Source organism: Embiotoca jacksoni, unplaced genomic scaffold (genome assembly GCF_022577435.1).
Source record: "Embiotoca jacksoni isolate LCO1_2020_lvr unplaced genomic scaffold, fEmbJac1.0.p SCAF_9, whole genome shotgun sequence".
Lineage (NCBI taxonomy): Eukaryota > Metazoa > Chordata > Actinopteri > Embiotocidae > Embiotoca > Embiotoca jacksoni.
Window position 1 is genome coordinate 14,917,812 of NW_027185447.1, and position 126,440 is coordinate 15,044,251.

The window sequence follows — 126,440 nt, forward strand, 5'->3', positions numbered from 1 at the left end:
CTACCACTTGAAGTCAGGTTTTTCTCATTTGTCTGAACAAAGTGGAAAAGTAAACAATGTGTTACTGTTTACTTTCTTTTACCGTCAAACCGTCAGTTTGTTCAAATTCCTAAATTTAGTTTTGTGTCACTAAATGGAGGAGTTTTTGATCCTTGTACACAGTTGTTAATTTTGTTTGCAACAGACCACACAAGACTTCTTTCTAAGATATCTTGTTTTGATCACAGGAGTTATATAACTGACAAAAGAAGTTATATTTTATCTATGAATCAAGGGTTTGTTATCTCTTTTTTGTTCTTTTATTAACTATTCTAAAAATTATATAAAATGAAACCTGTGTTAATCTGACAATTCAACAATTATACAACAATCTTATCTATATGTCTCATTGTATAAACATGTCCACTTACTGCATATGAACGTTTGCATTGCGTTCTGCAGAACCAACACATCCTGATACCTGAACAATAGTGTTCATTAGGCAAACGGCATACAGTATAAGACGATTGGACAGTACCAGGAGTACCAAACGTTTCTTGTCATAATAACGATAACACAACCGTTGTTAATGCTGTGAAAGTGCCACTGTTTGGGTTAAAATAAGTACATTTGTTACATTACGTCAGTTAACATACTAACGTGACTTAAAATAAGTCAGTACTGAATTCTGTTTTCACACTAGACACAAATAGCACTCTCCTGGGTTTAATTCCTGTGTTTGATCCATTGAACTGCCTACGATCTCCTCCCTATGCTGATTTTCAACTCTTTTACTCAATCGTCTGACTTTCTTCTTTCCTCCCATCATAATTTCTAGGACCACTACAGGTATGGTAAAGGTACAGGTAGCATTCGTCGTTAACCTTCTCAAACAATCGACTATAGTTTTGTTGTGTTCTGTGAGGTCAGGCTGGGTAGGCTGTACTGGGTCATTACAGTACCTTGTACATTGATGATGGTTTTGCTCTATTCAAATGTCCTACCTGTAAAAATTGAGGCCAATGCTTAAGTGCTTTAAACTGCAATACCACCAAGTCCCCGCGGTTCACTCAAAAAAGCATCGGTTTAAGTAGAGCCCCATTCAACTTCTCTCATGAAATTCTCAGTCAATAAAGGTTTTCTGTATGTCATTTGCTAAATTCACTCTTCCAGATTAGTACTGGCCATCCATCTGAAAATAATCCCGTCATTAATTAGAAAACAGGCTTCAAAAAGACTCATTTTGGGGCGGGGCGTGTCTGTTTGATTGACAGGTATGTGGTGCAGTCAGGTTACAGCTATCGGTGGGCGGGACGTAGTATCGCTGAGTGTCCAATCAGATCGAGTCATATCCCCCGCTCGACCCCCCCCCCCCCCCAGCTTGCCCAAATATGGTCACTTCCTGCTCCAAACTGTTCGAGACTAGCAAAATGGCACAGGCCAAATTTCAAACTCGAGGCTTCATAACGGCTGTGCACAAACCAATACGTGACGTCACTGCTGATTGCCGCTTGGGCAAAACATGACCCTGACACAGTGTCCTCTAGTGGACTGATGGGTGTTTTCACACATTTTGGACAGTTTTTTTGTGATTTTAAAGCCTGTGACCGAAATATTGTACCTCTAACAAACAAAGCGCTAACACTTAACTTATATTTTTGCATCAGTGCACAAATTATTCAACACCTTACAGTCTAAATGCAGCTGCATTGGATTATAAGAGAATTATGGCCGGATTTTTACCTGCTAGTGGGCCCCAAAGGAAAGATTTGTCCTGTAGCATTCAAACTCACGCAGCCAATATAGATACTATAGTTTGGACCAAGACCCAGAAACTTACTGGTTCTTCTAAACTGGTAACTTGACAGAGTTTTTCCCTTTATGGCAGCATTTGCGCATAATATACAAGCAATCAAAAAGCAACTGACACACCCTCTCAAGGTCTTGTGCATCATTCATGTACACTGTGCAATTACAGATCAGGCCCATATGAATGTAGTTTTCAGACGATGATTTGATGTATGTTGATCATGTTGGAAACAGTGTTCATCTCAGCAGTCAGAGCACATCAGTGCCCTGGATGTGTGTCATGTTCAGTAACCTGCAGCCATTAATTCTCCCCGCTGAGAATGTCATGTGACATGTGACTGGCTGAACTGAGGCCACTTTGCAACACATAGAGCAAATGACAGATTGTCATGAATCTTTCATTCAACATGAACATAAACATATGAATATGTATGAATCGAGTTAATGTAAACCATCAAATAAAAAGAATGATGACCATATTCTGGAAAGGTCAAAGTGAATCAACGTGAAAACTCACAGCACTCAACATTGAGATGAAATGGGATGTAAAGCTGCCTTTCATGCACTGCTATCCGGGCCACTGCCCTTGCAGTGGTAGAGTGCCAGTTCCTGTACTTTATCTGAACAAACACAGAGAGCCTGTTCTCCCCTCGCACTGGCATGTGTTCCTCACCTGATCCCTCCTCACTCTTTCCAAACTACAGAAGCCACAGATATTTTCATCGCTGAAGATGATGAGAGCGTGGACTCTTTTTCTGTTTAAAGTCAAATTGGTTTGGTCGGAGGAAAACCTAATTTACCTACAAAGTCTCAACTTTTCAGAAACTAAAAAAACTATGGGACTTCAAGACAATATATCCTTATAATGTATATTTACATCAGTCAATAATCAAGACACAATTATGCCCTAGCTTGTCAAAAAGACACAACAACCAGCCTATCCATACAATCAATTACACAAAAATATTGTGAGAAGGTTGTGCATCTCTAACTGTTTGTGAAAGTGAGGTTGATGTAGCACAGGGTTCATCCTCTCTCTCTAAATCACTTTGAGTGACTTCCATACTCTTTTTTTTTTTCTTACTGTTTTACTTCAGTGGAAAGAAGTTTGCAGGAAGATGATGTAAGTCACATTGGTGCTCCTCTGAGAATCACCTTCAATGTTATACATGAAGTTAATACTTTAGATGTGCACTTCCAAAATCATGTTGATCCATCCATGGAAATGTGAGTAAGAAACTTCCTCTGCAGGTGCAAATATTCCCACCAGCTGTAGGCTTTTGCCACTAAAAGAACTCAAAGTAGGGGTATGATTGTTGGTTAGATGGCAGCAACTGGTGCCTCAAACTAAACAGGCCACAAAGTAGTACATTTATATACTGCTGGGATTATAATTTCAGAAGATTACATGTTTTATATATCTTTTCTTGCAGCAGGGTAAACAACACAGACCTGATCAAACATTTAAGATACATGAAACAAAGTTAAACATTGGTCTTTCTATATTCTGCTACATCTTTCTGTGGTTCAGCTTTGCAAATTCAGATTTACACACATTCGATTGCCAAATAAAATATAATAGATCAAATTCTCTGATTGTACTGTATTCAAGTGCATTGTGATAATTATCTATTATTTTTAGTGGAGAAAAAGTTTGAAATCAGGACATTTACTTTTATTCATTGATTTTTTTTTTTTTGCTTTGTTTTACAGTATGGTATTAAGTTTACTTAAGCAAAAACATGTACTTTTACCACTGTTCCAATATCAATATCAATATCAGAGAAAAGGCTTGAATAAACAATGAGGGGCTACTGCTACTAAGCTCTGAAACTAGACTGCTCTATAAGATATATTACAACATAAAATAAAAGGAATCACTTTTGATGTTTTCATTTATTTTACAATGAGGTTATATAAGCTCTTTTAAACAAATTTATGTAGTTACAGTGAATATAAATTACAATTTGGATTTGGATTTGCAGCTCTAATCTCTAACTTCACCTCTCCAGCAAAAAACACACCACAAAGTGGGACTGGATCACATGAACTAATCAGTTTGCGGCTCATCTGGTGCCACATCTGCTGGTTTTGGAGTTTGAACCACCAACTTTAATACACCTGCTGTCAGCGCTGTCATGAACAGAGACAACCTGTCCCTGCTGCGTGTTTTTATTATTTATGAATAAAGACAACAGGCTGGATCTGATGGGGGATTAGACGCACAGATCGATGTAATTTGCGTTTGGAAACGCCACTGGGCGGCGGGTGGGAGGAGCTTTAGGACCCGGTAGGTGTGGAGTCGGGTAGGATTTTTAACTCGTGGAGTAGCAGCTGGACGCATGCGCCCCCCTCCACTATTTCTCCATCCCCAGCGCAAGAGCAAATAGGATGAACTTGTCGTGTTACCTGCTTAAAGGCGCCGCCGGTTATGTGAAAAGCTCAACCTGCTGACGGGATAGTCAAAGGTAACAGTTTTTACCTCATGGAAAGTTTAAAAAAAGAGAGATATACCCGAAGGAAGGAGGCTAAAGATTAATGAGAAGAGTCTTTGAATGTAAAGCGGGAAATCGGAGAGCGGATTAGATCCCATTGCGAGGATTCAGAGCGTTTGGTGTTGTTAAAGATGCGGAAACAACATCACAGGCAACAACAATCTGGATTTTGATCCTCTGGGATATTTAAGTGCACAGTGAGCAGCATGTCTTGGCTCAGGAGAAGGGTGAAAATGCTTCAACTTGGACCCAAACACCCTGAAGTTTTCTGTCTAGGACAGTGTCAGTGCTATGAATCGGCTGATTTTTACACCATTCCTCGGAACTAACAGGTTTGGTTTGGTTTGGTGCTAAAATAAACATGTCAAAAGTTATTCAGAAGAAGAACCACTGGGTCACCAAAGTGAACGAGTGTGCGATTATCCGGGACGAGTGTGGGGAGCTGAACGTGGAGCTGCGCGGCGGAGCAGAGAATGGAGAGTTTCCCTACATCGAACAAGTTAGAGAGGATGCTGTGGTTTATCAGGACGGTAAACTCTGCGAGGGAGAGCTGCTCCTGGAGGTGGAGGGACTGTCTGTGTCTGGATTACCCCTCTATGACATTTTTACTGTGATCAACTGCTGCAAAGGCCCAGTCAGGTTGAAAACTGTGCGTCAAGGTAAGACACATACAAAATATAGAAAGTAGTAAAAAGTCAGCAGCATGTGTGTGTATGTGATAGAACTGAGTGTGTGTGAGATTAAAATTCACGCACACACATGCAAAAGAGTTGAAATATCCCAGAGGAGGTTGTTTCCATGTGGCACAATATTACACTCATGCATGAAGTAAGAAAATGGAGATGTGAGTGAAGTAGGGCAGATGAGTGATGCTGCTGCTGCTGCTGCTGCTCATCTTCCCTCTTCAGCAGCCTGGAGTTTTCTAAGGCTTTGACATGAAGCTGCCCTGACAGTCATCCTGCCCTCATTTGTCTAACATTGCTAAAGCCGCCCTGGGTCAGATTTGCGGGGTCACAGATTAGGCCACTCACACTAACTAGGCAATTTTCCAACACTTCAAGCATGCACCGTGTTCTGCCAGTCGACTTCTGTGGCGTGTGAATGAAGCAAAATCCCAAATTTTTGGTGCCTTCCCAAAAAGCCTGCAGCTTATCGGCCACTGTCACCTTATGTGGCTTCTTATTTTCTCTGCAGTCAAAATTTCACTGTTTCTCTGAGACTACATCTGGTTTATCTTTCAGATTTTCACTGTAATGTGAAAGAAATGCCAACCACAATTTCCCACAATGCAAAGTGACAACTTCAAGTGTCTATTTTTTCAGGCCACCGATACAAAACTCAGATATGAAACATGACAAAGTGAAGCATTATTTCACTCATGTCACTGTTTTTGCTCAATTGACTAATCAGATCACTCCAGCTGCTGTCCTTCTTCCTGGAAATTAATGTTGCTTTTACGTAAACTGAGGAGAGCATTGTCTGTGAGGGTGAGAGACCATTCATGGGCAACAGCAGTTATTTCTGGAAGTGCTCCGTGTGTGTGTTCGACGAGCTTGACCCCATTGCCTACGGTCTGTTGCGTCTACATCTGTCTGAGAGACAGAAAGAGGGACGCAGCCTCAGATTCAAACTTTAGTTTTTTTTTTTCTCAGTCTCCAGAGTACTGTGCATGTTTCTTTTGTTGTTTATCATCATAGCCAAATCTGGATGGCCTGTGATGCCTGAGTAAAAAAACTAAATCTGAGTTATTGTTGAATAACAAGTCAACAATGATAAGTCAAGAGAACTTTTGTATATTTCGCCTCAAATGTGTCTTTCACACATGCTCACGTTCACTTTCTCACTCATACGTACACAACATTTGACAAAATTCACGGTGCCTCCTCTCCTGGGAAATCATTAACTGTGTTATGTAACTGTGGTTCAGAGTCAGTGTGGCATCTTTTCTTTTGTACTGTATATCCATTAGTGTCTGCACAGTGGAACTCTGACCTCTGAAACTGAGGTCTCGACCCCTGGGACAAGAGCTCAGCACTGCTGCAGCTGTGCATTTACAGAACAGGCATTTGTTCGACGTATAATGAGACTCGACTCGTACCATGGGAAATTTGTAATATCCACAAACTGTTTTCTAATTATTCTTAACTCCTATGGAAACACTTTGTGCTTTTAAAAAAAGCTGCAACAGATATAAAGGATCTACTGGTCCATCTGTCATTAGTTTCTTGCATGAATCAGCAGATTCTCCTCGTCTCTAATTAAAGAGAGGGGGGATATTCTTCGATTATCTGAGTCCCTCACAAGACGTCCATTGTGCCCGGCAATCTGTTGAGCTCTCATGCAGAACCGGTAAGGGATAGTGATCCAAGTTGTCCCAGACCAGATGACAGGCTGTTGGGACGAATTGGATCTCTCTTCTTTTCTCTACAAAGAGCTGTGGGTCATGTTACGTGAAGCCACATCACCTCAATACTGTAGGTGGAAACACTATCAGTGGGTGCAGGTAGACAAGTCGGTGTTGTGCCCACAGGTGTGGAGCTCCCACAGAAGAATGCAGACAGAAAACAACCTGAATGAAGTCTAAGCATTCCTGCGGAGAACGTGGAATATTAGACTGTTGTGGTCTTCACTCTGAGATTTATGAAGGTGTAGAATATGCCAATTGCTAAATAGTACAAAGTCTGACACTGTGGCCCTTTCACATACAAAACTGAGACCTCCCTTAATATGAAGGCTTTGGAAGATGTAAACTGCAAACATCATGTTGTTTTGGAGTAATTTAGTTATACTGTAGACTATTATTCAAGCCTTGTTTATTTCTCGCTAAATTTGTTTGTTTATCTGACTTTGAATCTGAAACTCGTGTAACATGTTTTTGATACACTTGATACACAGGTGGTGGGGCTAGTGCTATTCAGGTGGTTGCAATCATCAACCTCTTTGCTGGTTTCCACTAAATCCTACACACTGCTCCTTTAAAGTACTTCGGTTGCCCCCATGAGGTTTATATTACAGCCACAGCTGCTGGCTGTGCTGCAAACGGGGTCAAATCAGTTGAAAGATTACAACAACTAACTTCCCATTTTATTTAGAACAACAGCATACACCTATCCCTTTCACCTCACGCAGTATCTTTGCCTCTGGCCTCTCCCTCGCAGTTTGGCTCATTCAACCTGAAATACACACAAAGAAAACATGTTTTTTTTTTCTTAATCTTCCAGTGGGATGTGGTCACCTCCTAATGTAATAAAATCAGTTACACAGATCAGGTGAATGACAAAAGGTTTTATGGTGCGTCATAACTGTCAGGTACAAAAAGGGAGTACTTTCAGACATGTGAAGACTATGAGCCCCCTGTACAGCTCTTCTTTGTTCGCATTAGTTTAATCCGGTTTCCAGGTGAAAGGTTTTGTCTACTTTGTCTTGTGTCATGACTGCATTTTAGTGAGCACCTGATAACTGTGGCACGGCTGTAAAGGTTCAAAGGTTGTACATCAGGTTATATAACTACTAGACTGAGTGCTAGTGAACAGTGTACGCCTGTGAGAGTGAAATGTATAAAGGAATGGGTGTGAACAAAGTTTTACAACGTGGACATTCTGCTTGACAGTCGAGTTGTTTATCTTTTAACAAACCTCTCCAGCACCTAGAGGGTCTGGGGGTTTATGGTGGTCTGATCCTGGGAGGGTTTTGGCCAGGTGTCTTTCTGATCTCCAGGACAAATGGCCCTTGGTTCCCTTAGATCTTGCCTTGAAATGAACCCAGCCAGAGGGACTTGGGCCAGCCTGCTGGATGCCAGGCATTCCAGAGAGGTGGGGCCAGGAGTTCACTGTAACACCCCGATGAAACCAACAACCCTTTTATACATGGATTTCTCATTTTTGTCCTTATTTCTTGGCTCTTCTCAGGCCATCTCTTTCTTTCTCCCACCGCTCCTTGGAGTAGTATAGTGATCATAGGGAGACCATTTCTTTAATTATTTAAACTTTCATAGTAGTAAGCATTTCTCCTGCTGAAGTGTCCTTTTGAAGAACTTAAGAGTGCATACCAACTTCAGGGTCAGAAATAGCAGACCTACACTTCCAGTACCACTAAACTGATTCCTTTATCCTCATTCCTCTTTGGAGAGCCTATGTGTATGTGTATGTGTATGTGTGTGTGTGTGTGTGTGTGTGTGTGTGTGTGTGTGTGTGTGTGTGTGTGTGTGTGTGTGTGTGTGTGTGTGTGTGAGTGTGAGAGAGAGAGAGAGAGTGTGTTTCTATGCGCTGGACACTCACTCTTTTCATGTTCACCTTCTACCCTACACACAAGAAAAGGCCATTAGAGATGCACATTGTTCTGTTCTTTTAAAGGGAAATTTTAAATACATAATAAAATATAAATCATCCACTGCCATTATGTAAATATTAAAAGCTGAACACCTCTTGATAAATAGCTGGAGGTGCTAATTCTCCAGCTGGCTGCCTTTAAACTATTGCAAAAGAGTTGGCACAGCCAGATGTTGAGAGAGAAATTCAGAGCTCAAATAGCACAAAACAATGTGAAAAATATGACGGCATTTACTATGTTTTATTCAAATTTAAGGAATGTTCCAGCCTCTTTTATTATCATACATCAACCAGCATTTTTCATGCGCAAATGAAAAATGCACATTAAAACACATGGATGCATTTATTTTTGTGTGTGTCCCATATTTTAGGATGGAAAGGGGCTAACTGGCATTAGCAGTTTATTTTTTCCAGGAGTCCGGATGTGGTGACGGCAAATAACCAGAAGTGTTTTGATTGATGATGAAGAGAAGCATACAGAGTCCCTGAGTACCATTTGGAGGTCACGTCATGTAAGACCCAGATGGTGCTAAGTAATGGTTAACAATGTTGGCAAGTGGTTAACTGCCTGCAAGGCTGTTTAAATGGGTGTGATGACAACACTGATACTGGATCAACATGTCATTCACACCTTGAGGAGAATAGACATAATGAAGGGGGCTCTATGACTGCAGACAAAGAATGTATTCTTTTAATAATTACAGCTTTTACCAACCAGTCCACAAGTTTAACAAACCGAAATAATTTTAAATTCAGTTGGACTTTAAATTCTGTGTTTTTGTGCATCTTCAAACTGGCTGATTTATGTAAAGGTTGCACTAAGTTGTGTCCCTGAAATTGTGTCTGTGGCTTTTGTGCGTGGTTAAGAAGGCTTACATACATTCAGACGATGTGAAGGCTTTGCAGACACAGATCTCCTCAGTGATGGGTTTGTCCCAGAATGCACGTCCCTTGCATTTTCTTAAGTATGACGACTTTGTCAGTCTTGATTAAATGCGACCGACTGCATGTAAGTACATCCTTGAAAGACTTGTCAAAGGCTCGCGATGAATCCTACAGCTATCGTTACTCCTCTCTTTTCCCTCTGCTTTTTTCTGTTTCCTTCCTCAACCACCGTTCCTTTTTTGAGCTCAGGGTTTTTAGACAGCTGTGAAGCCTTTAAAATGCTTTCTGTGTTCTTGTCTTTTCATATGCTCTGTGCTTTTTTGTGTGCACAGAACAGGAGTTTGACATCATAAGAAACTTCGGTGTGGATGTCTTCAAAATAACTTTCTGAATAGCTGTGTTTGGTCGCGTGACATGCTCCGTGAGTGCATGCTTTTTTTTTTTAAGGTTTATAAACTGACATTTTACTGTGGCCTTGATGAAGTGACTCCTTTAAATAGCTAACAATGGCATACCGGCAAAGGAACTGTGCCGCCACACACAAGCAGCTTGTGTCATTTAAGCTTGAACAAATGGATGTGTAATTCGCATACTTTGCCTCAGGTGTTGTAACAATGAGGTTAAGATGGAACGCGGGTCAACGGAGTAAGAAGAATCAGTGCTGTGGATGTGATGCTCCAGCAGGCAGAGGCATTCATTGTTTCCATTGTGTGGCCATGTAACAGTGGTTTGTTGTGTGTGTATATTATGTTGGAATCAAGACATACCAAAAACATTGGGCCTGATTTTTATCTCTGTTCAAATAGTTCCTGATTTAGCTGAAAAGTAATAGAAATTTAAGACTATTTTATTTGAACTATTTTGGGAGATGTTCACTCTTAAAAGACATTAAAAGCTGAAACTTCATTTTTTTTTCCCCCGTATGATTGTATCATATGACTGAAGGTCAATTTGTGATAAAATTAAACTACTGTTTAACCTAAATCTTAATGTCTCCTCTCTGTATGATTGTTTGAATCAGGTAATCCACAAAAAAACATACATTAAGATTTTTTTGTTTTAAGAGCTTGCTAGTAGCTTTTCTCTCAGTGTGTCTCTATCAGCTGTACTAACATGCATGTACGCAGTGACACTTGTCCTATAAAGTCAATCAAACTCACAGGCGCCTATGCTCACTGCAAGAGAGGCTCACATAGACAACATAAATTGACATATAAGCTGCGCTCCTCCTACAGTCACACATCTGGAGGGGATTATGTTCCATTACAGGCAGCCTTTTATACACATGAATCATAGTTCTACTTTTAGTCTGTTTCTTTGGTTTTGTTGTGGCTTTTAGGCACAGTAATTACACCTTCCTTAAGATGTAAATTGCATATAGTGTGTGAAACGTTCAAATTTTCCCAAAAGCTCCTCTGTCATCAGTATAGTTTTTACATCAGCTGGTACAGGACACCATGTAGAGTTGAAAAAATATTTCTACAAAGGAATCGTCTGTGCTCATTTGACTGTTTTTAAAATAAAATGGTGCTACCCTTGTAACATTATTCTTATTGTGTCAACCTTGGTGTGTTGTTCAGTCGAGGGGAAAGGTCTGCAGATTATCCTTAGAGGATTTCTCATGCTGCTGGTCTCTCTATCCCTCTCCTCTTCCTCGTCTGTCAATCTCCAGAGGTTCAGGTTGCTCATAAGCTCTGGAGAGGCTGGCCCAACCCGGCAGTGTTTACCTGTGTATAAAATGCTTTATGCATTATCATCTGATATCCTGACACTAATGTTCGCACTGCTGTTTAACCTGAAACCATACTTCTAATACTGAATAGAAAACATATTATGTGATCCTATGGCTCAGCTTCACACAGTCTGTACTCGTTCTTAAAGCAGCACAATGGCCCAATAACTGGTACAGAAATGCTGGTTTAGTTCATGAGTTGCAGTTTTAGCTGGGTTACCTGGGTTGTACTTAAACATCAGCAATGACCACACCAGAGGGGTGTACTACGAAGTGAGATTAGTAGGTTAGCGAGGTATGCTGAGACTAAAGCCAGGGTTGTCAGTGTCCGGAGCAGTTTATGTTGGAGATATCAAAACGTATAAAGTACCGCCGACTGACCAGTCACTTTTCTCTGAAAATTGTCATCACCAATCGGAGAGAATCCAGTGGAGCTCGGTGCGCGGAGTGAGACAGTCCTCTGCGGAGGACATAGTGTTCAGAGACCGGCAAACCTATATGTCTTTCCCTGAAGATTTTTATATGAGGTATAGATTAATTTAATTGTTTGTTTTTTTACTGATATCATCCAACAACAGGGATTGATTGATGCACTAAAGCATTGCACTTGTACTTCTAAGATCAGACAGTAAACCTACCTTCCGCTGTGAATTATGATTTTGTATATATTTCTTATTTGTTCCTCGGTCCGCTCAGAGCCAAAAGCCTGAGTTAACCTTCGTAGTACCGATTATCTCTGACTACGAGTTTCCGCTATGTTGAATCAGCTCAGGCAAAGGAAGCCTGGATATGTTGAACTTGCTTTGTAGTACACCCCTCAGTACTGTTAAAGGTATCACGTTTTCTGTTGACAGGACATGCCTTGTTAGAGACGGTCTTCTTCAAAAGAAATACCCCATTGACTTTTGTGAAACGACCCACCATTATGTTTTAAAATTAAGCGACTTCCACGCAGTTCAGCTATTGTCTATATAATGTGAGTTTTTCCTTGTTAGTGGATGGTTCAATACAACAAGGAGGACGGTAATAATCTCTTTCCATTTCCAACCACGCCATGATGACAAAACATTATCTTTCCTGAACTCTAACAGGGTGGTTTTTGCTCCTAAACCTAACCAGGGGCGTTAGTTTCGAGAACACATCTGTGGGTCGTATTTGAAAGCAGGAATAAATGACTTATATGTTTGTATGGGTTGAAGGACTGAAGGAGGGTGCCTCGTTCTAATTTAATGAGTTGCATGGTTGTGTATTAATGCTGTTAGAGGTTAACTTGCTCAGACTTGGAGAGTACCTCTAATGTCTATTGCTGTCACAGGATTGCTGCTTTATTTATTTAACAACAGAACATGGAGGAGGAAGATGAAGAGAGGAATTTTTGTGTGGGGAGGATGGTCACTGAAAAATGGACCTGATGCTGGACATTTTCAACCTCTGTGCACAAAACTCTAAACAACAAATTGGCTTCGAGGAATTATTGAGGCGTTTTTGCTCAAAATACTTTTCCTGAAACATCCTCAGAGAACTCAGCTGGTCATATCTGCTTCAGCACATAAAGTCCAGACACTTTGTCTGCCCTGGCAGATATTCCAAATCTACAATCTTGCAGGGGAACAATGAAGCGATTATAATGCGATTATTCAAGTAATCTTTTGGTCTGTGAAATGTCAAACAGTTATCAGATTAATCAATAATGAAAGCAGATGTTAGTTGCAGTCCTACTAGCATGCACTCTTCATAGCTATGATTTACTTTTTCATTGTACTTAATTGCCAACAGTGTGCAGTATTTTAAAATGTACTACAAATTATAGGATTTTTTTTTTTTTTTAAATATTTAATCAGATCAAATAAATGTATCCAGGTAGAATCATTGACAGGAACTTCCGTTTGAAACCTAAACATAGACATCCATGCACACTATTGTTTATCCCAAACAAGCCACCGTTGTTTCCTCTTTAAAATGCAGCACACTCAAAGAAAGCAGGGACAGTTTCCAACACACACACACACACACACACACACACACACACACACACACACACACACACACACACACACACACACAGAGGAAGGCCTTCATACTGCAAGGTTAGCATTCAATAACTTTGTATATGTTGATATATGTCACGAGTTTCATAGCAGAGATGCATTTTTACAAAACAGCTGGGAGTGGTTGCAAAAATGCATCACTGGATGATCTAATGCAGAGCCCTCCAGTGGTAGAATCCTGTAGTGTGATAACAGTAAGTCCATAAGACTCAGGAGGGGCCTGTTGTAACATTTTTTTTTATTTAAGATAATTAATTCATTTTGAATTAAATAGTGCAGTGTAGTATTATAATTGAATACAGTGTTTAAGCTTGAATACAGTTACAAGCTTTTATTTTGAAGGTGCATGCAATAAACCCACACATTGCTGCTTTAGTGATGATATTTGAAATGTGTGCTCTAAAAGTCCATTTATTTAATTATGTCTCTTTAAAGCTGCAGCGTATTGGTGAATAGAATTTGAGAGACACTTGTTTTGATTATTATTTGAAGCTTTCACTACAGAATGGAACATTTGTGCGTGTACAAATAATCACTATTAATCATTGAGTTTAGTCACATTGTTATATCAGGCATCTTCAGGTGGTGCAGTTCACAGAGATACTTCAAGGAAAGGGTCCCTTCTCTATGTTACACCTAAAGCCGATCATATACACAGGAGCTAGAGTCGGTAAGCAGAGCCGGCCTTGATCTTTCACGTTTAGAGGAGCCGGCCTTCTTTTCCCATGATCCTGTTTCCTGAGTTTTTACCCTCTAATAGGTGAAAATGTGAAATCCCATCAGAAGACTGACAACTTTGAACAGGTGGGGAAAAAAGTTCAAACACCTTCAAGAGCTCTGTGTGTGTGATGGTGGGTCACAGCGGCCACACTACATCCTCCGTTCTCAGTCGTATATCTGTGCTGTGTGGTAATTGGAGGGACGCCTTATCTAAATCAAAGCAGATCTGCAAGAACAAGAACTGCCTTCTTCCATCTGATATGCTCGTTACTGTCAAGAGGCTGGAAGACCGTTCCGGTTGTGGTGGTCTGAGTTAGTCACAGTAAGGAAGGGAAGAAGGCCGCAACAATGAGGGTCATTAGTCGTCAATCTCTCTGTCATAGTGTTCATGATCCTACAGCTTCATGTAAGATCATAAATCGGCAGAAAGTACAACAGAAAATGATATGTTGTTACCATTGACAAGGAATGAATATATACAAATCAACACCATAGTCCATATGTGTAGCAATTTCACATTGTTTGATTGATGTGGCATGAAAACAGCTGCGTGTGTTGCTGGAACTCATCTTCATAATACCCATGAAACAGTTCTTTGTTGACTGGCATAACTGGCTGATCAATCCCCAACCTGACACTTTGTGTCTCTTAAGTTTCACTTCATGTCTCAAAGTTTTCTGTGCCTCTCCAACTAAATGAGGCACATTTCTGCTATACACTATAAGGCGTTCGCATCATTCAGTCAAATGGATCACTTAACTGAAAAATGTTGACATAAATCAGTAAGGACTAATGACAAGTGTACCAGACCTTGTTGTCACGATAACAATAATGAACATGTGGTTAATGTTATAAAAGCGTTGAAGTTTGGATAGATTTAGGCAAACCACTTTATTAGGTTTAAGAAAAGGTCTGGGTTGAAATAACTGTCTTTGTCACATGTATACCATTACAGAATGCTCTGTGAAGTGATTATGTAATGTTACCTATGTGACGTAAGTTCAATGTATTATGCAAATTATGATTTGTCAACGTTGACTTTTGGTTTCACACGGGACATGAATGGCAGGCTCCTGGTGGAAAGTCTTTCATTTGATTCATCCAACCACTATGCAGACTTTGTTACTCTTCATGTGACACCTGACTTCTTCCATTGCTCCTGTCATAATTAATATGACCTCTGGATGTCACAATAAACACAAGTCATAGACTGTATATAATTTAATGGACGTAACCTCAGTCGATAATGCTGAAGGGCCTTAAAGTGTAATACTGCTCAGTGCCACCAGGTGCTGGCTGCAGAAACCTCTGGCTCCAACAGACTCCCATTTAAAAAGCTTCAACTTCTCTCATTAACTACTAATTCAATAAGCTATCACTACAGGTCCTAATGGTGTCATTAGCTAAATTCACTCCTCCTCATCAGTGTTCTGTTGGTCCTTCTGAAAAGAATGTCATACTTGATTAGATATTAGGCCTCAAATAGAGGTATGTTTGGGGGTGTGACTGGATTGACATGTCGGGTGTGCAGTCAAGTTTCCAAAATATTGTGAGCGAGCAGAGTGTCTTTGCTTCTCCCCAGCTCGTCCAAATTGGGTCACTTTTGGCTCCAAAAAACAAGATGGCGACAGCCAAAATGACAGACTGAGCGCTTCAAAACAGCACAAACCAATGATTGATGACAAGTTGGTGTGCCACTTGACCGAAATGTAGGTCGTTTTAGCAACCTTAAAACAACTGACCACTGTTGTCATTTTTGAGGACGGGCCGGTTTTCTCAGGTTCAATGAACTCATTATTAAATGTGGTTAATCAACTATTAATAATGCCGACCTTATTAATCATTTCACCCCTGTAAAACATAGAATTTCTGAATTTATGCAGAGTGTCTCCGCAGTCCTGCTTCAGAAAAGCCACGTCTGACTCTGGTCGTGACCAGTGGGTAAACATTTCACTTGAGCCAATATTTTTCTTCAGTCCTCTGGCCTGCATTCACGTACAAATCTACCACAATCTGACACATGCCTCCACCTATCAAATCACTTTCCGTTTTCTTCCAGCTGTGGTTCTGAAGCACTGCATCTCCAGAGTAAATTTAGACTCTTTGACAAACTGAGATAATGATGGAAACATTTTTCTTGAGCAGTTGGAGTCAACTAAACTCACTTTGAATACTTAACTTGTGCAGCTCACTTGCCATCTTATCTTCTGTTATGCTGCCTTTGTAAACTCGACCTGACACTGACTCAAATCTCATTGAGCTCTCAGAAGGAAAACAATATTTCACTCTTTCATGTTTATCTCTGTTCTCAATATAGAGCTTCAGTGTGAGGTTATATATGGTAGTCGAGTCTGCTTAATCAGTAAATGTCTTCAGATAACCGTTTTCAAAATGAATGGCAGATACAGAAGAGTATTTATAAAACCCTCAGCAGGCAGCATTATAAGACGAAAAAAGGTACATTTCTGCTTCTGCTGTTCCTCAAAGTTAAATCAAATAAACACGAACGCCGTCTGGGACTGTTTGCATGCTTCCGTCAGTCCGAGAGAAGGAGTGACCTTGGGCTGCAGCTGTTCGGCAGAAGTTGGCAGCATCTGCCTGTGCTGAAGGCTGAGGTAGTGGTGGTGGTGTAGGAGGAGGTGGGAGCACCAAGGGGAGAAATACTTTGTTCTAAGCAGGATACATAGAGGACAGGACTGTAATGTTTCCTCTAATTAAAGAGTAGTTTATTTAGGGTGAGAGAGAGGGAGACCGGCTGCTAATCTAACAAATTGAGAGAAATTAAAGTGTTATGATAATACTGGTGATTTGACATCGTTCAGTGTATTAACGATACATTTTTAACTCTTAAAACCCCTGCCAGCCATTTCCAGCAGAACCATGACATTTGCTAATACAGTGAACATTTAGTATTCACATTCTGAAGTTATCATCACCTGCTGATGCATTTGCAGCCTGGACTGTTCTACAAACCATCCATATTGGTGAGCTCAAGGAAACTGTGTGTGGTAGTCATGTGTCTTTGATTTGTGAAGTCATACCTCATCGCTGCAATGTCTCTTAGCAGCCAAATATTTCATGTTAGAGGATTGGAGGATCCTCGAGCTTGCAAACAAGTTTTCAGTTTGAAAGAGTATTTCTGAAAACTGTCCCTGTTTGCAACTGCAGGATGGTAATATCCAACAATGTTAAAAAGTTAGTTCATCCAAATAGAATGAAAGTATCCATGGAATTTAGCTTTGACTTTATCAACTGTTGTTTTGAGATGTCACTTTCTGATATTTGCTATATGCTTCCACCCCTAAACGGCTTCATTCAGAGACCTTAAAAGGTCATGATGGGACTACTTTTGCGTTACTTCCACACAGTGAACAGTTGGTGTTGGTCCAGTCCAGTTATAATACATTACCAGTTAAGGAAAAGACTGCAGACACTACAAACTTAACATTCCCCTTAATAAGTTACTTAAACAGTTAATTCTTCGTCATCTGATCGACCTGAGTAGCAGCCAACCCGTGCCACGTTCTCCTCAGGATAATTGCTTTAAATTGATTTTGTGTATTTCGTTCGTATTTGTCTTGTCGGAGCTTCTCATCATGATATCCACTATTTGACATTTTCTTAAAAGTGTCACTACTTTGCAGAGTTACTCCTTTGCTTTTGGTAGTGCATTAAAATTACATAAAACTGAAAGGTGGGCATATTTAAAAATTACAATGTCACTTGCATGAATTGGTAGATGTCTGTCAGTAATTTAAGTTGTAAGCACACAGGATTTACTGGGCTGACTTTGCAAATCCACAGATCTTTAACTGTTTACACATTACTGAATTAATACAGGGTTGCACCACATGAATTAGATCTTATGTAGAGAGTTGCATAGCTAGATGAACTGAGAAAAGGTAACATTACTTTGCTAATATAGTTTGAAATATAACACAAAATAGTGTCTTCATAATCAAATGCTGTTTGATGATGTAAACTGGGGATATGTTAAAAAAAACTTCACACACAAATACTCAAATTACTAAGAATGTGATAAAAACGGGGTTAATGACGGTACTGGATATTTCCAGCTAAATGTAAGCTACATGAGTACTATAAATACTTGAATTTATTTTTTAAAGTCAAAGTTGGATTCTGTCTTGTATTGTATTTGACATTATGGAGTTTTCTTGGCCGCCAAAGGTGACACACGCTAACCAAATATTGTCAAGTCATTTGAAAACTGCAGCTCATCACATTCTGTGTGTTTGTGGTGTAACTGAGCAATTGTGTTTGTAAAAAGGAACCTGTGCTTCATAGTTTTGCGGTTAGCATTTAACACATCCTCTTCAAACAGACTAAGCTTTCAGTGTCAGGAAACAGTGTCATTGTTATTTTTAGTTTGATTTTAGTCAGGCTTGTTTTTCTTGGAAACAAATGATTTATACTTCAACTATTGTTTAATATTTTATGTAGCAGTTTCAGTGGAATTTAAGAGTTTATTATAATTCTTATGATAAAAATAGAAGGACTTGGCTGCGCTGCAGCTGTGATCTCAGTGATGAGAGCTCCTTCTCAGTTTACGGTTATCACAAAATTAACCCTGAGCTTGAGATGAAGTTAACACTGGAACAGAAATTAGATCATTTTAAAGAGGCGGTTATACCCAATACGAACATTCCTAGATAAATGGGAGATATGAAAAAGTAAGTGGGAAAAAAAAGCTTTTTTTAATTTACATATATATATTTTGTCTTTTCTCTTGACAAACTCAGAATTGCTTGATATTTCTCAGACATTCATCCACTTCAGCATTTTTTAATTTTTTAACCTGTCCGAAGGAACAACGCTATCAATGCGATTTATTAGCGAGTGGACAATCTTCCCTCGCTCTCCTTCACCTGCGTCTACTCAGCATTGTGTCAGTGCAGCAGAGGTTGAGCTCTGCCCTGAGTGACACTCAGAAATCAGAGGACAAAAACGCGACCTGCAGTACACCTGCAAAACGTAGAAAAGACTATCACACTGAGCTGGAAAGAGATGAGTGCTCATAAATTAGATTAATAATATAAATACAATATTCATGGCTGGACCACAGCAGCAGGGCGAGAGCTATAAAGCAAGTGTTTGTCACTGAGTGAGTGAGAGATCAAAGATACACCCCAGTTAGACTGAACGCAGGGACTTTTCAAATTAAAAGCCCTCCAGTTTTACACAGGGTCCAGCCATATACAAGGTTTTGACCTTGACATGTGTTTCTTTCAGAAGGGACAGGGGCTCCCAATTGAGCTCTTCTCCAGATCTGGTAGATTTCTTTCATTACTATGGTGGATGTGGGAAGGAAGAAATTACTAATCAGGTTTTAACATTCATGTGACAATAGTCTTGAATGTAGCATTGATGCTACAGAGAACGCGTTACAAAAGGCTACGGAAATATTTTACAAAATGGAAAACCTCAGACAGTGCTGACTGTTTATGTGGTGCCATCAGATTCCTTTATAAATGTGCCTGATAAAGTTAGGTTGATATATTGTGCTATGATATATGGTCGCCAGTTTTGGATGCCAGCAGGCACTCGAAAGGACAATCACTTGACACATTACTGTATGTCACATCAAACACAATGAATCATTGCCTCATTAAGGCACTCACAGCAGCCAATTAAACACTACAGAGGCAGAACTGCAATAAGCGTGGGGCAACACTCAATCTCATTTTAGACATCCCAACATATTAATGATAACTGTAATTATGTAATCATTCCTGATCCAGAGAGCTGATCATTTTATTCTATTAATTATCAAATTGTAAACACTTTGTCCATCTTACTAATCAAACAGTCAACACCGACAGTTTGCTTTAAACTAAATACTTAATATGTTACTGTTTTGACTCACTCTTCTGGTCTCCTTCCTCTCTTTGAGTTTTAAAGATGCCATATGTTAAAATAAAGTCCTGTCTTGTAATACGCTAAGAGGCAATCTTGAGTCACTGCAGCATCCAAGCTGTCTGTCCTCAGCCTAGGTCTTAGAGTTTCTGCAGTTTTGTCAAATCTTGCATAATTATGCCCCGCTGTTGATATGTAGTTGACTTTGTTTTATAACTGATGACTGTAAAGTTTGATTGCACAGACGTAGCAGTGGATTGACAACAAAAAAATAGCTATAGTTTATATTATAGCTTGCTTATGTCTGTTTTTAGCACGACCATAGTAGCACGCAAACAGCTACAACAAAACCAAATATCAACATCATTTTGAATGCTTTTCGTGATGTTTTTTGTCATCATTTCCTTCACTAAATCCATTTTGAATAACCCAAACAAGACCAGTATGTTTGGTTTGTTAGCAGTTTGGTACATAGCTAGATGACGCGCTGATTGATCTCGTCACATACAGCTGACCTGATCTGTACTGCTTATCAACAAACTGCAAACACTGTCAGTAATGTTATATAGAGATGTCATGGGAAAGACATTTAGCTCTTACTTTTCAGCTGGGACCGGATATTAGCAACATTTAGCGAAAGCTCAAACACAACAGTCAAACACAACTGTATTCAAAATCTTATAGATTTCAATCCTGCTATTATTATTGCTGTTAAACTGTCTTGAATTATACTGAGATGTTTTTAACATTTTGTGTTCACATTTATATAAATTGTCTAAATATTGTGAAGGCCTCTCAGTATTGTGTTATACAATTCAAATGTAGATTACAGTCTTGTAAATTAAGTCAAGACATCTCTTAAAAAAAGAGTTTCAACTGGAAGACCTACGACACATCCAATAATCCCAGTCTTCTATCAAATGCAAATCTGCAGCTGCAACCACTTTACATGTCTGGATTTATTTTCAAAACTACTAATGATGTTAACATTCTCATGTGACCAGCTGAATCTAAGCTGTTGCAGCAGCTCCAGTATGAAACCACTATTCAAAGTGCTCCAAAGAATGTTTCTTACATTACATTTGAGCAAGTACATGTGTATCCCAGAGAATTACTGCTACCTACGAATGTGGATTGTGATATTAAATCTGTTTTGTCTCCATTTAACTTTAGAACCATGTACTAGATTTTAAAATGAATGCCATTTACTAGGCCAATTTTCCCATCTGGCATTGTAAGAGCAAAATTAAAACTGCAAGCAGTGATATGCGGGCCCTCGCACGCTGCACGTAGGGGATCCAGTCGGAGGTTAGAGCTGGCGCCTCTCAGTGAAAAGGTCATTGGTTTGATTCCTGCTGGAGACAAGCATGTCGGGTCCACAAAATTGCATGTCGTTCAAAATAGTAAAAAAAAAATACTCATACTATAGCGTGTCGCCCAAATATGACCAAAAAAAAAGTCATACTATAGCACGTCGTCCAAATTATGAAAAAAAGTCATACTATAGCATGTCGTCCAAAATATTTAAAAAAATGTCGTACTATAGCACGTCGTCCAAAATATTAAAAAAAAGTCATACTATAGCATTTTTGGGGATCGGGGATCCAGCGGGTCGAGGCCGCCGGCTCCCCAACGTGCAGCGTGCGAGGGCCCGCATATCACTGCTTGCAGTTTTAATTTGATCTGAAATCGATCGAAAAACACCAAAATATTCAGTTTTCTACCATCTATGACAAAGAAAAGCAGGCAATACCCACATTTGAGTCACTGGCATCTAAAAATGTTTTGGCATTTTAGCTGAGAAAATAGCTGAAAACATTTAATCAGTTCTCTAAAAAACATCCAAAGGCCTTTCCATCTTAAGCATCATTCTTTCCATCTGTGCTCACTTGGTTCAGCAGCGTTAATGAAGCCTTCATGCTGTCTCCATTTCTTTAAAAGGCCTCACGTGCATTTTGCCCCTTCTTTCTCTCTGGGTTTTCTCCTCCTACTTCCATCTCAAATGTCTCGCAATCATCTCTGTGTTCTGCGCTATTCAGCTGTGAATGAGGGTCTGTGATTTCTTACAGTCTGAAGGTCAGATATATGATGTTTTACGGCGAGTGGTTTACGAAGGACGCATGGTGTGCGGCTGCAGCCTAACATTCCTCACCGACGTGTATTCACCTTTAATTTGAGGCAGTTCAACCATTCGAGGCAGAGATGTTAGTGGCTTAATGAACGCTCCAGTTCACTGAGCACTGAGCGCAGATCTTAAAACAGTTGACATGGTTGTGTCACTTGAAATGTCTTTTTGATGGCACAGTGAACATTTTGCAGAAAATGTCACCATCTTCTTGTAAATTGTCTTCATCATTTTATCTGCGGTCTGCAATAAGGTTGAAGACTGTTCAGTTTTGCATGTTTCTGTTTTCAAACATGCTCACAAAAAAGAACAGACTCCTCTGTTCTTAGGACCATCTGTTATGTTGCCACCCATGGGATACTTAGATTTACCCGACGAATCAATCACTTTGCATCATCAAAAGACAAAAACAGCGCCTGAATTTAGGAAGTCGCATTTCACAACATAACAGCAGTTATTTGCTTTTTACATTCTGCTTCAGTATGTGATTGACGTTTAGTATTCCTTACTGTTTCTTTGTACAAAAACTTGATGATTCAAAGAAAAAGGAAATAGAATTTGTCTAATGTGGGCTGAGGATGGTGAGGTTTGAAGAGGCAGAACTGAAACACACCTATGAAGGTTTTTCAGCATCATAATAACCAGGCTGGCTGCTGAGATCCAAGGCCTCTCTTTTAATCTTATCTCAGCTGTTGATCCCCAGCTGTCAGTCTGCTGTGTGTTATCTCTGCTCTCAGACAGTTTTGATAGAGACTAGGACACGTGCTCCGCTGTAAGTCTATCATTCTTGCATTATTTTCTTCCATCTGTGTGAAAACTCGATGCTTTAAAAACTGTAATTCTTTTGCAGTGTTACCTCACTTTCTGGCTAAGAACACTTTTTTTTTTTTTTTTTGCATAGCTAAATCCTCTGACAAACATGCCCAGTTTGCATTTTGGAAATAGTGCTTCCTCTCAGCAAAACATTTTGGTAGCAGCATGCATCGGGCAAGAAATTCAATAAATTCACATGACAGATTAATTTAATGAATCTCCCTGTGGGGCTTCTTGTCTGTCAGCTATCTCCCCCCGCATACAGCCCTGTGTATCTGATGAATAGCCCTTTTGGTTAGAGGGGCTATCTTTATAAAAGTGGTGTTCCATATATCTTAATTAATATTAGGTTTAACGCAGCAGAGAGCTCAGATATATAGGTCACTTGATGTCTCCACTTCAAGTTAACTCCACTGGTTTGTTTGCCGGCTCTCCAATTACAACCCTCAAGGTACAAATTAGTGGTTAATACACCCGGTGGAAAGCTTCCCTTTTTCCACTGCTTCATCCGTACGCATATTAACCATTATTCAAGCCTAATGTGGTAATTTCTTCTCTTGTATTTTATTGTCTTTCATCATATTAGCGGGCTTGTGATGACACGCTGTGGTGTGATGTTTTCCAGACTGCTGCAGCAGCCGAAGGAAAGAGGGAGGGAGGAAGGAGGGGAGGGGGATGTGCATCTCTTCTCCGTCTCGTTGCCCGTGGTCATCGGCTCCTGTGAAAGAGGGGACTTTAATGACAGAGGGGCCCTTTGTGTGTGACGGCCAGGCAGGCAATGACATTTAACAGAGGCAGCCAGTTAGAACTGATGGCATGCTCACACACCGACTGATGCTTGATGCTATCGGCGTCAGAGAGGATTCAAGTTGCTTGGAGCTTCAGTGTTTTCACACGTGTTGCCCATGGGAGGAAAAAATGATACAATGGACACATTAAAATAGCTGCTTTGTGAGCATTTTTTTTTTGGAAACATGGCACATAGAAGTGATTTCCCTTTACTTTTCAGATGAATGCAGGGGATGAGAATGGAGATCTTTACATCTGGAGTATGTTGAGTAAGGTATTCCAGTATTTGACAGAAATATCTGTCCATGTTTAGTCTGTGTTAAAAGGTTTTTCTGCACAGGCAGATAGCACATCTTTGTTTATTTGGGAAGGTGCCCACATCATTCAAGATTGGCCCTCTTCTCAACCTTCAAGCTTTTACGATTTTCTTTTGGTCTTTACAAATACACTAAGCTTTGTTTCTCCTCCCTGCCTGCTTTTTTCTTCCTCCATCCTTTGGCCTACTCAGCTAGTAACACAGAGGGAGCGGCAGGCCTGGGTTCCTCTGGTTATATTTAGCAATGAACAGATGCAGCGCACTGGAGCGGAACATACCGCCTCTGCTCGCCTCAGTGTGTGTGTGTGTGTGTGTTTGTGTGTGTCTTTGTCTGTGACTCTTCCTTCAAACCAGTTCTCCCATCATGCACTGCTGACTCTGACTCAGCAGCACGACGCTAGAGAAGTGGGTCAGAACTGGCCCGCCCATATGTCTCCTCACATACATAAAATACATACATACATTTTTACATTCAATAGTCCAAAGCAGAGCGTCCGTCCAAAATAACATGGAGTTCTCCTTTACAAATTCACTCTCACTCTAACCCTACCAGACAGAGTTAATTAAAAGTAATCGCTGACTCAGCCAACAAGATATAAATCACTTATTTTGATAACTGATAAATCATTTCAGCAACATTCTCTGGTTTCAGTTTCTTAAATGCACAGATTTTTATCTGAATATATGATTTTGACTGTTGGTCAGACAAATCAAGAAAGTCACCTTGGACATAGTGATGGGCATTTTTGACTTTTTTGAGACTATTTGTCAGTTAATTGACAAAATAATTGTCAGAGTAATCTTAAAGCAAAGTAAGGCCTTTGACAGTCCTTTCTGGATCATATCAGTGTTAACGGAAGGTGTATTCCTTTTTTTGTGTCACATGACTGTAGCAAGGCACTCATGAGATACAGTATGTTGTCCAAAAATCAATCAGATGACAAAATTATAAGAAAACATACACTGCTTCAGGGGAATTTGCTTATTTTTTTCATCACAGATGTTGCTGCTGTCAGTTCAATAGTGTTAGACCAGCTACGCCGTTATATCAGTGGACGTTTGCTTTTTGGAGTGTGCGAGCGAACAAATAACGAATGACTAGATATATAGTTTATATGCTTTTACTGTGTTACTTTCATCATATTAACCTGTAAAGAGTCTTGGATTATCTTGAAAAGCAATTTATAAATACAATTTTTTATTATTATTATTATTATTATTATTATTATTATTATTATTATTAGATTTGGTGTAATTTAGAGACAGTGTCTCTTACTTAAGGGTTAAATTCTAGTAAAAAAAATTACAAAATGAACATAAGAGATCTGCATCAATATTGCTTATGGTAGGTTTATTAGATTTATTGTTGTCAGAATTTGTTGAAACATTGTTATAAATATGAGTATCTCTCAAAAATCCAGAGCTTCCGACTAGCACGTGAATGTACCTCCTTTCATAACAGCCAGCGGAATAAAATTACAATCATACTTGTACGTGAAACAGTTGAAATATGAGAAGGAAACAAAATCAAATAAAAGAAAATTAAATAGAATGTTTAAGATATACTAAAATTAACCAATACAATTATATGTCTGAATGGAAGATAAAAGGCTGGCATGCACTCTGGGACAGCAGTCATATGAAGCACATGCACTTTTCTAGTATTTAGGCAAAAATATGGGAAAGCCAATTCTTTGATGGACATGAAGTCACATTTTTGATTCACATGAATTTGTCCCGTTGGTTAGAAATAAAGTTAAAAGTTAACGTTCTTAAAGAAATACGGAAGAGAAAACAACTTTTGCCGAATGTGAAAGTGTCATTTGGGGCTCCTGTCTGTTTTCTCCATGCTTACCCACTGAGAGGTCTTAGAGTGGGAGTAACATGAAAGGCGCTCTGGGTGTGGCTGGTTAAGGAGGTAATTATAGGAGGAGATGGCAGAGGACCGGTCCAGAGCTGCACAGTGGACTTCTCTGTGATTGTTGTTTTTTCCTCTCCACCCCTGCCACTCTGATTGCAGGGCTCATGACAGGCGGTAATAAGACGGCGGCTGCTACTGGTGAACCTGTGCCGTGGCCATAAAATACACTGTGTGTGTGCGTGTGTGTGCGTATGTGTGTATGTGCATGAGAGAGGGACGGAGATTATGTTGCTTAATTGACATGAGAACGAAACAAGTGAGCCCATGTTTAATATCATTATTATCATGTCTTCTGTATGAGCTGTCATGAACTCTCTCAGTCAGGATAATGGCTGTGTAATAGCTGGAGATTGCTGCTACTTTATCACACCGAGAGAGCCAAGTGAAGCACTTCACTCAGAGCAGTCGTATTTGATTAGTTTTGTTTCTTGCATTGCCCACGATGTTCACCTCTCCGAGACAGCCCCTCCTTTTTGCTACTGGATAATGTAGAGTTAAATGCTCTCATCTGTAACTGGAGAGTCCAGTGTTGACTGACGGGATGTCCTGAGACCCACAGGAAGCTGCTGAAACAATGGAATTTACTGTTTAAAAAGAAGCAGCATTTCCAGTTCCTATACTCTGTAGCCATTAGTTGGAATCAGCCAGAGGAAATACAATATTATTTGTCCTCAGGAGGAAATACCATTTCTTTGTCCTTGTTTGAGCTTGGCTTTATGCGCCCAATATGGCTTGAGAAACCCATTTAAAGGTTTCAAAGATGCTTCCAATGAATTCTACTGTAATGGACAATCAGTGTGTGATTTTGTGTCTGTAGTTTAGTTTTAGCTGCTCCTGTTGTGCCACAACTCCACAGCAGATAGAAGGATGCAGACAGACTGGAGCCCTCTTAATCAAAATGTGATAATAGACAGGTCTTTCAAAATCCCCAACTGACCCCTGCTTTTTACATCTCTAGTTTTCTAGAACAGATTGCCCTGTTATCTCATCCGGATGTGCTCAGTATTATAATGCTGAATACATTTGCATGAATTGTGTGCTCCCTAGGTTAAAGTGTAAAAACAAATTTCCCCTCGGGGATTAATAAAGTAACTACCTAACCTAACCTAACCTAACCTAAAGACTGGTCAGACATGTTACTGTCTTCTTGAGAGTTCGAGGGGACAAGATTGATACCACTCATGTCTGTATAGTAAATGTGGGGCTGCAGCTAGTAGCCAATTGGCTATGTTGGCTATGTCAGAGGGCATAAGGCTGGGTATTGCTCAATATTGTTGATACCATTATACTGATACTGGTTCCTAAATGCAAATGTTTAAATACTGGTTTTATAAAATCCATTTTAAGAAAAAGAAAATGATGTTACGTTTTGCGGTACAAATCTTTAGTTTTCATCCATTTTAGAGGGGGAGAGTGTAACCCTGGTTATTTTCTGTTGTTAAAATCAATAGATGTCCCTGAAATGCCTCACAGGCTATCGGTAGACGCGAGCTTGCCGGCTTGCACACCGAAAAGCCTGCTGTTACTGCAGCACACGCGACTCAGACAAACATATGAGGCAGGTGCTGATCTTTAAACTTCAAACAGCAGGAAGATATATAAGCCCAAAATGTCAAAACTATTGCTTTAAAGCATGACACATCAGTTGCCTTACGTCTGAAGAACGATCGGCAGCACACCTGACATTTTCATACCGAGACATCTCGACACGGTCACCTCAGTCCAACACCCTTTGCTGGGGATCAAGCTTGGGAGGGCGTCTTGTCTTGCAGCATAATCCTTTCTGTCATCACTACAGGTGGCGTTTCATTAGGCAGAGCAGTGTGTGTGTGTGTGTGTGTGTGTGTGTGTGTGTGTGTGTGTGTGTGTGTGTGTTCCAGTTACTGCAGGATTGTCTGTTGTGCTCTACTCAAAGTAAGGGCAACCCGGCTGTCATTTAACACCTAATCTGTGCCAGCAGCAACTTCCACGGGAGAGAGAAACCCACACAGACATGCCTGACACAAGACCGACACTCTTCTCAACACGCATCGACCACTGACGCCGTGACTAGACACATGCATGCAGATTCGTGTTGTCTTTGTGGGTTTTTTTTTTCCTCTCAGGCTACGGCGTTCTGTTTGGGGATTTTTTTTTTTTTTTTTTTTTTTTTGTTCGCTTTGAATCTGTTTTAATGTAAATAGAGTGGGCAAACAAGAGTTTAATGTTTCCAATGTTACCCTGCTCATCTTATCATGTAATACATATTTTGCTTACAGTAATTACTCACCTATCTGTTGCAGAGTATTAGCTGTGTAGCATTCTCCCAGACAGCAGCTATAATTTAGGGATATTTTTTCTGCTGTGGCCAGAATAAAGCTTTACCTGCATGTGTGGTCTGTATCTTGAAATTAAACAGTTGTGTTGTTAGTTTTCTAAAGCCATTACTCTAGATTTGTCATAACTTGGTTGCAGCACGGTTGTTGGCGTCTGCCATCCAACTGTTTTTACCTAGCAGAAAGTTTTAGGTGCAACACAAACACCTTGATTTAATTATTCTATTTTATTTTATTCTATTTATTGTATATACTGTGCATTTTTATATTTTACTGTTGTTTTATTGCTTTCCTGTACCTGCTGTAGCGAAACAATTTCCCCTTGTGGGATTAATAAAGTATCTATCTATCTATCTATCTATCTATCTATCTATCTATCTATCTATCTATCTATCTATCTATCTATCTATCTATCTATCTATCTATCTATCTATCTATCTATCTATCTATGGAATAAGTACTCATACTGTCTGTTATACTGCTTGATAAAAAAAATACTCGGTACAGCGCAGACACTATAATGAGTATAATTTAGGAGTTGGTGTGTGTGATTTATGTTATTCTTACGTGATGGATTTGATTTGATTTTACCTGCTTGTTTTATGTTTTTTTTTAAATTAGTTTTATGGACTGGATTTCAATTATCTGTCCTCTATATTTTTAATGTATTATGTGCAGAATGACTGAATGGTTCAAAATATTTGTTTTTATTGTGAATTTACTCAGACCAGTCAATTGTGTTGATATAGCAACAGAGTATTGAATTTTGAATCGTACTTTAGTTATAAAAAGTAAAAGTATGAGCTTCTTTCAGAGTCTTATGATATTGCAAACAGCATATCCTCGTATTAATACAGATGCATATTTAAAATAAAAAAAATGTTAATTTACAGCTGGTAAAAAATATTTTCCTCTAAAATGTAGTGAAATAAAAGTGTAAAAACCCAGGTAAACAAGATGCACCTCACATTTGTACTACAGACAGCCCTCCTCACTTTTCAGTCAGCAGCTGATATTGCAGGCCGTTTTGAATCCATGAATTAAGTCCAAGTGCCATCACAAGAGATTAAGAGCCTCATCTTTGAAGTCACATTTTTTTCCCCCACCCTCATAGGATTTAAGATCCACCACTGGGGGGCAGCATCCCATAATGACCACACATGGCTCATCTCAGGCGCTGGTTGGCTGTGGGTTGCCATGGCGACAGGTCTGCGTGAAGCAGGCTTATTGGTTATAAGGTTTGGAGACACAGAGGGCAGTGTTGAGCCGGTGGACGGCTGCTGAATCCCAATCAGCAGCTGAGCAGATTGGAGCTTCACACACACACACACACACACACACACACACACACACACATACACATACACATACACACACACACACACACACACACACACACACTGATGTGGACGTTTCCTAAAATGAACGTCCGCTCTGTATAAGCTGTTGATTTAACTTGGCTACTTTTACATTCAAATAATCACAAACACCACAACTGCTGCTCGGATGTCTAGCGCTGTGCTTTGAAATGGTAACCACCTGGTGTGTTTATTTCCACATGCATGATTGACAGGCTTGAGCAGTGACTTGTAGTGACGACAGCTGTTATGTGGTACTATAGACTGCAGCTGCTTGGCCCAGTCTTCTGCTGATGTTTTAGGCAGCTATCACCATATGTCTGTGCTCTGCTGCTATCTGGCCGGCATGTTTTCATGCTTGAGTTTTTGTTAAATCTTCTCAAAATATCACTTCTTTTATACCGTGCTAAAAAAGAGATCTTATGATAGCGCCTCCTATTCAGGTCAAATTCCAAAGACATAGATGCATATATTGTGTGTGTATCTGTGATTTAATTTTTAAAGAAATTTATGTGAGAATGTGTGAATCCTATATCTCTTTAGATGTTTAAGTGCACACACTGCCAACCCTCCACTCCCCACCCACATTTCCAAAATGAGACAGGGATGCATAACTAGATTTAAGGTTATGTAATGCTGACTGGAGGCTTGGAGTATGTGTATAATCCACTGTTGTTTGGGTTAAATCCATCTCTCTCTCTATCTGTAAAAGGACAGAGGCCTCACATCCTCACATCACTCTTCTGCCTCGTCGGGCTTGAAAAACACCAATTTCTGCCACACTCAGTCTTTTACCAGCCGGCTCCACAAACATCTTAGCTCTCAAGAACCATCTCTCAACGCTCAAGTATCTCTGGTGTCTCAGTATTTCCCTGATGGAGTGATTTTAGTGTGGAGAGAATTGAGAATATCCTCTCCAAGCTCTGAACGGATTCAGCTTATCATCTAAAGACCGATGAATTGCCTGTGATTTTCACTGACAGAATAACATTTTACGGCTGCAAAATAACAAATCATTAGTAATTACTTCGTGAGCCCTGCACACTGTTGACCACTTGACGATGTTTTGGTCCTCAGACCTTCATCAGGACAGATTCATTGACCAACAACAGTCCAGAAAAAAAAACATTCACTTAGCATCACTGTTACAAATCAATTTTCTGTTTATCGACAAAATGATTAATTGACAAATCAACTCATGTTCTCACATATCCTTGCAGTGTGGCTCTACAAGTGTCTGTCTGTTAGTCCTCTACTTCTGCACTGTCCAGAAATATCAGAACACCTATTGAATAGATTAACATTACATTTCTACCGTCTATGGTCTCCTGAAGGTGAATTGTACTGATTTTGTTCATGCCCTGACTTTTCCAGTAACTCCACCATGACGTTGATATTTGTAATTTTGAGTGAAATGTGTCAAACTGCATGGATTGCCACGGAATTTAGTTCACATGTTCGTGTTCCTCTCAGGATGATCTTTAATAACTTTGGTGAGGCTTTAACTTTTCGTTTAGCATGATCATCTCATCAAAATGTCATTTAACATTTCAGTTTATGGACACAGTTTTTATTTGTTTTATTTCCCCTCGGGGATTAATAAAGTAACTACCTAACCTAACCTAACCTAAATAACCTGCAGAACGAATTAGTTCCTCAGGTAACAAACACTAAGCCCTGTTTTAGTATCAAAAGTAGCCAACTCTAGCTTTCAAACATGCTAAACTAAGATGGTGAAAAGGGAAAAAAATGTATCTGCTAATTATCAGCATACTAGCATTTTCACTTTTAGTATTAGCTCAAAGCGCTGCCAGGTCCATACACGGCCTCATTTATTTACATTGTTATCATTATATACACTGCAACTGTAGTGTTGATTTAAATGTCCTTGTACAATATACATTACAAACACATATATTTGCATTATATACACTTATACTGATGATACCGATTGACTGATTGTGTTAAAACAAACATCTCTTTGGCAGTCTCATCTGTCACTAAATGTTAAGTCCAGTAATATCTTTCAATATTTGTAAAAACATCAGGATTATCCAAACTATATTTAGGAGAGACAGACAATCGTGAAGTATATCAGAACGTCCAGCTCATTCCCAGTAACAATACGCCGCTCTTATTGCACACAATACAGGCATATCTATTCAGTAAGCATGCTGAATTGAACAATTCACTATGTGTATTGTTCAAAAATCAGCGGAACACATGGGCGCTGTGGTTGCTGAGCTGAGATGATATCTCCAGTTTTCTCACCACATCTGGTTGTTTTTGTTGGATTTTAAAGCTTTGTTTTTTGTTTTTTTTTATTACATGCTGCTGGGAAACCACTTTAAATGGGTCAAGAAAAAAACCTGTTGTTTTATTCTAAATTTGCATACTCCATGTAATACTTTTGGAAAGCTGAACATTATTATAAATAGAAAATAAATCCTTATTTTCCTGTAGCCTACTGAAAATGTGTCAAAATGTTACACAGCAGACATGTATCAATTCAATCCATGAATTTGCAGTCTGTCTGGATCTGAGAGGACTTTACTTTGTTGAGCAGTGAAATATGATTTTTTTTTTTTATTTTAAGTTTTGCAATTTGACACGCTCTTCAGACAGTATTTACTGCACCTACAGCACCAGAACATCTGCTTATTTGTCTCACGAAACAGCGTTTATAATTTAAAATCCAGGGAAAGACTAAATAAACAGCATATGAATTGCACACACACACACACACACGCCACAGTGGTGTGACTGTAATCTCTGATCCACACAGCTTTAATCCTCATAAATATTGAATATTTGATGACTTTCTCATTGATGGAGCATGACACCTGGGCGGCCCGCCCTCTGCTCGCTGTACGTACCCAAGGGAGGGGGGCTGTTCTTGACAGCAGTCTTTATCTCAAAGAAAGCATCTGAGCCAGTAAAACTGACAAGACAGCGAAGGCAAACACTAATGTATGTGTAACGTATTTTATTTTTGATGAGGTGCTGTTTATATAAATCAAATTGCTACAGAGTTATGGCAATGGAGCCGCAGAGGATGCACTGAGTATGCTTGTACATGTTAAATTTGTGTGTGTGTGTGTGGGTGTGGATGTTAGTTTGTGTGTGCGTGCTGTTGTATCCATTTTTTCTTTTACAATCTGACTTCTGCTTGCCTAGCAGGGACCGTAATGATGGTCGTCAGCACTAGCTGGTTGCTAGGTAACAATTACCTGACTGTGCTTTGCTTGCACCGAATTACACAGTGGGCTGTGTGCATGCGTGTGTAGAGGAACGGAAAAATACAGCAAAGTAGAATAGCAAACCAGTATCTCCACCTCTGGGCAGAAAATACCCTGTACCAGAGTCAGATTCAAGGATATGATATGATAATATTAGCATAGCTGTGTTTCCAAATATAAACATTAAGCTGATTGTCATTTTCAATGTTGTTACTGTTTTCAATGTGTTTCGGATTTCTATTACAAATGGAACTGTAATGTCATTCATTGCATTTCATTATGACATCCAAACCAAATAGACCACATAATGCAGTGGTCTATTTGGTTTGGATGTCATATTTCTTTGTTGTTGTCCCTGTAGTATTGGATGCTTGTGTTGTCAGACTCTGTGTTTCACATTATCAGTGTTGCTTCAGTATTTATAGTAATGTCCATTGGTGGGAGGAGGTGGGTGATAAGCCGAGGCTGACAGATGATGATGTCACTGTGGGGCCACACCTCAGGGCAGATGACTGATACTTCTCTGCTTTAAGAGCAGTTTTCACTTTCTCAGCTGCTGCACGAACGCTTCTGATCTGTCTTTCCTTTTTTTTTTTTTTTTATCCTGTTCTAGTCTCTTAATAGCACTTCCTCTCAGGCTGTGGGAACTTCCCGATAAACTTTAAAGAAATAGCATGACATATTTAGGAATTATGATTATTTGCTTTCTCACTGAGAGTTAGATGAGCAATCAATACTTGAAAATCCATGCAGTAAATGTGAAGCTGGAGCCAGTAGCAGTTAGCTTAGCTTAGCATCGGCTGGATTTCCTGGCATCTGGTTCCAGCACACAAACCATCATCCTTTTCTCTCTTATCCCCGGCTTCGGCACATATTAAAAAGATGATAGATGACGTTTGAATGAGTGAGCTTTAGAGGTACTAATAGGTATATTTTGACACAGAGCCTGGTATGCTGTTTCCTACTGGTTTCAGTCTTTATTCTAAGGTAAGCTAATAATCTGCAGTGGTATTGATCTTCTCATTTAACTCTTGGCAAGGAAGGGAAAAAAAAGTCCTAACAAGAATGAGAAATATATTAATACGTGTCTAATCTTGACACTTAATTTTTTTTTTTTTAACATATATTTACATATATTTTATTCAGTTTTTCCATAAAAGTAGGTCTATTTTTGTAAATAAAATAAATAAATAAAAAAATCTTCCTCCTTTTTGATTACTCATTAAACTTCATCCTGATCTAATTTATCTAATCAAATGTGATTTGGACCAACTAGTAACCCCACCATCACATAAAACCACACATGGCAGTGAGCTTGTGGGTCTTAGCAACTAGCTGAATGATATTGAGGCTCCTCCCCCATAAAAATAACAACAACCCTATAGGTCATTTGTGTGAGCGGCTTATCACATTGTAACAGTTGAGTTGGTAATTATGACGCAAGCAAAGACATAAGTGACTTAACAAAGTTATAAATAGGAAACATTGGACTTTAAGACGTTCGCTCCCTGTTTCAAACAAAAAGCCAACATTTATTTTAGCCATCATTGTTCCATAAGCATGTCTACATCATTATTGTGGTCACCATGAAAACAAAGGTGATCTACTTAATCACAGGCCCTGAACTTTCCCTTAACCTGACCACATTTTTCCATGCTTAATCCTAACCAAAGAGTAGCAAATAATATCTGTTCCATATATGCCTGCCGATGATAGGTATGCTAATTCAGAAACTGCTCCTATGTATCATATTAACAGAGTAGAGACAAACCTAGAATATATGATCATTGAGGTTGGAGGACTTGTTTGTAAAATCATGGATCGGCTGGATCCCAAAAACATTGTTTACATTTCCAAAGAATATGGTTGAGGTCATCTTTATTCATTCCTCCCTAATCCTGCACCTGTTGATGGAAAACAGCTGCTGAGGGAGGTGAGGGCGGAGTCTCAACAGTCTACAACACCATATCACTCTGCATTTGCAAAGCCGAGCCCACTTTTATTCAAATTTGATTGTCATTAAATCCCTCAGGTGACTTAACCCTGACCACGTTTCAATACATCACATCACAGAAGCTAAAGAAGCTCCAACTGGCGTTTCACTGTGACTCAGATCAGTTGGAAAGTACAGTAAACTCTCCCCACCCGTTTAGCACGCTGACCCTGCCATCCAGGAGAGTCTCCTCCACTGTGATCTGAGGCCAACAGGAGGCCGTGGCACCTCCCCCAAGAACTGCTTGCCAGCTCTCCCAGACATGGATGATATATTTGGAGATCATTAAATGGTCCTAAATGAGACCCTGGCGTGAGAGCGTGCTCTGACCATCTGGCCCCATTGTGAGCACCGCAGCTCTGTTCAAACTCAGCCAACAGCATCAGCACGCCTGATTGGATGGAATATGAGTATGCTGGACAATTCCAGCCAATCAGAAGCTCTTTTAATCAATTACCCAACCCTGCCTCAGTCTATACCTATCCAACGAAATGAACCATCCTGTTACATACTGTGTGTCTTTCTCTGTCCTGCTGAAACTGCTGACACAGTGTTTCCTCCCAACCATCTAATGAAACAGAGAGTGGTGTCATGTTTTCTGTCTCTGTTTCTTGACTGTGTCACACCGTGCTGAATTTTAAGACTGTTGGAGGGTCCATTTCTTTGGTCTGGACTGAAATATCTCAGAAACTTTGGGATGGATATGTACAGACACGCATGGTCACTTTAAGTGATAATCCTCTGACCTTTCCTCCCTCCGAGCACCACCATGACTTTACACTTGTTGTTTTGAGTGTAAGGCTGCCATAAAATTCAGTGCACATTAATTTCCACCTGGAGATTAAGAGACCTGGAGACTACCCTTACAAAAAAATATATAAATAATAATAAAAAAAACTGAATTAAGAAAGTGGATATGATAAACATTATAACTGGTAAATATCTACATTTAGATTAAAGCATCCCTTTGCTTTAGCCTCATGGAGTTGCTAAGCATGGTATAGATGCCTTATCTTTATGGCATCACATAAACTTAAAGAGTTTTGATTTGATTGCTGTCTTCAAATACATTGAATTTAGGTATCAAAAAAGCCTACACACATTCATCTGAGGAAGGTCGAAAAGGCCCTTCTTGTTCTCTGTCAGTCTTTGAACAATGGAAATGTCACTCTCTTTCTTGACTTTACTTTTGGGCACAAAAAAAAACTTAGTGAAGAGATGACCATTTTTTTTTTTTTATGTCAAGGTTTCTTTACCCAAGCTGTTTTTGTCTCCCTGCTTTTTCCAGGTCACAAACTCAATAAAGACCTGAAGCAGTACCTGAGCCTTAGGTTTCAGAAGTCCTCCCCCGACCACGAGCTGCAGAAGACCATCCGAGCCAATCTCTACCGTCATGCTGTGCCTTGTGAGTAAAGTCATTAGTATTTATAATACTGTGATGCTGGAGGCTTAAATCAGGACATCTGGCTGTGTCTTTAACGACTCTTTAACATCATTTCCTCATCTTTACCCCAATGACCCACTTTCTGTTGGCTTCTGTCTCATTCGTTTTATCTCCTTTTGGTCTTATTCTTTCCTTTCTCTCACCCATAAATCATCCTGCTGTGCATTTTAGATCTTCACCAGCTCTGCTACTAATAAATGAAAACAGAAACATACATTTTTTAAACTCCCTCACTGCAGTTTCAGTTATTACTACCTATTAAAGCCTCTCGTGTGTTGACTGCACCAGAGCACCATTTACGCAGCTGTCTCACATAGCTGTGAAATACACAAAAAGTGTGGCTCGAGCCAAACACCCCGCACCGTGCCAGACTCCACAGCTGGGCTTGGTTACGTCACAAACAGTTGGATGTGCGGCTGGGTGACACAGTCCAGCCCCACTCAGTTTATTTTCCTACTGTACTCATGTCATGTTTGTGTTTTCAAAGTGTTTTGCATGAATTGTGATGGCCAGAAGGCTTGAGGCTCTAAGTGTTTCAACACGACAGCAGATTGGATCTATTGTGGATGCAAAGAGCATGTGTGTTTATGTGTGCTTCCCCCTGAGAAATTGATTTGATCATCATATATATGCACAGACGTGATTTAACCAGCCAAAAAAGGATCATCAATCTCATCAAACACCACTTCCTCCTGCTTCTGTGGAAAGGGACTTGTGTGTTGGTTTGCATGTGTTTGCATTGCAGTGATCTCTAATATAACATGGCTTCTAGACTAATGGATTTTTTTTCCCCTCTCCCTTTCTCTCTTGTTTTTTGCTTTCTCACTCTGCCTCTGAGTCTCCGGCTGTCTGTCCTTCTCTTGGGCTCAGCCATGTGACTGGTAAATCCGCCTCTCTGAGCCTCCCCCGTTGCCCTGACTGGGATTATGATGTTCTGATATATTGAAAATAGATTCCTGCCTGATTATGTGATGAGCACGTTGGGCTCTTGCAGAGGTCACAGTGTGATGGTAAAGGTCCTTGCATGCAGAGGATAGACTGTGTTAACTTAAACATTGAACATAGTCAAAATACAAAGCTAAATATTTTAAAGTGGTGGTATATGGGTAGTCTGAAGGAGAAGCATATGATGATAGAGTGAAATATTCAATATTCCTTTCTGACTTGTTTTCCCCAGTAAAATACTGAATACATCTACCTCCTTCTGCCTATGAAAATCCCTTAAAATAAATGAAATACTGTATTTGGAGGCCTCTAAAATCTTAAACATCATTAGGATAAAAAAATACTGCACACTTTCATATCTTGAAGTCAAAAAAAAAATCTAAAATATGTTATATACTGGATATGATCAAATCCTCATGCCTCTGAAAGCCTTTCACCCATAACCACATTTAAGATGAAGCTAAAAAGTTTGACCCTCATAACATGCCGGTTTAAACAATACTGTCCATAGATTCAGTGAAGCCCTTCAAGTAGTATTTCGCAATAACAAGATAATCCTTGAGCCATTGCACATCTGTCTCGTTCACTAATTTTAGAGGATAACCATGACAACAGTGTCAGTGTTAAGTGGTGCAAGTTTTTAGTTTTTTTTTAATCATAGCTGACTGATAAAAGCGACCAAAAGGGAAATGTGAAAGCCCCAGAATGACAGATCGGGTTGGCCTGAAGTTACAATGTCAAAGATCTTTATTTAGCTCTCCTTAGCTGCACTGCAGATGCAATATAGGCTGATAGCAGCCGTGTTTTTTGACTCCACTTCCCAGAGATCCAAACAGTGTTGCCTGTGTGATGTCAATCAGTTGGCAGGTGAAGAGTGAGCCTGTCTCTCTTTGTCAGAGCAACCACTGCCGAGTGATGGAGAAACGGATCACTAACTGCACTGCTTGACCGGTGATACCTGTGCTGACCGCTCAAGTAGTCTCTGTATGGAAAACGTTGTAGTTAAGATTGAAGAAGGAAAGAAAGAATATGATGGCATTTGTGTACACATGTTCACTTCAAGTTCCTTCTGTCTGCTTCCGCGAGCCACCTGTATTGTTGCTTCCACTAAAGTAGAAAGTCCGTCTTTGTTTTCACTGCCTCGGATGTTTCCTGTACTGACAGAGTCTGAGGCGAGCTAAGAGCACATCGCACAATGTGTATCGCCTTCCTCATGTGTATTTCAGGTAATCACAAACGATTTCAACGGCCTTGAATATTGACAACAATGACATCATCTAAAACACGCTTACTTCAGAGATAGGCCATCATCAGCCCGTCATCAACTTGCCCTGCATAAACTTCAAGTGACCAGCAGTTATGACAGACCCGGATATCGTTAGTTTTGCAGGTATGTGGTCATAAACCAAGTTGAATAACAAACTAAAAAATGTTAGCACTAATGGCACTTGAAGAAAAGTCAGGTGATCACGGTGATTATGATACATCCCTGGGGGGGGGGCCATAAATATCTGTATCTATTTTCATAGCAATCCAGGCAGCAGTTTGTGAGATAGTCCAGTCTGGATCAAAGTGGTGAACCGACAGACTGACAGAATAACAGCCCCTACAACCACCCCTACAACCACGCAGATTACAAAAACACTTGGTATCTTTTAGTTTGAAACAGCTTCAGTAAGTTGTGTTTGTCCACAAATAACAGAGCAGAAGAAGAAGAAGGAAAAAGCTGTTAAACTAGTGTTCACCAGTATTTACGTACAATTTTGAGGTACCTGTACTTTACTTGAGAAATTCAAGATTACCCTACTTTATACCTTGACTAAATTTCTGATTAATTTAATTTAATTTAATTTAACATGAATTGAACAGCTACTTTACAGATAGAGATGTTTGATATGTGATGTTATTATCTGATAAAATGTTATCATAGATTAAAATCCCAAAATAAGTAGATTAAATGAGGTCATTAAAATGCTGTTTTGTTAACAATTAAATACTAAACTGCAAAGAAATTACATTTCTATTCCAATAATTATGTATATTTATAATGTAAAATTTGGAATGCACTACTGTTATTATTTTATTGATTATTTTTTGCAATACCACTTCCAGCACCCATGTTTTTAAACTAACAAATGTAAACAAAGTTAAAATTAACCTGAGTTTTTCCTCAAAGCTGGTCACATTGAAGGTTTGTTAAGGGAACACCTATAGTGCATGAAAAATAAACTATATAAAGTAGAGAGCACTAAAAATCCTGCAGACTCTTAATAGTTTGTTTTGGAGAAAAAATGATTAAACATCTTTTTAGTATCGTTATTTGTTTGGAACATAAATCATAGCAGTATGTTTCTGACACATCCAGCCACTTGAGCAGATTAATGCAGGAGATTTTCCTTGATTATTCATCAATTACAAACATTTCACTTTCTTTTCTTGGTTGATAGAAAAGGTAAATAAAGCATCATTCAGTCACCACAGAATAGACTCTCCTGAAGAGATGAATCATTTAAGGACAAGGCTAGCATTACTATTTATTTTTCCCACGAAAAGAGTCAATGTGTCTCTTATTACTTACTGACTTCCCTATTCTAATTACAGCTTGCTCCGAACTCACAGATTCCTACCAAGGATGTAAATGCTTAGTTCACAAATGTAGTTTAATTTTTTTTTTCTTTATGTATAATGTAGACACTAAAGTTAACAAAACAGTTGATTTAGGGTGGACGTGAATTTGTAAGTGCATTTACAGCAGCAGGACTTTGTGCGGTACCAGCTTAAAATAAATTACAGTGAGCACGTTTGTGGTGATAAAGGAACATGTCATCTGGTGAACTAGTGTGGCTCGTTTATGGGTTGAAATTAAAAGTTTTTGGACAACAATGTAAGTCGGTGGCATAGAGGATGAAGATGTGTCATGCTTTGTCTACACAGAAAATGTATCGCAAACCTTTTGATCACATTTGAGTTACATTTGATTGATTTGATTTCAAATTTGTTTGAGTCATTTTAAAGTTAAATTTGTTTGTGTTTTCTAATGTTTTTTTCTGCTATTGGATCACGACACAATACTGGCCAGATATGTTTATACTGGCTTCCCCTACCCTCTCTCTTTCCCTCCCTCTCTGACCTTTTCTTGGTGACCTACTATCAACACCACCTCCTTTTTTATTGTCTCTCCCACACATGCAAATGTTTTCTTAGCATGACAAGGCAGAATGACCAAAACAGTCAAATAAAAGCCACACTTCTCAGCCTTGTGTTTGTCCTTTGTCTGTGTGTCTCCTCCCCCTCTCCTGAGTACATGTGTTGCTCCCTCTCCTCAAGCTTGACTCGAACAGGTGCTTTTCCCTCCACCACTGGCCGAGGTGTTGTTTTTTTCCCTTCTCTTTTGGGCATGAATGTGTGTTTATAGGTAGAGCACCCCCTCCCAATCTACCCACCCTCCTCTCCTTCGTAGCCCCGCTGCTATAGATGGCCATTGTTATCGTGTGCAGCAAAAGTCACAATTGATGGAGAAGTCGCTCTCTCGTGGGATTCATTTGCCTCTCACGTCTACAGCTGCTGCTCGGGGATGAGGGTTATCTCGGCGTTATCCCGGCGTTTGAGCCACGGAGTGAACCAATCCTCCCTCCCCCACCTGATCTCTCCCTCCCGCTCCCTCTCTTTCCCCGCTCCCTCTCCATCGTTCTCCTCTTCACTTCAAACCCTCCAGTGAGTGTCAGTGTCCCTGTGGCTCGGCGGTGGCTGCTGCCTTCTTCTGTCTCTCTCTGTCACACTCTAGCTGCTCCCACTGTCTCCCTGCCTCTGCTGCTCTCACCCTCCATCTCCTCCTCTCTCTCTCTCTCTCTCTCTCTCTCTTTCTCCCTCCCCTCCTTGCTGTCTTTCACTCCCTCGCTGTCTTGTTTTCCACTCCATTGCCGATCTCGGGGAAATCATTGGGGGAGACAAATTTCTCTGTTTGCTGCTCACACAAAGAAAGGGATTACGAGTTGATTTGCTGGCTCCGGGTTCGCTCTGCATCCAGGCAAGTGGCAGCTCCTTATTCTCTCCTTCTTCTGTTTTTTTTCCACTCTCACCACCATACGCCATCCAAAGCCTGTGATATATGCATGGCAGGGAGTGTGTATGTGTGTGGTTGATGCTGTGTATATAGGCTAAGGGATTCGGGGAAGGTGGGGGTAGGGGTGGGAATTATGTGAGGGAAGGGGGGGGGGGGGGGGTCAGGCACACTCGGAGCAGGCACGTCCAACCCAGAGGGACAGATGGCCAGTAGCCCTGGTGCTTATTCCTCTTTGGTTTTCTAATTCACCCTGCAGGCTTTGTATAAGGCCCACTAATACACAGACCTTCTTTTCAAGAAGCAAGAGATGGCTGCTCTCCTCAGCTAGAACGGGGGGGGGGGGGATCTGTGTGTGAAGAACGGACAGGGTATAGGAGAGGAGAGGAGGAAGAAGGGGGTGTTGCTGTAGAAGCAGAGCATGTTTTTAAGAGGTGGTTAGGATAGGAGAGAAGAGGAGAAGATATGAGGAGCTGAGAGGGAACAGAGAAAGGGTGGTGAGGGGGTGGGGGGTGGGTGTCATCAGCCTTGAATGCATGGAGGTCAGGTCCAGATGCTGCTCAAACAAAAGGGGCTTCTCTGGGGGAACGGCAGGGGGAAGCGTGGCACTCGCCATTGTGTGTGTCGCTGCATTGCAGGGTGCTGCCGGGGAGCCTCATGCTAATGATGGCCATTCATTCTTGTAAGGGATGAGTGGGCCCCAGCCTCTATTTGCCTGCTTTTCACATACGCACGGTTCATATTTTGTTCATGTGGCCAAATATCACACAGTTCTCTCTGGAAACGGTGAGGGATAGAAAAACGACAGCTTCTGAGCCCATTGAGGAAGCTGGGCAAATATGTGTTTTTGCATAGTAATGATATGAAGACAGGTGCGACTCTGTGTTTGTGTGTTTACAAAGACAGTGTGTGTGTGAGGTTTATGTTTATTGCATGTGTTGGTGTATTCTGTTCCATATTTAGCATGTCTTACAGAATACAGTCAAACAGGTATCATTTGTCAGCATTAAAATGAATCACATGCCTCATGCAGGCCAAAGGAACCGCAAATATCCCGTCTTATTTTGTCAATGTGATTGGCAAGTGGGTGTAAGGTGGCCCTGAAGGCTGATGTTGTTTTGTTATTGACAATCTCCTCTGGGCCTATTTCAAAGACGTCTGACGGTACATTGTCCAGAAGATACCGTTACAGCAGCAGTTTCTGCTCCTTTAATTTAGAACAAACTGTAAGGTGAACTTGGTCTTAGATGAAGTTAATCAATCCTAATCAACTACCACTGTGATCATGAACATGAAGTGTAGCTCACAATAACGTTATTGTTATTTAAAATCCCTATTCATGTACCTTTACAGAGCTCATGTGAATGGTCCTTTGATCCTGTGAATACTCAAATCAGCATGTGAGGATTGTTGACAGGATCAGCCCTGGTCACTGCAGGTCAAATTAAAGTGATCAGCCTCAGATTAATGAGCTGCTGTCCTGTCTTACAACTGAAGAAATGCTTCAGGTAGTTTTCTCTGTATCGCTGAGGAGGGACTGCGGTCTCTGCATGCTCAGACCTGACTGATACTTCAGCCAAACTGGGAGTCCTGTCCACCACATGGAGCAAAAAGAGAGCTCTGGATTGTTGATCAAAGCGGGTGTGAATTCTGTTTAAAGATCATTTTTCACACAGCTGGCTGCTTGATAATGATAACTGTGTCTCAAAGGTCAAGGAAATGTGTGTTAATTCACTAACTGAACATGATCATAAACACTCATCTGTGTGTGAGTGTCTTGTGATGACTCGGATATGTGTCTGTTATGGTGGCGAGCTAGCAGACTTCCGAGCTAGCCTCGATGCCTCCGAGCAGTAATCCTGCTACATCGATCTATCACTGGATAAGCTTTAACTTTCTACACTGAACTTTGTTTTCATGTGGCTGCAGTATGTGTTGAGTTTTCACTCATCTTTACTTGAGGTTAAGCACTCCTCTTTTCCCGAGGCCTTTTTGAATATTTATTCATAATAAAGCAAGTTTAGTAGTCAAGTCTTTGCTCCATTAGTGCAGTTTACTAATTTACATATTTTCACTCCAACAAACCAAAAAATCTCCTTCAGGACTGCAGATCTTTTATTATGTCTTAAGAAGTCAGTGAAAGTAATTTTATGTTTTTGCTGCTTTAATATTTTACTCTCAGAATAGCTGCGATGTGCATTTGGCCATTTTGCAAACTGTAAATGATATATATGACATACTACTACCATTAAGTTGAATCCTAAAGGTATAGTTTGACTTTTTGGGAAATCTTTGTTCAATCTGAGCACTAAATACAAAGCTATAAGATAGGAAATAGGGTGAAAGCACTCATTAGTTCACACATTATATCTGTTTGCGCCCTAAAAAAAAATTTTTAATTATGGATTTTTGTACAGATGAAACAAACCAGACATAACATGTTAATTAAAGCTGCTGGTAGTCACAATCATTTTGCCGTTAGAATGAGCCCCCTGCTTCCTGTCATGGAGCTAAACAAGGCTAATCTACGGGCTTCATATTTAGTGACTCTCCCTATTTTGTCAATTCACTTCAAGAGTGCTGTTAAAGTTACTTTGTTTACTTTTAGCTGTGCTACAATGAGGGCATGTGGCTGAGTTTGGACCATGTGAATCCAAACAGAAAGCTGCAGTCCTCTCCCCTCAGGGCAGCTCCTGGGTTTTTGTGGTTCGCTTGCCTGGGCAGCAGGCCATGTCCATGCAGGTACAGGCCTGTGCTGCCAGGTACAAGCTTTCCTTTGGTCAGACACTGGGCTCTTAATCTCCCGAAGTCCTAATCAAATTCAGGCTCTCTGGTTAAAGGACATTAAAGAAAATCCAACCAGCGAACAATTATGTACTAAAACACCAGTCACAAGCCTTTACACTGTCATAACAATTGGCTGCCTTATTCTCACAATCAGCTACATCTTCTACTTCTACTGTATGTCCCTCCCATCACTCTGCCCTTTACACACTTCTTTAACCCAGCGTTCACCCCTGGAGAGCTTTTCTCAGTCGAAGCTGGCTGTTTATCACGAGGGACCATGTGTTAGGTAATGTCAAGAGTCTATATTTATGGCTAAGATAGCAGGAGAAGGGAAGAGAAAGACAGAGGAGAGAAAGGGAGAGAGAGAGAGAAAGAAAGAGAGAGAGGGAGGCAGGCAGGCAGTGGGCGGGAGTATGTGTGTGTGGGGGGGGGGCTGCAGCCATTGGCCTCAGACAGGAACTGGAGTGCGAATAGCTCACATTGGCTTAGCCTCTAAGCTGGGCTGGACCTCTAATTTGCTCTGCTTGTGGGGCTTTGAAGAAAAACGGCAGCTGCCTACTAGCTGCCTGCCGGAATGAGCTTGCAAGCTGGGAGCTAGCACTCAAACACAGACAGCTGGATGATCCATGGATGGTTTGCATGGAGCAGGGAGAGCAGAATTCAGCCTGCTTGGATTTATCTTTTTGAATAAAGAAACAGGAGCAGCAGTGGTGTAGAGGTAATTCTGTGACATTTACTTCTTCTCCTGGGAGTGATGCCCTGGCTTCCGGGATTAGATTGGAAGAGATGATGTGGGTGGGGAGAATAGACGGATACACAGAGGCAGAAATACAGGCAGGTGGATCTTTTATCTTTTTTTTTTTTTTTAATTTTATTTTTTTATAGAGACTGTGGGAATCAGTGCCAATGCAGATTTGTGGTGTGATATTGATAAGCTGTGATGTGTTGTGCTGTGTATCTTTGATGATGGCGGATATATGCGTGCACACATATGCATGTTTGTCTGTCTGAGATGGTGTTTGGTTAGGGGCTGAATTTAAACACTGATCTGTTGACAGACTCGCCTGCTGTTAGAGGACATTGTTCCCAGCCACTGACTCCTGCAGCCACATCTTTCCCCTCATCTTTTCCTTTCCGTCTTCCCTTCATTTCTACCTCCTTGAGTCACCCTTCCTTCTGCACTAGCTCCTCTGCTCTCCTCTCAGCTTTACCCTTTAAACGAAAGCTTCTTTCCCCTTCTTTCCATCTTGTTTTTTCTCCAGTAAACAGTGGTGTCTTCTCGTAGGAGGGAAAGAAAAAGCAATCTTTTGTGTCATTTTACTAATGACGCTTCAAACTGCATGTGCTTGCCCACTATTCATTTTCAGTCCCCCTCCCTCTTTCTTCTCCCCCATATTGAATGGGGAGAGATGGGGAGGGAGCAGGGGAAACAGCAGGAGAATAGCGGCTGGGCTCAGCTGTGAGGAGTGTTGTGGCGCGAGCTGAAAGAATGGCCTGTTGTGTTGGGCAGCAGCCGTATTGTGTGTCTGGCCTCCCTCTCCCTCTGTCCTTCTCCTCTTTAATGGGCAACTCCATCATCCCTTTATTCAAACAATCACAGCGTGGAACCTGCTCTTTTTTATAAAAAAAAAAAAAAAAAATAGGCTGTTTGATGAGCAGTGTACCCTTTACATTAGTATAAGGCTCTGTATTGTTTGAAATCTTTCAGTTCTAGTGCCAATAAATACCTAAGATACACATACTGGTGAAATAGTCTTTGAGAGATCTTGAGAAATAAAAGGAGGATTTTCTATAAAATGCTGTTTTCATTTCACAAAATAGGCCTTAAAATCTTTACAATCCTGAATGGCCAGCGTTCTGGCCAATGTAGTCATACGAGAACTTTTCCTCAACAAATTAGTTTGAAGATGGAACATTTTTGAATGAAATCGGGAACGGTCTGATCAAAGAATAAGTAAATACAGGTACTGTGTGAATTGGATGAATCCGTTTTTGGTACTCTGTTGTAGTGCTGCCACTATTCTAATTAATTTGTATTTGTATTGATTATTTTTCTAAATAAAAAAAAAATAGTTAAGTCTATGTAATGTAAAAAATTTGTGACAAAATGTTTTATTTACAAATTCTCCAAGCCCAAAAATGGTGTCTCCAGTTAGTTGCCTGTCCAAAATATAACACTATTCAATTTATAAACCTGAAAGTAGCAAAAAGTCACATTTGACAAAGCAAAGACTGCAGAATGTTTTACATTGTTACTTAAAAATGACTCAAATAATTTAGTCAGAGAATAATTTTCTGTCATCTGACAAACAGCTGTCGATTCTCTGTATGGACACATTTTTACTGCTACCAAAAACGTAGTGACGTCATGCAGAAATGTGGCACTGACACGAAATTAAAAAAAAAAAAATCTAAGAACATCTCTTTGATTATAAGTTTTGAAGGCCGTCTAAACATGTGCACGGTTTTGCATGTGTGTTTTGCTGTGAAAGACAAGAGGAAGTATTGCAGCTCCTTGCTGAAGCCTCAGCAAACCCACGGTGGTTAATTGAACCTACGACAGCATGGCACACTCTTAACAGCACCTCGGCCCCCGATAGGATAGAGAGTGGGACTGCTATTTTCTTAATCATTAATCTGAGGGCCTCTGCTACATTGATTCTCTCCTTGTTCCCCTTAATAAATCATTATGAGCCAGCATTGCCTTTAATGGGGGGATGGAAGTGATGATTGAACACAGCCACCGCACTCAGGACATAATACTCACCTTGGTCTGCAGGTCAGCTGATCAGGACTGATCAGCAGCAGTAGACTTCTAGCCTTGCGGCATGAAGATGGAAGACACATCCTTTAATTAATTTAAGTTTAAACTATGTTCAGATGTTTCATAAAATCTTAAATTGAAAAATTATGTTGTAATATTGTGTATTAGTCCTATTAGCGTCTCTAAAGAGATTTGTCCCACTGACACCATAATGGATGCAAATGGCTATCCATCCATAGTTTGTGGTTGAGACGCTCCCATCATCTGACCAGTGTATTAACAGACTACTTGTGTAGATGAGGCCTCAAAGTGCTGCCTCAATCAATGCAGCTCCAGTAATTGGCTTAGAGGCCCAGGAGAGTTCCATGCTAACTCCCTGTGTGACTGTTTGCTTTCTCTGCCCATCCTCTGCTCTGTCTGCGCTGAGATGTGCGCATAAGTTCTTCTCACGTCACCTGTCAGCCTCTGTTTTCATAACACACACTTTCCAATCAACACACAACGTGTGTTTATTCTTGAAACAAGCCTCAATTTATGCTATACCTATGTTTTCATATGGGGACAGTTACAAGCACAGGTGATAAGATTAAGTTTTTAAAGAATATTAAGTGCATTGTTTTATTACATTTTGACTGTAATTCAATATAATCCACGTGCCATTTTCATCCATGAAACTATCAGAGTATTGTTTGGCTTAACAACTATTTTCCTGCACAAGTCTCACCATCAGGCTAACCTCACTCCCAGGTCAGTGCTCGTTGTCGTGTGCTCTTCCCCCACCACGCTCACACTCACAACCAGCAGGGGTTAAAAACAGCAGATGTTTGGCTGAACCGGTGTGCGTGTCTCTGTGTGTGTCTACAAGTGTGCGTATGTCTGTGTTGGACAATGAGTGGAAGCTCCCCAGACCATCAACAGCAGGAAGGCGATTGAGGGTATCAGATGTCACCAGAGTGCTGTCAGCCCACTGCCTATTGTTAATACACACAAGGACGTTTTTCACCTGGATTTGTGCTTGTGTGTGCATGTGTGTGTGTGTGTGTGTGTGTGTGTGTGTGTGTGTGTGTGTGTGTGATTGTTGTTTTGGTGCAGGCGTGTGCATGTAGTTGCATGTGGTGTCTTGCCTTTCACTGTCACTGTTGTTGACATGATTAGAAGCAGTTTGTGTCTCTGATGACAGCTGTCAGAGGAGTAAAGATTAGAGCAGGAGCTGGGGGTCATGAGTGTGAACAGAGAGGTATTCAGGTTATCCCGGCCCCCAGGTAACAGTGAACCGAACTGAACCAGAGGTCAGGACAGGACAACCGGAGAGAGGCTGCAGCGCATGTAAAGATAGATATCACTGTCAGCCTGACATCTTGCACTTCACTTGTTTGTTTGTGTAAACAATACAAAATAGACACATCAAATGTCGGAAAAGTCTGAGCTGAATCCTAACACGTTAAAACACAAGGAGAAAAAAAAAAAATCCTACACTACAAACAGGAAAAGCTGAAAGGGTTATTGGATGGCTCCCCTCGAGCAGAAAACACTTCAAACCACACCCCTCATTTTTTTACTTAGCTGCTACGAACAAAATACATGTTTTTATTTTTGACTTTTGAAGGATTCTCTGAATGACACACAGGAACAATCCAGTGCTATTAAGTGACGACTGCATATCTAAGTCTCAGGTGAAACAACAGTTTGATAAAAAAAATTCAGGGTTCAGTTTTGGGTACAGTATATGGACATAAAGTCCAGGTTAGGGTTACTGTACATGCAAATCTATGGAGATTAAATCGGGTCTAAACATACTATAGAAATGAATTTGAGTTTACAGCCATGCAAGGGGTTCTGCGCTGCAGCCGTTTGAGCTAAATGCTAACATGCTGATGTTAATCATGTATAATGTTTACCATGTTCATCATCTTAATTCACCATACTAGCAAACATCTGCCAATTATAAAATTTACCACGGAGGTGCATCTAATAGCTGCTGAGACGTTTTAATCAAAACCACAAATGCGGTCACATCATCTGGAAGAAATTTAGCCTTCTGGTGGGGCGAGAGAAAAAAAAAATCAAAGATCAATAAAATAGGATTAATCATCACATGTCTTCAACAAATGACAACCCATCCAATAGAGAAACCATTCGAAAAACATTGGCTTTCCTCGACAACTTCATGCTATATACTGGTCATTTAAACTGAAGATTTGTGAAATGTTATTTCAGATGCACTCTTCCCATTTTCATCTCTAAAACTCAACATTATACCCAGATCACACATTTTAAACCTTCTCCGCCTCTATGGTACATTATGTTATATGTGGATATCCCTGGCAGGCTTGAGCCACTTTTAGACAATACAAACATTCACTCAGCCACATGAATGAAATATTTAGTCAGCCTCCACAGATAACAGCTTCTCTCTGTATAAACTGGCACAGCTTGAGTCAGTCCACCAGAAAAAGGCTACAGTGCAACTTCATTTCATGCAGAAATGTCAATTTTTCTTTTCCACAGTTCACAGTAAAAGACTGTGTTTGGCATAAGAAAAGCCCTCTTTATGTTTATCTGTGACCTTTGTGGAAATACTCATTTCACTGGGTCAGTGTGAGCTCGGTATTTGTGATGATAAAATGCCAAATGATGTGGAGCAATATAAGAAGGAAGATATGAGTTTTCGCCTGCCAAAACAGTGAAAGTTGAGCCGTGTGCATTGTAAAAGATTCAGTGGCCAGATGGCCTTAGAATCTGCTTTTCTCTGAACCTAGATGAAATGGCCTCTAAACGTTTTGCCACTAGTATGCAAGCTCATTTACAGTGTGTGGCAGCAGATGCCTTCAAAAACATTTGGTGAATGCAAACTCGAGATTGAAGTTGATAAGACTTTTTTTTAATTTGCTTTGTAGATAGAAGTGAGCTCAAAACGTCTTGTGTTTATAGTCTATAGTATAGTCACTCTGTTTTGTAAGATATCAAGAGAGTACATTGACAAATCTATCAGTTTCAGGACATCGTTGTCACTGTGTAGGAAAAAGCCAACACCTTTATGATGATGATTATTGCTCTAATAAAAGCCATCTCTGTCTTATCTGTGCATTTTGGTCTTATCTGCAGCTTTTCATTGAAAGATGCTGCTGCTATTCTAAACTTGAAGTTCATTCTCTGTCTGTGCTGTGAATCTTCCTCTTATACATCCTCTTAACCCTTAAAATTCTCCCAGACAAAGGTGTTTACTACATGTGTGAATGAATAGAAACTATGACAGACCTGGAAGTTTCCATTTAACATCATGCGATTCAAATATGCACAGCAGCCTCTGTTAAGGTGATAACATTTCTCTGAGGTATGCAACTTCAAGGTCTGTAATTAATGTCTTAGCACAGCTCTGATGCTCCTCTTGCAGTTTATGGTGCATGTTCAGTAGCAGTGAGTGAGTGGCCCAGTATTAGGAGACAGGATGTGGGTCAGAGCATGCACTCAAACAGGCCACTTCAGGGACACATGTCCCCAGCTCTGGAGCTTTTTATGAACTGCCAGTGAGGGCAGAAACTGGCTTCACCAACCTGATATTTATAGTCCACCCTCTGAATAGACTATGTGTGTTTACACACTCCTCTCCTCTATCTCTGTCTCTATCTGTCTTTGTCTCTAGTTGTGAGTCTGTGTTAGTGTGGACGTTCATACCTGTGTGTTTACTGGACATTTTATGACATACACAGACTGTAGCGAAATTTAGAGCAAAGTACAATGAGGATAAAAAGTAAGCAGGCATGCAACATCCCCCTGAGGTTTGTACTTCGCTTCCTATACAGAGAGTGAGAGAGTCCGGGATTTATAACACTAACACTTCACAATACAACGCATTACCATCCAAAAACTATAACAGTTTTCTGGCATTACATTTAAAACCTTCTGATATTTGAACCTCAAAGGCTTCACACAAGCAGGGTTATCGCATCAGATTGCTTGAAGTTGTAAATGAACATTGCGTCCACTTCCTGAACATTCTAGTGCCGCAACTAAAGACTATTTTTATTATTGACTAATTGCTGAACTATTTCTTTGATAAACAATGAACACATTATTGTCTAAAAGCCTGATACAATTTATTGAAATAGCTTGTTTAGTCTCCCAGCAGTCCAAAACCGAATAAATATTCAGTTTGCAATGAAATAAAAAAAAATTACAGCAATAAAAATAATTATAACTACTGAAATGATACGTCTTTTAATCAAGGGAAAATGTCAGAAGAAATCTTCTGTTACAGCTCCTCCTCTGAATGTGAGGCTTTGCTGCTTTTCTCTTTTTCCTATATTTGTAAATTTTATAGTTTGTCATTTCAGACTTTTGGTTGGACCAAAAAGCAATTTGAAGATGTCACCCTGTGCTCTGGGAAACTAATAGTGGCATTTTTGTGATGTCTTACAGATTAAACCGTGTTAAGTAATTTAAAAAGTAATCAATAGATTAATCAGAGGTGAAAATAATCATAAGCTACTTTGTAGCTTTAAAACAGCTAAAAGCAGAACATTTCTTTATATTTAAAAAGCAGGAACCAGTCAAAATTGAGTATTTTTACTTGCTGAAGGACTTAAAGTTGATAACCAAAATTGATGCTAATTGATTTTCTGTCATTCCGCTAATCACTTAATTGAGTACATGTTTAAGCTATAGTATGTTTTACATTGCACAGAGAGCTTTAGGTGGTGCAGCAGTACAGTGACACACACAGAGACAATGTTGATGACGCGACAGAGGCGAGGACAAGCTTGCCTGGACTCCTTTATCCTTTTAGCAGTGCTTGGATCAATACCACACACACACACACACACACACACACACACACACACACACACACACACACACACACACACACACACACACACACACACACACACACACACCTCTTTTCGTGAGAAAGAGAGCAAGATGCTACTCACTCAATAACACAATGCTCAGACATAAAGGTGGGACCAGCAGAGAGTGTGCCGCACTGCAAGCCAGAGGTAGTGTGTGTGTGTGTGTGTGTGTGTGTGTGTGTGTGTGTGTGTGTGTGTGTGTGTGTGTGTGTGTGTGTGTGTGTGTGTGTGTGTGTGTGTTTGGCTTCTCGTTTGTGTGAGGTCTGTTAGTCAGGCAGCGAGAGGTGAGAATGAGGGAGAAAGTGCGAGCTGTCTGTTGTGCGAGGGATTTCACGTGCCCATTAAGTGATTGTTTTTCCTGTTGTGTGTCCGCACCGCCTTCATCCTCTTTCACTCTCTCCATCTCCTCTGTGCTGTTCCACCATTTGGCAGATGCTCCCTGTCACAACAGCGCTTGTATGTCCTCTCCCTGTGGGAACACACTGGAGCTGCTGATTGACGTTGTTGTTAGGATAGAGTTTGACACTGATTGGATGTTGTCTGTTTACTTTCTAAACTCTCCCAAGTTGCAGGGAAATATCCGTTTTGTCGTGGTCACCTCCAGTCACCTGGAAATGATCTGCTCCGCCTGCCCACGAAAACCCATGAATAAAAGTCCTCCTGAGAGCACCAGGTCAAAAATAGAAAATCTTTTTTGAGTGAAAAATACAGGTTACACCATGAAAAGCATGAAAATGTGGCTGCAGCAGCTTTAGTATAAGCGCTACAGCAAAATCGCACATTTCTAACGTCCCACTCTAATCACTATATCTGTTCTGTACATATAGTACTGAACTATGAAAGCCAAGCAGGACTGTGTTCAAAAGGGACAGTGGATCAGGTTGTAATTTGGGGGAATTTGTGAGCTAGTAGCAGGTCAAACACTCGGCTGTAGATTTCACTTCGGGCATCACATGACTTTTAATCTATTGTTGGATTTATTTCATTTTGTGCAAAATCTTCCTTTTTAAAAGGCAGTAGTCATCTCGACATAGTGTTTCAGCCTGGACTGAAATATAAACATCTAACAGATGGATTGTCACGACATTTTGTTAAGATCCTCAGGGGATGGATTCTTATGACTTTAATGATTTAACCATAGCAGAAGAAGGGGACGCAGCGAGATGTCGTCATTAAAAGAGCGCTAGTTAAACCTTAAAGAGGGGAAAACGATGTGGAAATTACACACATGAAAGGAAACAATTTTAATGATTATGCCAAATAATTGCACACAGGCAATTATCTTAAAAAATGTCCCCTCGGGGATTAATAAAGTAACTACCTAACCTAATAATTGTGACAAGCCAAACTACCGCTGTCCTAAAGTACAGAGGTGCTGGAACATACCGTGACGTGTAAACTACTTGGTGCTATGCAATGATGCCCAAACGGCCGTTGTGCGACTCAGCAGCTGATGATGTTGACACAAAATGTAAAGTATTAGTATGGAAGTGTCCAAAATCTCAATTTATCGCTCAGTAGTGAGTGTTGCATTCAAGCAGACTTCACACACATCCATCTCCTCATCACGAGGTTTGTTATTTTGAATCTCTTTGCCTGTTCTGTCAGCCACTGTCTCAGGTTTGTATTTGCATGTTTTAACTTGTGTGTGCGAGTTGAAAGGAAAAATATCCTTGAAGAAGTCATTCACGGTGATCATTTTCTTAGTAGTAGAAGTGGCTGTGAGTCTCAGGTGAAATTGCTGAATGGTGTTATATTCTCTGTTAAAATACAGATTTCCTGTGTGGCTGTGCATATCAATGCCGTGTGGTTTATACGAGATGCAGTTACAGTTGAATGCTACTTTCTGAACAGCATTCATGGTGTTGCTTTATGTTATTGTTCACTGTGCTCCCACTTAAATTCGGAAATTGTCTCATCATTGTCCCGAAATGATCAGTCTGTTAATAGATTGCTTTAACAAACTTTTTTTTTTTTTTTTTTTTTTTTTTTTATCTCTTTGACAATTACCTCACATGAATTAACAAATGAGTTAGACATTTATAATTTTTTTTATCCTAAAAAGTAGCAAAAAAACATGCTTCACTTACAGATTGGTCACCATAGCAAAATCAACAAGTTGGAGAACTTCGACGGTTACTGAGCCTTTATCGTCAACACTGACATTTTGTATGCCCTCAGAGAAAGTTTTAATCATTGGAGATAAGTTTTATATCTAATTAGGTTATTGGAAATTGGTTTGTGAAGTGATATGATTAGATGCGACTCAGAGATCTGCTTAAAGAAAGGTTCGGCTAAAGTTAGACGAGCAGACCGACATCAGTCTCAAAGGCAGCAAAAGTCCCCTACCAGCAGCAGCTCTGATTCTCATTAGTTAACATAAATGACAAGTTGTGTTTTATACGGCTAAGACAACTAAACCCAGTTGTTTTTTCCCCCTGTAATATTTGCACAGGTGAAACAAATAAGATATAACATGTTATTTGGTGTGTTTTAAGGTCAGTTCAGAACAAAGATTAGTGACGAGATCATCTGAAACCTGCAAGTACTCGCAATTTGCCAGTCTGAAATATTGTAAATCCTGCCATTTTACAGTAAATCAACCAGACTAGATGGTGTAACATTTCCATAGCAACGACTGTACTTACATATTAACTGATGACTTTTCAGGCTTATTCATTGCTGGATATAATCTGTAATGTTTTAATACTAATTAATGAATACAATAGAGATAGTGATGAAGCAGCGAAAATAAAAAAAACAAGCATGTCAAGAATATGTAGCCTCAAATGGATGCTTTAATGAACGGCATACAGACGAATGTCATACAGACTCGGCTGTTCATCAAATAAATTGATGCTGAGGTGAACCTCTCTTCCATCCAAAACTTTTTGATCAGCGGACTTTTCTACGACCTGATTGGCTGTTGAAAGGGGTGACATGCTACATTATAAAACTGCCCACTGGCAACTTTACTTGCTTATTCGCAGGCAACACTTCGCAACACTTCGCCGGCTTGAATCAAGCTGTGACGGAACAGTTCGCACTGCTGCAACTTTTCTCTGCAATGTTCTGAAACAGTTTCATCTGGTCGCAAATCTGACGGTGGAATTAAAGAAAACAAGCATATTTCCCAAAATGTCCAACTATTAATTTAAGTAACGAACCCTCACAGTGTGTTTGGTGGTCACTGCTGAATAGTGTGTTCTACTAATACTGATTGATTTATCAGTAAGCACTTCAGTCTCAACACAGTAAGCAATCTGTAAACCCTTACTGACTGACACACGTAAGAATGGAGTGCAGTAAGACAGAGTTCTGGTCTGAACATTTGGTGGATTTACGACAAATGCTGAAACCAGTAGTGAACACACTGTCAGCAGTGAGTCCCGGAGGCAGCTTCAGTCTGGGTAAGATTAGTATGTTTGGGTTACTGTTGAAGAAGATCCTGTGTAGACATGAACTCTCTCTGAAAAAACAGTCTCAGCCTATCACTGTTATATAAGACTACAGCTTTGTTCTAGTCCACCTCTCTTTGTATTATTTAAGTTGTTTATGAATAGCACGAGCTACACTGATGTAAGTAAGCCATTTCTGTCTCTTGGCACAATGTGAAAAATACAAGACAAAGAAACAGGACAGGCTAAAAGATGTAGAGTTTCTCCTTTGTAACTCTACAGTTAATATTGAACAAAGTCATGGACATAAAATGTTGAGGCGACTGTGCATTCAGACCAGCTTCAGAAAGCGTGCGCCATCCTTTTGTTTCAGTGCACCACAGTTAGGGACAAGTAAGCCACTGTTCGTGCTGAAGTAAAATGTCATCAGTAAACCCACTGACAGAGTTGCCTCCTTTTCTTTATTGTATAAACATACCCAGTGACACTATTACACTTGAAATGCAGTGTGCAAAAGTGGCTTTCTAGTGCATATGTGATGCCTGTAGTTGAAGGCCCAGGCCTGTCATATTTGATTTTCCAAGAGCAAAACAAAGTACACCGAAGAAAACAGAAGAGATCTTAATTCACTGCACTTCAAAAGAAATGGGATTTTCTTTTTTCATCTACGAGCAATCGCTCAAAGATCTTTAAGTTGTATTATTATCATTATTATTATTATTATTATTATTATTATTATTATTATTATTTTTTAGGAATGTATGATGATGGCTTTATAAAGCCTTTCATGTTTTTGACTGGTGTTTGGATATTAATGAGGGGAAATAAGAAATACAGTGAGTGGACACCACAAATTAAATCCAATGCAATTGCCCTGGAATAAATACAAGTTTGCTCATAATGTTTAGTGTTAGTCACAGAGAGATATGCTTCAGTCTTTTGGTTATTTTTAAGACATGGTCCGTGTTGTTATCGTACTTTACTTTTATTTTATATATGTTCCTGCGCGTCTTATTGAAAAGTCTATACTGGTTTTACAGGTCATGTTTGAAAGAAAGATGAATAGTCGTGCGTTTATTTTTTTAACATTTCTTTGGATGAATAAGATCCCAGCTCGTATTTAAGCAACTATTACTGGTATTTAAAAGCTGAAGATGTTTCTAAATGTGGTCGTGTTACATTTTCCATTCATGCACGCACAAGCTGGTTTCTCACAGTGAAAGAATGGAGCCCATTGATGACTGTCAGTGGAAGTTAGTCCCTCAGAGCCGGGGTTAGGGCTGATGATGGCCCTGTCATTGTTTCTCTGGGTAGAGAAAATAGAGACTAACCACAATGATAGTAGGGAAACGAGCCTGACCTCACTGTTACTGTCGCACAATGAGGCATTCAGGCTCTCTGCTCCCTAGCTGACTGACATGAAGACAAGCTGCCGGGTACTCAACGGCGATTATCTCCCACACTTGTCAAAATGTCCTCAGTTTAGTTTATAAATGTGGCACAATAGCCTTTTCTAAAAAGACGTCATCTGTTCTGTGGCAACAATAAAGCAATAATTTCATCATCGAATAAACTGTTTGATGTTGAGAGGTTTTAAATATATCCTTAGCTTCATTTTTTTCCTGTGGAATAGCAACAGGCAATGTGACAATGTCAACCAAGACACAATATAAATCTGTCAACTTAAACTCTATTTTACTGTGCCATGGTAGCCAATCCTTTAATATCCCTGCATGTGTCAGTGATAGAAGGATTGTTTTATAACGGAACAGGGTTTTTAGAGTTGCACCTAACTGTTCTTTTGACTATTGATTAATCAGCTAATTATTGTTTGGAATAAATGATCCATTGTTTTGCCAGAAATTTGTGAAAAAATGGAAAAATGAATAAAAATGAAAGATATTCAGTTTACAGTGATATAAAACAGAGAAAGTTTGTAATAAAAAATAAAATACTCACATTCATGGAACTGATACCAGTGAATGTTTGGCTTTTTTGCTTCAATAGTGACTTGAATAATGAATCAATGATTCATTTTCTGTCAATTGATTGATTAACTAATCAACCAATTTAGCTCTGAATAATGTTTGCAAGTCAGTGGTGCAGTATTTTACTCAAATTTATGGGTGCATTATATAGATGGTAATATGCGCCTACATATATATGTACACACACACGCACACAAAGGGACATGCATCAGCACACAAACATGCAAGAGATTAAAAAGAAACAAGACTACAATATGAAAGATTATTATTGTCTGTTTCCTATTCCTTCAGCTTATTGGTACTACAGTTTTGAGTCATTTTGAACTAGTGTTAATTTAAGACCAGTCCATCCCTCATCATTTTTTAGAGAAAAGAGCATCAAATAAAGTGACTAAAAATCGTATCTGATGATAAGATGATAACAGCTTCTGAATCACATTCTGAATCATTGATTTTGAAGTAAGGTTATACTGTCTTCCTGTTTGGCAGGATCCTCCTGTTAATTCAGCCTGTGTGGAATACTAGTTTGTTTTCAGACATTTTACTGAACAGTTTTTTTTTTAAGTAGTTACGCTTTAAAGTGCTGAGAGTCAAGTTTAGTGTCATGTTGGACAACAGTTGGAAGGTTGAATTTCATTTTTTTTTTTTAACCTTGAGAAAATAGCGATGCTGGTTCTAACAATTTGTGTGTGGCTGCATTCAAAAGATCAGTGCATGACTTATTGTGGCTGTATTATATCAGTGTAGATCCTCAGAGATTAGACATGGTTTGTTTTATTATTTAATCTAAGAGGTGATTTCATTGTGGTGACGTGACAAAAAAGACATGGACTAAAATTGGAGTTTTTTTGGAGGTTTTAATATGATCAATAACTTTTTCAGTACACATTTTGAGATTTTGCTAATGGTTTCCTCTGTAGCTGGACACACTGAAACTCAAGTAAGTTGTAAGTTGGCAGTTTCACCGCTTCATATACAAGTGAGTTGAAGCCTATTGCTTTAGCTCTGCCCACCCGCTATGTCAGAACAACCACTGCTGTGTGATCGAAAACTCGTCACTAACTGTGCCACTCAGCTTGTTCAGTTCGTAATACTTTCAATACAAGGCCTCTCATTTGTGGGCGACAGGCTCAGAGAACATTGTTATTTCTTTCAGCAAATAGTAGTTACTTAACAGACATTTACTGAAATGAAAATCTTCTTTAAATACATCACAATATATCGACAGTCTGATTATGGATTGCTCCCATGCAACAAAAGCAGTTTTTGACTGTGCTGCACTTATTCAACCCAAAAGCTCAGATTGTCAAAGTTTCAAAGAATCTGATGCAGTGCCACTCATGGGGGTTATAAGATATAAAATGTTTCGAGAAATGGTTGTTTTAAACTAAAAATGTGAGGAAGATGATGTAACGAAAGCTTCAATATTCTGCAATATAGGCACACCCGAATTAGTCAGCCTATCAGAGCCTTCCACTGTGGGGAATAGCCTGGAATAACAGCTCCATTCCCAGCTCAGCAGACAGTGTCATTAGAGCACACTGAGCCTCAGAAACATCATCTTCCACCATGGGACCACCCAGCCCTATGACTCAAACTCCCAGACTTCACTTTCATCTGATCCGTTGAGGTGAATACAAAGCAGCACTGTGCCTGTGTGCTGCTGCTGTAAATGGTCAGTTAGATGATTTATCTTGTTGTTTTCTGCATCCGAGGAATTTTGTTGCTCACAGTCTGAGCACCATGTCTTATCTAATGAAATTCCCTTCACCGTGTCAATTTATCTTGAGTATCTTTCTTAAAATGGCAGGAAGAAAAGGTATCATCAGTGTTTCCTGTGGAGTGCAGGTGTTGGACTGAGCAGTGCTTGGTAAAGCTTTGCTTATTACAAGGTGTTTGTGGGCTGAATGTACCTTGAGGGATGGAGTGTGAGCTTGCAAACTGGAGAGGCTCAGGTAAACACTGAGACATGAAACAGTTTTGTTTTTCTCCCTTGTTTAGAATAGAATGCAGAGATGAATAGAACAGAGAGAAATGCAGTGATGATGTAAAAGTAGTTGAAGAGAGATGAACTATAATTTCTGCACTTATCTTCTGTCTAAGAGCAATAATATGGTCCAGACTGAAATATTTCAACAGCCACTTGACGGACTGAGGTAGACGTTCGTGCAGATAATATTCGTGGCATGTAGAGAATGAATCATATTGACTGTGGTTGTATCCTGACCTTTCTTTTAACACCACCATGAGGTTGACATTTGTGATTTCTAGTTAAATGTCTCGGGGGGGGGGGGGGGGGGGAGTGCGTCATAAAAGTGTGTCCAGACACCTACGTGCCCTCTGGAGGAAATGTAACAACTATGGTCATCCTCTGTTCATCCACATCCATTAGATTTAAACTTCCGTTTGTCCAAGTTGTAGTTTGCGTGCAGTGGCAATTAATCTGAAGAATATTTGATGATCCAACAAGCAGTTCTGATATAGTATACTGAAGCTTTATCATGAGTTCAGGCAATTTGAAAAGTTCCAATTTGGGAATGTCCCTCATCCTAGTAGACAGTGTTCACATGACGAAAACAAACAGGCAACATGGCCACTCCCCAAAAAAATGTGCATTCCCCAACTCATTGGTCAGAAATTTCCCACTTCCCAGTTGCTCATGAACCATAACCTTGTAATAAAGTAGCTGTTTCTTTTCCAGAAGTAAAACATGTTTCTCTGAGACCCAGTAAGGTGCAGCTGAATGTGACCTTCACACTGCTGCATACGTTGCTGTCAAGTCTACCTCGCTTAAGATGGGTGTTGGAGTGCATCATATTTATGTATGTGTTTTTTTTTTGTGTGTGTGTGTGTGTGTGTGTGTGTGTGTGTGTGTGTGTGTGTGTGTGTGTGTGCATGCAAACCCTTCTGTCCTGATCACAGATGGGTTACAACTTCCGTCAACCATCTGGCATGTCATGTCATCTCCCTTTTTGTAAAGACAGAGACACAATAGCCCCTGTCTCTATTGTCTGGTGTCAGCTTCCTACTACAAAGTGTTCGCACTACAAAGTAAAACACCGCAGACCACTAATCATTAACTCCAGTCAGAGATCAGGCTGAGGGCAGTGGGGCCAGTGAAGGAAAATGTGGATGACGATTTACCTGTTAAGAGAATTTGAAACCAAAAAGTCGATTGGGAGTGTTATTGGACTTCTAATTCTTTTAGATTTATGTCAAATATACTGAGTTTCACTGTCTTTTCTTTTCTCTGGTTTAACTACAGAAAAGAAGTCCAGATTTATATTGTCTCCAATTGAAAGGCTTTTTATTGTACTATAGTAAATCCAAACAACACCATAGAATGCAGTAAGCGTAGCTGCTGAGCAATGCAGTCGTAACAGGAACAATGCAGCTTTAACAATCAATAGCAGCTTAAGCAATACGGCTAGAGTATCAATATGTTGAATTAGTTTTACAATTCAAGACTCCCCATGAAGGAATTGATAGATTGATAACAGTATCACAGTTAGTGCATTGCTAAAGGTGACCTTTATTTTATCCTTTTGACTGAGCAGGCAGCAGTTTCCCATGAGGCAGAGAGAGATAGCTCGAGATGCGAGCCTTGATTTAATTTCCTGACATAATATTCGGAGCCACTGAACAGACACTGCGCTTCCAATGAAGGCGCTGAATTACAATCACACCCTCTTCATTTCAGAACCCTTTCTTATGGCTGGCCATCATCTGAAAAAGCTGAATGAGTGTTGGGATGCCGGCTGCTTTTTTTTAACATTAATGATAGGCTTTCAGTCTTGTGGTTAGTGAGAGAAGCATATTGAGCATGCAGTGCCAGGGGGAAAAGTCTGATTTCACCTTCAGTAAACACCTGACTTGGATTTAAACAGGTTGTTAGCAGCCACTTAAACTTTGTTTATTTTCTTCCTGTCCATAGGTACGACCCGCCCCCCTCGAGACGGAGAGGTCCCAGGAGTGGATTACAACTTCCTGTCTGTGGAGGACTTCTTAGAACTTGAGGAGAGTGGTACACTACTGGAAATAGGAACGTATGACGGTGAGGATGATGACAATGACAATGATTATAACCGGCACTTCATGTGACTCATGTTAAGCGCAGGTGTCCTCATTCTCCACAAATATAACGAGCGTCAAAATGTATTTTTCCCAACATGCAGGCCGGCTGTAGGACCGTGCACTCAGTTGATTCTGATTAGACTGTGCATGATGAGGGGAGATGCATTCAGGAGACAGCAGGTCACTCCACATCTGCCCCTCTCACTCTGATTAGGACAGCGTTGTGCAGCGCTAAGTCTCACTCTGACACAAACCTGTGTGTGTGTGTAAACATGTGTGCGTGTTTGTTTGTGTGGCTGTGTCTTGCACAGGGCTAAGTCTGATTTGTGTGTGTGTGTGTGTGTGTGTGTGTGTGTGTGTGTGTGTGTGTGTGTGCGTGCGTGCGCGTGCATGTGTGCGTATGTGTGCGCGCCCGCTTGTGTGAGTGAGTGATTGTGGTCATGGGGCTGGGAGAGAATGTTACGACATTAATCTGCTTGGCACCAGTTCTGCTGTGTGTTGGCACGTTTCTCCCTTTCATGCAGACAATGTCAAATACCTGTCCACAGGAGTCTGTGGCCATCCAGACAACCGGAGAAAGAACAGATTATTGATTCAGAGTAAAAAGATTTTATTGGATATATGTTTGGATGAAAAATGTGTTTGATTGTATGTAACTTTTTGAAAGTATTTCCTTGGGAAATGTTATCTTTTTTATTTATTTTTTTTATTTGATAGTAGCCTAAGAATAGAGATATTTTTGTTCACTTTCTGGGGTAAAGTTGGATGAGGAGGTCCATACCAGTCACATGTCGGTAAATATGAGCTGGTTAGCTTAGCATTAAAAACAAACAGCTTACCTGGCTGTGTTAAAAGGAAACAAAAGATTAAAGTTTGCTAATAATTTATCTTGTTTGTTTTAGGAGCGATCACGCTAGCTGTTGTCCCCTGCTTCCAGTCTAAATGCCATGCGAAGATAACTGGCTGCACTGGATCTCATTAAAATTTCTGCAAGAAAGTAATTAAGCATATTTTCGCCCGGCAACCAGCAACAAATCCAGTAACTAACTGCCCCTGGCCAAAAAACTCACATATCTCTTTTACCCTTTAGTTTTTGGACAGGTCAAACAAATGAGATCTAAAAGATTATTAAACTAGCTGGTTGCTGTATTTTGTTAGCTATGTTTAGAGCTATTTTTGCCGTTTCCCATCTTTATGCTGAGCTATGATAACTGGTTGCTGGCTCAAGTTTCATATTCCATTGACAGAAATAAAAGTGCTTTCCATCCTTTATTGATTGTCATTTAAAAATGTTAAACTACTGATTGAACATTGCCATTAAGTGGCATGCATTAGACCTTTAGGCTATCATGGCACCTCTTTCTCATGTATTTAAAAAAAAAAAAAAAAAAAAATGGACCCATGGTTGTTACAATGCCCCCAAAAAATAACTTGTTTGCTCCACTGACAAATAAACAACGATTTCAGGCTGAAAAAGCTACTAAAACAAGCTGCGTGTTGTGAGCTGATCCATTGTGTTGTTCAGTATGCTTTCAGAGTCCAGTACATAGCTACAGCCTCGAATACAAACTGCAATTGTTTTGCTTTCCCAACAGCTGCTTATTTCCACGATTTGTAGTCACATTGTGATCCAGCTTTATGTCTCTTCCTCTGAGCGTAAGATCAGGAGGTTTCATAGATCCTCTGCCTGCTATCTCTGTCCCCTGCTCTGCTTGTTTTTATCCCCGGCTTCCTCTCTCCTGTCTCTGTTTCTCCTTCTCCCTCCTTCTGTGTCTCTCTCAAGCATGCTAATGTCCTTCTTGTTGCCTAGGTAACTATTATGGGACCCCCAAGCCGCCAAGGCAGCCCATCATTGGGACAGTGATTCTCAGTGATGCAGGCTCCCATCAGTCCACCCCAATACGCACCAAGTCCTACAATGACATGCAAAACGCCCGCGTAGTGCCTGCTGACAACGATGATGACGACCAGGCCACTGAAATGAACAACAGTTTTACAGGTGAGGGCGTCGCTGCACCTCTCCAGCCTCTCTCTGCTAGTTGAAGTTTCTGATTCTGCAGCTTTCTTGCTTCTCCATCTGTGCTGCTGTGTTTGTACTCCTTCGAAGGCTTATTTAAGAGTGTCTGTGTGTACATGTGTGTGTCCAAGTTTAGGAATACAGAAGGAGACAGATAATGTGTGTATGTTTATGAACCTCTCCTCTGTTGTACGGTGATGGGTGTCTGGCGGTTACATCATGTCTTTGTGATGCTGATTCCTTCTCCGTGAGCCTCTAAACACTGCCATCTGCCTGTGAGGAGGGGTGTAGTGGGGGAAGAAGTAGATTACAGGCTCCACTCAAAATCCATCATACTCTCATCATGCAACATCCGTCACATCTTTCCCTACACCTTTCATGGTTGAAATGCACTTATTGTAAGTCGCTTTGGATAAAAGCGTCAGCTAAATGAAATGTAATGTAATGTAATACACCTGTATTTTAATGTATCTGTACTTTCTAACTGAAATACTTGTGGCATGCCTTCACTAACTTATGCCTGCTACATGTCTAGAGAGGTGTTGTATGTTTGTAAAGTAATTCCATAATATAAATTCAAAAAAAGAAAACAAACGACATTACGAGATTTTAAAGGCAAAGTTTCCCGTCCTTTCCTCTCTTATTAAAGCTCTATCCTGCTCTGACTGAAAGAGACGGTGTGTTTTTTCCCTCTCTCTCGATGCTGTGAATCTATGCCCTCTCTGTGTCCGCCTGCCAGGCTGCCAGAGTGTTGAATTTGCATTTGATCAACCCTGAAAGGCCTACGGAAGTGGCGGAGGATATCTGGCCAGAACTGTGGAGCGAATGGGAATGGGGGTGGGGATAGCTAGCTGTAAGAGAAAGAGGCTTATGGGTTGAGAGGTAAAACGGGTGGGGTTCAAATTGAGTTTGAGAAAGACTGTTGCTGGAGGAATTAGCATATTCCTGTGACCCTTTTCATTACACTGGAAATGGGCGGGAGACAAACTTAGAATAGGGGGAAGGGAAACTGCTGGGAGTTTGGTGTGGTAAAAGCTGCATATGTATTGCACCTGCTCTCTTCTTGCATGCACCAGACATAAACTGTTTTTGTTCTTTTGTTTTGTCATTGTTGTTCCGTGTCGTACTTGTTGTGTTACCCAGGATCCTTAGTGCGTAGTCTCTTCCCCTCTCCTTTGTTGTGCACAGGTAACCCTAACGACCAGGACGAGAGCCGCGGCGGCATCCTCCGGCCGTACCCTGCACGTGATAATGCTCTATCCTGTGCTCTGAACAATGCGCCCACTTCCACCGCAGAAAGCGGGCAGCAGACCCTCGCAGAACCGCAGGTCTCCCCAGAAGAACCACTGGGACCGCTGCCTGAAAACTGGGAGATGGCCTACACTGAGAACGGAGAACTTTACTTCATAGAGTATGTATCAACAACCTGCAACACGCAACAGTTTAATCCGTCTTAGTTTTGTCACTGCCTGAATAAGCATTTGTCACCATAGCTCATGCTGTAGTTGTTTTCTGTATTTTACCTGCACTATAATCCCTTTTGTGCGTCCAGTGGCTTGTCTTCCCCCATGATTTGGTTTTTAGGCCTCCCCAGCCAACCTGCCCAGCCCCCTGGGTGCCACTGCTTTCCTGTTAATCCCTGCATGTCCCGATCTCAAAAGGAGATCACATCCTGATCACCTGACTACCTCCACCTCTCTGTCCTCTCTGCAGCACGGCAAAGGCACACCACCAGGACATGGCTGTGTGTTTTCAGAGCTTGTATGTTCATTTCTGCTATCACTGAATTACAGTATGTTTCTGTTTGACAATAGAGGGAAAAAAGTCAGGTTGTTTATTGTTGATGTCCTGCCTGTGTCGCTCTATTCTTTTCACTTCTGTTTGCAGCAGACGCCTTCTGTCCTCTGCAAACTTGCTGACGTGTTGTTTTTTTTCTAATTCTTATTGAGGCTTTCGTGCGCCCCTGCTGTGCTTTTATATGTCAGTTTGACGGCCTGTGCTGAATTATTCTGTTGTCTTGTTTGTTTCCTCTCAGCCACAACACAAAGACCACATCATGGCTGGATCCTCGGTGTAGAGACAAAGCCTCCAGGCCTCTGGAAGAGTGTGATGATGATGGTAAGCTTTTGCACATCATTTACAAATCCAAAGTGTACATTACACTTGTGTGTAGTGGTTTAAAAAGAGCAAGTGGTATGCTATTGTTAATTTCTCGTAGTGTCTTTACTACTTAGTAAGATTTGTTGATTTTTATGGCCTACATTTGTCACATTGTAAATGTTACTGCCATTGAAAACAAATACCGCAAAAGATGTTTGATAAATTCCAAATGACAAATTGCAAAATTGCACCATCAAGTGGTGAAACTGAAAGCAACAAAGTGCACTTTATATTGCTGAGCTTGTTTTTAGATGTTTTTTCCTGTGATTATCAGTTTCTAAGGGCTTTTTGTTTCTATTTGCTTTTTCTCTGGACTGTCACTTCATTCCTTTATTTGCTCTTGATTCTTCCATCCCCAACCCACCTCTTTTCTGCTGTCCATCCCCCTTTTTCTATTCTTCACTTTGTATTCTTTGTTTCATCCTGCTTTCAACTTGGAGAAGAAGGGATACATACAGAGGACCTGGAAAGTGATCTAGGTAAGGTTTTTGAATTTTGTGTCCCAAACTGAGGTTTGGCTGAGGATCTTTTGCTGGATTAAGATAACAGTTTCAAAAAGCTCTTTATAATTCATCATCTATTAAATTAAACGTTTGAAATCCAAACTTTTAAATCCTGTCAGTACACTGCAAGTGGGGAGGTTTTTTGATTTAGTTTTAAGAAAAGAGATCTGCAATGAAATTTTGACCATGGGTGGTGCGCGAGAGCAATGTTGTGATATTTGTATTTTGTGCTCTACCATCTCATGTTCTGCATGCAGCACGCATGAGATGCAGTAGATGCTTGTGTCAGCTGCAGAAAGCAGTGGCAGATATTGGCAACTGGCAGTAATGTGCTGTAATAGTTACATGACTGAGAAACAAGAATGAGTGAAGGTTTCTTAAAAAGTAATTTGGAGGTTTCAACATGTTTGTTAAAGCCTACAAAATAGATGTATTTCCACAACAGGAACTTCCCCAGAGGAAAATGACAAAGGAACTCACTTCACTAATTTCAGTTGTGGAAAGATAGTTTTACCCTCCCAAAGTCCCTGCTCCTTGTTTTTCCACCAAAAGTTCCAGGACTTTTTATCTCCTAACTAAAGTCCTGGAACTTTCCCAGCGGTAAAATATTCTCTGGCACTTTTTCATATATGTTTCCATATCAATGTCAAAGTCTCGAGAAGATTAGGCTGATGAGTCACAAAGGCTGCGTATGAAAATGGACATATCATGCTGGTCTGAAAAGTGCAGCCAATATGGAAGTGCCTTCGGGTGCACTGAGGGCCACAAGGGTCTGGCTCCAAAAAATATCTGGCTCCAATAGACTCTCACTCAAGAAGCTTCTAGTTTAGAAGCTTAAGTTTAAGTCAATTCATTTTTTCCACAAGCCATTATGATGTCATGGGCTAAATTCACTCCTGATCAGTTCTGATGGGCTTCCTTAAATAATTCATTAATTAATTAGATATTAGGCCTCAAAGAGGGGTATGTTTTGGTTAGTGCCTGTTTTGATTGACCTTGCAGTCAGGTTTCCAGTTGAGGTGGAAGGGCATAGTGTCCCTAGGTTGTCAATCAGATCCATCCCTCGCTTCTGCCCAGCTCGTCCAACCATGGTGAATTCTGGCTCCAAACAACAAATATGGTGGAGGGCAAAATTCCAGACTCGAAGCTTCAAATCAGTAGCTCACAAACCAATGGGTGACGTCAGGGTGGATTGCCACTTAATTAGTCTGCTGATGTATTTAAAGAGTTTGACCGTCTCAAATTCCCTCTGATTGCAGTTCTCAGCAAAAACGGACCACAAAGCCTGGCTCCTGCACTCTGCTATTAGATCATTAAATCTCTTCGGTCACTTCATCCTGATTATCGTTAGTCACAAACAGTTTTTAAAAATGCTAGGTCTCCAACAATGATGCGGAAAATGATACCAATAAGCCGGAGACCATTAACACTGCAAGCTGTGAGAACTGAAGGTTCCTGTACCTTCTTACGTTAAGTTGAGCAACACTAAATATAAACAGAACTGTATCTGAACATCCTTAAAAATACGGTATAGTAATACATTTTGATGTTTTTTTTCTCACGATTTCTTCCTCAGTTTATGTAATTGTAAAATAATACTATGATGTAATCCTGACCATCAAAATATATGAATCTGTCCATGTCAAAAATAATGTTTATTATTTTGGCCGTTGGTTTTATTACATTTCTCACTCTGCTCGCCAAATGTCTTCCCACTAACCGTGGAGTGTGTAATGGAGCCTCTTGGCATAAATCCATCATTTACTGTGATATGCAGTGTATGTGGTTTAGCTACACATTGCTAACCATAGCTCTGCTTTTCTTTCTAACACCCAAATCTTAAGGTTGTGTTTTTATGGGTCATTTAGTTTGCTTTTCTAGTAGCAAATAATACTCTACTCCTTCACAGTTTATAGTGTCAACAAAGGGTGTTATTTTTTTCTTGCAGGGGCATATATGTTCTTAGGGTTGCTTCACAGACTGGCAAACTGCTAAACTCTTGATTCTCATCCCATTTGCAAGTCACACAAACAACCCTGTTATGGAATGAGGAGTAAAGTCTCAAACAAGACTTTGAAATGTCTGGCTGTGAGCCTTTATTATTGCTGGCTACGATGATGCAGACAGTCTGTGATTATTGATTGTGAAATCTAGTCTCTTATGAAAGTGTTTACTGGACATGGAAGAAGCCCACAGGAACACAAGGAGGTAATGTCTTGGTCTGAAATCAAATACAGTGAGGGGGGAACATCCTAATGGGAATGTGTCAGTTTAATGGGCCTCATCTGTCTGTCTGTTCTCATAAAGTGTGGTTAGGTGTGTGTGTGTGTGTGTGTGTGTGTGTGTGCGTGCGTGCATGCGTGCGTGCGTGCGTACGTGCGTGCGTGCGTGCGTGTGTGTGTGTGTGTGTACATTGTGTATGGGTCTGCACACAGATGCAACGTTGAGCTGAGAATACTACGGTAAAATTTATCAAAATACCTACAGTATGCAGACAAAGCTGTTAGCTCTTCAGGGTTTGTTGTTGTTGTTGTTGTTGTTTTTTAATCAGACCGCACCTGTTTGTTGAGCTGCATTGATGGTAAATATGCGTTACTGGCACAGGTAGATTCTCTATACCTGAACTAGACGAATCAGCCTCCAAACATCATATTTTATCATAATAAAAACTGACATTTTCGAGAATTTAAAATGGTTTTTAAAATCTTCACAAGCAGAAACCAAAACTATAATTTCTGAAATACAATAAAAGAGGAAAAAGGGTCCGTTGAAGCCAGTTCTGCCGCCATTGAATTTTTTTTTAATTTATTTTTATTTCCTGGTATTTTATTGCATTTTGGCATTTTATGGGAAAATCCAAAACAGCATCTGTAGTTGCTATTATAAAGAGCATGTTCTGATAAACCACGTTGGAAACAGTCAGAGTACTCTAACTGTGAAGTACTTGTACCTGTGGATGAACAGTAAAAATAAGCAAAATAATGACTAATAATAACTCGTGTAGCTCTGCTAATGATTGAAGTGAAAGTGTGATCTGGTGTTTCATGCTGCATCTGTATTTCAGAGCTACCTCCAGGATGGGAGAGGATAGATGACCCAGTGTACGGGGTGTACTATGTAGAGTAAGTTAATCACCTTGTTCACACATCAACTCGAACAGACAAACAACATATTAAAGACCCTCTTACAAATCTTTTCTCCTCTGTAGTGAATCTGAACCTTCATATTGATAAGAGCATGTCTGATCAACTTTTTTTTTTATACCATTACTGTCATTCCTTCTTCTTTTTTTTTCTAATCAGCCATTACCTCAATTATCTTGTTTCCCTATGTCTGTCATAGTCATATAAACAGGAAGACACAATATGAGAACCCGGTGGTGGAGGCGCGGCGTCGAAAAATCCTGGAGCAGCAGCAACAGCCGCAGCCTCCAGAAGGTGAGCGGTATATTCGAGGTTCGTTTCCTGCCCTGGCACGGCATCATTTCTTTCTTTCTTCATGTCTGTCAGTGTCACGTCCTTCTAGTTTGTCTCGTGCTTTTCCGGAGTTATTGGCCAGACTACTTTTCTCTCAGGTGTTACTGGACTTCATCTTTCTTGTCAAGACATCATGAAACAAGCAGTTAATCACTAAAGTCAAAATTTTAGTCTCTTTCAAAGTTTTACTTTAGTAGAGCTGGCCCAAGCCCCGGTATCTGTCGTCTTTGGTGTTCAGGTTTTAATTTATGTGATTTATAATCATAAATGCTACATACCATCTTGTATTTGATCATTCAATTTGCATTACCATGGAATGGCGAGGAAGAGATTTTTAGTTTAGTCCTGAGGTTTTCAAACTCTGAGTTTTTTTATCATCAAGAATATATAAAGAATATTGTTATTGCAGAAACACCATGAAATATTGTAGCTCACTGACATAACCCGCTTATCAACTTGTCAAGAGTTGGAGCTGTTGATTGCTGCAATTTGTGTAAAAAAAAATCATAGTGTACTCGTTTTCAGTGTCATAACTCAGTCAAATCTAAACAGACAAACATGATACTCGTGTTTTTAGATTATGTGCAGTTTACACTTTCTAAAGGATGTCATCATGGCAGATGTCATATCGGATACACCCATAAATTCGCTTCATAACGCACTGACATTGAACTACAAGGCAGACACGTCCTATAACTCCAGAATGTGTCACAGTAGTTCAGTGAACACAGACTGTGCATTCACGAGTACATTGCAAACAGGAACTGCAAATTCAGCACACTTTTATATGGTGCCAAAATGTAAACAAACATAGGTTCAAAAATGATGCTGCCCAGAGCTAACTCACTGACTGCATGGCAGCATTTTACTTCCGCTTTGCAAAGCCCAAACCCCACTAGATATGAAAACTGTAATCTAAACTTTGCATGATATAAGGTCAAAGAAAAGTAAGGCACAACATCAATTAACACTAACTTTTTTTCCTTGTTTTTTAAAGTTAGAAACACTTTTTGTCCAGTCAATGTTTCTTTTATTCCTAAAACACAGACACTCTTTACTCGTATACAGATGATTGTGCCATGTGGGAAACCTCTCCTAATGTAGGTGCAAATAACATTATTATAATACATTATATATGCTAAAATCAGATATAGTTTTTTTTTTACATAAGAGCTTCAAGAAAAATATCATATCCAACTAACAACGATAGTAGAAGCTGATAAATGAAGAGCTGACGAGAATCGAGGCGTTAAAAGGAATCAGATAAAAAGTGTTAATAGTATTTGCTTCAAGCTCTGTGTTTGTACCTGTGCTGCCGTTAAATGTTTATATGTGTGCATGTGTGTGGCATGTAAATACACTTTCGTTCTGAGTGTGTGTGGATTAAAAGGTGAATGACTGTGTCTGTGCAGAGTGGATAGAGGAGCACTCCTCAGCAGCAGCTCCGCTAGCAAACTACGCTCCAAACCACCTGGAAACCTACAGGGACCCACAAGTCCCACCAACTCTACCTCCCGGCCCCGCAGGAGTCAAACGTAAGTCTTTATGTTTATAGACCCTGGATATAATTCATTACTACTGCTTGATTTATCAACTAAGTGCTCTAGATAGGGGCTGAAAAAACACATCACGCAGTTCAAATGAAACCAGGAAAGTAATAGAAGCAATTTAAAAAATGATTTTGTCAACATCTGTCTGGAAACTCCAACTGTGCATTGACAGGTTGTCGCTCTATTTCCTGGACAGAAAATGTTCACTGATTTGTTTTCTGACGCAACATTTGAATATAACACCATTGAATTTGGAAATTATTCTATGTGGAAGTGACAAATAAATGCATGCCGAGCAAGACACCATCCAAGCTGTCCATGAATCAGCAACAACAACACAACAAAAACCCCGGAACAATCAATCAACTGTTTCATTGCCTGTCACAGCAGGTGTTAATGGTGCTGAGACCATTTGAGGAATCAGCTGTTGTTCTGTTCTAACCTTCCTCTTCCTCTCTGAACATGCAAATTTGTCCAGATATAACAATATCGTCTCAAAAAGCTGATTACCACCATACATACACAAAATATTCATTAAGTGAAATTTAAAATATGACAAAGCACACACGGATAAGAGTTGTTTCTTTGGTACACTGCAGGAGGGAAACCTTTCTTCACAAGAAACCCAGCAGAGCTGAAAGGAACCTTCATCAACACAAAGCTGAAGAAAAGTCGTCGCGGCTTCGGCTTCACTGTTGTTGGCGGTGACGAGCCAGATGAGTTTCTACAGATCAAAAGTCTGGTGCTGGATGGGCCTGCAGCCGTGGATGGCAAGATGGAGACAGGTGTAGTACAAAACCACCATCTACAGGGGGCACTGTTTTCATTTAACAACACAGTGCATCCATCCCTTTTCTCTGAAACTTCACCATTACTGTGGACTAGTAACAGATGTTACAAGCTGTGTAATATGAAATGACCTGTTTTAATTGTGTAAATGACAGCCTTACTAACAGTATGATCCTCCTTTGTGCAGGCGATGTGATAGTCAGTGTGAATGACACCATTGTGCTGGGCTACACCCACGCTCAGGTGGTGAAGATCTTCCAGTCGATCCCCATCGGCTCCATGGTGGACCTGGCTTTATGCCGTGGCTACCCGCTGCCTTTTGACCCCGATGACCCCAACACCAGCCTGGTGACATCAGTGGCGATCTTGGACAAGGAGCCGATCATCGTCAACGGACAAGAGACGTTTGACTCGCCTTCCAACCAGGCCGGACCCATAAACGGCATGCGGGAGCCACGGCCGCACAGCCCCTCAGCCGAGGTGGCCTCTAACGGCTCACATGGCTACTCCAGCGATGTGGTCAACCTGGCTTCATCCATAGCCACCCAGCCCGAACTCATCACCATCCACATGGAGAAGGGAGACAAAGGTTTCGGCTTCACTATTGCTGACAGCCTAACAGGTGGAGGGCAGAGGGTCAAGCAAATAGTGGACTATCCACGGTGCCGTGGGCTCAAAGAGGGGGACATTCTGATGGAGGTCAACAAGAGAAACGTCCAAAACATGAGTCACAACCAGGTGGTGGATCTGCTGAGCAAATGTCCCAGAGGCAGTGAGGTCACGATGCTGGTGCAAAGAGGTATGTATCACATCTTGAAGTCAGATATCTTCCAGCAGGGGTAGATTTAGCTGCAGGAACAGCAGTTTTGACATGAAAGGCTGTGAGATCAAACACACAAAAGAATGTACTGTTTTCTGCTGAACAGACAACAGCTTGAACAGTTGGCATGGAAAAAGTGCCATAATGAAAAGGCAGGAGAGGAAAGTGAGGAAGAGAGTAGGCGGCAGGTTGAAAACGCTCGGACTGGATGGGATGAAATGAGGAGAGGTAAGGAGACGATGGGATGAGTTCGTATGGCTGTGGATGAGCAGATGAGTGTGGGAAGGAGTGGGAGGATGGGTAAAGAGTTGAGATGGATGAATGAGAGGGAAGGAGAAGAGGAGCACATTAGGTCAGGGACTCATATATCAGACTTTGTCAGTCTTCACATTTACATTTTTATGTTGCCTATATAATATGTCGGGTACTGTGAAGGATGCAAGTATAAATTGCCTTTTTTGTGTATTTAATTTCCAAATTACAATGAATAAGTGAGAAGAGCTTAAGATCTGTTTTCATTGAAACAGAAAAGGACCGACGGTCATTGTTTGTCGATTTCTGCTTATGTAGTCACATCATTAATCTGGATTTTTATTTTACTTTTTCACCGGCTGCTGACTAACGCTCATGTTCCAACACGCTACACTTTTCACCTGGAATGACCCAGAAATAAATGTTTATCTCATTGAAATGTCAACAAAACAAATTGTATGCCAGGGTGTAAAGTATCCACGCAGACACTGAATGACATTCGAGGTCCCTCATTTGTGTCCGGTCCTTATTGTTGTTAAATTGCCATTCATGTTAGCTGACCCAGATCTGTATTAGTGGCAGGTTGGGATATGCACCCCACATCAATTATGTCCTCTAATGAGTTGACCTTGTGCACCGCTGCTGGAATAACACTGCTGTATTGTGTTAAATGTCAGCATCATTATGGACCTGTGGATGTGAGAGAGAATAATATGGATACAGGGCGATATTCCTGCCACTGGAGCAGAGAGGGACAGGTACAAAGAGAGGGAATATAGGAGAGGATAAGTGGGAAGGTGGCTACAGACAGTCACTGAGGCCGGCAGGGTGACTGACAGAAACGTAGATCATCTCTGTTAGCTTTGACACAGGCCTGTGATTACTGTGGGTTCAGGTGAGGAGGGACTAACTACACGCCCACAGGCAACCAGGCACTTTGTTTCTAGATAATTAAGTTCCTCTCTGTATTGTTTGTGCGGGTACTGTTTGAAATTTGAACCAGTCAAGTACAAAATAATTAGATTTTTCCTGATACCATTTTAAACAGTGTAATGTACATCATGTAAATGTTTTTCACAAAACGCATTTTATTCTACAAATTTAGTCAGGTGTCTCAAATGTCATCTTAATGTAATATTTACAAGATTTCTGTTCTAATAAAATACATTCTAACTTTTGCTAAATTAGGTTAAAATCTGAAATGTCCCTTCAAAGAAGTAAACAGGAGTCTGAACAAGCATTTGATACCAGTTTTCAGAGACAGGTGACACGCAATATTGATATTTAATATGCAGCGCTTATCGTAGACGTGCAGCATCTACAAAGGGTGCAGATGAAACTGGGTGATTAATTCTTTAAGGCTTTTTATGCAATTCAGGGCGTTCTGAGATAAAGCAGATAATTTTTAGATAAATGTGGGGAAATCTTTGAGACTCTATGACTAAATGTTGGTCATACATTTTACTGTCCACCAATGGCCGATTCGGAAATTCGATGACCAAAGACTTGCAGCAAAACTTAAACAGTGTCTAAAATGTAGGACCAAACTCTCAATGTGACTGACTTCTTCAAACTCAAAACATCATAAATACAACATGAAATGATGCTGATTACACTGACCGACAGAACATTTATTCAAATAATCCGCGATGCCTCAAACTGATATGGCAAAGTCTGACACTGTGATCGAGATTTTAATCAGCCCCAACTGCCACAATGTGACATGCAATTAACACACAACATCGTTGTCGCTGTATAGCGTAAAGACACCTTTAATCGATCAACTAACAAGGAATTATTATTATTATTATTATTATTATGTCATTTATCAGGCAAAAATGCAAAGGTTTAGAACTGTTACACAAAATGTCACCCCAGGTTCTGGAAAATTGTATATTACAACAATTTCAATGTTTTATTGTCAACAATGGTAGATAAATCTAAAATATGCATGACAGATTAATCCGTTCTGAAAAAAAAATCATTCAATATTACCGGTTTCTGAGACTGGGATTTGCGCTTGGTTTTTCAGCTGAGAATGATGCTGTGACCTTTCAAGTGATCACTGGCAGCTAGAGCATCATTGTTCACAAACTTCAGTTGTGGGAGCTAAAACGAGAACGATAAGAGCAAGCGTAGAGGATGAGAAATATAAGAGCCAGGGATCATGTTTTGAGAAAGTGGAGGTAGAGGATTAGCAGAGAGAGTGTGAGATTTTGCTGAACAGCATTGGAAGTTCAGAGAGGGGAGCGTATATGAGGGGATTGGTTTTTTGAGATGTTCAGTGGAAGGCGGGGTGTGTGTGTGGGGGGGGGGGCAAGGTGGATATCAGCTAGAGGAGGAGAAGCCTTAATCTGTTCATCTGTGACTCATCAATCTGCGCCGTCTGACTCAGAGTCAGCACAGTCCGTTTTTAAAAGAGACCACAAAGCACAAGGTCAGAACATCAGTGTTTTTTTCACCAGGACCGTTTTCTTTCTAAAACACGACAGTTATTTTTTATGTTTTTTTTTCTGAATATGCTTTTTTAAAATGTATTAAAAAAAATATTCTGTGGTAGATGTATTAATACATCCTATATAATATATAGGGTGACAAAATGTAAAAAAAAAAAATGGAATCTACCTCAGTTGAAATGTTTTTTCCCAAGATTCAGATTGAGTTGTCTGCATTATCAGATGTGCACAACAAAGGGTGAAACATCTTTTGTGATACTACACAAGTTCATTCCTTATCGCTGAGGCAGCGTCGCTCTGAACTGAAAACTGTCAGAATAGTTTGCTGGTGGCTAATCTCACAGATAAACGGTGAGCTCAGAAACTTCACAAATACAAAGAACCAATGTGTTTTGCCACAGAGCATTTGCAGATGGCTGTTGTGCGTTTTGTACTTACCTTAATTCTTGCCTTAATGCACTGTGGTCATTGAGGATCTGGAGGACGAGGAATGGCAGCATGTAATCTTTGCTATAGAAATAGATACGAGGTAGAGCTGGTTGTACTCTGGAGTGACCTTTTTTAAAGAAAACAAATTAAGTTTGTCATCCAGTCAAATGGGTATTTTCAAACCTTTCAAATTTTTTTGTTTTTACCATGAATGCCTGTTTAGATCTAATAACTCTGCGCACGTCTTAACCTTCATCCAGTTAATGTGCAGTGAACCATAAGGTTTAAAGCCAGTGTGATGTTCAGGATGCACTTTATGATTTATTTATTTTGCTTGTGTTAAAAATACCTTCTACAATATCTATCATTACCTAATTTTAGATTTCTAGACTGAGAAATGTTATTTCCCATTAAAATTTTAAAGATAACAACATCTAGTGTTTTCACATGCAGGATCCTCCCCTGTAAAGGAGGCCAGGCCAGCTATGACTGCTCCATCTTGTCTTCCCGTCGTTGTTGCCATGACAATCGTGCACCGTGCTCCTGTCCCCTGAGAGACAGAGAGAAAGAAGAGAGAAAATGAAAAGACAAAAAGAAGGGAAATAAAACGTAGGGAAAATGAAGACAACACATTGAAATATGATAATAACAGAAGTAGAGGAAGAACGAGACAATATCGTTTAGAGTAGATGAAGAGCGAAGACTATCGGATAAAGAGACAATCTTATAAGTAGAGCAAGGACAAATGTTTACAGGTTCGGCTCAACAAGAGAGCATTACTCACGTTGTATGCCCTCTGACAATGTATATAGAAAACCCGGAGGAAGGACCATTCGCTCACTGTGTGGGCTCTGCACAGACTCACCAAGGCTACAGCTTCAGCAGTATATTCAAGTAGTGGGCCATTCACAAAGCTGCAGATTCAGTTTAAAAAGCTCAAGCTTTGTCACTCCTGTTACTACAGGATGAAAAAGTTACCCCATCCACACCCACACAGAACATACACATATTTTATAACCCCATAACAATGCCAAACTGCTCATTTAACTTACATTTTATTGGACTTCAGTGAGATTTATAAAATCGAGTCTCTTCTTTTTTTAATAGCATTGAGAGATATGACAGATGGCAAAACAATCCAGACAAATCAAGACAGAAGTAGGCCCCCTCCTTCATCAACAGTACTTACATAAAAACTATTCAAGCTCTTGAGCGGATACGCAAATTGCTGCTTTATAATATGAACTTGTACTCCTATAGGCTTCCTGTGTATAGCTCACTGTGTACTGTAAAAGGAGAGGAAGCAGCCTCCTCCACGCTGATGCTTAAAGACAGTTTAGGTCAGCAAACCACTAACAGTGCTCGCTTTCACTTTCAATCTATTTACCTCCATTCTCATTTGAATGATGATGGAGGCTTTCTTCGTCATGCTGGGCGAAGGTTGCCTCGGTAATAATAAAATCAAGCCTTTTAAGTCAGTCATGCGTTCTCAGTAAACAGTTTAGACTCTTTGAAACGGAGCCGTGTTTATTTGCGGGGTATTGAGCAGAGATTTACTGTCATTCAGCAGCTTTGGCAGAGTAAAAGAATATCAGGATTGCAGCAGCAGTGCATAATGTAAATGCTGTGTGCATTTGTGTGTACAGTATAAGGCTGTGTTTCTGCACACTCATCAGTATTTCTGCCTTTGCATAAATAAATGCGCACCTTCTTGCATACCTGCCGTGCTGATATTACATATGTATAGCATGCATGCATTTATGGATGCTTCTTCGGAGTTGCATGTGTGCAGGAACATGCAGTTCCCATATTTCTTTCACTGAGCTTCAGCTGCTCATAAATGTTACATTCAACCAGATTCAATCAACTCTGAATTACAAGTATACATCAGCATCACAGTGTGAGAGTAAGTTAAGCAGATTTAAAGGCTGCATCATGCATGAAGATGTATTTGCATTGTGCAGCATGTAAATCAGCTGTTCTAGGTGACACAAGCTACAGTGGATGAATTCAGAGTTAAGGTCAATAGAAGCCAGTTCCTTAAATCTTTATTCCCCTTTAACACTATAATTTGCTAACCGTATGGCCATAGTTAGATTCAATTTCTATTCGCCTAATGCTGATTAGGTGGACCTCGCTGATAATTTACAGATTTTGTGAGGTTGTTTTAAAGTTAAGGGTTTCTATTGACCTTCCACGCTGTGCAATTTGGAGCTCGAGGGTCAAATAACCTGCTCTTGTAATGAGAAACAGTTATTGTTGACATCTGACCTCGTGATCTATAGCCCTCCTGTGTCAGACACACCCACAAATGCATGCACAATCACTCGGACTCACCAAAAAAATAACATTCATCACCACGTGAGCAGCCGAGATGTTCCACTTGCTCCAGTAACTGGCACTCCATAATCTGAGAGGGGAAGAGAGAGAGAGAGAGAGAGAGAGAGAGAGAGAGAGAGAGAGAGAGAGAGAGAGAGAGAGAAAGAGAGAGAGAGAGAAAATAGGGATAAATTATGAATCGTGTATAGAGAGGGGCTTTGCAGCAACAGAGAGTTTTAACATTTAATGATATTTTTTTTTTTTGCCAATGCAGCAGAAAGAGCCTAAGATGGATGCTTGCATGCTGTTGCGTGTGTTAATGTCACTGGAACATTCCATTAATCCCTCCATGAACACGCTAGGTATTAGATGATAAAAACTATTTTTTTGCTGGTTTCTGCAGCATAAATGAAGAGGAAGAAGGCTGTAAGGGATCAAAGGTCTCTACAGTTAATATAAATGAGTTGAACTGCTGCTGCTGCTCACTACTCATATTTGACAAAGCATTGCTGCCATTGTATACAGAACTACTTGATTGCCTTGGCAACAGCAACTCCAAGTCCCAATCCTGCCTCATGTCATCCATGCATTCATTTGTCTATTTTTGTCTCAGCATACTTGTGCTGTAGTAAGTGGCAGGGAAAAAAAAGGGGCTTTAGGAAGAGTTTTCTTGGGGAGTGCGTGCACACACGTGTGTGTGTGTGTGTGTGTGTGTGTGTGTGTGTGTGTGCGTGCGTGTGTGTGTGTGCGCATGGGGGGGAAATAATCAGGTGGAGTCTTTTGGTATTAATATGTTTGAGGCAGAGGAACCTACCAAATACAATGACTTAGATGGATGTTAGAAAAAAAGCGGTGAAGAGGGAATCTATATTATGTTCTACACTGAGTGTGCTGTGAATCATCTCCCCTGACAACTGGCTTCAAGTATTAATATTTTATTAGCACAAATGAGCTTGATCTTGGTGACTCTTTTCAGTGTGTTAAGTGGTATAGTGGAGAGAGAGAGAGAGAGAGAGAGTGAGGCACAGCGAGGCATGATGCGCTGAAGAAGACAAGGGGGAGGGAACGAGAGACAAAAAAAAAGGGCAGAGAGAAGATCTTCTTTTTCAATGTAAGCCTTAAGCAAAGCAGTGGAGTTGAGAGGAGAGGAAACAGCTCTGTAGTTACTCAGAAGATGTGCACAGTAAGACAGAAAGTCAGGCTCTCTTTTGATACGATGCTCCAACTACTGAGCTTCCTCTCTGTGGGTAATAGTTGAGATTCTGCTGGGCAGCTCGTGTGGAAGACAGCTGGCGAGCCGACTGGAGGTGGGGTGAGGGTGGAGGGCAATCTATGGCTGCTTGTGGGTACCTGTAGCTCGTACCGGCAGTCCGGGGCTGCTGCAGCATCGGTCAGCCTGTCTAATGCAGATAGATCAGCAGCTCCTCTCCTAATAGCACGGGTGAGAGCGCTGAGTGGAGCTGGATACAGCACAGGGGGAGGAGATCGCTTAGATTAGCGAGCAGCCTAGCGCAGTGTGTTGCTCAGAGAGAGAGAAAGCAACAGAGAGGGGGAGGAAGAGGAGAGAGCGCTGGGCCAGTTGCGCTCTGCTCTGCATCAGGAACCGAGGGTTCATCCACTTGTCCTGGGGAGTTTTCTGATCTGAGGGGACAAGGGAAGAGCACCGCAGGTCATTAATGCTCTCTCTTTCTCTCTGCCGATGTTTTGCAGGAGTGGTGCCAGCCAAGAGGAGTCCAAAGCTGGTGGTGAGTACTGTGATCTTCAGCTCTGTTGTGTGTGTTTGTGTGTTTGTGTGTGTGTGTGTTGTGTGTGTGTGTGTGTGTGTGTGTGTGTGTGTGTGTGTGTGTGTGTGTGTGTGTGTGTGTGTCTGTGCGCGCGCGTGTGCGTGTGCGTGTAATTCCTTGTGCTTTCTACTGAGTGACATGTGTGCTATTTAAAGAACAAAAGGCACACATATGATATCAGACTCTACTGTTCTGCATCCAGAGCTTCAGAAATCTTCCCATTTTTTTCCCTCCTGCCATCATCCCTCTTCACTTCTTTCTTAGCGTGTCACTTTGATTCTTGCTACATGCTTCTATCTGTCAGTTTTTCTTTGCTTTTCTTGCCTTTGTGTTGTCTTTTCTTCTTTGTTTTATATCCTCTGGCTTTCTCTCTTCATCCCTCCACTCCTGCCATGCTGCCAGCCTGTGACTGATTAAGAATAGGCTAGGCAGAGCAGTGTAACAGTGACCAGCTGTTGGGGAGGGCAGACAGCCACAGCTGAGGGGAGATGGGAGAAAGAGGCATGAAGTAAGGATAGGAAAAAGGGATGAGGATGAGGGAGGGGAGGACCAGCGTGGAAATGGTTTGTCCCACAGCAGTGAATCACTATGATGGCCCACAGACACAGAGGGAGCACTGAGGCTAACAGATAGGGAGAAGGGGGCAATGATGCCAGAGTGAGCTGGAAGCAAGAAAGTGGGGGAGGTTGGGGGTGCTGAGGGAACGATAGCAACAGATTGCAATGTGATTCGTAGTTGTGATTGATAAGAGAGAAAAGAGGGGAGAAAGCACCAGAAATAAGAGTTCTGTGAGCAGCGCGAGTGTCTCTGAGGGGACAGTGTAGTTATTCAGGAGTTTAAAGAGCAAACACCTCCTCATTTTTACGACTCATCTCAACCTGATAAAAAAAAATCAATACAGGCTCAGAAGAGATGCAGGTGCAGCTTTAAATTACTGTCACCCGACTTCACCACTGGAAAGCCACCGAGTTACAGCAGAAAAATGTTTCCTTCGGACAGGCTCATCCAAGGTCAGTGACAGGTTCAATTCCCACCACTTGAGAGGAGGAGAACTTTGTCCCGTGTCTCTTGATCGACATTAAAAGCCCTCCCCTCAGCTGTCTGGATATTAGGATTAGGATTAGTTTGAAATGGTATCCGTCAGAACTGTGGGTGTTACCTATTCAGGTCACATGGCATGGCGGATGGAGGAAGGGTGGGTGTTGTAAGGGGGTCGAGTGGGACCAATGGTGGCCCTGCCTGACTGTCACTCTGGATTAGCTTTCCAGAGGAAAAGCCAGTTTTCCCCCCTCTGTGTTGTGTCAGTGAAATGTCACGCTGCATGCGATTTTGTGTCAGGCCAGAACAACTATTTTGCCTCCAGTTCAGAGTCTAAATAGATGCTCACAGTAAACTCCCGTATGCAAGAGAGACTGCGCTGTCTCAACTCATTAGGCAAGTCTCCAGTGATCAAATGAGAATTCAATTTTACATGGCTGTTGTCCTCATTAAAAAGCGTTACTGGAATTTGATCCTTCATCTCATACAGTGTGATGACTTGAGACGGAGCTATGGCTTCATCATGCACTGCTTTATTAGTCATATCAGATAAAAAAATTATTACGGTGTCAAATTTGCCCCTTTTCACTGTCAGTAATTACATTTTCCCAGTAAGACCCGTTTTTTTATTGAGCTGTAAAGTCTTTTGTGATGTGCATCTGCAAATAATAATGTGGTAATATGTACATTTTGTGGTTGCAGAATAAGAATAAAAAGATTATAGAAGACGATAAGGGGGATAGCTGCACATTTAAAGGCCATAAAATATCTTTGCACTCTATATATTGTCCAAGCAAGTGTTCATAACCAAAACAGTCCTGCATTAAAATAACAAAAAGGGTTTTGTTGGTGGGGATATGTTGCTTGAAGCACAGGTGCCAAGTTAAATATGACTCAGTAAATCCAGTTTGAGTGACAGATGTGAGAATTTGAAGGCATATCAAATGTCAAAACACTGTAGTGGAGTTTGTACTGCGCTGTCACGGGATTTGGAGTAAACCAAAAAGTTATTATGGAAAGTTATTTTAGCTGTTACAAAGGAATCTACCATCAACTTTTGCAAGCAGAGCCTAAACTGGTCTGAATGAAACCTGATACAAAAGATTAAATAATTTCATTGTAAAAACATTATTTATTATTAAAACAGTCAGATATTTTAAACAATTTACTTTCCTTCTCTGCAGTGGAGATTTTACAATTTGCTGTTTTGGTTGAGTCCAACCTTGATTCATTTTCCATGCAGAGGACCTTCTGCAATAATAAAAGAATCGTGGGATTCATAAAAGGCGTTATGTTTGTTCATCAAAATTCCTTCATGTTTCAAACCATCTTTGTCTGGCAACCATGGAAACCAGGTTGTTTCTGCTACGTTTTTATTGAAAGATGCTCTACTGCAATATCTAAAAAGAATGCCCTTGGATGCTTTTTCCTTCTCTTTGTCCTTCATCAACACTTTCCTCACTGATATCTTTTGTCCTCTGCCTCGCTGACTCACTTATCACTCTTAAATGTTTTCCTCCTCTCTCGGCCCTCAATCTACATCTTCTGTTTATATGTTTATATCCGCCTCCATCCTTTTTACACACATAACACCTTTCTCGCTCTCTTTCTGTCCACCTAGCACCAGTTAGAGAGAAAAGACAGTCAGAACAGCTCCCAGCACAGTGTGTGCAGCCACCGCAGCACCCACACCGATTCCCCCAGCCACCCACCCTCGGTCATGCCCAGCGAGGCGGTGGCTCCCACCCCTGCTGCCCCCACCCAGCCTCTGCCAGGCCTGCCCCCTCAGGACCCTGCAGATGGCACCCTCACCCTTCAGAAGAAGCCAGACCCGTTTAAGATCTGGGCGCAGTCCAGGAGCATGTACGAGAGTCGACGTGAGTTGAATTTATTTTACTTCTATTTTAGGGTGCTTTGCTGACTTTAGAGTTTCAACAGTCAGCAAAGTTTGTCCTCTAGCAATATTACAGGTTTTTTTTGTACCTTCTGTAAAGGTGAATATGGCTTCAAATCATCTGTCAGGAGACGTGATGGCTTATAGTCCAGATAAAAACTGAAAATCTATGACTCTGAAGATGACAGAATTTTGTTAAATCGCTGTCAGTTCAGTGGTATATAAAAAGGTTTACAGCATGATTTTGGAATTAGAAATGGAGCTCAATCCAAAATTTATGTTTAACAGCAAAGTGCTGGGTGAAACTTTTAAACTATAACATCCACTGGTTGAATTGTCAGACCCTTTTGATGTTGTGATGAGACGCCCTGGAAATTGCTTTGCTTAAAGTGCATTAGCAATCGTATTTCTGCATTTGTGAATTAAGTAAGAGTTTGATGTTCAGTGTTCAGTTTGGTCACCACAGAGCACATCTTTGTGGCAGTGAAAGCCTTTTTTTTGTGTGTTTGCTAAACAACTGTGTGTTTACAAAGTCACAACTGATCTTGTGACAATAGGTGCCTCCAAGATAGAAGTGTCCTTGAAAACACACAAGTGTGAGCCGATGAGCTCTGTTGCAGACACTGTTATTTCCACCCTCCCTGCTGACAAGAACTTGAAAGTACATGTGTGCACACTTGACTGCACATCATCCATTGGAAAGAAAAAGCACTTTTCACCTTTCCTTAAAGATAGAAAAGTGACTATTATTGGCATTGTTAGCAGTCAAACGGCTTGTATCATGCTATATTTAGTCAAGTGAAATCAAGAGCATCCAAAATCCAAATCTGGAACACCAGGAAGAAAGGATACTCTCTGCAAGACTCCTCAGTATCATTTGCAGTCATGGCCCATTCTTGCATTATTCATGGGGAAACACTGTAAGGGTGTCAAACCACTTATCTGTTTCTAATAGAGGAGCCTGTGAGGAGGAGAGAGTCTCAGAGATCCTTCAAAATACAGGGTTCACGTGCCTGTTCTGGCTGAATTACATCTTTCAAAGCCCCTCTACTTGCCAAGTGGTGATATTTAAGAGGCACACGGGTTTGTATAGGTTCTGTGTTGCAAAAGATTGCATTGTGATCATAGAGGGGTGATGTCTACAGCAGGTCTGTTGTGTTGGGTACTTGTCACACATTTTGTGAATGTTCCCAGCCAGATGTGCGCACACGCTGTGCATCACAGCGTTGGTTAATAATCGTGGCTGCCTGTGGAATCTAGGACTGCTGCTGATTAAATATTAACTGGGCCTAGAGAGGGATGCTTTAAGTTGCAGCTGATTGGTATATCTGTTTGATAGCCCCTGAAGGAGCTGCAGACCCTTTTTGATTCAGCGGGGGAGGAGAGGAGACACAATGAAACAAGAAAGCAAGAGGGAGACAAAGAATGACAAAGAGGCCCAGATTCTCTGTCTGTAGTTTCATATATATTCATGTGCACGCTGCCACATGCGAGTGCACACTGCTTGAATTTGTGAGAAGGCGCATTCATGCATCCACCCAGAGGACTAGAAGAGCCCTGTTTCGGTGGCAGTACAGTGTGTCTGAAAGGTGAGCTTTTGGTGAATGTTGCTTCGTGTCACCTGTCGCTCGATGCAGCAGACATCAGTAACTCTTACTGCTGGTTTACGCTGAGCTTTGATCACGACTCTAAAGATGCAGGTTAGCGGAGGGTTAATTACAAGTCTAGCAGCAGCTGCTTAATTCACACACCAAGCAAGTTATCGGAAAAAACCGGAGAGCTGGCGCTAATGGGTCCACTACTGGCCTTGCGTGGCAGCCGTGTCGACAGCAGGCGGTGCAAGAAGTGGCCTGTGCCTCCTGTGCGTACTGGCCCTGTGGGTTGAACAGACTGACACCAAATAGCCTGTGTCCTCCTCCACAGTCTGCTTTGTCCATGGCTAGAGATGCAAATGTGTGTGTGTGTGTGTGTGTGTGTGTGTGTGTGTGTGTGTGTGTGTGTGTGTGTGTGTGTGTGTGTGTGTGTGTGTGTGTGTGTGTGTGTGTGTGTTTGATGGAATGCAGAGGAGATGCAGTACACAGGGAAGGGATGCTACAAATTGATGCATGCGAGTAAGACTCAGTGGTAAATGAGGGCTAATAATAGGCATCTGCATTGAGTACATTTTAGATCTCAGGTCTGGGAGCATGACGAGGACACAGCATGAGACTTTGCAGCCTGGTTTGTGGTCTGCATGTGATAACAAGGAGCCAACGAAGCCGGGCTGAGGTGAGGGAAGGAGCAGCTGCTGATCCGGCCTAATCTCATTCTGACACTACTAGAAAGAAAGAAAACACTGTATTGATCAGTGGTTACGCAACTGGATGTGGATTTGTGATAATTAGGCGAAACAGGCGATAGAACTTGTTGATCAGAGCAACAAGAAACTTCATAGTTTCTAATGAAACTAGCGGAGCTTGAATATCTTAAATGAGTTTGGTGGTCGATCTCCATGAAGTCCTCTTACTGTTTCCCTTGTGTATTTCAGTGCCAGATTCCCAGGAACAGGACATTTTCCTTTGGCGGAAGGATACAGGTTTTGGCTTTCGCATCTTGGGAGGAAATGAGCCTGGGGAGCCTGTAAGTATCCCTTCACCTCTGAATCTCATCAACAGTATATTGTAATAGTTAAAGAATTGAAAGATTAAAGTGTACACACACTCATACACAGCAACTATACAATCTCTGAATGCTCTGTCTCATGAGAGGCTCTTTGCTTCGTTAGTTGATTCGGCCTTTTCTTTTCCTTTTGCCTTTCTGTTTAGTCTGGCTTTAAACCGGAGAAGCACAAAGTCCTAACACATCATCCTCTCTCTCTCTCTAACTGGAGCTGTTGCTCTCTGGAGGATCATACAGACAGCTTGTTAAGAGAAGCAAAGGCCTTATCCACCAATCCCTCTGGTTGTGCGCCATATATTTGCCTTAAAGGAGGGAGCAAAAGGAGGAGTGGAAGGCAGATATTGAAGAAGAGAGGGAAATAAAATGGCAGCAGGCGTCAGGTCTACCCCACAGGAGTTAGTACTTTTTGTTTGTGCCAAAGATGCTGCATGGTATTTGTGCGCCTGCTTCTGTCAGAGCTGTGTGTGCACTCCCACACAATGCCTAAAGCACACGAGCTTCTCCGCGGCCCCAGTGGGCTGTGTTGGCCTTCTTGGTTTTCTCCTATGTCAGCCGCAGATACCTTGAAGTGATGCAACAGTAGACTCCGAGAGACTGCTGTGTTTAAGAGATTGAATTAAAATCAGGAGAAAATAAGTCACACTGAGTCACTGCGCTCTCTATTGTGTGATGGTTTTATTTACTCCCGTTTAATGACTCTTAATTAGCCTAGTATCATAATTACACACCTACTGTAGTCATGTCTTTCTTTATATAGACAAAAATACGTTACAACAAATTGCATTACTTCGTGCTTTGTGCGTGCTTGCCGTTTGCAGATCTACATAGGTCACATAGTGAAGTATGGGGCAGCAGATGAGGATGGGCGCCTGCGGTCGGGTGATGAGCTCATCTGCGTGGACGGCACTGCAGTAGTGGGCAAGTCTCACCAGCTGGTGGTGCAGCTGATGCAGCAGGCCGCCAAACAGGGCCACGTCAACCTCACTGTCAGACGCAAGAGCACCGGATACGGAGGTGATGGGAGTTTTACATAAAGCGTGCTTGTTCGTCTGTGTGTCACGCACGGTCGCGTGCATGCTATGTAACCGGAATCGCACTCCGCATGGGCTGACCTGTGAAGACGTCCATAGTCTAACCCGTCTATTCTCATCCTCCTCTTCTCCAGTGTCAAAAGGAGAAGGTGATGTTCCCCCGTCGCCGGCCTCCTCCCACCACAGCAGCACCCAGGCGCCCAGTCTGACGGAGGGCAAGCGGACTCCGCAAGGAAGCCAGAACTCGCTCAACACCGTCAGCTCCGGCAGCGGATCTACCAGCGGCATAGGCAGTGGCGGCGGAGGTGGCAGTGGAAGTGCGGTGGTGCCTGCCTCCCTGCAGCCGTACGACGTGGAGATCCAGCGAGGAGAGAACGAGGGATTCGGTTTCGTCATTGTATCGTCTGTTTCCAGGCCTGACGCCGGCACCACCTTCGGTAAGTGAGGCAGGCTGAGCTGGGGCCAGCTGAGATTGACATGGACTTCAATTCAGTTTGACACGAGAATTTATTTTGTTTACTACGAGCTGACTGTCTGATGTCAGAGGATAACATGGTTCAATTCAGACTTTAATCTGACTCAACAGTTTGATTGTTTGGGCATTTGTTGTTTGAATTGGTGCATGTTACGTGCAAAGAGCTTTTCTGAAGATCATCTTTATCTTTCCCTGAGATGAATTTACTTTCTGGCTGTGAGCAGCATGCACAGATAACTTTTGAACTAAGTCATATTTTGCACTCAAAACAACATTCTTCCAAGGTCACTACATGTCGCTGTTGATAATACTTTCCTGACAGCAATTTTAAACTATTTCCCTATTTGATGGGCATTCTGCAGTGTTCAACAAGTGAAATTTAAGACCTTTTTAGAGCTGAAGAATTTTGCCCTGTTTTAATTATGATACCACATAAAGAAAGTATTGAACAGTGGTTCCTAAGTGGTAGCCTCGAGACTAACATTTTCACAACCCAAGTTTTTGAATTGAGTCACTAAAATGTATTTAATAAATAATAGTGCAGTAATACTTAATGCCGACAAAGCATTAATTAAACAACAACAAAAAGGTCACTAAAGTAAAACCCAGGCTGAAAACGCAATCAAAAAGGCAGACTTATCTTAAACTACTGACATTTATGCTCTTAAAATAAGTTTAAACTGGCAAAACTTCTCAAGTCTGCCTTTTTATTTCATACGGTGAAAGTTAGATTCTTGAAACTTATCTGAATGAGAGCTAACTTGCGTGAGAATGTCGGTTTTAGTCATTACCGTCATGACAATGGTGGCAACAAACAACTCCTGCACCGGAGCTGCATCATAGGAAACGCCTTCAAACTTAAAGCACAACAGCAGAAATTCTGTCGGGACTTTCATTAGGGACAATATGGCTTGAAATTATAAATGATCATATCACATTTTCACATGTACTACACAAACACACACAAAGACACACTGATGTCTACTTACAGACATTACTATCGTTGACATTTTCCAATTATGAGAATAAATAGTTGAAATTTCTTTTAAATTCTCGAAACAGCTTCCTCTCTATGATCCACAGTCTAAATAATCCCATTGTAGTTTATAGGTGTATAGTGTACACTGACAGCCTGCAATCAGATTAAAAAAAAAAAACATTATGTGCCATCACTGCATATTGCAAACTAGAGAAAATTTAATTCACAAAATATTGAGATCATTTCAAAACTTTTCAGGCTTTTTAAGTTCTGCTCCTATCCACAGGAGTTTTGTTTGTTGTTGCTGTTTTGTTGTTGAAAAGTTGTTACTTGAAACCGCCTCCTTCTCTAGTGCAGAACTCCAGCAAAGATACATCCACAGAAAGTATGACAGCACCAGAGTTAAATGATTGATGCCATCTCCTGGAAGAATTACAATGTTTTTACTCGTCATTGAGTTTTCTCCACTTATGAATAGCAGGGGAAAGGCGTTTGACAGGAATGTGCTTAGTGCCACGGACTGAGGTCACAGACGAACTATCATGAGCTTAAGGATAAAGAAACTCGTCATGTGCAGAGCTCCCTCCCTCAGGACGGGGCTGGCTGCAGCTTTATCACAAACACCATCATCACAGATTCATGCCTTGCAGCGGCCCTTGCCGATTCATTTTGCATGTAATTGAAGTCTACTCAGCGCAGTCCATAGCCGTCTACATTGTTTATGTATCACAGTAAAACAGCAGAGTGGCGTGTATTAAAGTTGCTCAGGCATTGATGAGGAATTGTTAACGTCGTCCTTGAACAAATTTGGTATTAACCTCTGAGTGATGAATTTCCAACGAGAATGTCATTCCAAGGTCCCTCGTGTAGTTTGCCATTATGATGATGTACTGTGGCGTGTCATAGGCGAAACACAAGAATGGATGATGCGTTAGCCATGCTGACCGCCCAGGGAAAGTTTCATTGATCCCATGGGCTAATGGTGTTGCTCCGTGAAATGCAATGCAAGAATTAATGTGTTATTTATAATGACACCTGCGACAGCGCTCGTCAACAACCTGGTCGAAAAGTCTTCTAACCTTTTGAGGCTGCTGTTTTTGCTGCTGCCTCGCCTTCTCAGCTCCATCACTATTCCTCTTGGGAGGACCAGATGAATGGACTCTGTGCTTTCATGCACGGGTCTGGGATCACGCTATAGTATCCCACGCTCACTCTTCTAATGGATTCGACACAAGCTGAAATCTGACAGAGGAATGTGTTTTACCAACAAAACAAAAAAAAACATGGCATGACATTGCTCTGCGAATTCTTCTGAATGCTTTCAGTCCTGGGAAAAACAAAGCGGTTTCAGTTGATTCAATCTCCGATACATCAGGGACCTATAAAGCATTTTGCTCCCGCCCAGCAGGGCCCATCCCCCACTCCCTCCCTCCCCCCCGTGACCTGGGCTTGGTGTTGTTCTTAGCAGATTGGGTATTAAATCCTTGCCACACCCTGTAATGTCCCATATCTCATTATTTAGATAGAGTGACAGGATACGAGTGCATTTTTCAATCAAGACAGAGGAAGGGTAACTGTGAAAGAAGGTGATGTAATAAATACGGGTGCTGCAAAAAAAAAATACTGGATGGAAGGGGTAGTTTGGGGAGGAGCAGAGATAAAGGGAGAGAGGGTGAGGAGCGGTGGAGATCCCCAGTGTCTGTTCAGAGCTTCAATGTAAACGAGATGTGCAGTATTGAACTCTGTCACTCCGGTGCTCCTTCTATTTCTTGTGGTATTTGCATCGACTACATTTTTAGTGTCATATATAAGCTACAGGCTGGAGAATTTGTATCATTCTCTGACCATGTCAAGATCCCATGGCTCAATTACTTGAACATCTAACAACGACTGTTGGCTCATTGATTCAGGGCAGGCAGGCAGGCAGGCAGGCGTTTGCTCTGACCAGTGATTCACATGCGTCACAGCTCATTGATCAACACGTTAGACCATGGGAGCACAGGACATCATTTGCATTTTCCCAAAGCGCTCATGAATTGTGTGTTTGACATTATCATGATGTTCTCCTCCTTAACAGGGCAAATAGTATTTTATACAAGCAACCTGCAGACAACCTATTGACTTTCTATGGGGGAATTGGGATATGACGATTTGGATAATTAATCCAATTTCTTCTTTCTCTTTCTCCCTGTTTCTTCTCTTTTTCCATTTTTTGTTTTTGTTTGTTTTATAAAATACAAATCAATATAACATCAAAACAATCAAACAAAAATAATCGCCACACACTGTTTCTAACACTCAAACTACAAATGCAAACAAACAAACAAACATGTATGTATGGTAATACAAAAGCTGGAAATGCTTGTGTGGCCATGCCCCACAAAATAGGACGCATCATCGAGGGCAGCCCAGCGGACCGCTGCGGGAAGTTGAAAGTCGGGGACCGAATACTGGCTGTCAACGGCTGCTCCATCACCAACAAGTCCCACTCGGACATCGTGAACCTGATCAAGGAGGCCGGGAACACAGTCTCGCTCAGGATCATACCGGGTGATGGTAAGGCTCTTGGCTTCCAGCCTCACACGGCTGTTTCATAATGCAGCCCGATTGTGACTTATTCATGGATGTAGTGGGAAGTGAAGGGCATCTTCACAGGCAAAAGCACTTTTCATCAGGGTGTAAACCCTTGTCTCAGAAAGTGAGTCACTTGAGTAGGATGGAGGTGAAGTTACTCCCCTGGAACTACTGTAGCACTACCACAGTTCACCACCTCTCTCTGCTTTCTGTAGGATTTATCTGCTGGATATGTTATAAGAAAGGATTAAAAACACTGCTCGCATTTAATCAAGTGCTTCCTGTTGGTGTTAATCTCTTCAGTTTAGCCTAGAAAAGGAAATAGAACAGCATATTATTTCAGCACATGAGCAGTTTGTGACCCCAACCTCCATGTTTTGGACAAAATACGTCAAGTGCTTGTTACGGACAGAGCCACTGGTCAGCCAATAAAGACACTGAGCAGAGCTGTGCCACAAGGCCCTCCATGGAGACATGAAATGAAGCTTAATTAAGATTGGAGGGGAGAAAGGTCGGGGGTGGGGGGGGGAATCCCCCACACACATGTTCACCAACTCACGAGCTGGAGCTTGGAGAATGTAAAGTTTGCTCAGAAAGTGTGGCTTCGGCAAACTGTTCACCTCGGAGAGACAGAGGTGGCCGTGAGGAAGTCATATTTCTTTTAAGTAATGAGTGAAGAGTAAATAAGCAGCCAGAGACGAATGAGTCAGGCTGATGTTCTAGCTAACCACAGATCTGTACTCCTCCCAGTGTCTCTGGAAACTAATATGCTCCGCTGTGGTCTCCCTGGTGATGAGAGGGAATTAAAGGAAGGCAAGAAAAGACAGTTGTCCTTGTTTATTCCCTCCTGGAATAACAGATGAAACAAAAGGATGCGTGTAATGATTTTGTTGATTTTTTTATTTACTGCTGTTTTTCTTTCACTCAGTGTTGTCCATGAGCAAATGGCAAATGACAACATCACAGGCAGTTAGCATCAGGTTGAATAGAAGCACCCGTGGGTGGTTGAGGGGACTTGTCTGGACAGTAACATTTTGTTCTCCAGAGTGTCTTTTGAAAACACAGCTAGAGGCAAATGTATTTAACAAAAGAATTCACTTTGTTAGAGTTTTTTTTTTTTTTTTTTTTAAATACTTTTTTTTTTCTTGTCTCTTTTCAGAATCTTCCAATGCTTCTCTGCTGACCAATGCTGAGAAGATAGCAACCATCACCACCACACACACACCTCAATCCTCAGAGTCCCGGTAGGTGATGACGCTTCAGTTTTTCAACTGGGCATGCATATATACAGCACAATGTATATTGTAGATTCCCAATTTGTATTCCAATGAGTTCCTTTTTGTTTTTAAAGGAATAGTTCAAAGTCAAAAGGAGCTCCTCCACCTCCCCCCACACAAACTCAATCACTGGTAAGACTGGATGTTTTCACTCCATAGTCAATGATTATCTGGGTTTGATGTAAATACCAACTATCAGTCACATACCATGAGACATTGCTATAGCAACAAACAGGAAAGCTACAGATCGTTACTCTATAAAGTGTTTTTATCTGATTGCCAAATAATGATGCACATTTTCAGACAGTCAGATATTTATATCGACCAAACGAGTAGATGACAATCCCTGAGGAGTTTTTAACCACTAGTCGTGCTTCAGAGCTTATTTTTACAGTATGAATAGGCCCCCCCTTTTTTTTTTTTTTTTTTTTTTTTATCCTGTACACATGCACATGGGTATAACACAATACTAAATGCTGCTAATGGTAGCTATTTAACTGGTCAACAGGTGGCAGCAACAGACCAATACAATACGCCAGCAAAGGCAAAGCAGAAGCAGAATGCAAGCTAGTAAATGACTGGTGCTAGATTGGATCAGCGGGAGGGACATTCTGCCTGTGATTGATTGCTACAATGTAGGAGGGTTAAGGTTAGGATTCAGGTTAGGAACTAGTTGATTGAGAGTGAAACAACCAATCACAGCAGCCTACTGTTGACCGCACACGTACCTCTGCCTGATCCAATTAACCCTCGTAAACGTGGATGTAAACTACTTTGCGGTTTTGTAAATGTTTTTTGAGGAAGGAAATGCAATGCACATATTTGTTAGACCTCAGGTTTGTTAGACTGCATGTTGAACAGCAGTCCAACATAATGACAAGGGTCCGTTTCAAACTGGGTATAAAGATTATGTTTACACATATAGTGTACAGTGCCTGGACTTGCTCTTGAGATTTAAATTCGTATTCCTGTATTCCTTATATCCCAATGCATCTCTATTTTTCTATTAAATTTAGATATCCTTAGGACTGGGCCATATATTGATATTATATTGAAATCGTAAGGGGGCTACATATCGTCTTAGATTTTAGAAAAATATGGTATTAGTGTTTTCTTTTCCTGCATTACAGTAAGGTGATGTAATTTTCTTTACTTACAAACTGTTCTAGCTGTTTTATTAGCTGCAATACTAGCAGCGTATCACTACGTATATGCCGCTTCAGGGATCGTCATGCTATGGATCCCAGTCAAACCGATCAATAGAAAGTCTCGTCTCCTCCATTACCCTAGATGTTCTTACAATTTAGATTTTTGTACGAGAAATTTATTCTTAAAACAATTTCTTATGCTTGCATAAGAAAAGACACAAAACTGCCTTCATTTGTACCCACTTAGTCAGTATATCAACATTCCATTCATCCCAAGCTGTATTTGTTTTATTTGTGTATATAGTCTGTGTGTGTGTGTGTATTTATTTATTGCTCTTATTTTTTTTCTAAAATAATTATTTTTGATCTATCTTATTTTATGTATACGTATTTGTAATTTTTTTTTTAAAATTTTGTGTGCACCTTTTTGTGTCTCTATGCTGCTGTGACGACTAAATTTCCCATTAGTCTAAGTCTATTCATTATTATTTATTAAAAATCTCTAAATATTTTACAGAGGCACCAGTAGTATCCCTACAATATTATTTCAAAATCAACAGATGTCACCCAGCCCTTGATATTCCCCACACAAATCACTATATTGTCTCCAGAATTTACAATTCCTTCTTTATATGTCTCAGATGTACTAAATGCATACTATGATATATGTATATATATATATATATATTTTTTTTTTTTTTTTTTTTTGGGCTCCTCAGTAAAATTTCTATAGTATTTGTTAAACCATGACATTGAAATGAGTGAATAATCTACTAGGATTAAGAACAAAGCTTTGGAGCTGTAAATACCAGACACATTTATTTTGGGGGAGACAACTCTTTTTGTTGGGAGAGAAAACTTTTGATGAGTGGAGTAAGTTTTGGGTCCAGCCCTTGTGGTGCCCTTGCTTAGTGATCTGTACCCCGCTCACAGGCCCATGCAGCATTAATTATTCATGCATCTAGGATATTGCACTGCCATTGACATTTTGTGAGTTTTTGTGGGACACGGCTTGATTAGTCCTGAAGTTTAGACTCACCTTTCGACTCCTCCGTGCACTATGGATTAGTCACTCTTCTCTGATTTTCTCTTTATGTCTCCATGTCTGTCTCATAGGATAAAGACTTCTACTCTGTAGACCTCGAGCGGGACAGTAAAGGCTTTGGCTTCAGTTTGAGAGGAGGACGAGAGTACAACATGGACCTATATGTGTTGAGATTAGCTGAGGACGGAGCTGCTGTCAGAAATGGAAAGATGAGGGTATGAAACTAAGAAGTTCTATTCCTGACTTTCTTCGATGTACAGTTTGGCAAACTCAATGTCCTCTTTTCACTCTATTGATGAAACACTACAATTAGCCAGCTGTCACAGTAACACTGCCTCTCTGTTTTAGGTGGGAGATGAGATCCTGGAGATTAATGGTGAGAGCACAAAGACCATGAAGCATTCACGTGCCATTGAACTGATCAAGAATGGCGGTCGGAGGGCCCGGCTCGTTCTCAAACGGGGCGACGGATCTGTACCCGAATATGGTAGGCAAACATGTTGCAATGTTTTACTATTGTTCCTACAATTAACACTGCTTATGCCAGCTTTGAAACCTCTTTGATTGTTGCTGCTGTGCTAGAATAAAGTTTCTTTTCATTTTATAGCACCACAGGGACGTAATCGCTTCTTTTTTTTCTTTTTTTTTTTAATTGATTTACATTGAATGTTGCTGTGTATGATAAACAATTAACATAAAGACACTCTCTGATTCTGCTTAATAAACAGCCTGTGATGTTTCAGCACAAGATTGAGCTGTCAAATATTATTGATCAATGAAGGGATGCTCGACACAAAATCGTGCTAAGTGATTTATACTCGATGGATCTGTGGCCCAGATGCTCTATAGCTGCAGTAATACCTCCCTCCCAAGAGCTGTGTCCTCTGCTGATGGATTATTCCTCTCACAGTTTAAGTCATATTGTTGTATTTGTCAGCATTATTTCCTGGTTTATCTGGAGTTTAATTTTCAGGCACTTTTCCCCCTCTCTGATTACTTTTCAATGCCGCGTAAAGTGTAATATTTTCTTGTCTTTCACAACAAATCCCTTCTTCTCTCTATTAAGATGCACTGTAAAACAGCCTCTTGTCTGTTTTATTTCTTTTCTCCTCTCTACTCCTCCTTCTTTCTCTCTGATTGTCTCTTGTCGCTGGGCTCTTCCTCCTCTCTCCAGCGATGATGGCTCCTCATCTCGCTGTTGGTACAATGAGGAATGACAAGATGGGAGAGCCCTGTTTCTACCTAATGGGCCAAAATCAGACAACGGTTTGTAGCCAAAAGTCTGTCCCGATCCACTCTCCTGGTCATCTTTTTCCTTTCGATCGTATTCACCCTTCCTTCCAGCTCATCCCTACCTGCATCCCACTTTGTGTGCGTGCGCGTGGATGTGTTTACATTGTGTACATGCTTCATGTCTTGTCATGCCTGAACGTACGAACCCCCTCCCCCCTCTGCCAGCCTGGGACCAAATATTTTCTTTTTATGGGACTAATTTAATGCTACTGCTCATCACACGCCGCTGCCATAGCAACCTGTCTTAATTTGGCAGACCTTCAGCTAAACAAGTGGGTTTTTTTTGTTTGTTCTTCCAATCAATGCACATTGAGTTGTTCACCATTTTGTTTTGAATGATTTTCTAGGTGCCTGCTGTGTCATTGATAACCCCTGCCCTACACTTGCTGATGTGTTGCACCTACTGTTGTGGTTGACATCACCTTGTGTTTCAACCCGCAGCCCTATAGAGCAAACATATTGAAGTGATTTATCACTTCAATGCAATTTATGTGTCGATAACAGAATCTTACACATCAGTTTAGATTCTTTCTTGGAATATATACAGCATATGAAAGAGCACATGTATGCATGATTTCCATAAATCTCTGCATTGACTTTTGTCATGTCAATGCAAGAGCTTACATGAACCAACATGGAAAGTCATGTCTGCTGAACACGATTGTCACGTTTTTGATGTAAAAGTATTTCTCATTCCTCTTTTTGGTATTTTTAGTCAGCACTTTTCTCTTTCTATTTCCTCTTCTGCAGACGGCAGCAGTGACGGGCACCCTTCCACACCCGGGGCACAAAACACTCCGGAAGTGAGAACGCTGCCACCCAGATATCACACCTCATTGGAGTCCAGTTATCCACCAGACCTTCACAAACCATCACGCCAGGATGACCCTGCGCGTGGCCGAGACATGGACATGGACAGGAACAGGAACAGGGACAGGGACAGGGCTGGGACAGATCAGATGGACTACCAAGGCCGGCAATTTAACCCCCATCATCATCACACCTGGAATAACAATCATCGTCAAAGTACCCCCGGACAGCAGTCTCCTGACAACAGGTACAGCAGTAGCAGTGGCAACAAGAAGAGCCGAGGCCGCAAAGTCAAAAAGTCTGAGTCGGAGAGCGGCATCTCTAAACTCCTAAAGACTCTGAGGAAAGACAGCTCGGGGAAAAAGGCTGCGGCTGCCGAGAAACTGAGAGGGCGAGAGCTCTCAAACAGCAGTTCTACTTTGGACGGGAGGTTTCATCTGCAGCGTCGTGGCTCCCTTGACCGCTCACCAACCCGAAAGCGCACCTCGTCTCCTGATCGCCGACGGGCCAAATCGATGGACCGCAGGGCAGAGCGAGCACATCGTGACCGAACACCCGAGAGGGAGTATGATGACGGAGGGTTCCTCGCAGTCACCCCTGAACGCAAGTTCTACGAGCGGAGGCTCCTCAAGGACTCGCAGGTGGCTGGGCGAGTCAAAGAGGCTACAACCCCCGAGCGCACCATCATCAACAACGGGGATTCCTTGTCTCTTTCCAGGGGCCGTACATGTGATAGAACATCAAAGAACGGCAATCTTCTGAGAGACTCTTCCTCAGAGAGGAGGGAGGAGAGCTACCGAATGAACGGGACAGCGGAGAGACGATACAGAGTGGAGCGGGACTCTTCCCCTGACAGCAACTACAGCCGGGATGAGCTGAACTATGCAGCGGCACCAAGACTGAAGGACTACTACAGCATGATGAAGAACAACGCTGCACACAACAATGCTGCCTACAACAGCACAGGCCACAACAACAACGCAGTGGGCCACAGCCCAAACCAGCTCCCTGAGCCCAAGAGAAGGTTGTACAAGGAAAGCCACAAAGACCTCAGTATCTAGAGCAGAGCAGAGATCCCCCTCGCCACTCTCCTCTATCCGGGCAAACTATGTACCATACACTGGAATTGGACTTCTGAGGATACTAACTCTTGTGCTTTATTTGGTCGAATGGTTTATTGATTGATTTGATTGACTTAACTACTTGTGATCCCATCCAGAGATTCATAAAACAGCAGGAGTACAATCCTTCTATCAGTTCATACTGGTTGTTTTGTCATTGTTATAGTTATTTTGAACATAACAGAGGTTGTTGTACTATAGTAAAGGTATTGTATGTGCCTGCATATGAAATCAGTGATATTGCTTTTTGTAGGCATTGCTGACTCTAAATATTTGTTCCCTCAGAGGTATGAAACATGCTTCCAGTTGTGGTAACTTCGAGCTACTAAGCTTGTTTTCGACTTGTTTTTAGATGTCTTTTTCATTCCTGAATTGCTTTACTGAACAAACTATAGCACAAAGACACTGACGGTTCACAAGAACTGTGAAAGTCACGTTGGACTTGAGGCAAAAATCTAAATTTACGATCTGATGGTAAAACTAGATCGATAATTCTAAGATATAATATATGACCTTTATGTAATTTGCTCACTATTTATTTAAAATTTGGCACATATCTTGAGCAAGCATCATTAAATCGCTAAGGAGGAAGGTAGAAGTGTATACTGTACATGGGAAAGCATGCTGTACCCCCCTACTTGTGTTGCAGCAATGAAATGTGTTGCAGCTCACCCTCCTTTATCTTAATACACCCACACACTTCAGAAATGAAGAAATCAAACAAGTGATGTAAAAATTGGTGCTGCTATTTTTAGTCCCCCTCGCACTCCCCCTGGAGTAGGATTACAAAAAGTAACCTTTTTTCCTCAATATGTACTGAAGAAGTGGGACAGGAAGTTGAACCACAGGCAACACCGCTCTCTGCTTTGGAAAAATACAAGTTATCAAAATTCGTCGCTAATGAAAATAGCAATTTAATACTTTGGATGAGTCTGCATATGCCATAATACCAGCTAAAGCTGCCATAAAGAATGATTTTTCAGATATGCCAAAAAAAAAAAAAAGGAGCAAATAAATATGTAAATTATCCCTGTGCAAGATGCATGAGTGAATTAAAATGTAGTTTAACCAGCTTATCTGATAGGACTGAGTGAGAATAAATTGATAAGAAACATGCACAGTTAAACCACAGTAATTGTTAGCCCTGTCCTCATGTTTATTATACCCACATTTGCGCACCGACCACCTCATGGGTCCTGACACGAGGAGCTGATGTGGTTTGTCGTGTTGGTAACATAGGGAGAGTCCCGGTACAGGAGACGACTAAATCTGCCATGCTGAGCCATGCCGTCATGCCACTGGAGTCTGACTGCTGCTTTCTAAATGTGTTTTGTGTGTATTCTCTGTTTTATGTTTCATTTAAGAACTAAAAATATATTGGATAAAACACAACAAATGCATTGTTTGATCACTGTTGTCGCCATGGTACTGTATTTAACAAAAAAAAAGAACAAAAAAAAAAAGGAATCACATTTAAAAAGTTAACCTGTTGGCCATCACCTGTAAAGAATTTTTCCAATGTAACTACTAGGAACCTGTCGAGGAATAAAATGTTGCCTTTTTCTTGTACAAAAGAGAAATTTATGAAAAACCTCAGCAGTGAGGAATGTGATATTGTGTTTATATCTCTGAAATGGACCTGATGATTTATGGGAAATATGTTGATTTACTTTGGATCAGGTATGTAAAGACATTTTAAAAATGAAAGACTGTATTTGGTCAATCAGAAACTGTTTGATGGTTTGAATCTCTCTCGATGGTTAGCCTGCCTTTGTATTATAAAGCACTTGTATGCAGTCTGTGTTCTTCAAGCATTATTTCTTGCAATGTGCTCCAGACATAATGCTGTCTCTGTGTTGATAAAAGCAGTACATGTATATGGGCCAATCTTTTTTATATAACTATGCATATATAAATACTACATTGTTCATAGCTTTATTTGACCCATGAAGCTATACATAACATTAGTCAAAGTACAAGTAGATGTGGACTTATCCAGCTTCTTTCCCTGAGATGGATTACAATGTATATGTAGCTATCAAAAGAAGTCTGTGAATGCTATTTTTATTATCAAATAAAGTTTTCCATACAAATTCAAAGGAATTTCCACTTTCTACATGCCTGCATGTCTTAGGAGAGGCTTTTGAGTCTTTCTGATTAAATCACTCTGGTGTGTCAGTCGTGGTCACGCTATGTTTTAATATGCAGCTTTAGAGACTTGGAGGCTTGAAGAAGACATCTAACAGTGACTGTACACTAATTCATACACTCTGAAAAATCCATAAAAGTAACGTGAAAATAGAAAAATAGTAGTCAGCAGTATGGGCTGCAAACTGTATTGCCTGCCTTGTTTACTTATTTCACCTTGTGTACAACACATCAAGTAATAGCGTACAATAGATAGTAAAAGCACTACTGCCTCGCTCCATTCATTCCTCTTTATATTCCCTGAGATGTGCCAATGGCATATTGTGTCATATCAAATGGTACAATATAATAATTCTGTAGTAAAAGTGGACACATGTATGGGCAACTGAGAGGATTTTTATACAATTTTTAACATCACTAAACAATGGTATTCATTTACAAAAAAATAAATAGTATCTTAATGTTTTTTTAAAACACTATAATTCAATATTTTACAGTATTATTGTGTAACTACACCAAGAAGAAATTCTCCTTTTTTTGTGCAAAATTAATGCAGTGAAAGACCGATTTTTATTCCCTTAAACTCTCAACTGGAGCTTGAATTTAGTCTGGTCGGGGAGCATATCTTTATTCCACAAAAGAGACACTGGTATTATGGTTGCTATAGCTACGCATGAAGGTCATTGTGGGAGGGATCTCGAGGTGTTGTTTTTTTTTACCCCTAGTCTAGCATACTGCACAATCGAGGACCGAGTAGGAGGAATAGCGTCATTACTCGAGATTCTGACGTTTATCATACTAGCGCAACTCACCGAGGCTGTCAATCAAAGTCTAAAAACAGCCCAGCCTTAAATAATTTAAAGGTATTGAAACAATGTTACTACGATGTAACTTCGAAAGTGTCCACATACATTGATGAACTAACCCACGATGTCTTCCGTTTGTACTTCTGTAGTCTGAGTAATATTCAGTTGGTGTATTACAAAAGAAAACCTTTAGCCTACATAACAAAAATCTATTGAGAAATATTGTGCAGTTATTAACTTTCCCAATTACTCTTCCAGTTACTGACCTATCTTTGGTAACACTTTACTTTGGGTTACCTCAGTTAGAATTAATACACTTCTTCTTAAAGAATTAATCATTTAAATACTTCCTTTTAATACACTAATGTATATATGCGGACCGATAAGGTCATTTTAAGGATTTATTAACTCAATTCTATTTGTTCAAAATTATGACTTGTACTATGAGTATATATTCTATAATATTACAACCGTTTTACTATATTGTCCTTCATTATCTGTTTAAATACCAGCCTGCACTCAAAGGTGAGTTGTAGTTGTTGACTAATATTTCAATAAACACTTATATCTGCTAATAACTACTATTATACTATTAAAACATTGTAACATTTTGTAGACCTTTCATTAAATGTTTATACTGCTTATCAAGGCTATGAAAGGTATCTTTTAGTAAAGTGTAATCAATTCTTCCTTTGACTTTATTTTAAGGTCTATATCAATATCCTTTGCATCAAAGTGTCTTGATAATACAGATTGTCTTATCCAATAAATCTTTGTCTTTCTTGACCTTTAATTAATGGGATTAATGTTCATCATCAGATAAAGTTGGGTGTTGTGTCATGTTCATCCCTGATTAATATCATAAACCCTTAACTAAGCCAAGCTCTAAGTCCAAGGTGACCGGTGATTGATATGAGATTGCAGTAGCGATTCAGACATTACTTCAAACATTTTTGTACTGTTGTGTTAAAGTGTTCAAGTTCTACAACAGAAGAGCCGCATTCACTGCAATATTAGCTCTAACGTAGAGATTGACTCAAAACATAAATGCATTCTGAATAGGTCATTAACATTTACTCATTTAATTAAATATACTACAGTCATATGAACTTTGCCACCCAAATGGTAAGTAAAACATAAACAGGATGAGTCATTTGCAAAGTGCGTTTTATTTTACGATGCCTTGATTACATGCCTCTACATTCAAAAATAAGCCAGTATCATTTAGGATCCAACTGTGAAAGATTACTTTTTTTTTCCCTTTCCTCCCATGAAAAGGAAATTCTCATAGATTGTTAAATTGGATATTCTGTACATACAGGAACAACTCTGTAATGGGCTGATCTTTCCTGCAACCGTCTTTAGGTTGAACCAACTCGTTTGTAAAAGTACAAAAAGGAAGTTATTTCTGTAGACATTAGCCTTCAGTCGATTCCCCGAGGGAGCAGAAGTCTTCTTGGATAGTGGATCATGGAGCCTTTGCTTGATGCCCCTTTTATGCAGGAGACACAGAGCTGGAGGCGGAGGAGGCCTCGGTCTTGGAGGCAGTAGAGGATCCTTCCTCTTCTTCGAAGGGATTCTTCCCGCAGCACAAGGTGGTGATCATGCAGTGGCGGAACTGCTTGTTCATGCAGATGTAGATCAATGGGTTGTAGATGGAGGAACTCTTGGCAAAGAAAGCGGGCAGGGTCATGAAAACTGGTCCAAACTCAGAGCCTTGATGAGTGAAGATCCACCAGGCCACACTGGCATAGGGACACCAACATACCAGGAATGCGATGACCATGATAACGACCATGCGGCTGACTTCCCTCTCAGCCCTCTGGGTGGTCTCAGACTCCTGCTGGGCAGCAGCAGCCTCTTTGACAGCACAGAGCAGACGGCCATAGCAGAAGAATATGACAGTCATTGGAGTGAGGAAGTGGCAGGTGAACATGTAGATAACGAAGGACTCATTGTTGAAACCTTCGGCACGCGTGTAGTAGTCAACTCCACATGAGCACTGCATGCCCTCAGGGATGTAACGAGACCAGCCGACAAGAGGGGGTACAGCGCAAGCACAAGCCATCAACCAGGTGCAGCCCAATCCCATAATAGCGTGATTCTCCCCGAAGCGGAAGTTGCTGATGGGCTTGCAGACGACCATCCACCTTTCAACAGCCAGAACAACCAGTGACCAGAGGGCAATCTCACCACCGAGGGTAGCAAAGAATCCTTCAATATTGCAGCCAAGGCGTCCGAGAACAAAGTAGCCGTGCATGGAGGTGTACATCGTTGTGGTGAATCCGCCGAAGACCATGAAGAGGTCAGCCACAGCGAGGTTCAGCAGGATGTAGTTTAGAGGGGTCCGCAGCTTCTTGTGCTCGATGGTGACGTAGAGAGTCATGAAGTTGATGGGGAAGCCAAGAAGGATGAGCAGGAACATGTAGGCACCCAGAGCAGCATAGGCTGCTGGGTTGACAAGGTAGTACTGCGGGTAATCATAAGGACTCCGGACAATGCCGGTGGTGTTTAACATAGGGACATAAAAGTAGGGCCCCTCGGTGCCGTTCATGGTTGCAGATTGCGGTTGCGATCAGCCCTTCGGTGGTGTTTCTTCTGGCTGTTTGGGAGAGTGATGAGGGACCTTGCGACAAATGGACCCAGGTGGCCCAAGCCTGGCTTTTAAAAGGCACACCTTGGATTATCACTTTCCAAATCTGTCAGCACAAATTGATTTAGGCCACAGTTAATATCTAATCCAGCCACCACTGCAAACATAACTGATCACTCATCAAGATATTAAGGTTACATCTGCTCATGCCTGTCTTGTACCTATCCAATAACTGTTTATTTTAAAGAATGATGACAGGGTATCTTGTGAAAAGAAAATTATCGTTTTGTGCAAAAGCCAAGATGTTTCTGTGCAGAGTTGGAGTCTGTCCTTATACTTCTGCACGTTCCCTCTCCTTGCTCCCAACTTCTTTGGAGTTTGAGAGGAATGTAACCACTAATTTTCTCCTACTGTATGTAAATATTAGTGCCAATCGATTTTACCCGTGTGACAGACCGGTCACCTTTTCAAGGCGCCTTCTGCTGTGAGACCTCCAAACCCCTGAACTGAAGTGCACCTTTTATTCTAAAAATGAATTATTAACCAAGTCACTTTTTCAAATCATGGAACATTATGGGAAATATCTGCAAAGAACTTGCTATTTGGTATAGACCAAATTTAGTGTCAACCCAGGTGTATCGGTACAGGAACAAGCCTTGAAAATGTCTTAAAATGGATCCTGGTCTCGTATATTAATATGTGCAAAGTAGGGATTGTCTACTATACAGAATGTAGAGCATTTAGTATAGTACAGAGGCAGTGGTGTTGCTGAGTGGTGGACCATCTTATCTGTTGGTAAAGAGCTCAGCACTTTCCTAATGGGTGTTGTATTAAAGAGATTTGGGGCTTACAGAAGTGTTCCTCTCACAAGCCTGTAATGGATTTAATGTCGTAGACGAGTGGGTCAATCTCGCTCAGTAGGATGCTGCACTACTCAGATGTGATACCTTATTTTTCTTTCCTGTTCTTCTTATTGTAAATTGTGTTCATAAATGGGTACCTCAAAAGAATAACGAAACTGTATGAACTTCGACAAACCTTGAATTAGTTACAGTATTTGTTAGCCATTATGAGCAACCTGGCCTCATTGTGAAACCATTGAAGTGTCAGTAATTGTTTACTAATAAGTTTAATCACGCAGCTATATTAAAAGAAAATTCAATTATGTATTAAATGTCAATTTGAAAACAATGGGACAATGTGACAGGAGTTGCCCATAGTAAAAAAAAAAAAAATTAAAAACTTTGCAGAGAATTATCATCTAAATTGTATGCTTCTTTTGGCTTTATAGCGTTTGTGTTTGAGGACATTTTTCAGCTGTCTGGCCCGTAACCTCACTTGTGGTTAACTCTAATTGCTCTCATTATGGTGTCATTTTCTGCTGCAGAAGAGAAAAGTGTGACTTGATGATACAAGATGGTAAAGATTTGTTAGACTGTTCTGCAGCTTTCCTTCCCGTTGGAAGGAGCAACAGGAGTTCAAGTGTAAACCGGTCGCTGCTAGGTGTTACTACTACTTTAGTGTAAGTTTTAGTGTGACAGAAATTGTCTCCTTTTTCATGATACTATGTGGTGTTTTTGGTGTCAAGTGGTTAATTGCAGCGACTATGTTGAGGGAACAAAGAACTATACAAATATTCACCAGGTGTGAAATTAATCTTTTTATTGCAGCCATATTCATTGGGTGTTTATTTTTTTTTACAATATACTTGATGATAGCATTGGACCTCAATTAGGATTCTAATGAATATCATGCAGGGCTGCAATATGCTGAAACTTTTAGTTGGCTAGTCAATAGAAAGAAAAAAATCAATAACTATTTTAATAATGAATTATTGTTTTGTAATTTTCAAAAGGAAAATTGTGAGAAAAATATTGCTAAATTTCTATGGTCCCTGCAGCTCAAATGAGAGGATTTTCCATTTATGTTTGTAATGTTAACGCAAACTGCGTATATTCAGGAAGTGGACTTTTGGTCAAACAAAACAACATATTTGACAACATCATCATGTGTACTGGGAAGTTGTGATGATCATTCTTTTACAATTATTTGACATTTCAAAGAGTGAAACATTAATAAAAATAAAGAACAATTGGTAACTTTTAAACCTTTTAAAGCCAGCCTCAAATAAATGACATGACAGATTCATGAATAATTAGAAGAGCTGCAGATACATTTCCATGATCAATTCATTGAGTAATTGTTTCAGCCATGATCTCTTGAGCCAAATTGTACCAATAACATATTTGTCCCTCATTAAGGGCCCTAAAAACATGTCACACGGTTAAATTCACAATTCTTTCTCTTTTAATAATAAAACTGCACTAAAAACAGAAAAGGACATCAAGCCAATTGACATTCAAAACTACACACTGGTATTTCTTTTCTGGATGGGCTTTTTCAGCAAACTGCGCTCTCTGGTGGAGAGTAGTGAAATGGACAATGTGATTAATATAAGAGTTTAGCTCGTCCAGTGATACAGACAAATCTCAGAGTAGGTTTGAAAACGTATGAGAGCCCATTCGCAATTGACATTAACAAAAGCTAACTGAAATCAGTGAAGCACAATTTGAGGTGAGGGTTTAGCTAATCTGGTTTATAAAAAAAAAATAATAATTTCACAAAAATGAACTGCTGATGTAAACAAGGTCAAAGAAAAAAATTCTGAACTCAAATGAACACCTAATAATTACAGATTTGTATAAGGGATTTAAAAGAGTCTAGATATACATCAGCCCACAATTAGAACAACTGTCTATAAAAGGAAATGAAGGAGTACAATGCTGAAGCACAATGCTGAATGCTCAACGAAGTAACAAACTAAGTCCAGAGTATAACTTAAAGGAATCATTGGCGCTGGTTTACATCTGTTCATCTGTCATGTGCAAATCCTAGATCATGAAGAATGGCATCCATGGTAAGACATCACAGACGAATCTCTATACACACTACTTGAAAAATGCTTTGTTGTAATATTGAATGATTGGGGATGAACATGCAGCACAATTTATGGCCTAAAAAGGCCATGAAATCACCGTCTCAACAGTGAAGCACGGTGAAAGGAGCACTATGACTGTGGGGATGCTTTGCTGCCTCTGTGGACAGCTTCCCACCATCGAGGGAAAAAAGGACTTCCCAAGTTTATGAAGCTATTTCACAGAACAGTTATGATGTATGTCTGCCTGCTAGAGTTCAATGTGGAAGGGTTGTGAATGTTTATTGGGGTCTCCAATAAAGATGAAAAAGATTATTATTGTTTGTGAGTTATTAAAAAGAAATCAAACTGTGCCAATAGGCATACTGGTGTTACAGTAAATTACCTCACTATTGTCTGATGTAGTAGTTAAACTAAAGATATCAAACAAACAAAAAAGGCACCAAAACAATGAGTCAAAGGCAAAACAAGACCAGAGCCGGTAAGTGACATGAGAGCTACAGTGTGTATCTGATATCCATCTACATACTGGAAAGGATTTACAGATCCTGCAGGAGATCAGGGCTGACCTGTTGCTGAGCTGTAAAGTGTCTCGACCCTGTTGTTACAGAGCTGCAGGTGTTTTGCTGCCCTCTTCAGGAAGCCGAAGCAAATACACTTGCACGTAAATCCAAATTATACGAGTTATCTCTTCAAAAGCACATTTTGTTGTTAATATGAGCAACCCTCCAACCATAATCATTTTTCAAAGTTTTAAGCTTGACGTTTTGAAGTTAACCTTTACTCATTTCATAGATAGATAGATAGATAGATAGATAGATAGATAGATAGATAGATAGATAGATAGATAGATAGATAGATAGATAGATAGATAGTTACTTTATTAATCCCGCAAGGGGACATTTTTTTTGCTACAGCAGCATTATAGGTACAGGAAAGCAATAAAACAATAGTAAAAAAAAATCTTAAATATAAAAATGCACAGTATATACAATAAAATAGAATAAAATAAAATAGAATAATTAAATTAAATTAAAACTAACTAAACAATAGTGCAAAGATTTAAACGATGCCGTCAGTCTTGCGCTGGTGGAGTCTCTCCAGCTGTCTCCTAACCTGGCTCGTCGTCACAGAGAGGGGGGGTCATGGTGTCAATGGTGGAAGAGCCCTTTGAAGTTGAGGGCTCTGTGTCCATGCAACTCACCAGGGGGGACACAGGGGAGAGGGGGGAAGGCAGCAGAGGTGTTTGGGAGGTGTGGTGTGTGGAGGAGACAGATGAGGGCGGTGAACTAAACCTGCTGAAGAAACAGTTTAGCTCATTGTTCCTCTCCAGGGAGCCCCCTGGTTGTCTCTCTCTCCCTTTGAAGCCAGTAATCGCCTTCATCCCGGTCCACACCTCTCACATTGTTCTGCTGGAGTTTGGCCTCCAGCTTCCTCCTGTAGGAGTCCTTGCACTCCCTGAGCTTTAGTAGAGAAATAAACATTGATGGAAAGCTACATATACACTGTACTCCACGACTATGACTACTTTGTGCTTCTAATCTTTTCCAATTAAAAATGAAAACCTTGACTTTTTATTCCACTACATATACCTGGCAGCTGTAGTCTACTAACTTTCCCCATTGTGGGATTAATCAAATCTAATCTAATAGTCCCTCATTACTGTTCAAATTTGGATTTCATACTGAAAAAAAACATTTAAAATCTTTGCAGGGGCCATTTCTCTCCAGTATGATGAGTATATCTAATTTATGGTATTTCAAATATATTCAGCTAATAACAATTCTGCGCCTCCAGTAATACTCTTACTTACATTAAGGATCATAATACTTCCTCCATCAAAATCTTTCTGTTTAATTATGTTCATATGTTATAGTCCATACAGGGCTTTGATAGAGAAAGGTTGTATTGAGGTTACAATTTAAAGGGCTCATAGCAGTTCATCGTATTTTGTCTGGTACTGTAGTGTTTTGGTTTTCTAGATTAAGCAGAAACCCAATAAGATTTTTATGTTGCACTTGTCAACACTGGAATTCTCCTTTAAGTAGTAAACTAGTGGAATGAAGCTGCAACACAAACCATTTTAATCAGAAAATGACCTGCTGAAACCTGCTGGGTTCCTTATTGCTTCACATTGAGATATTTACGTTTTAGTGCTATACACCATTTAAAGAACTGCTGGATTTCCACCAAACTTATTTTAAAGAATGCAAAGACTGAACATGGACAGTATTGTGGTGCCTAAAAAGTATCTACCTTGACGTTATATAGTAGATGCCTCAGACATGGATCTCTCTAATAAATAATACATCAAGATTCAGCCTGTGTATGAATAGTGTGTGATTTTTTTTTTCCCCAAAGAGAAACGCATATAAGCACAGGAGATGTACTGTTACGGCCTTGAGGTGTGCTTATTTGTAAGGTCGAAATGGTCTGGAGGAAGCATAGTTCGAATACTATTTTATAGCAAATGAGTGGTTACTAAACTTAATCTTTCGCTTATGTTTGCCTTTTTATCGATTGCACATTTTCTGAGATTTGAATGTGGAAAATCTTCAATCTGAGGAGAGCAAGCATTAAAATGTTTCAACTATCAGACATCTTAACTACATTGAGAGACAGTAATGAGTCTCATTTGATAGTACCATTTATTTTTCATGCGTTTTGCAAATAAAAGTTTGACTATGTTTAAAGCCTAACTGCCCGATTTCTTTTTCTTTTCTTTTTTTTTTTTTGCATATGTAGATGACTGTAGTTTTTGGAGGACAAACGAGTGGGCAGAGTGTGATGCTCTCTCACTCTGCCCACAGGAACTCTCTTGCTGAGTGACCGGTAGAGAGGAGGGAACACTGTGACCAGGACATGGCACATTCCACACCTCCAGCCCCCACGTACATCTCACACTGCAGGGCTATACATCATGCCCCGTAAGAGCAAAAATAACATCAGCTGGTGTCGAGCATGTCAAGATACGTTTGGAGTCTGACTATCTGAGAAAATTAAACTGTTTTACATATCACACTAAAAAGAATCGCCGTTGTTATTTAGTTCCGGGTTGCTAACTAAAACCAATTTCATTATTAATTCATCTTGAGCTGCAAGGATACTTGATTAATCGATAGAAAAGTACCGTTATCATCGTCGCATGTTATTATTAGCATCAACCTTACAACTTGTTTTTCACAATTTTAAGACATTTTATATAAACGCAACTATCAACCAACTACAAGGGAGCGCACAGACCTTTGTAAAAGGCCAATAGTGCACCGTTCTATGATGTGCAAAAACTGTGGCGATGTTGCAATTGGAACGGCTCCAGTTCTCCTCGATTAAACTACTGACCCTTGAGTGCTCCATAACAACAGCTCGCTGCATTTAGTTTGAGCTACATGTGTATCCCAGAGCCCAAGAATGCGGATTGTGATATGGAATCGTCATATTTCTTTAATGCTCCATGTTTTGTCACCAATAAACTGGATTTTCTGGATTTTAAGACGTATGGTATTTAGTATGTAGCATTGTATGAAAGTGAAAAGTAATTTCTGGATTCGTGGAATGGGTTCTTCATCAATCTATACCACCTTTCCCTTTCATAAAAATCAGTCCGGTAGTTTTTACGTAATCCTGGAACAAACAAACAAACCAACCAACCAACCACACCGAAAACATGACCTATTTGCCAGAGATAATTAATTGAGAAAATAATCAGAAAACGTATTTATAATGATTTGTTATTTGCAGTCCTAATCTGATGTTATTTTTTAATTAATGATCAAATGATTAAATTTGTAAAAAAATTTTTTATCAAAACAGCAACAAAAACAAACAGTTTCCTAAAGCCCAAAGTGACATCTTCACATTTGTTGCTTTGATCAGCCAACAGTCCAAAAACCACAAGTGTTACATTTGAGTAACAAACAAATAAACAATCTTCAACAAACAAAAGCAGCAGCTGAAACCAGTAACTGTTAACTAATAAATGTTGCTTGGTTTTACATTTTGTATTGATGCGAGAGACAAAATCTAGTGTCTAAAAGACAAAGCCGTGACTAACTGGAGAGAAAGGTGTGCTGCTACCGATGACATTCGCATAGTTTCTCTCCACAATTTGGTTATAGGATTATTTAAATGTTAATGATGTACAAGGTTTGTGATGGGGTGAAATAATTTGATTTATCATGTACAGTTATATAAGGGAGAACAGAAGAGAACTGGTAAATGACCTAAATGAGTAACTGTCAAAATGATGCCTGACTAATAGTTTCAGCTATAATTTGCTTTCAAGCAATTAGTGGTTTACTGATGACAACATGGGTCGTGTTATAGGCAAACCGACAGGCAGTGCATAGAATATAAACATTATATACACCAATCAGCCACAACATTAAAACCACTGAAAGGTGAATCATTAAGTATACTACAACAGCCCAGCAATAGCCTAAATTCTCCCTTCATGAGGATTATAATGTTCAGTTGAAATACCTGCTGCTTTACCCGTCAGTGGTTTTAATATTATGACTAATCAGTATAATTCACCAACCCTTGAAAACAGACTCTGCTTTCACTGCCAGTCCAAACGTGAAAACAGCACTGGAAATCAATCAAAGCTCCACTAAAGGCAAGATCAGTGCAAATCTCCGGTGCTGCACATGCTTTCAGCAAGTTCACCAGCAGTGGGAGCTGTTTGCCTGCAGTACACTGCATGACATAAACTGTTCACACTCTGCATTACCAGTGATTCCACAGGAATCAACTAAAGCAATATTTGCATTTTGTTGCGGAATTTGTAGCACCATTTCAGGCTGGCATAATTCAAGGGCGTCAAGCCGTCTCTTTTTTGTAATACATTATTCACATTATCTGTAATGGCAGTGCTTTTTTTTTAATACTGATGTAATGCAGCTGACGCATGTCCATGTTTCTTTAACAAAACCAGCTTCTTTTACACCGTCTCTGCTATTATAGTGTATCACTAATGTATGTTATTAGACCTCTCAGATCCACCTCTCTGGTCAACAAAGAATGCTATTTGTCTGGAGGAGCATCCATTCCCATTCAGTCATCTAAAGATATAGAGAAGATGAGGTCACAGGTACTTATTACAGCTTCATTCACTGGGGACCTGCAGGAAATCAAATCATTCTGCATCAACACCGTCCACTGTCATCCAAAACTATCAGGGGGTTGAATATTTATCAGACTTGTACCTATATTTACATTTGAGTAAGACCTACTGATCCCTGCTGTGCAATCAAATGTACACCGGTTGGAATCTGCATGCGACTGACCTCTTAACAACCTCTAAATGCTTTTAGAAAGAGCTATTGACAGTGTAAGAAAGAAAAAGAATCCATCTTGAGCAAGCTGATGAGGAGCTCACAGGGTTTTTCTTTCGGCTAGATCAAAGTATAAACAACAAGCACCGAGACTCTCGTCTTTCCTTCTATCTCCATCCCCCGAATAGCCTCGATCTTGCCTCTCCTCCTTTCTCTCTCTTTATGGTCATCCTTCAAGTTCATGCACACAACATTCTGTCTGCGGTGACGTTTCCGTGACTCCTTCTTACCACCCATTGTTCATGTTTGACAACTGCAAAGAAATTAGCAGTCTTTGGCATGATTCATCATCTTTCAATGGACTGGTTGCTAGGGTGATGAATCCACGGTGTATGTGCAGAGTGCTGAAATCCTGTGGAGTGTATGGAGAGCAATATCCTTAGTTTGACACACACACACACACACACACACACACACACACACACACACACACTGTATGGCAAAAATGGGAATAAACTCCTGGGCTGAGCTCGGGTTCTTACCTCACCTGGCTTGATGTTTTTAGGGTTTAGAGAAAGAAGTCCCAGATGCTGGTAGTTAAACCTCTTACTGTGCGCACAAATGTCACCCTCATCAGCAAACACTTCCAGATCCCCCCCCCACACACACACACACACCTCCCACGCTCTCATCTGCACACGATCACACAACAACCGCTTCAAAGCCACATATTCATCAGCCCTCTGTAAATTCCTTTTATCGAATCTCATCATTTATATGCTAAACAGCCACACAGATTTTAGGGTTGTAAACTACAGCACGGCAGCTAGTAAGGTAAACACCTGGGTCAGGCTTAATTCCAGCTTCGGTTGGCTTTTGATGTTCCATTAAGCTCGTATAGACAAATGTGTTGCTTTTGGTACACTGTTGGAGGGCCACTTTGTCCATTTTCATCCTGAGTCTTTCTAATGTGGTGTTGCATTGAGCCAGAAAGACAAACAGGGACTTAAAAATCAAGCGCTACTGATTGCTGGATTCAGGTCAGACATGTCATGAATGATCCGTCAGTGTGGGAAAAAAATGATCTAAATCCACTAATGGATGCCGAATTTCAGCCCAAATTATCCAAAGTCCACACCCTCCGAAGCCTGAGGCAAACTGGCATCTAAATAGGAATATTCAAATGTAGATCCAAAATGTGGGACATGTACACATGCGTGTCAGCCTTTAGGTGAAAACTGCTCCGCTTTGCCTGGCAACCATAAAGTAGGGCTGCACGATTCTGGATGAAATGACAATCACAATTTATTTGCTCAAAATGAAGTTGCCGATTCTCTCTGGTGAATTTTTTTTCTTTTTCAATATAAATAGATTTTTTTGAAATTATTTACATGATACAGAGGGAAACAGAACAAACAAATGTGTTGTGTCTGTTGCTTTTGTTTAAATGCAACGACTGCAATCTGGCACTCGTTCTCACTGGGTTTATTTCACAGGGTTTATTTCACTGGGTTTATTTCACTGGGTTTATTTCATTGGGTTTATTTCACAGGGTTTATTTCACTGGGTTTATTTCACTGGGTTTATTTCGTTGGGTTTATTTCACTGGGTTTATTTCACTGGGTTTATTTCACTGGGCTGTTTGGTCATTTGTTGATGCAGAAAGCAGGAACACCATTTTTTTTGCAACTGATGTCTTAAATGAAAATGCAGCCAATTTGTTGTCATTTACATACGAGATAGAGGTGTGAATGGAGATTGCGCTTCTAATATAATGAATTATGCAGCCCTGCTTTAGACTGACAAGTACTGGATTTTTGAGGCAGATGTCAATATCGACATATAAGGATGTACACAACAAACATTGCAGATTCGAAGAGAGCTGAATTAATTAGCAGATCAAATGATCAACAGACAATTAATTTGCAACTATTTTTACAATCAGTCTTTTCAGACATTTCTCTGTCAACCCTTCTGTTGACTTCCAGCTTCTCTATTGTGACAATTTGTTGCTTTTCTTGGGTGTAAACTGAATATCTGTGACTCTCAGTCTGACAAAACAAGACAGCTAAAAATGTCAATGTAACCCTTAAAAAAAGTGTTGAAGGGTGTATTTTCATGTCACAGTCAAATAATCCATTGACAAGGCAAGAAAACAATGGACTGGCAAACTGATGCTAAAAAATAATGAGTTGGAGCCCAAAATCTCTGAAAGTGTTCGTCTAAAAGAATCCAATTAAGATGTGAAGTTACTGCAACATTTTGCAGTTTAAAAATAAACTTGTCTGCGTTCTCAAATGGACAACTATGTAATGGAGACACGGTTTCTTGGTGACCTGTGGTATTTCTGGACCGCAATTGCTTGTTTGTCAACATACATGGAGATGTCTTCAATAAGCTAATATCCGGACGAGCAGAGAGCTTTGGGGAGGTGTTGTGCCAGTATATTCGTCGACTGTCTCTACTGGCAACAACAATATTTTCTGCAACACTTTTCACAGCGGTCCTCTCCCTCTTTCTCTTTTGCCTACTGCATAATAAAAACATGGTATAAAACAAATCCAGATGACAGCAGATCTGGCAGAAACTAGAGTCTGCAGGTTTATCTGAGTATTTCAAAAATATTGCTTCTAGCAATAACATCCCCAATTCTGACAGCAGTACTCGCCTGAGGCATTTTCTAAACTCTACCTTTTCAAGTATAATGGTTTATTATTCTGTCATACATTAGCACAGCAGTGACCAACTAATACCCCTCTGTACAAGTCATCCACATGAATATATTTTGCTCAAAACAAAATTCGTATTCATGCATGACTGTTGGAGCAACGCGGCACTACTCATTCTAATTTTCCACCACAGATTAGTTTTGGTGAAGCAGTGTGCTTGTAATGTTTGACGCCATTAATCATTGGGCTCATAATGTGGTGTGAATACTGGAAAGTGGGTGAAGATGAAAACATTCAACCAGGATATGCATCAGCGGAGTTGCTTCCCCAAATTTGTCAAGTGTGTTTCCAATTTAGCAGAAGATAGAGTTTCAAACATGTCAGAGAATTAACACGATTTCCAATTAAGGCTTTCATTTCCTTAATGAAAGGGAAGGACTAATACAGCCTCGGAGACAGATCAACAGATGATCCAGCGGGGTGTGACTGGGAATACACTAGCACGGCTTTAAACTCTATCTGTTTGGCAACCTGACCTGACTCCTCTGGAGAGGAAATGTTGCTACAGTGCCTTGATTTATAGATCAAATGTTTTTAAAATATATATTTTTTTGTGGGTGTGTGTGAAAATTAAAAGAGTCACAATGTTCTAAATGGCAGAGGAAGGACTCGAAATGATCAAACTCCCTTTCCTCGTCGGCAGGATTTTGTCTTCCGCTAACTCTCTGCATATCTCTCAAGGCTCTGAAGTCTGACAGTTATATTTGAGGAGCTTCAGACTACCATCTGAGAGCTGATTGAAGTGTGCTAGTTAGACAGAGTTCCCCGCAGAAGCAGCAGGACTAGAAGGCCTCAGGTGTTCAATGAATTACATGGGGTCGTTTCAACAATGGCAGCGGTGGTAGAGTTTCGGCGTACATGGCACCTTAGGGAAGGCAGAGCATACCAAAAGTCGAAATGCCACCAGGAAACGGTACGTAACGCTTTCCACAAAGTGACAGCTGCCAATTTGTGATCTCGCAGTCTCTCCCGATTTCTGTTCGCACTCGGAAAAAAAAAAAAAAAAAAGAGCTTGATGTAGGACAATGTTTTACATATTTAAGTTTATATTCGTGCAGGAACAGAAGCAGTAAATTCACAAGATGTTCAGAAGGAACATCAACCACAAATCCCCATTGATTTAGTGCTGAAACCACCAAAAATATAACTCACTAATTTATCTGATTATTGTTTTCTTGATTTAATTAAGTAAAAAATTTAAATGTAAAAAAAAAAAAAAAAAAAAAAAAAAAAAAAAATATGCGTAAAACTAAAGTATCTTTGAAATCCATTTTGCTGTGAGGTGGCTGTAGTTCAGAGGGAACAGCGGGTTGTCCACTTATCATAAGGTTGGCGGTTCAATCCTGTTTATTCCGAGGGCAGATGAGCATATTGCATTGCAGCTCTGCTACCATTGTTATGTGTGTGTTTGCCTGTGAAAGAGTGGCATCGTAAACTGCAAATGTAAAAAGGCTCTTTATAAGAGCAAACCATTTACCATTCCTAAAAAAAGATGGCCAAGACAGTGCCCAAACATTTCTCTGTCAATCAACTAATCAAACAATCAAACAACTAATTACTCACCCAAATCATTTATGAAGTATACTTGCCAAACACAAAACAAAACAATTTTTGATTATTACTGAATATCTCAGAGCCAGACAATTTAAGGGATTAAAAGACACCTGGAGCTCAGGAAAACTGCGATGAGCATTTTTCCCTATTTTATGGAAAGTGATTAAGGGATTAAAAAGCAAAAAATAATAATTATTAGCTGCAGTCAAGTTGTATCAATTATGTATTATCTGGCAGGCTCGCACTCTGCTGGCCATTACTGCTGCTGTGTCTGGTTATGCAGTGTGCTTCTACCTGCTACACACAGCTGCTGCTTTACGCCTCCTCCTTCCTAACCTCCTGCCCCGTGTTTTGGTTTCTTATTAATCATACATCCAGTGGTATTCTTTGCCTTGTGCATTATGTACATGTCACATCTCGGTGAAACATGTCGGCCGTTCTGTTCCTCTCTGCATTTCCTGCTGCCTGAATGCTGAGTGGAGCATCTTATATCTCAAATACAAAAATAAAGCCATTTGTGGCTATAAATGGTGCACTCTTTGAGTCTTCCTAAATTATTAATTCCAACTGCATGTTGACAGTGGACATAGCCAAATATGAAACTCAAACATTATGACAGACAAGGTATGAGAGCAAAGAGTAGATGTTTACATTTAGTTAACCAAACAGAAAAAAAATCTGGGAACAGAAAAGAAGGTGTTAATCCTGTATTAGCAACACAACAGATTTTCACCACACAATAAAAAGGGAATAGCTGCTCACATGCACACAAACAAACATGTGCTCGATTCATCCTCAGTGCCTTTGGAGGTGCTGATTATTTCTAACAAGGATGGATGTAGTTTTCATTTTTGACAACTCTCTCCTTGCCTTCGAAAGGCTTTACAGAGCGCCTCGTGTGTTTACGTGTGGTGACTGATTAAAGCCGGATCAGATGAATATGTATTGTGTGTGTGTGTGTGTGTGTGTGTGTGTGTGTGAAATGAAAGGCTATATCTCCAGTCACAAATGAAAGGTGCACAGTATCTTGTGGTGTTCATCTAGTTATGTACAACTACTGTTAAAATGTTAAAGCCTGCCACTTTATACACAGTAATACTACACTGTACGCACACATTCCTCCATCTTCTAATAAACACACAATTGGGCTCCTTCGGTCTCATCCTACTTGCACACTTAATGACACAGCCCATATTAGATAATTCCTCTTAAATGATGTTGCCAAAAATATGATAGCCCCGTCACTAATCTCTGCAAGGCTTGGAATAGAAATGAATAACCAAAATGCTAACATGATGATCCAGTACTTGGTTGCGTAAGTGATGGTACTCGCGTAAACAGAGTGGTTAAGTACTGCTGTCTTTCACCCCTTTTGCTCTCGTTTTCATGATTCTGCTGATACACAGTTCAAGCTCTGACTTTTCAGATCTGTTTGCGGCTGGAATCGGCTGGCGCAACACCTCCACAAAGCTCTACGCTCATGCAGGAGACAGAGCGCCTCACTGTCTGCTGAAGTTTCTTCCACATCGCGGCCAAACGGTGTGCTTACATCCGTTGAGCTCGTGGTCTTACGGAGCACCAGTCTGCCCAGTTTCAGACACCCACTATAGGAGCTCTTGCCAGTAACACAGCCTTGAGTCGTGCCTTGCTCTGGCCTTAGCTTTCAACAGGCCCACAACAACCAATGGCAGGTTTGTGTACTTACTAGATAGATAGATAGATAGATAGATAGTTACTTTATTAATCCCACAAGGGGACATTTTTGTGCTACAGCAGCATTATAGGTACAGGAAAGCAATAAAACAACAGTAAAATATTGAATATAAAAATGCACAGTATATACAATAAAATGGAATAAAATAAAATAGAATAATTAAATTAAATTAAAACTAACTAAACAACAGTGCAAAGATTTAAACAAACAAGAAAACAGACAACCAACAGTGTTATTGTTGTGTGATGGATTTTGCCAGAGGTGAGTTATTGTACAGTCTTATTGCGGTCGGCAGGAATGATCTCCTGTATCTGTCCTTGTGACAACGGAGCTGGAGGAATCTTTTGGAGAACGTGCTCCGCTGTCCCTGCAGCAGGTGGTGGAGAGGGTGGTCAGGATTATCCATTATGGATAATAGTTTGTTCAGCGTCCTCCTCTCCACCACCTTTTCCAGGCTGTCCAGTTTGCAGCCAATGATGGAGCCGGCCTTCTACTTCAACTTCTACTGCGCTCAGCTAGTACAAGTCTCTGTGTTTGTTCAGCTCTACCACATATGAAACAAAGACAGAGCAGCTGATTTTGACTTGATCATGTAGCTCCAAAGTGTTTGGCAGGAGAACCCAGCAAAGCCTCTGTGATAAGAAATAAGAACATAAAACACAGCACAGCAATCCCCGTTTCCCTTCTTCCATTTTATCATGCCAATTAAAACTCTGCCTATCACATGCATGCAAGAAAATCTATTTGATTTTGTGTATGTTTGGGAAAAAAAACAGCAAGATTACCAAAATTTGGCTTTTGTAGTGCTCTTCATTGTCTGATTTAGCAGAAACGCAAAACCTCTAACAGCAATTGAAGCAACTGTACAAGTAATGGCCCTTTTTTTTTTTTTTTTTTTTTTTTTAACTGCAGTTGGGGAAGTCTCTGAAACAAACATTTTTCTTCAATTTATCTGAAAGGATTTATCTCCACTTAAGCCATTCCCCGTGGTGGCAGCCGCCCGGGTGTCAGTGGTACAACCTTTTGATGTCAAGTCGAAATAAAACATTGACTCGGCTACATTAAAAAATGTCAAGTTTTCTAAATGGACAATGAGAGATGGTGATATGCATGATAGAAAACGTTTTAGTCAAAGCAGAAATAATACTTGTACTATTAGCAAATTTATGAGATGAAATGTTATGTGCCTTAATTAGTATGATATTTTACACAAGAAGCACTGTAATGACTATGATCCTCGCTAAAATACTACGCTTGGGAGAACAGTGCTGGACCAGTGCACGATGCACGATCCTTTGCCCGATTCAGATCTTATGCTTGGCAAATACTTTTCTACTGATGTTTTTATGTGCAACAGACTACCTATTTTTAGAAATGGGCAATATAGATCAAATCCTTTATCAAAGTAGCGTATATGTATCTTGCATTCTATTTTTTTTTTATTATTATTATTTCATTTGACTTTTACTTAATTAGGAAAGATCCCATTGAGATAAAAAAAAAAATTAAATAAAAAAAAATAATTTTCAAAGGAGTCTTTGCAAAAAAAATAGGCAGCAGCACAAATTAAGTACAAATAAAGTTAAACAGATAAAAACCAGACAAGCATATTTATAAGGTATCACATCCCAGTGTGGAATAAAAGAGCAACAGCCTACGAGCCATGGATCCAACAGCATCAGTCCAAGCGGCGACACCCCCAACTACAGATCTAAACACCTGCCACCGACCTCAACGCCCTTTTGCCAATTGCTTTATGACCGTTTGGTACAGGCAACATATAAAAATAAATTGACCGCAAAGAATACAGTCCATCACACCTCTGTGTGATATGAGTACATAAAGGATGGAAGCAGCCGAAGAATTACCTTCTGAAATGATGATGGTATATCAGTTTGATAACCTGCAGATTGTTCAAGCAGGCCATCCTACCCTGCAGTAAAGCTCACGGTGCAGAGTCAAGGCTTTACCCGTTTGTGAAAAATTTATGAGGCATGGGAAGCCGTGTCAATCATATGCAATGCCGAGCACGGGCACGCCGATAAGAGATCTTTTATTAATAAAAAAAAAAAAAAAAAAAAAAAAAAAAAAAAGTCATTCTGAATGAAATAACCAGTTAGGAATGTATTTTTGACTCGCCAAGCAAGTTAAATACCTGAAAAATCAATGAGTTTAATCATAAAGCATTAATGCCAAAATCAAACACGTATACTGTCAATCTATCCAGCTCCATGATTTGCGATTAAGGCCACAATGCAAGCAGGATTATAAAACGGGAGATATCTTGGTCTTAAAGTACGTGTCAAAATCTCTGATGGCGGAGAAGTTTTTTTTTTCTCATCACATAGATTATTATATCACAACACAAAGTCATTGAGCAAACAAGTTATGACCCACATGTGACCAACAACAAACTCTTAAGACATGGACACCACAGCGGACGACACATGGCGTAAACGGCACACAAACAGATTCAGCAAACGCCTCCACAACATTTACACAAAAGTAGGTGAATTGCATTTAAAGACCGTTTTGAAATCATTCACACCCGATTATGATGCTATCAAAACAATTCCAAGCGGACATAAGGTGCTTTTAATAAATCCATATGTATATTTGTTAAAAGTAAACAGGCAGACCGGCATCTCCGGCAGGCCCCGGAAAATTTCAAACGGCCTGTCCGCAGTCCTGCCCTACACCACGAGTTGTTTTGCGACACTTAGCATTGTTTTTAATAAACAAGTGGCAGTTTTTGTTGATATACATCTACGCAAATAAAAACTTTAACGAGATTACTGTATCTGTAAACTTAAACTAACAGATAAATGGACCCGTTTTAGGGATAGTCCGTTTGAGACAAGCGAAGCAGCTTGAGTCACTTCCGGGTACCATCTTAGTTTTGTTCAACAGACGTTTTATCAGAACTTTGGTAACAAATTAAAATCCTTGTTCCAAATGAGTCAAAAAATATTTAAGAAACGTGTACATTTCTGCAAAGCCGCGTTAAGTGTTGTCAAACGACTTGCAAAGAGCTGCTGCTCCCCCACAAACATTTCACTCAACCAGCAGCTGGCCACCTTTTTGCTCTTCACCGCAACATAATAAGCCAAACTCCAGTCTGGAAACGTCCTCCTCCAAATTGCAAGTTTTATTTAAAATTTCTTATCGACTACTTGCACTTCAGCTGTCTCCGTTTTGATGAACACGCTTCCCACCTGCTGGTTCCTGCCGGTCGAGCGGACCCACTTGTGGGCGTGTTCGATTTGGCATGATTTGGCGTCCGCGCCGGGCGGTGCAACCTATCCAAGCGGAGGTACTTCTTCTTTTGGTTTACTGGCGGATTGCGAACCTGTTCTAAAGGTGCGTACCGCCGCCTACTGTGTCGGAGATTAGTGGCGCCACATCATCTGATTACTAAATGCGAGGTAATGTCAGCCAGTGCCTCTCATATGTTAGGTAGGTAGGTAGGTAGGTATTTACTTTATTAATTATTAATCCCCGAGGGGAATTTTTTTTTTTTTTTATTTTTTATTTTTTTTTTAGCATACATTGAGAGCTAGCCGTCGGTCTCTGTAAGATTTAAGTTTTAATTAATCTTCTAATCATCAGGATACATATTATTTCCATCCACTGAATGATTTAAAAACAAGATTAAAACTCGTTTACCATGCTGTGGCTCTACTTCTTCCCCAGGCAGCTGTCAGCCAAGTGTCTATGGGGATTCTACAAAACATCTAATTGTTTAAATGGTAAGTGTTTTTAAATGAATCAAACATTGGCAGCCTTTTAGAGAAACTGGTGGGGGGGACCTGTGATTGTTTTTTAAACTGTGGAAGGGTTAGGGATCAATTGAATGACAGCGAAACAACCCGTCACAACCAGTCACCACAGCATCCCTTCAGGCTGATCCAATCTTGCACCAACCCTGATGCAGCTGCTCAATAAAATCACAATACTTGAAGGGTATTTTTCTGATAACAATAATCTCAATATGAATATATTAATATGTTATCAATCAGTTCAATAACATATGTAAACAATATAAGTGTTATAGTTTTATATGTCCGCATATAGTAACAGTTTGCCTTCAAATATTCTATACAAACTACCATGTTACCGCAGTTTGTTGTACATCTGATCCTTAACCGAACCACATCCATGTTTTTAGAACAGCGCCATGTGGAGCCACTTTCAGCCATGCTTGTTGTTGCTGTAATGTGTGTCATATGTTGCAGCATAATGGTGTGACATACGTTACGTCAACAAGTCAAAATATTTAGATAATTGCAAAAATTTGAAATTTTTCTATTACCATAAACAATATTTTGGGTGTGGATCTTGATATTGAAAGTGATCTGTATTTTTGATAATGGGATTACAGGAGTGTGGCCCAAAAGGCAAAAAGAGTGCTTTCTGTTTTCAGTTGATTCTTTACAAGGCGTTGTGAGGCGGTGTGGTTAATCCTGCCTGCACAAACTGCAGCTTTCTCTTCTCTTCCCAAAATAGTAAGTGGTAATGAAAGGGATATGAAGAGACAGCCTGTTTGGCGGGGAGCGGGACTAAGCTTTTTTTGGTCAAATGACCCTTCCACCCCGGATCTAACAATGTGAGGGTGACTTGCCCCTCCTGCTTGTTGGGGTAACATCCTCCTGAAGCTGTTAATCTACGACAGTCATGGAGATGTGGCTGAGAGCAGACAGAAATAGAAATGCAAATGGTGACTGTTTCATAACACCTCATATAGAAATCATTATCCTGATTTCTTTACCTTTATGTGCCGCATCCTTTCATGCAGTGCGTAGAAAATATATCCAGGAAGATTTCATGGTTTTCATCAATACAGACAGCCACATTATTCACAGAGGACTCAGATGTATAGTCCCCCCCCCCCCCCCCCCCCATTTTTACTAAGCATCATAGCATGGGTGGGTTGGAGGGTTTGAAGTTGAAGTTGCAGTCTCGAAAACACATGCTGCAGATGAGACTCAATCAGAGATATTTTACTTCCCTCACAGGACAGATAAATGGCTGTATGATCAAATCATGTGACGTACTGTATATTTTGCAGTGCAGAACACAGGATTTATTCAGCCTCACATAGCGGTTTATAGTAATGCTTATGCGGTTTTGCAGTTTATTGGACTAATTTGTGCATTCATAGTTTCAAGTTGAACCTTTGCAGCTTTGCTTTTATGAGATCTAATAGTGCACTCGTGGCTAGAGATGAGAGAGAGGGAGGCTGGCAAACATGCAATAGTCTCTTGCATGTTTCTTGTGAGGGTGGCATCGTGCGAAAGTAGTAACAGACATGTGGAATTAGAGGGCAGACTGCACACAGTACCCATGTGGGACCCATTCAATGGGCTGTCAATAAGTGTCTTAAGTAATTTCTCCTAGTGCGGTACAGATGTACATCACTTTATTCTATATGGTCTCTTTTTGTTTAATTTCAATGGAGGTTATGGAAAAGATCGAATAGCTGCGGTCAGAGTGAATCTTTTGAACTGCAGACAGATGGAGAGTAGCACGTGATGAAACAACGATGGCTTCTGAAAGAAAAGCAGCCAGAGACTTAGCCTACCATTCCTGCACAATTTATTTCATTGTTATCTGTGTTGAATCTCCACATAAAGGCTTTTGTTTCAGTTAAAAAGTCGTACAAAAATAAAAACACAGCCACAGAACTCAGATTTTCAAGCGGGTGATAAAAAAAATATGCAGCAAGGGAGTGTTAGCTGCATCTTTAATGTCTTTGCATCTCATCCTGCTGTTTATTTTGAGTGTTCTCCTGCAGAGCATTGTGTCCATTTGTATGTGGATGCATGCATCTGTGTTGTGCCTGTCTTTCAGTTGAATCCTTTTTTTTTTTTTCGTGAAAAAAAATCCTAGCTGTGTACCCAGGGAGATGTGATAAAAAACATTATCATTCAAAGATGTCTGCTGGTTGACATCTTCTCCTCTACGACATAATAACACTGTTTATCAGTCTCAGGGAACAAGTGGACATGGGAATATGTGGAGGAGATGAGTGTGAATAGACTGAGAATGGTTGGAAGACGCGGAAATAGGCAGACAGAGAGGGAATGTTTTTAGAGCAACGAGACGAAAGATTCAGCATGGCTTTTTCTGCTAATATTCTTGTTAGCCTAGATGTATTACATGTATGCCCTGTGCGTTCTCAGTTTTTAGCAAAAACAGCCATCTAATTTTACCTTAATCTTCTTTTTGAATTATATATTGTGATCCACGTGCTTTTTCTGGCCCATGAAAGTGGATTATCTTTGCTGTGTGGCTCTCCTCCTTCTATATTGTGGCTGTGCACTTGTGCATTGAGCCACCAGGGAATCAAAGGCTCATCTCCTGAAAGCTCTTAGTGGTCTTAAGCGTGAGTAGTTATGACCGAGTGTTAACCCCTTCAGGTGCCGTCGTTCAGATACGATCCTTAATAGCATCAAATCGAACCCCAAACAAAGTTAAAATAGCTCATTTTCTAATGCATATATTCATGATGGAGACATAATCTAGTTGCTGTTTCATCTTAGTTCTTCAAAACAATTAGCACTAATTAAAAAGATCCTGGCTGTCTGTGTGCATCAAATTTCATGTTTTGCCACAGGCGTAATTTAGAAACATGTTCAGTTAAAACAATATTTACCGGAGTGGAAAAATGATTTCTTTCAAGCTTTATTAGATTTCAGTGATGTGGTTGATATTTTCAGACAATAAAACCCAAACAAACGGAGACCTTTGTCAACTAAACGCAAGCGTGGTAATTGGAAAAGGGCCACTGGGACATAATCGCTCCATCACAATCCTGGTATGGCTTGTAAATATTCACACTTTGGTGGCACAAACTAGCTCTACCCGGAAATGGTGATGTTTTGTTTAGATGGAGAAGGTCATCTATAAAAAGCAGAGCCGAACAAAACTGAGCACAGCATGTGTCTCAGGCCACACCTGTTCCACCCAGAGGAAATACGTATTTCTCATGTTGGTCTTTGTGCATGTTGTGTTTTCTCAGAAGGGGAGGGAAGGTCTTTCACCCTTTGAACAACAGTGTGAATTGTATCTGGTCTCAGCTGAATGGTAGCAGAGTCAGCGAGGGAAATGTTTTTTTGTCTGTGTTGTTGTTTTTGAACCCAAACTGAGTATAACAGCTGAAAAAGGCTGTCATTCTTGTCTTCCAACGTTTCTGCTGGGTGTGAAAGATAAGCGTAGCTGTTGCTGTGTTGGAACCAAATGTGGTCATAATTGTAATGTAACTTCACAAACAGTGTAACTCCAAAGCAATATCAACCTGTTTGTCAGTTAGTTGGTCCGCCGCTTTGTTACAAATGTAAAAGTCTAAAGGTCAAACGAGGATCATGGAGGGCCATCGACGTGTCTGTGTTGTCATTGGGCCTCATTCACGAATATCTTCCGAAGATTTTTCTTAATTTGTTCTGAAGAATTGTCCTTAGAAAAAGTCTACGTCAGATTCACGACGTGTTCTTAAACCCCGGATTTGTTTAGACTGATGAATCCCACGGTCCTCCTAAATTGAAAGCGCCTGCCAGTTGTTCCTAATTTGCATAAGTGAACGCCCTGCCAATGCCCATAAAAGGGCATGAGACTGCAGTGCCGTGTGCACACAGAGTTACAGATAGTTGAGAGAACCGTAAATAATGCTGACAGACGGTGGAGCAGCGGACTCCGAGAGGAAAAACAACTACAGTAGTTCTGAAGTGGAGGAGCTGCTGCAGGAAGTGATCAGAAAAAAACGCTGGTATGCCCGTTCAGTGAACGCTGTATCAGGAGAACGGCGCAAAACCGACTAATGTAAAAATAACCAGCAGCTCATAGACTGTACCTTCCTGCAGCATCATATATTTGCTCATATATGCTTTTTGTGCATAACAGTATTCCAGAAATATTTGGCAAGGGTCTTTCAAATGCATTAAAGTCAACAGTTACAGTAAATATATGACAACTAGGGCTAGGTTTTGTTTGAATACAACACAGTACCCACCAAGTACCACAGTACGAAGACCAAAGTAATATTTTGAATACCTCAACTCTAAACATGTTTTTCACAACAAAAGGAGCCAAAAGGTTTCTTAAACAGAAGCAGTTGTACTAGAACGATACTGAATCAAGCAAAACAAAATTTCCCCAAAAGTTATTTAATTAGTTACTGTACTCAAAAATACAAAATAAATTGATTTTAAATCTAACCTCCTCTGACCAAAATGTGAATCACCTTTGAGACTTGATACCTTGCCATATAAATAACAAAGTCTGGAAGTTATTTCAAACCTTATGAATGTGTAAAATACATTCTAAACAAAATACATTAAATTTGATTTGAGACATAAATACATTAAGTACAAAGCTGCCTAAAAAAACGAAATATATTTTTTGCGTATCTCCCAACATTTATACAGATAGAATATAATAATCAATATTAACATCAGCCCATCGGTGTATTAGTACGGCTCTGAGCTCTACTATATCCCCCTTGTTCAACTTCCAACTTCAATAAGGAAGACTGAACCTTCTGATTGGTCCACATTTCAGGCAGACGGAGGTGTTGTCACAAGGAAAGGAGAACGAATGCAGAGAATGACAGAAAGAGATGGAAGATTCATCCAAAGGGGCATCTGTCTTCTCAACAGAAAGAAATATTTTATTTAAGACAAATAAGTTTGTTGTATTTCCACTCCAATTTAGTCATTGCTTGTTCTGTTATGTGCCTGGGCTTCTGTTGTTGAGAGACTCTGGGTGTCGGGTTTCCTTGTCACGGTGACAGTGAGCGATGAGAGTCCTGTTTATCAGCCTGTGGAACTTGTGTGATCAAATCAAAGGGCATGCAGGATGACATAGACACTAATAGAGGCAACATATCACTGTCATTCTCATTATCTCCCTTCTCCATTGACCTCATTGCCTCAGTAACACAGCTCACTCTGCACAATGGGTCATTAGTCTATTATAGTGTAAAGAGTTTTGTCACTGTGGAGCTGAATCAGACCTGCGCATGCAGCTGACAGTACTGGATACACACAGTAACATACTGTACATGTCTGCTATTGATGCAGGCACACAAACTGTTTTGTCTCACTGAACACACACCGACAAACCCACACTCAGTTACACCTCTTTAAATGTAAAGCCTTCAGGGTTGGGGCCTGACAGCTTTGTCATCCCCAGACACCACACAGTGATGGAGCAGATAAAAAAAAAATCCCCCCGTGTCTTGCTCACAGTCCCCTAGAGCCACTGAAGCATTCCTCAGGAGCAAAAATGGAGTATGGCAGGACGGAGCACTCCCCCCTGTTTGGAGCGTTTAACATCAGGGTGCTGGTATCAGACGTTGGTGGTCCTCCCGGGAGTCCAGAGACCACTGTGGGTGAAAACATGACAGACACAGACTGAGAAAGAAATCCCAAATGGGCTGTGAGTACCTTGACAAGCAGATACTGGTCAGAATAATCTCAGGTGGATCAGATTTGATCTTTTTTTTATTGTTTTCTTTGTTCCTCTTTTGATTCGGCCTGACACTGAGCAGCTCTGCGTCTCTTGTCCTGGCTGGTGGGTCGCCTGCCTTTGACACACAGACAGTAATCACTGAGGATCTTTTTAAAGTAATCCTATCACACAGATGCCTGACAAAAATTACAATGAGAAAGGGTCATTGATCAGGCTCAGGCCACAGAATGAGAAATAACCAAGCCAACTCACATGATTGTTCTGGTGGAC

At 40.5% G+C, this 126,440-nt stretch overlaps 2 protein-coding genes across 10 annotated transcripts; one reads left to right on the plus strand and one right to left on the minus strand.

The window, feature by feature from the left end:
- The first annotated feature begins 40,828 nt into the window (after nt 1-40,828).
- Nucleotides 40,829-99,046, plus strand: LOC138193468 (membrane-associated guanylate kinase, WW and PDZ domain-containing protein 1-like). Of its 8 annotated transcripts, XM_069141560.1 has the most exons (24): nt 40,829-41,155; nt 60,910-61,029; nt 62,860-63,048; nt 64,210-64,477; nt 64,780-64,827; nt 65,102-65,184; nt 65,667-65,705; nt 68,794-68,851; nt 69,072-69,184; nt 70,618-70,740; nt 71,355-71,540; nt 71,732-72,343; nt 79,531-79,565; nt 82,264-82,519; nt 85,064-85,155; nt 86,013-86,208; nt 86,360-86,662; nt 90,032-90,235; nt 91,413-91,497; nt 91,605-91,662; nt 93,795-93,938; nt 94,072-94,210; nt 94,898-94,989; nt 95,767-95,911. In XM_069141560.1, exons 3-24 carry the CDS (start codon nt 62,973-62,975, stop codon nt 95,821-95,823), a joined length of 3,267 nt encoding a protein of 1,088 aa, XP_068997661.1. In that variant the 5' UTR covers nt 40,829-41,155; nt 60,910-61,029; nt 62,860-62,972; the 3' UTR covers nt 95,824-95,911. The 8 variants fall into 8 exon arrangements, with proteins under 8 accessions (XP_068997661.1, XP_068997653.1, XP_068997657.1 ...); XM_069141552.1 differs by lacking the exon at nt 94,898-94,989 and having other exon boundaries at nt 40,833-41,155; nt 95,767-99,046; XM_069141556.1 differs by lacking the exon at nt 94,898-94,989 and having other exon boundaries at nt 40,833-41,155; nt 69,072-69,166; nt 95,767-99,046.
- Nucleotides 99,047-101,396: 2,350 nt separating this feature from the next.
- On the minus strand, nt 101,397-108,908 carry LOC138192699 (rhodopsin). Of its 2 annotated transcripts, XM_069140272.1 has the most exons (2): nt 108,753-108,908; nt 101,397-102,433 (listed from the first exon to the last, which is right to left on the minus strand). In XM_069140272.1, the coding sequence occupies exons 1-2, from the start codon at nt 108,802-108,804 to the stop codon at nt 101,397-101,399; spliced, it is 1,089 nt and encodes a 362-aa protein (XP_068996373.1). In that variant the 5' UTR covers nt 108,805-108,908. The 2 variants fall into 2 exon arrangements, with proteins under 2 accessions (XP_068996373.1, XP_068996374.1); XM_069140273.1 differs by lacking the exon at nt 108,753-108,908 and having other exon boundaries at nt 101,397-102,521.
- Nucleotides 108,909-126,440: the final 17,532 nt, after the last annotated feature.

What these genes read in the sequence shown, in the direction of transcription:
- LOC138193468 (XM_069141552.1), top strand. Translation starts at nt 62,973, where the DNA reads ATGCAAAACGCCCGCGTAGTGCCTGCTGACAACGATGATGACGACCAG. An exon ending in CGGCCCCGCAGGAGTCAAAC is followed by an intron (nt 70,741 to 71,354) that starts GTAAGTCTTTAT and finishes GGTACACTGCAG; the next exon opens with GAGGGAAACCTTTCTTCACA. An exon ending in AGAGGAGTCCAAAGCTGGTG is followed by an intron (nt 79,566 to 82,263) that starts GTGAGTACTGTG and finishes CTGTCCACCTAG; the next exon opens with CACCAGTTAGAGAGAAAAGA.
- LOC138192699 (XM_069140272.1), bottom strand. Translation starts at nt 108,804, where the DNA reads ATGCAGCGAGCTGTTGTTATGGAGCACTCAAGGGTCAGTAGTTTAATC. An exon ending in GGTCAGTAGTTTAATCGAGG is followed by an intron (nt 102,434 to 108,752) that starts AGAACTGGAGCC and finishes CCGAGGGGCCCT; the next exon opens with ACTTTTATGTCCCTATGTTA.